Source organism: Phoenix dactylifera, unplaced genomic scaffold (genome assembly GCF_009389715.1).
Source record: "Phoenix dactylifera cultivar Barhee BC4 unplaced genomic scaffold, palm_55x_up_171113_PBpolish2nd_filt_p 001011F, whole genome shotgun sequence".
NCBI lineage: Eukaryota > Viridiplantae > Streptophyta > Magnoliopsida > Arecales > Arecaceae > Phoenix > Phoenix dactylifera.
In genome coordinates this window covers 1-144,179 of record NW_024068365.1, presented here as the reverse complement: position 1 = coordinate 144,179, position 144,179 = coordinate 1, and the positions used below count along the sequence as shown (strand labels likewise).

Genomic DNA, 144,179 nt, shown 5'->3' with positions numbered 1-144,179 from the left:
GGACAAGGCAACGGCTGTTGGTAGGACGTCCCTACTGGAAGCAGTCCGGAGGAAGAAACGAGCTCCTCCGAGCGGGGCTCCCACCGGCGAAGAAGTCCCGCCGGCAGGCGACTCCGACGCCGACAGACGGGTCCGGACCCACCGATCAAGGGGACGCCGCGGGCGCGGACCGGGAGTTGACGCTGTATCAGCCCTCCGATGTCGAGACTACCGTTTCTCTGGAGGCATCACCCGGGCGCGCCCGAGATGGACGGGTCGGACATGATCGGTCCCCAGCCCAGCCTTCGACTCGGTCGGCTCCGGATGATACGAGGAGGGACGCGCCGAGGCCCCGGCCGAGCAGGACCCTGTCAATTCCAGGGGCGGCCCCCGCCCCGAGCGTGGTCAGCATAACTCTTCCCCAAGCGATGGGTAAGGGTAAGGCTGCGGAACCACCGTCCGACTCCGGGGAGAAGTCGGGGTCGGCCTTCACTTTCGCCGGCGCCCGAAACCTCATCGAGACGGTACTGCTGGAGAAGGACCGCAGGCAGGTCCGGGAGATGAGGGTCCCTGACGTTGGGGCTGCCAGCTGCGTCTGTCTCATGTCGGTGAGTGTTCTTTCGGTCGCTTTCATCATTTATAGGCTCTGTTGATCCCCGCCTGACGCCCTCGTTTTTCCTATCTCTTAGCTCGCCCAGTACATGATCCGCCTGGAGGAGTGCTACGAGGAACAGGCGAGGCTTCTGGCGAGGGCCGAGAGCCAACTGAAGGCAACAGAAGAGGGAGGTCAGGCTGCGGCGGGGAGGACAACCAGGAACCTCGAGACGAGGCTCCAGGTAGCCGAAGAGCGGGCACTCGGCTTCGCCACCCTCGAGAAGCAACTGTTGGAGGCTCGGGAGCAACTCAAGGTTGCCTCAGGTCTCGAGGGCGAGATCAAGAAGGCGGAGGAGCGGGCCGAGAAGCAGTCCCGGAAGGCTGCCGACTACCGGGAGAGGTGGGAGAAGGCCCAGCGGTCAGCCGACAACGCCCGCAACCGGACCCGGTCTCTTGAAGCCAAGCTGGGCGAATTGGAGTCGGCTTTGGAGAAGTCCCGCGCGAGCGACCAGGAGCTTCATTCGCGCCTGGAGGAGGCTGAGGCTGCTCGCATCGCTGCCGAGGCGAAGCACAAGGAGGCCCAGGCTGATCTGCTGAGGGTCTCCTCCGAGGCGGATGACCGGATTGTGGCGAAGGTCTTGGAGGCAAAAGCTCAGATTATGGAGCGAGCAGAGGCGACGCTGGCCGAGAAGAGTGCGGAGATCGGGCGTCAGGCGGTACAGGCTTATCGTCAGTCCGCCGAGTTCACCCGTGATATGTCGGAGGCGGTACAGGCCTATCGTCAGTCCGACGAGTTCGTCCGTGATATGTCGGACGCGGGGTCCGACTCCTTTGTCTTAGGCTTCGAGGAAGGCCTGGCAAGGGTGTCGGCTAAGTACCCCGAAATTGACCTGAGTGGGATCTCCCTTCTCGACTCCCCTCCGGCGCCATTGCCTGCTGCTTCTCCAACCGTCTCCCTACCCCCTACGGACGTGCCCGACATTCTCGACCCGGGGGTTCCTCCAAGCTGACCTTATGTATTTTGTTCTTTTCTTTGTGTGTTGGCGTTTTGCCAAGTTGTATGGGTCTCAGCCCTGAAACAATGAAAGTTAATGCAAATAGAGTTTCTTCATTTCACTTTCGTCCTTCTTCTTTTTAACTCTTGGTAGCGTCTCGCTGACTCCCGACTCTTGAAATTCTTCTGGCGCTAGGCCAGGCATCCGAGGATTAGGCCTCAGGAAATTCTTCCGGCGCTAAGCCAGGCATCCGAGGGTTAGGCCTCAGGAAATTCCTCCGGCGCTAAGCCAGGCATCCGAGGGTTAGGCCTCAGGAAATTCTTTCGGCGCTAAGCCAGGCATCCGGGGGTTAGGCCTCAGGAAATTCTTCCGGCGCTAAGCCAGGCATCCGAGGGTTAGGCCTCAGGAAATTCTTCCGGCGCTAAGCCAGGCATCCGAGGGTTAGGCCTCAGAAAATTCTTCCGGCGCTAAGCCAGGCATCCGAGGGTTAGGCCTCAGGAAATTCTTCCGGCGCTAAGCCAGGCATCCGAGGATTAGGCCACAGGAAATTCTTCCGGCGCTAAGCCAGGCATCCGGGGGTTAGGCCTCAGGAAATTCTTCCGGCGCTAAGCCAGGCATCCGAGGGTTAGGCCTCAGGAAATTCTTCCGGCGCTAAGCCAGGCATCCGAGGGTTAGGCCTCAGGAAATTCTTCCGGCGCTAAGCCAGGCATCCGAGGGTTAGGCCTCAGGAAATTCTTCCGGCGCTAAGCCAGGCATCCGAGGGTTAGGCCTCAGGAAATTCCGCTCGTTGGTCGGCCAAGGCTGGCGCAAGCCGAGGCGACCGGTCGGGGCTTCAGGCTAGTCTGCTCCCGGGATGATCATCGGGTTAGCCTGGCATCCAAGGGCCGAGCCTCGGGAAATTCCGCTCGTTGGTCGGCCAAGGCTGGCGCAAGCCGAGGCGACCGGTCGGGGCTTCAGGCTAGTCTGCTCCCGGGATGATCATCGAGTTAGCTTGGCATCCAAGGGCCGAGCCTCGGGAAATTCCGCTCGTTGGTCGGCCAAGGCTGGCGCAAGCCGAGGTGACCGGTCGGGGCTTCAGGCTAGTCTGCTCCCGGGATGATCATCGGGTTAGCCTGGCATCCAAGGGCCGAGCCTCGGGAAATTCCGCTCGTTGGTCGGCCAAGGCTGGCGCAAGCCGAGGCGACCGATCGGGGCTTCAGGCTAGTCTGCTCCCGGGATGATCATCGGGTTAGCCTGGCATCCAAGGGCCGAGCCTCGGGAAATTCCGCTCGTTGGTCGGCCAAGGCTGGCGCAAGCCGAGGCGACCGGTCGGGGCTTCAGGCTAGTCTGCTCCCGGGATGATCATCGGGTTAGCCTGGCATCCAAGGGCCGAGCTTCGGGAAATTCCGCTCGTTGGTCGGCCAAGGCTGGCGCAAGCCGAGGCGACCGGTCGGGGCTTCAGGCTAGTCTGCTCCCGGGATGATCATCGGGTTAGCTTGGCATCCAAGGGCCAAGCCTCGGGAAATTCCGCTCGCTGGTCGTGCGCCTGTCGCTTGCCGCCCGACGGGATTTCTCCATGGCCAGCTGCGATTGTATTTCTCCTCCTCTCCAAGCGTCGCCTGGGGAACACCAGATGGGCATTAAGTGCTAATTAAGGGGTTACCTGGAAAATCGAATCGCCAGTTGCTGCTTGCGAGGAGTGTCAGTTAAGCGGCCGCGATACGCGCGTTCTTCGAGGCGGATGCGGCCTGGGGCACGAGCGGAGATACGTGGACCTAGGGGTACAGGCCACCCGGAGTGTCCTGCACAAAAAATGCGATTAAGGAGAATGACGCTTAGAAAATCGCGGGAAGATACGCCTTGAGAGCCGGATCGGCTCCGGATTCAATGCGCCCGCATTTATTGGAGCCGCCCGTATCGGAACGACCGGGGGGCCGCAGTTTGGCTATAAATATAGGTGCAGGTGCGATGGAGCCAGCCAAGCCGGAGCTGTTCAGGTTGCCATGGATCGTGGGCCTCCTCTCCGGCGCATGGTTGAGAGACCCCTGCCGAAGGAACGGGAGGCGCGCCCTTCGCGGCTTCCACCAACTAGCCGTTTCATCTGGGATCAACAAGGAGGTTCTCCCCGGCGGAACTCCGCTCTAGGCGTTTCATCCGGGATCATGTCTCCCCTCCTTGAAGTTCGGCCTCCCGATTGAGCTCCGCACCAGGTGCCTGATCTGGGACCGCGCCTCCATATGCTCTTCCCCCCTTGTATTCCTTCTCTCCCCTAACACTGGGGAGGACCGGAATATCCCTTGGAGGTGGCGTTCCCCTGGAGGCAGCGGGAGCTTCGTCTGCGGCGGCTCCTCGTCCTCTTCGTGGGGCGTGGATGGCGCCTCCGGTTGGAGGCAGTGTGGACTTCTCCTTCGTCCACTTCTTCTTCATCCGCGCCGGCTCTTCGTCTCTTTCGTGAGACGCCAATGGCGCCTCCGGTTGGAAGCACCTACTTCCGACGGGATTGCAACCGCTTCAGATGGAGGTTTCGAGATCCCAGATCTTCAGCTCCTCGGAGTCTCCACCTTTTCTTTACTTTTTTTACACCCTAATTCCCCTCTGGGAATTTCTTGTAATCACACGAGCACGCCGTTGTAACCAGAAATTATTGAAATGCAAAGTGTTATACATTTTTGAACTGTCTTTCTGGCATCGTCGTTCTACTGGTAATACATCCGCAGGTTAGCGGAATTCCAGCTCCTTAGAATTTCTCGACCATCTAGGGCCTCCAACTGGTAGGAGCCAGGTCGGTTTACCCAGCGAACCTTATACGGGCCTTCCCAATTTGGCGCTAGCTTCCCACCTTCCGCAGGTTGAGATGCTTTAGCTCGCCTTAGCACCAGATCTCCGATTCTGAAAAGCTTCGGTCGGACCTTGGAGTTGTAATATCGGGCCACCCTCCGCTGATACATCGCCATCCGAACCTGCGCCATTTCCCTCGCTTCTTCCAAGAGATCCAGGTTCCCTCGGAGTTGTTCCGAATTGGCCTCGGGTCGGTGCGCGGCCACCCGAGATGAGGGGAGTCCGAGCTCCACGGGGACAACGGCTTCCGTGCCATAGGTTAGGCTGAAAGGCGTCTTCCCGGTAGGGGTCCGATGCGTGGTCCGATACGCCCAAAGGACATTCTCGAGTTCTTCGACCCAAGCTTGCCCCGTCCGACCGATTCGCGCTTTGATTCCTTGGAGGATTGTCCGATTTGTGACCTCGGCCTCGCCGTTGGTTTGGGGATGCGACACAGATGTGAACCGATGCTCGATCCCGAACTCCTCGCAGAAGTCACGGAAATGCTTGTTGTCGAACTGTCGGCCATTATCCGAGATGAGGACCCGAGGTACCCCAAATCGGACAATGATGTTCTTCTTCACGAACTTCCGGACTTGCACCTCCGTGATAGTGGCCAGCGGCTCTGCCTCCACCCACTTGGTGAAGTAGTCGATTGCAACAATCAAAAATTTCCGCTGAGCTGAAGCGACGGAGAATGGTCCGAGGATATCCATTCCCCACTGGGCGAAGGGCCAGGGTGCAGTGATTGGTGCCAAGGGGACAGAAGGGACTCTCTGGACGTTGGCGTGGCGCTGGCAGGCGTCGCATTTCCGTACATGATCCTTTGAGTCCTCCAACAAGGTAGGCCAATAATAGCCTTGCCTCATGATCTTGTGCGCCAAGGACCTAGCCCCCAAGTGGGATCTGCAAACGCCTTCGTGGACTTCGCCGAGGACGTAGGCCGCTTCCGAGGGGCGGAGGCACTTTAAGAGGGGGGCGGTGAACGAGGTCCGATACAGCCTCCCTTCGTTGAGTACGTAGTGGGCGGACTTCATAACAAGTCGCCGAGCTTGATCTTCGTCTTCAGGGAGGATCCCTTCGGCGAGGTAGGCGACAAGCGGGTCCATCCAAGACGGCTCCGGGTCAATCGCCATCACCGCTCCAGCCTCGCCGATGCTCGGGGCATCCAGGGTCTCCAGGTAGATCGCCCTCGACAAGTTGTGTGCGTCTGCGCTCACTAAGCGGGACAGCCTGTCGGCCCTGGCATTTTCACTTCTTGGGACCTGCTAGATGTCGACACTGCCGAGGTCGGGAATGAGTGCTTGCACCTTCCGGACGTAATTCTGCATGGTCGGGTTCCGGGCTTCGAACTCCCCACGGACCTGCCCGACCACCAGCTGGGAGTCGGTGAAGACCTTCAGGCGCCGGATGCCGAGCTCCTTGGTGAGTTTGAGTCCCGTGACTAGGGCCTCATACTCCGCCTCGCTGTTGGTCACTGGAAATCCGAACCTCAAGGCATACTCGGCTATCACTCCATCAGGGCTGGTGAGGACCAGCCCGGCCCCTCCACCTTCGGGGTTCGACGACCCATCGATGTGAAGCGTCCAAATCGGGAGGTCGAGGCTAGGTGTTTCCGGCGACCTAGGTTCCGCCTCCTGCACCGTGCACTCAGCGAGGAAATCCGCGAGCGCCTGGGCCTTGATAGCGGGTCGGGGCTGGTAGCGGATGTCGAACTCACCAAGTTCTACTGCCCACTTCACCAGCCGTCCTGCATTCTCAGGATTGCTGAGGATCTGCCGCAGCGGTTGATCGGTCAAGAGGGTGACAGAATGGGCCTGGAAATAGGGGCGAAGCCTCCTGGTCGCGGTCAGCAGCGCGAAGGCGATCTTTTCAACCTTCGTATACCGCGTCTCGGCATCCCGTAAGACCCGACTGATGTAGTACACAGGCTTCTGGAACTTTGCCTCTTCCCGAACCAGTACCGCACTGACTGCGGTTGGGGAGACCGCCAGATAAAGGTAGAGCATCTCCCCTTCTTGCGGCTTGGACAGCAGGGGAGGAGACACCAAGTATTCCTTGAGCTGGTCGAATGCTGCTTGATATTCGGCCGTCCAGAGGAAGTCTTTCGGGCGTTTCAACACCTTGAAGAAAGGTTGGCAGCGTTCGGCCGACTTTGCCACAAATCGTCCGAGCGCGGCGACCCTCCCAGCGAGCTCCTGAACCTCCTTCACTTTGGTCGGAGGGGACATATCTTGGATGGCCTTGATTTTGTCAGGGTTGGCTTCGATCCCCCGCTGGTTGACAATGAAACCGAGGAACCTCCCGGCCGAAGCGCCAAAGGCGCACTTCGCTGGGTTCAGCTTCATGCGAAACTTCCACAGGGTGGCAAAAGTCTCCTCCAGATCCGCGATGTGCTGGTCTGCATGGCGGCTCTTCACCAGCATATCGTCCACGTACACCTCCATGTTCCGGCCGATTTGCTCTTTGAAGATTTTGTTGACGAGGCGCTGGTAAGTGGCGCCAGCATTCTTCAGACCGAAGGGCATTACCTTGTAACAGTACAGCCCCCGGTCTGTTATAAAGGCAGTTTTCTCCTCGTCCTGTGGAGCCATCATTATCTGGTTGTAGCCGGAGAAGGCGTCCATGAAAGACAGCAGCTGATATCCGGAAGTCGCGTCGACCAGTTGGTCTATCCGCGGAAGCGGAAAGCTATCCTTGGGGCATGCCTTGTTCAGGTCGGTGTAGTCGACGCACATCCTCCACTTTCCGCTCGCCTTCCGGACAAGTACGACATTTGCCAGCCATTCGGGGTAGCTGACCTCCCTTATGAATCCTGCCTCCAAGAGCTTGTCTACCTCCTGGTCGACCACTCGGATCCGATCCGGGGCACAGTGTCTCTTCTTCTGCTTTACTGGTCGGTGGGTTGGGTCGACGTTGAGGGCGTGAGAAATGACCTCCGGGTCGATCCCAGGTACATCGGCCGCCGACCAGGCAAATACATCGGCGTTGGCTCGGAGGAATTCCACCAACCGAGCCCGAGCTCCCGGGTCGAGATTGGTGCCGACCCGGACCGTCCGGTCCGGGCGACCTTCCTCGAGGGGAACTTCGATCACACCTTCGGCCGGCTCCCCGTGCCGCAAAGCCACCTCGTCTCTGGCGTCGAGGGACTCGACGCTTAAGGCTTCTACGGGCTTCTTCCCTTTGAGAGTTGCTAGGAAACATTGCCTTGCGGTCGGTTGGTCACCTCGGACCTCTCCAATCCCGGCCGCCGTGGGGAACCGCATGAGCAAGTGGTACGTTGAGACCACCGCGCGAAGGGCGTTCAGTCCGGGTCGTCCGAGGATAGCGTTGTAGGCCGAGGGAACACGGACGACCAAGAACCCGAGCCGCACCGTGGCTTCTGCGGGTGCAACGCCCGCAGTCACAGGCAGCTCAACGACACCTTCGGCCGAGACAGCGTCTCCAGTGAATCCTATGAGGGGGGTGGATGTTTTGTGCAACAATTGTCTGGACAAGCTCATCTTTTGGAAGGCCTCGTAAAACAAAATATCAGCTGAGCTTCCACTATCCACAAGAACACGCCTTACATCATAGTTAGCCATAGTGAGGGAGATCACCATGGCGTCGTCGTGGGGGGTCTGAACCCCCTTTACATCTTCATCACAAAAAGTGATTACATTACCGACCCTCTGCCTCTTTGCGACGGCTGCCCTTGATGCTTCAGTCGAGCCCCCCGCGTTCCTCTCGGGCCGGGGGCAGCCCCCAGTGATAGTATGGATCACGCCCGCGACGGGTCGATTCTGCTCCCGAGGCTCCGGAGGGGCCGGGTCGGCCGGACGCGAGTCTGCGGGGGGACGTCGGTCGTTCACATATCGACCGAGACGCCCTCGGCGGATGAGAGCCTCGATCTCGTCACGAAGCTGGAAGCAGTCTTCGGTGTCGTGGCCGTGGTCCCGGTGGTACTCACAGTACGCCCGAGAGGGCCTCCTCCCAGGGATCTTCTTCATCTGTCTCGGGACCGAGAGGTCCTCCCGCCCCTTGATTTCCATGAGGATCTGGGCCCGGGGAGTCAGGAGAGGAGTGTACCGGTTGAAACGTCGGGGCGGAGAACGAGGGCGTAGGGCGCCGTGGTTCCTCGTCGGCGACAGGCTTCTGCGCCGACGCTGAGGCGTCGGGCTCCTCCCCTGGCGTGCCTCTTTTCGCCTTTTCTTCCCGAGCTTTGGAGGGATCTCGGTGGCCTCCTTGCTCCGGTGGGCGGCCGCCTCCTCGGCGTCCGCATACTGGTTCGCCCGGGACAACAGCTCCGGGAAGCTCCGCGGCAGGCGTTTGTCCAGGGAGAAGGTGAGTCTGCCCTTTCGGAAGCCACGCTTCAGGGCTGAAAGAGCCACCTCCTGGCTCAGGTTCCGGACTTCCAACGTAGCCTTGTTGAAGCGGGCAAGATAATCCCGCAAGCTTTCTCCCTCGTTTTGCCGGACATCAAAGAGGGAGTCGGAGACCAGTCGCCGCCGGCTACTGACGGCGAAATGGGTGATGAAGAGGCGGGTAAACTGATCGAAGGACTGGATCGAGTTAGCCTCCAAGCCGGCGAACCACGCCCTTGCCGGGCCACGGAGGGTCGCCGGGAAAGCCTTGCAGAGGAGAGGACCTGATGCTCCGTGGAGGAGCATAAGGGTCCTGAAACTCTCGACGTGATCCCGCGGGTCCGCCGCCCCGTCATAGGGCTCGATCGCCGGCATTTTAAACCCCGGCGGATTCGGGGTCCGCAGGATCCTCGAGGCAAGCGCCGGTTGGGAGGAGATCTCCAAGTCGGCGAAGGGATCTTTAGAGTGGCCCTTCAGGACCTGGAGTTGTCGGTGGAGATCGTCCACCCGCTGGTCCAGGGAGCGCGACCGATGGGTGGGAGACAAGGAGCACCGAGAGGGGGACCGACTGGAGCGCGGGTTCCTTGAGGACTGGGGGGTCTGGGAACGCGCCCGGGCCCGCCTCTCGTACCCCGCGCAGCTCCGATGGGACGGTCCCGGCAGAATGGACCGTGCTCGAGAATCTTCCTCGCGCCGGCGCTCCTCCCCATGGGAGAGGAAGGAGCGCGGGTTAAGGAGGACAGGTGAGCGCTCAGGGAGCAGCGGCTCCTGGGCCCGCTGCGGCGCCCGAGACATCACACCCTGCAGGTTCTGCACCGCCTCCGCGAGGGTGCGAACCTGCTGGGCTAACTGGTCGAACTGAGCGGCTTCGACCATCTGAATGGGGGGTGGAACGGTGGAGTGTTGCTGAGAATGTGTTGGAGACGCAGCGGCCTCCCGGCCGGAGGCGCGAAAGGCCCCGCGACCGGAGGCATTGGAAGCTCCACGACCACCTCGCCGTGCCATTACGATCGCTCTAAGATTCGGGCCCTCCTTCTAGCGCCAACTGTTGCTGGTGGTCCAAACCGAGAACGATTGGCACAGCGGTGTGAACGGGATTCCGTCTAAGTTGCCTTGGTTGGTGTTGATTGTGCTCCACCTTCCACCGGGAAACCTGCAAGCAAGCCTCGCACCACCACTGGGGTAGTGGGGGCCCTCCGACGATCAAGTCAGAGGAGATTGGAGGAGAAGGAGAGATAATTGCAGGTAGTAGGAGAATGCTCTGGAAGTTCTTGCTTACCTCCCCCCTTCTCCCCCCCGCAGCATATATACCAGGCTGGGGGGTCCTTCGGGGGGGTTGGTCATCGTGTGGCACGATGGATTTGCCACTGACATGGCCGTTACAGGGCGTCGTGGGGCAGCGCTGGGTACGGCCGTGACAGGGCGTAGTGGAGCTCCGCCTTGTACGGCTGTTACAGGAGATCGTGGAGCAGCGCCGGATACGACCGTTGCAGGGACAGAGGGTCGTGGCGTGCTTCAGGGGAACAGCCTGTCGTTGTCGAGAGGTTGCCGACTCGGGGTCGGATTGCTGGATCAAGGGGCAGCCGACTCGGGGTCGGGCTGCGAAGCCGAAGATATCCGACTCGGGGTCGGATTGCTGGATCAAGGGGCAGCCGACTCGGGGTCGGGCTGCGAAGCCGAAGATATCCGACTCGGGGTCGGATTGCTGGATCAAGGGGCAGCTGTAGTCTTCTTGGGCGCGCATGTCGGTCACGTGGGGCATGGTGGCTGAGTTCCCCCGTAACACTGAGTATTCTTATCTTTGTGCTTAATGTTCCACTATCTTTTTGATGTTGTCAAAAAGGGGGAGAAATATTTAAGTATATGCTCATAATGCTTTGTATTTTATATTGAATACCAACTCAGCTTAAACTGAAATAGGTTGATTGTGTTAAGCTGATTAAATCTAAAGCATTATCATGAAGTATGTTTTAAATATTTATGTTTTCTACTTCATGCAACTTAGCTATGCATTAGTCCTAGAACACAATATATTTTATATTGCACATACTCCAAGTTTTGTCATCATCAAAAAGGGGGAGATTGTTGACCCTCTAATGGATTTTGATGAATACAAAACACTAGAGCATAATTCTCTTTATCTTAACAAGTTATTTGAGGATTTTAGTTGTTTAATTAAGAATATTGTTAAGAAATGTCTAGGCAAGTTCCCATGATTTTTAAGAACTTATTGAAGAATTTTTGAGATGAAAGAAAAAGTTCAGGGACAGCCGAGACGTCTCCGGGTTGTCTCCGAGACGTCTCTGGCACAAACAGGAAGAACTGGCACGTCTGGAGACGTCCCCGTAAAGCGCGGAGACGTCCCCGGAGCGCGGAGACGTCCCCTGAAAAAGCGGAGTCGACTCTCTCAGAGAATTCCAGAAGACTTGTTTTTCGGAGATATAACGGCGGAGACGTCCCCGTAAAGCGCGGAGACGTCCCCGGAGCGCGGAGTCGTCCCCGAAGAAGCGGAGTCGTCCCCATGCAAAAAGCGCAAACAAGCGGAGACGTCCCCGGAGCGCCTGGGACGCGACTAACAACTTTTTCAGGTTTGATTTGAATTTCAAACGTCTCTTTTTTGTGTCTAATGGCTATATTTGCTTTTTGGGCTATAAAAGGGACCTCTTAAGTGCTTCTCAACATCTTCTTACCAACCCAATACAAGATCATTCAAGAGAGAAGAGAGAAAAAGAGGTTCAAGGGAGTTAGTGCATTCAAGTGAAGAAATCAAGCGCCTTCAAGTTTTCCAACAGATTTCGTGCTCAACTACTCTCTCCCGTTTGGCATTCAAAGCTCACATTCAAGCCAACGCGATCCACATCGGAAGAACCATCATCTCCCACGCTTCCAACGGCTAAAAGGGTTCTTGCGAGTTCTATTGTTTATATTGTTATATTTGCTTGTTTAAGAAGCTTTGATTTGTTTTAAACCTTTATTCTAATATCTTGTAACTTGATTCAATCAAGGGATTGAATCAAGGGGTTAAGGTTTGTTGGTGAGCCAAAGGGAAAAACCAACGTTGTAAGGTTGTGGTTGGTGAGCCTTTGGGAAAACCAACCGGGTTGGATTGTGAGCCCGTGAAAACAATCGGTTGGTTCGAGTCGTTGAGCCTGTGAAAACCGACCGAGTTTGTTGTGATCTCGTAAAACAACAAGTTGGGTTGTGAGCTTGTAAAACAACCGGCTGTAATCTGTAGGATTATAGTGAAATTCTCAAGAGGTCTTGGGGAGTGGATGTAGGTGCTGGGGTGCACCGAACCACTATATGTTTGTTGTGTTTGTAATGCTTCTTGTCATTGTCTAACTAACACACTTACTTACTTAGATAAATTGCTTGCTTAACTCTTATCCGCGCATCCTTTAGTTGCAAGCATATTCAATCAAGTCACGTTCTATACATCAAACTGTTGCTAAGTTTAACTTTCACTGTGCATCTGTACAACTTAGCATAATTAATCAAAAAGTTTCAAAAGCAATATAAAAGTTTTTAAAAGACCCAATTCATCCCCCCTCTTGGGTTGTATCTACTGGGCAACACTTAGGTTCTAATTGTGAAACAAATATAAGATAATCATTTAAATTTCTAAGAGAGGATCGAGTTCTTACCTCTTGAGATGGATCACCAATAATTAAGTCTTTGGGGTGTCCATGTGCATACCTCCATTCCTTTGGCAAGTCTTGAGATTGTAGTGGCACGCAATCATTTACTTTATCTTGATTTGGCACGTCATCAAGATTTAATTTTTCAAAGTCAATAATTCCTGCATTATCATCTAGAATATTTTCTCTCTTAGGAGAATCACTATCAGACTCATCAAAAATGATATTAACTGACTCTTCAACTACAAGAGTTCTTTTATTGAACACTCTGTATGCCCTGCTAGATGTAGAGTATCCTAAGAAGATACCTTCATCTGACTTGGCATCAAATTTACTTAGATCCTCCTTGCCATTGTTTAAAATGAAACATCTACATCCAAATACTCTAAGATATTTAGCAGTTGGTTTCTTATTCTTCCAAAGTTCATAAGGTATTAAAATCCGATTTAGAATATGGCAAGCGGTACTTATAGCTTCAGCCCAAAAGTACTTTGGAAGATTTGACTTGCACAACATTGTGCGTGCCATTTCTGCTAAGATCCTATTTTTTCTTTCAACAACCCCATTTTGTTGAGGCGTTCTAAGTGCTGAAAATTGATGTAAGATACCATTTTCATTACAAAATTCTTCAAAGTGTTGATTTTCAAATTCAGTTCCATGATCACTTTGAATTGCTATTAAGGTGAGCTTCTTTTCATTTATGATATTTTTATAATATTTATAGAATGCTGAAAATGCTTCATTCTTATGTGCAAGAAATGAAACCCATGTATACCTTGAAAAATCATCTACTATGACTAGTCCATACTTCTTTCCTCCTAGACTCGCGGTTCTAGTAGGTCCAAATAGATCCATATGTATGAGTTCAAAGTGCCTAGTGGTCGATACTATATTCTTTGATTTGAAGGATGATTTTATTTGCTTTCCTAATGAGCATGGTCCACAGATTTTGTCCTTTTCAAAAGTCAATTTTGGCACATCTTTTATTAATTTCTTTTTGACTAGTTTTGATATTAAGTCCATACTCGCATGTCCTAGTTTACGATGCCAAAGCCAACTTGTTTCATTTTTCTTTTCTTCATTAGTAATTAAACATAATCCATTTTTCTTGCCTAATTCATGAAGATCTACCATGTAAATATTTCTTTACCTTTGTCCTATAAGTACAATGCTATTATCTTTAGAATTTGTGATTATGCATACTGAGGCTTCAAATGTGACTTTAAAACCTTTATCACAAAATTGACTTATACTAAGTAGGTTATATTTCAAACTATTAACTAATAAGACATTTTCTATAAAGGTAGATGGAGTAATAAAAATTTTACCCTTTCCAATGATATACCCTTTTCCATTGTCTCCATAGGTTACTACTCCACCCTTCTTAGATTCCAAGGTGACAAATTGTTCAACGTCACCTGTTATGTGTCTTGAACAGCCACTATCTAGATACCATCGTTTATCCACCTTATTAGCTGCAAGACACTCCTGCAATCAAGATCAAGAATAAGCTTTAGGTACCCAAACTATGTTGGGTCCTTTAAGGTTAGTACTAGCTATTTCTTTTGGAACCTGATAGTCAACTTTAAAGACCACGCAATAGCACGTATCTGGTAGGATAGTGATTACGGGTATCGATCCACAGGGATTGGGGTATAGTTGTTTTCTTAAAAATAAAAATATTTAAAAGGAAGAGTTTGTGAAAAAAAATTAAACTAAGGAATTTAATAAAAAAAATGCAATTAAAATGATATCAGTTTGAGGGAACCAAGGGCAAGGAATTCACCAGTAACATCGGAACAAGGGTTATTTGTATTTTAATTTATTCTTAGATAAACATGCAAATTGGCTACAAGCCTAATAAGCATTCAAATAAAAATCTCACAGAAGTAATTTAGGAACATCCATCTTCGATCGGCATGAAATGTCTACCCTAAACTAATGTGGCAGGACACTGCATCTTTTCTAAGCATGGGTGATCTTCTATTAACTTAGTGATCATGAAGAACAGTTGTATAAACGTCATATTTAAAATCACAGAAATTAAATATGAGATGAAATAAAATATTCATTAAGAACAAAATAAGGTTTATACAACTCCAAGAATAGAAATCAAAAATACAAAACCCTTAGCCCTTTGTTAGGGCTGCATCCGGCCCTGGAGAGGAGATTATCCTTGCATATAGTTGTGGATGATAGCAGTAGCGCAGAGAACTCCGACTCCCATCACGATCGGCTTCCTCTCTTCCTCCCTTCTCAGCACTTCATTCTTATTTTTTTTTATATGGGAAGTTATTCCCGAAATGCCCAAACTTCTCTCCCTCCTTCTTTTTCTTTGGGAAGTGGCCTATGAGCTCCTGAGCTTCCTTCTCGAAGAGGAGAAATCTCCTCCTTTTTATAGCCTCTGTCGACCCCTGTTATCTCATGGGAAGATAAGGGCCAAGAAACTGACATGGGCGAGACGCGTAGCAGATTTAATCCGGGCGTTGGGATTATAGTCTGGGAACTGATTTCGTTGAAGAAGTCGGTTCCTCCCTTGGATGCAGAGGATGGCGAAGACGTGGATGTTGAGAGGATCTCGGACACTGCTAGCTCATGGGATGAGTGGAAGAATTCGCCACTTCTTCAATGCGTGGGAGGAGATCTTGGACGCGGCTGGCAACTGGGAGTTGACCGCGGATGAGATGAAGGCTGGCTTGGGATTTGAAGGTTGGCAGTTGAGATATAACGAAGTAGGGGATGCGGAAGGGAGTGATCAAAATATGAAGCTTGGGACTCGACTTGATTCGAACGGGTGAAGAAATCAGGGGAGAGAAGTTGGGATCTCGGCTGATGGTTGGGAGGAAACCGTGGACTAAGTTGGGATGCTCACGGGATAAAAGATTTCCAGGAGATGATGATGAATCGCGGATGATGGAATGCTGGGATTTGTTCCGAAGAAGGGATAAGGAAATGAATTTATGAGCTGGGAGGATGAGCTCGGGAAGGACGTGGAGGAAGTCGCGGAGAAACAGGGGAACAAATGGGATGAAGGGGATTCGGATAAGGAAGGGGCACACGGCTCAGTTCTTTGGACATGGGAGATCTCATGCGGGATGCTCACGGGATACTCGGTCGTGGTTTCTGAGGTGTGAAGCAGAGGATGGTGCTTGGGATGGCTGCTGGCTTCCAGACGCGGGGATCAGGGGGGTGGTGTTCTCGGCTGAGAGGAGATGCCGGAAGAATTGGATTTGGGTTCATCCCGTGGATCATGGGATTCTGTTGGTGGTTATTCCGGAACAGAGGATAAGCTTGGGAAGTTTGCTGGGAGTAGTCCGGAAGGATGTTGGGATGTGGAGAAGATAAGGATGCTGGGAGGAAGATACGATGGGAAGATGAACTGGGATGCAAATCCGGATGGGGTTGATCCATGGAAGCTTTGGAAGAAGAATCGGAAGCATGGGAGATGAAGATGAGCAAGATGCATGAGCAAAGATCATGGGATTCGGCTGGTGGTTATTCCGGAACAGAGGAAGAATACGTGTGGTTGCCGTGAAGCTCGCAAGGATGAAGCTCATCCGGTTGAGATGCGGCTGGGGAAATCTAGGAGGTGGGTCGAACGGCTAGGAGTATGAACAGAGGAGTTTGTTCGTGGACGTGGCTTGGATTGATGAAGACTTGGACTCTGTTCCGAAGCAACAGGGAATACGTGGGTGGCTGAAGTTATCGTGAACGCTGGGAGCTAGGGAGTTTGAAGTTTAGCCGTGGATAACAGAAGGCTGGATGCATTGGCTGGTTATGGATGCAGGGGAGATCCGTGGATGGAACGAGAGGAAATATAGGAGTTGGGAAGAACAGTGACGTGGATGGGAGCTTGGTCGTGGGGAGCATGGAGTTTGGATCATTTGAGCAGGGGGAAGATGCTGGGATTCGGGTAAGGAAGCAAGGCTGGATTTTTAGGACTCGGCTCTATCTTGGTTTCGGGCTAAAGAAAGGGACTCAGATTGGTTGAAGCTAACACAGGGGAGGATGACGTGGACATGGGTTCAGCTGCAAACGCGACCTGCATACATTAGGCTCGACCAATAAAAAGAAAATCAATCAAACTTGAATAATTTATTTAAAATGAGATGAGGAAGAAAACACATTTTTTTAGTTAAATTTATAAAATATGTGAATTAAAATAATGATAAGTGCTATGAAGAAGAGGTTAATTTATGCATTATTTAGCACTTATCACACCCCCAACCTACATTTTGCTAGTCCTTGAGCAAAATAAAAAAAACTAACTCACTTTCGCAGGAATCGCGATTGCATTTACCGTATGCAATAAGGCTTTAAACCCCTAGGTGGCCCTAGTGGACGAGTTTTGTCTTGTGAGGATTTCCAGCTCAGATACCCACAAACTGTTATCTTTACCCAAAGAATTTTATTTTATTGTTTTGTAAAATCTAATTTCAAATGCATAAGTGCCAATAATTTCATAAACATACAAAGTTTTAATTACTAAGTCAGCCCAAATCATAGGTCAGTCTGCAACTTAAGTTGAAGTTATTAAATTTCTGTTAGGAAGTTGTAAGGCTAATTTATACTTGGGTGCTCGGTGATATCTGGACCATACACAAGCTAAGACTTAAGATCCCCCAAAATACTGCTAAAGCTAGTAGTTTCCAAGAATTGGTCAGATAAGACCTAATCACTGATTCACAATCATCCTATCTTGCAGGATTTCGAGAGTTGTAGATGTTTACTTTAATACCTCATGGGCTTTATCTATAATATTCCAGTTTATTCGAATTTTTACAACGACAGCTTTCACACTATCGTCTTTTTCAAGGTCAATATTATTTTCTCTTTTTCTTTTTTTTCTTTTTTTTTTATTTTTTTTGTATTTATAAATAAATTATGCACTTTTACTCTTGTAATGATTCCTCCGTGTAGCGAGCATTCAGTCAACAACTCCCACACCATGTGGCATAAGGTGTTGGGCATCAAGACTCCCCTACGGATCTATGCTCGGATTTATCATCACAAGCCCGCTGACCTTTGACAATAGGTAGCCCTTTTCGATATACCTGACTAAATTCACTCTTTTTTTTTTGATAATAGTGAATTAGATAGGTATGATTCATCAGGACTCAAGGTTGCTACCAGACTTAACAACATAATGTTGAACCTAACCCTTAGAAGTGCAGGCCATGTGTATTGTGAAATTCCAAAGTAAAATTATCTTACAACTCACTAAAAGAACTTTTAATAAAAAGAACTCAAATTGACTTATTCCTGACTAGTCATTGGGCTTTTTAGATTTTATATACTTTGTGTGATTATCATTTCAGCACTAAAGCATAGAAATAAGGTGTTTTTTTGTGTATAACTTATTCAATAATGCGAAAATGCTAAAAATTTCGTAAAAAATTCGAATCTTCTATACCCCCCAACCTAGACCAGACATTGTCCTCAATGTTTTTTTTAATAATATTATATTATTTTTTATTTTTTTATTATTTTTATTTTGGACGAAAATATGATGCATATGGAGGATAGAAGCATTTTACCTTAATTGCATCAGTAATATGAGGAATCCTGAAAAATGCGATAAATAAATATGCAAAAATAATATATGAGAATTGGGTTGCCTCCCAACAAGCGCTAAGTTTAACGTCTTTAGCCAGACGCAGTGCATCCTTAATTATCCTGATAAATAGGACCCATCAAATCAAGGGATTCAATCAACTGTCCATCTGCAACACATTCTATGTAAGGTTTCAATCTTTGACTATTGACGTTCAGGATACGACCATCATTGATGTCTTGAATTTCTACTGCACCATGAGGAAAAACCTTTCTAACTAAAAAGGGACCATCCCACCTAGAGCGAAGTTTACCAGGAAAGAGACGCAATTTAGAATTGAATAGCCAAACCTTTTGATTAGGCTCGAAAGACTTACGGTTAATGGATTTGTCATGTAAAGCCTTAGTCCTTGCCTTGTAAATTTTGGCATTTTCATATGCCTCATTGCGTAACTCTTCAAGCTCGTTGAGTTGAAGTTTCCGGTTAGAACCAGCTGCTGCCATATCAAAGTTAAACTTTTTAATGACCCAAAAAGCTCTATGTTCGAGTTCTACAGGTAAGTGGCAAGCTTTTCCAAAAATCAGTCGATAAGAAGACATGCCAATAGGATTCTTATAGGCAGTACGATAAACCCAGAGAGAATCGTTTAATCTTTGAGACCAATCTTTTCTATCAGGACGTATTGTTTTCTCTAAGATGTGATTTATCTCCCTATTGGAAACTTCAACTTGTCCGCTTGTTTGGGGATGGTACGGGGTGGCAACTTTGTGGGTGATTGAATACTTGCGAACCAAAGCCTCAAAAGACCGGTTGCAAAAATGTGATCCTCCATCACTAATGATAGCTCGGGGTGTGCCAAAGCGACTAAATATATTTGTTTGTAAAAACTTAATCACAATGCTACAACATTTGTGGTACCTTTCTTATCACGAATTTCTAGATTAAATTTCTGTAACAACAGGATCCATCGAATTAGGCGAGGCTTGGTGTCCTTCTTTGAAAGGAGGTACCGAAGAGCAGAATGATCAGTGAATACAATAACCTTGGATCCTAAGAGATAGGATCGAAACTTGTCCAAGGCAAACACTACAGCTAGTAATTCTTTCTCGGTAGTGGTGTAATTCAATTGTGCATCCGAGAGTATCTTACTAGCATAGTAGATTACATGAGGTAACTTATCTAGCCGTTGCCCTAAAACCGCCCCAATGGCATAATCAGAAGCATCACACATGAGTTCAAATGGAAGGGTCCAATTGGGAGGTTGTATGACAGGTGCTGTAGACAATTTAGATCGGAGTTTCTCAAGGGCCTCTTTACATGCTTCATCAAAGACAAAGGGTGTATCCTTGGCAAGGAGATTGCACAAGGGTCTAGAGATTTTGCTGAAGTCTTTAATGAAACGACGGTAAAAACCAGCATGGCCAAGAAAAGAACGGATTTGTTTTACAGATTTGGGTGGAGGAAGATTAGAAATAAGATCAACTTTTGCTTTATCTACCTCAATACCCCTTTTGGACACAATGTGTCCCAAGACTATACCCTCTTGAACCATGAAATGGCTCTTTTCCCAACTCAGCACTAGATTGGTCTCCTTACATCTTTTCAGAACCAGGGCTAAATTACTGAGACAATCATCAAATGAGGGGCCAAAAACTGAAAAATCATCCATGAATACTTCCAAAAATTTTTCTACCATGTCAGAAAAAATTGCCATCATGCATCGTTGAAATGTTGCGGGTGCATTGCAGAGTCCAAATGGCATTCTTCTATACGCAAATGTCCCAAATGGACATGTGAAAGTGGTTTTCTCTTGATCATTGGGATACACGGCCACTTGGTTATATCTAGAATAACCATCTAAAAAATAGTAGAAACCCTGACCGGCTAACCTTTCCAATATTTGGTCAATAAAGGGTAAAGAAAAATGGTCCTTCCTAGTCATGGAGTTTAACTTCCTATAGTCAATGCAAACACGCCAGCTAGTGGTCGTGCGTGTGGGCATCAACTCTCCTTCTGCATTTTCAACCACAGTAATGCCCGACTTCTTTGGTACTACTTGAGTCGGACTCACCCAGTTGCTATCAGAGATAGGGTAAATGATTCTGGCATCTAGCAACTTTACTACTTCTTTCTTGACTACCTATTTCATGTTTGGGTTGAGTCTCCTTTGCATTTCACGGGTTGGTTTTGCATCTTCTTCTAGGTGAATGCGATGCATGCAAATGGGTGGGTCAATCCCCTTCAGATCAGTTACGGACCATCCAATTGCATGTTTGTGTTCTCCGAGTACACTCAAAAGTTGACTCTCCTGTTTGTCAGACAGATCAGCCGCGATGATTACAGGTAGGGTATCTTCGGATCCTAGAAAAGCATACTTAAGGGTTACCAGAAGTGGCTTTAGCTCAGGTTTGGGAGGGGACTCGATGGAAGGGCACTGTGGTGTACTAGAAAGGATAGGAAGAGGTTCATATCGGATACGCCAAGGATGAGAATTTGTGGGAGACGGATTGTCAAGTAGGATATTGACGTCTTCTATGGTCTTATTGAAATCAAAATTATCAATGTCAAAATGGGCTAAACATGCTTCCAAAGGGTCATCTGCCAGAATATAGGGAAGGGCTTCTTCTACAAGATCGTCCATTTTGTCAACTAGGAAGCACTCATCTTCCCTTGCAGGTTGATCAGAGGCATGGAATACATTTAGTTTAACTTTCATGTTTCCAAAAGATATATCCATCACCCCAGTTCTACAGTTAATATATGCATTGGCTGTAGCTAGGAGGGGACGACCGAGAATCATAGGAATCTGTTTCTTAAGGTTCGGCACAGGTTCCATATCAAGGACGATAAAATCAACTGGAAAATAAAATTTATCTACCTTGACTAGGACATCTTCAATTGTTCCTCGTGGTATTTTGACAGATCGATCAGCCAATTGCAGGGACACTGAAGTAGGCTTTAGTTCACCTAATCCGAACTTCTCATAGACTGAATAAGGAAGAAGATTAACACTTGCCCCCAAATCTAATAGTGCACGATCAATCGAATTATCTCCTACCACACAAGAGATGGTAGGTGCACCAGGATCCTTGAACTTAGAAGGGGTTTTGTGTTGGAGGATGGAGCTCACTTGTTCAGTTAGGAAGACTTTTTTGGGCACATGTGTCCTAGATTTTCGTTTCTGGGTACAAAGGTCTTTGAGAAATTTGGCATACGATGGAACTTGTTTTATGGCATCAAGGAGAGGGAGGTTGATTTTGACTTGTTTGAATACCTCCATTATTTCTTCCAATGAAGTTCCTTTCATGCCAAAGGGAGAAGGTGCTTTCAGACATTGAGGAAAATGGGCCTTTGGTGTAAAAGGTGTGGTCGATACTGGGTTCGATGGCGACCTAGAGGAGTTTGGGATCGCTTTAGGCATAATCATACTCCTATCTTCATTTTCCTTATGTTCTTTTTCTCCAACTTATTGTCCACTACGCGTCTGCTTCTTAAGGTAGTCATGGCATTAGCTTATTCATGATGAACATCATTCGGGTGAGTCTCTTGAGCCATGTACTGCCCTCTTGGGGTTACTCACTAGTTGGCTTGGAAGCTTGCCTTCCTCTCTTTTATTTAGTGCACTCGCTAGCTGCCCTAGCTGGGTTTCTAATTTGGCAATAGACTGGGTATGGGAGTGCAACAATTGTGTATTGGCTTCGAGTCCTTGGAGGGCAGTCAAAACTTTTTGTTCAAAAGCCATATCTCTTTGGGGTGCTGGAGGATGGACATGTTGAAATTGTGAATAGTGAGTAGGAGGACGGTTCGGATGAACATTCTGGAATGGTTGAAAGTTTTGGGAATAAGGTTGGGAAGTATTGGGAGTCTGCTGCTTCCAAGAGAAATTCGGATGGTTTGCGCTATCCCGGGTTATAAGTATTAGAATACGGATCATTACCCGGTCAGGACTGTGCTTGGGCAGCATTCACTTGTTCTTGCACAAATTCAGGGAATTGAACTGCCGAAGGACATTCATGAATAGGGTGAGACGGGCTAGAGCAAAGAGCACAAACTTGTGCTTAGGCAAAATTTAGAAACTGTTCTCTAGACATTAGCTGGTCCAACTTGCGGGATAGTGCATCTACTTTGTTAGATAAACCTATGGACTGGCTAACTTCATATATGGTCCCTTTTCTTTGAGAACTCAAGGGTGCTTGACGAGCAGAGGAGGCATGGTGGAGGGAATTTTCATTAAGGTTTTCAAATAATTGCCATGCCTCATGTTCACTTTTAAGCATGAAAGTACCCCCACAAGAAGCATCAACCATTTGACGATTTTGTTCAGACAACCCGTCATAAAAGCATTGCACTAGTTGCCATTTGGGTATTTGATGATACGGGCATTTTCGGAGTAAATCTCTAAATTTTTTCCAAGTTTCATGAAATTCTTCCCCATCAGATTGGGAGAAGCTCGTGATAGCACGCCTAAATTGGTTTGTTCTTCCTATGGAAATATTTCTTTAGAAATTCATATTGCATTTGAGCCCAAGAGAGAATAGAATTGGCTTCTAATGAATGGAGCCATTGTTTAGCTCTATCCTTAAGGGAAAAAGGAAACAGCCTAAGTTTCAGAGCATCATCAGTAAAGTTCTGAATTTTGACAGTAGTGCAGATCTCAAGGAACTCATCCAAATGTTTATATGGGTCTTCATTGTTAAGTCCATAAAAAGAGGGAAGCATTTGGATGACACTAGACTTAATTTCAAACTGCACAGCAGTCGTGGTATCAGGTAGTCGAATACAAGATGGAGAGGTATAAATGAAAGGAGTGAAGTACTCCTTTAACAGTTTGGGTTGCTCTTCAGTCATCTCGACAAGTGGTGTCGATCCTATGGTTCTATAGGTACGGATTTCGGCTCGAAGGGCCCTAATAGAACGCTCTATTTCAGAATCAAAAGGTACTAATTCAGGAGATCTGGAACGACACCCTAGCAATACACTAATGCTTTTCTAATCAGTCAAGTGCGGTCAAGCATGCATTAAAAGAAAAAGACTTCAAATCCTTATGTTTGCCCTAAAATCACTAGACAGCTTTTAACTGGTTTGAAGAGGGCACTAAGCCTCCAATCCGGTCTAATGAACTGAGTTGACCAGGTAAGCTCCCAAGTAAGTGGGGGGGTCACGATGCGTTGCAAAGGTCCCACTTAAAAACCACTTGCCTCGAACAGATGAACTGTCTTCCTTAGGACAAAGCTTGCCTAGACATCAACTGAGCCACAGAGCGAAATTGGTGCAACTTTCGGTGATCTTCGTCCTATTGAGCTCGAATGTCCCTAGGGGCCAATGTCTAATTGATTTTAATTAAAGTGATAGCTATGTGTGAATTGGTTCACCTAATTTGGGCAAGAATCTGGTGATGAAATCCAGTTCTTATCTTGTTGGGGTGATTGCCCTTACTATGTGCGGATTAATTGGTGTATGTGTATCAAGCATGCATTCACACTTTTACTGAAATTAAAATCAAACAATCACCACAATATTTCAGGCTAATTGGGAATCAATTTAAATAAGAAAGGTTCAGATGTTACCAAAGGAAATTTTCCCAGTAATTTTTTTTATTTTAAAGCAAACCTCTACATCCTTCCTTTTCCAGCAGTTCCCTTTTTGATTGTCCCAGATGCTCTCTTCGATTCCTGATCAAATCATACAAAAAGAAAAACCAAAAATTAGTAAGAGAGAAAAAGGGGATAAGTAAAGTAACAAAAATAAAAAATATTTTTGTTTTATTTTAGATATATATATATTATTATTATTATTTTATTTTTATATTTTTTTTTAAAAAAAATTATGAAAAGAAAAACAACTATGCAATAGCACGTATCTGGTAGGATAGTGATTACGGGTATCGATCCACAGGGATTGGGGTATAGTTATTTTCTTAAAAATAAAAATATTTAAAAGGAAGAGTTTGTGAAAAAAAATTAAACTAAGGAATTTAATAAAGAAAATGCAATTAAAATGATATCAGTTTGAGAGAACCTAGGGCAAGAAATTCACCACTAACATCGGAACAAGGGTTATTTATATTTTAATTTATTCTTAGATAAACATGCAAATTGGCTACAAGCCTAATAAGCATTCAAATAAAAATCTCACAGAAGTAATTTAGGAACATCCATCTTCGGTCGGCATGAAATGTCTACCCTAAACTAATGTGGTAGGACACTGCATCTTTCCTAAGTATGGGTGATCTTCTATTAACTTAGTGATCATGAAGAACAGTTGTATAAACGTCATATTTAAAATCATAGAAATTAAATATGAGATGAAATAAAATATTCATTAAGAACAAAATAAGGTTTATACAACTCCAAGAATAGAAATCAAAAATACTAAACCCTTAGCCCTTTGTTAGGGCTGCATCCGGCCCCGGAGAGGAGATTATCCTTTCATATAGTTGTGGATGATAGCAGTAGCGTAGAGAACTCCGACTCCCATCACGATCGGCTTCCTCTCTTCCTCCCTTCTCAGCACTTCATTCTTATTTTTTTTATATGGGAAGTTATTCCCGAAATGCCCAAACTTCTCTCCCTCCTTCTTTTTCTTTGGGAAGTGGCCTATGAGCTCCCCGAGCTTCCTTCTCAAAGAGGAGAAATCTCCACCTTTTATAGCCTCTGTCGACCCCCTGTTATCTCATGGGAAGATAAGGGCCAAGAAACTGACACGGGCGAGACGCGTAGCAGATTTAATCCGGGCGTTGGGATTATAGTCTGGGAACTGATTTCGTTGAAGAAGTCGGTTGCTCCCTTGGATGCAAAGGATGGCGAAGATGTGGATGTTGAGAGGATCTCGGACACTGCTAGCTCATGGGATGAGTGGAAGAAATCGCCACTTCTTCAATGCGTGGGAGGAGATCTTGGACGCGGCTGGCAGCTGGGAGTTGACCGCGGATGAGATGAAGGCTGGCTTGGGATTTGAAGGTTGGCAGTTGAGATATAACGAAGCAGGGGATGCGGAAGGGAGTGATCAAAATATGAAGCTTGGGACTCGACTTGATTCGAACGGGTGAAGAAATCAGGGGAGAGAAGTTGGGATCTCGGCTGATGGTTGGGAGGAAACCGTGGACTAAGTTGGGATGCTCACGGGATAAAAGATTTCCAGGAGATGATGATGAATCGCGGATGATGGAATGCTGGGATTTGTTCCGAAGAAGGGATAAGGAAATGAATTTATGAGCTGGGAGGATGAGCTCGGGAAGGACGTGGAGGAAGTCGCGGAGAAACAGGGGAACAAATGGGATGAAGGGGATTCAGATAAGGAAGGGGCACACGGCTCAGTTCTTTGGACATGGGAGATCTCATGCGGGATGCTCACGGGATACTCGGTCATGGTTTCTGAGGTGTGAAGCAGAGGATGGTGCTTGGGATGGCTGCTGGCTTCCAGACGCGGGGATCAGGGGGGTGGTGTTCTCGGCTGAGAGGAGATGCCGGAAGAATTGGATTTGGGTTCATCCCGTGGATCATGGGATTCTTTTGGTGGTTATTCCGGAACAGAGGATAAGCTTGGGAAGTTTGCTGGGAGTAGTCCGGAAGGATGTTGGGATGTGTAGAAGATAAGGATGCTGGGAGGAAGATACGATGGGAAGATGAACTGGGATGCAAATCCGGATGGGGTTGATCCATGGAAGCTTGGAAGAAGAATCGGAAGCATGGGAGATGAAGATGAGCAAGATGCATGAGCAAAGATCATGGGATTCGGCTGGTGGTTATTCCGGAATAGAGAAAGAATACGTGTGGTTGCCGTGAAGCTCGCAAGGATGAAGCTCATCCGGTTGAGATGCGGCTGGGGAATCTAGGAGGTGGGTCGAACGGCTAGGAGTATGAACAAAGGAGTTTGTTCGTGGACGTGGCTTGGATTGATGAAGACTCGGACTCTGTTCCGAAGCAACAGGGAATACGTGGGTGGCTGAAGTTATCGTGAACGCTGGGAGCTAGGAGTTTGAAGTTTATCCGTGGATAACAGAAGGCTGGATGCATTGGATGGTTATGGATGCAGGGGAGATCCGTGGATGGAACGAGAGGAAATCTAGGAGTTGGGAAGAACAGTGACGTGGATGGGAGCTTGGTCGTGGGGAGCATGGAGTTTGGATCATTTGAGTAGGGGGAAGATGCTGGGATTCGGGTAAGGAAGCAAGGCTGGATTTTTAGGACTCAGCTCTATCTTGGTTTCGGGCTAAAGAAAGGGACTCAGATTGGTTGAAGCTAACACAGGGGAGGATGATGTGGACATGGGTTCAGCTGCAAACGCGACCTGCATACATTAGGCTCGACCAATAAAAAGAAAATCAATCAAACTTGAATAATTTATTTAAAATGAAATGAGGAAGAAAACACATTTTTTTAGTTAAATTTATAAAATATATGAATTAAAATAATGATAAGTGCTATGAAGAAGAGGTTAATTTATGCATTATTTAGCACTTATCAGAACCCAAACTTTTTTAAATTTAAGCTTATGATTATTACTCAATTTGTTGTTGCTAGACTTTCTATAGTTACATTCATATACTTTATGTCCTAATCTATTGCAGCAATGACAAGTTATATTTTCATTTTTGGCTTTCACAAATATGTTCTTTAAGTATTTTTGTTTCTTATTTGTTTTATATCCTAATCCAGCTTTATCATATACAGCTTTTTGACTATCAAGAATCATATTTAATTTGGTTGAGCTAAGTGTAAACTTGTCTATTAAGGATTTGTATTTTTCAGCATCTTCTTTTAACTTGACGTTTTCAGCAATTAGATTCTCGGTTTCATTTGTGAATCTCCTACTTCGTGTTTCATGGTTATTAGATAGTTTCAGCTTCTCTTCGATAAGAGACTGATTTTCATCTTTTAGAACTTTATTTTTATTGATTAGTTTTTTGTGTTCCTCCATGAGTTCTAAAAATGCATCATGTAATTCTTCAACAGTAAAATCACATTCAAGTTCAGAATCTACCTCATCGTCATTAGCCATATGGAAGATTTGGGCCATCTCTTGTTGATCTTCCTCTTCCGAACTTGACGCCTCACTTTCACTCCATTCAGCCATGAAGTTCTTCTTCTTAAGTTTTCTTGCCATCCACTTCAATTCCGGACAGTCTATCTTGAAATGTTCGGGCTTGTTACACTCATAACAAATTGGTGTTTCCTTTTCCTTTTCTTTGTCCTTACCCTTTTCTTTGCTTGAGCTACCTTTCAAGAAGGGCTTCTTTTTATGAAATTTCTTCCTTCCTCTCATAAATTTTCTGAATTTTCTTCCAAGCATAGCCATTCCTTCTTCATCAAATTCCTCCTCATCATCAAATTCTTCCAATTCAGTTTCCGTATTTTGGAATTAGTAGTCTTTAATGCAATGGTCTTTCTTCTCTTGACCTCATCTTCTGAATTTTGCCTCATGGTCAACTCATGGGTCATGAGTGATCCTAGAAGTTCCTCCAATTGCAGTGTATTGAGGTCATTTACTTTCTGAATTGCTGTTACCGTTGGCCTCCCAACTCTTGGTAGAGGACCTGAGAATTTTTCGCACCAATTCAGAGTTAGTATAAGACTTTCCTAAACTCTTTAGCCATTTATGATTTCCGTGAAACGAGTAAACATTTCAGTTATGGACTCAGTGGATTCCATTTTAAACAATTCATACTTATGTACTAATATGTTTATTTTTTGACTCCTTAACTTGATTAGTTTCTTCATGTGTGACCTCCAGTTTATCCCAAATTTCTTTTGTAGAGATGCATGTAGATATTCTATTGAATTCACTTACATCTAGTGAACAGTAAAGCACATTAATTGCTTTAGCATTTAGTTATGCTAGTCTTCTATCACTCTCATTCCAATCCATTTCTGGTTTGGGAATGATTGTGGCCCTCTATACTAATTAATGGGTGTGTGAGGTCCTCTAGTTATAATATACCACAATTCATAGTCTAGAGCTTGAATGAATATCCTCATCCTAGCTTTTCAGTATGTGTAATTAGTGACATTAAATAGAGGATGTCTATTTGTGGATGACCCTCACTCATAGAACATCCTACTTGGGTTGTCATGATATTTGTCTCTTGATTGTGAGATCAACAAAATACTATGTGAGCACCTTGCTCTGATACCACTTGTTGCCCAAGGTGACAAAGCCAAGAGGGGGGTGAATTGGTTTTTCTAAATTTTTGCTATCTTACTTTAGTCAATTGATGAGTGAGTGAAATTGAACTAATACACAATACAAACATACAAGAAGTATAGTGGTTCGGTGCTCTCCTAAGCACCTACGTCCACTCCCCAAGCGACCCTTGGGAATTCACTATAATTCTACAGATTACAGTTGGATTGTTTTCCGGGCTCACAATCCAAAAACCTTTACACTTTGGTTTTCCGGGATCACCAAAAATCTATGTTGGTTTTACGGACTCACCAACGAACCTTTACAATTGGTTTTACGGGTCACCAATAAACCTACACCGTTGATTTTGCGGGCTCACCAACAAACCTTTACAAGGTGATTAACAAAAGAAAGAAGAAAGTTGAAGCTCCTAGATGAGCAAATATAACAATTATAAGCTACAAAGAAGAGTTTATAATATAGTTATCGCTTGATGAAACTTCTCTCCTTCTTTGTCAAGAATGCTTTACTCTTCAAGGATGGATGGAGCTCTTAATATCTCTTGGAATCCACTCAACCACTTTCTTTTAACTCTTTGAATGAAGCACTTGGATGAAGAAGATTAGGGCTCTTGTCTTTCTTGTGTAAGCTTTGATATTTTGCAAAAGGATGTTTTCTCTGATGAATAGTGTCCCTTTAAATAGTTTTCCTCACCCATTGAACACCCCCCATTGGTCAGATTTCAAAAACTAGCTGTTACTTACTGTTGGAGGGACAAAAAGAACTTCTGCAGAACTAGCCGTTATGCTTCTGCCCGTGCTTGGGTCGACTCAACTTTTACTGGGTCGACCCAACTTTCACTTGGGTCGACTCATGCAACATTGGGGTCGACCCTCTCAGGAAACACAGAACCTTGTATTTCAGACTCCTTCACTTGGGTCGACTCAACAATTTTTGGGTCGACTCAAGGTTCAGTTGGGTCGACTCAAATTTCACTTGGGTCGACCCTCTCAGAGATTCCAGAGAACTGATTTTTGAATGACATAGCCTTTGGGTCGACTCATGTTCAATTGGGGTCGACTCAAGGTTGGGTCGACTCAAGTTCCATTTGGGTCGACCCTCTCAGAAATTCCAGAGACTTGTTTTCTTGAGGCTTGAAGATGGGGTCCGACTCAACTTTCACTTGGGTCGACCCAAGTACTGTTCATCCGTGCCATTTTGCAGAAGTGTGCCAGATGTTTCCTTGATATGCCGGGGTCGACTCCACCAATCTTGGAGTCGACTCAATCCACATTTTGCTGCAAACTTAAGGTTAGATTCATCCATATAATCAATGAAATAACTTCAAACAATTTTGAATATATGTCATGGTGGTGCTACATACTCTAAACAATGAAAATTACTATTGTCCACTTAAGAGTACGTTTCACTTGAAACTTTGCCGAATTGAAATTTTGAATTCACTATCCCTTTCTATCGCAAATTTTATCTTATTTTTAATTCATTAAAATACATCTTGATCTCATTCTACTAATGTACCTGAGAGTGACGAATTAGTAATGATGTATCATATTACCTTGTAATATTTAATTAGGTATAACCCTCAATGGTTGTGTTAATCATCAAAATAATGCTATCATCCTCATAGAGGGCCATCCTAACTTATATCGTGCTTGGAATGACATGTGATGTTGGGCTTGAACTCTAAATCACAACTTAACTTTCACAAAAAAAAAAGAAAAAAAAAAGAAAATGAAATGCAACTCATAGAAAGTCTGCCTTCAATTAAGCTTGAGACCATCCACATAAGACATCTTCGAGCATTTGGAAAGGAGAGAAAGGCGCCCTTGGAATTTAACAACCTTTGCAGATTCGATGTGCTTTTGGATTTAATGTCGTTGTGACTGCAAATGTGATGGGTGAATAGAACAATTAATCTTTAAACATATAATAGATAGACTAATATAATACTATTGGGTGTTCCACTTGAGTTCAAACATAGGCTACATGGCATTATGAATAAGAAAGAAAACATAAACCTCAAGGCCTTCAAGTTTCCATGAGAAACATTTTAAAACTTTAAAAGGTTTCAATTAACACCATAAATTTAATTTAATATAGCAATATGCTCCAATCATCACTCCTGATCTAGCGCTACGGCCAATCCAGTTTCATTTTCTTCGAATGGTGGTATAATAGTGGCAAAAATTCTTGAAGGATAAAATACCTGGATCCACGCTACTTTCTATTCTTCCTGCCACCCATATCATTTTGGCTAACCTAGTGTCTCTAAGTCTCGCCTAAGCAAACTTGATGGCGCACCCTCTACCTTGATCAATCAAAATCTCCAAGAATACTAAGTTTCTTGGTTTGCCCGGAATAGTATAAAAAGGACGACAATAAGCTTTCTAACATGCACGGTAGGATCCCACATAGACATCGTCACGTTGTTTCTGGTGGGATACTATGCAGTTATTATCCCACTATTTCTGGAGAGATTTTGTGCAATCATCATCGAAGCTGTTTCCAATGGGACACGACGTAGCTTCCATCATATCAGTAAGGAGACAATCAAAGCTTGCTCAACAATGGCTCTGATTCATTACATCACATTACATTATAACTACAATGTATAGTTTACATATTATATAAGATTTCGAGCATCATGATGTCAAACCAGGTTAATTTCAAGTATGGTTAAAAATTAATCTTGACGCCTATAAATTTGGTTCAAGTTCGATTCAGTTTAAATCTGAATCAAGTTTGATCAAATCTTTTAGGTGCCAAAGCTTTGCAAGTTAACGTGCCATGTTAGGAAGAATATGTTTAGAGAGTCATGGAGACTCTGTTTCACTTTTAACATACATCAAGAAAAAGGTGGCAAAAGCAAAAAATCGAGACTCTATTGATATAGAACTGGCGTTACGCCAGCCTATGAGGAGCCATGCGCCTTTCACGCGTTCTCACCAAGCTCCGCGTTAACCCCCGGCCGTCCTTCCGTGGCTTCTCCAACGACCCTTCACCGCCTCTCGCCAATGAGATCTTCCGCTCGGCCCGCCGATCCGGCGGCTACACCCAGGGCGACGCCACCTATCTCTCCCTCGCCCGCGCCTTCTCCGATGCCGATATCCCGGACCTCCCCGCCCTCCGCCGCCTCCTCTCCCGCATGCCGCCGCGACCCCGCCCCTTCCCCGAGCGCGTCTTCATTCCCATCTTCCGAGCCCTCGGCCGCGCGGGCCTCCCCCTCGCCGCCCTCCGCCTCTTCGATCGCCTCCTCCCTGCCTTCCGCTGCGCCCCCTCCGCGCCGCTCCCTCAACTCCGCCCTCGCCGCCCTCCTGTCCTCCCCACGGCCTCCCGCCTCCCTCGCCCTCCCCTTCATCTCCTCCGCCCTTCGCCGCCACCCTTCCCTCTCCCCCAACCTCCTCACCTTCAACCTCCTCCTCAAGGCACTCTGCCGTTCCGGCTCCCTCGACTGCGCCCTCAGCCTCCTCCGAGATCGCCGCCTCGACGCCGGCGATGGCCTCCGCTTCCCCCTCCTCCTTCGCCCGACGTCTACTCCTACTCCACCCTCATCGATGCCTTCGCCCGCGCCGGCCGTCTCGACGACGCCCTCGCCCCTGCTTGACGAAATGGCAGCTCGACGGCGTGGCCCCTCCACCGTCACCTTCAACTCCCTTCTCCGCGCCCTCTGCCGTACCGGCGACCTCCCCGCGCCGCCAAGTTCGCCCGCTACATGCTCCTCAAGGACTGCCCCCCCGACCCCTCTCCACCTACAACACCCTCGTCCACGGCCTCTGCCTCCGTGGCCGCCTCGACGACGCCGCCGCCCTCCTCGCCCGCATGCCTCGCGACGGCTGCAAACCCAATGAGGTCACCTACGGCACCCTGGTCGACGGCCTCGTCCGCCTCGGCCGCCCCTCCGACGCCAAGCACCTCGTCGAACACATGGCGGCGAATGGCCTCCGCCCCAACGAGTTCATCTACTCCGCCCTCATCACCGGCTTCTTCCGCTCCGGCGACCCGGACGAGGCGACGAGAATATGGGACGAGATCACCGCCACCACCACCTCCTCCTCCTCCTATATAAAGCCCAACACGGTTCTGTACACTGCCCTCATCGACGGCTCTGCCGCCACGGGCGGATGGGAGGCCGCGGAGGAGCACTCGGTACGATGACCGCGGAGGGCTGCACCCCGAATGTGCTGACCTTCAGCTCCATCATAAGGGCTACTTCCAGGCGGGCAACAGCCAACGGGCGCTCGCCACGTGGAATCGTATGGTTGCACTCGGGTGCGAGCCCAACGAGGTCAGCTACAGTATAATTGATCCATGGCTTATGCGAAGAGGGGAAGCTCAAGGATGGTAATGATGGCCTGGAAGAACATGTTAAACAACGGCCGCACCCCAGACTTGATCGCGTACACCTCCATGATCAGAGGGCTGTGCGAGGCCGGGATGGTGGATGGAGGGATGAGGCTGTTGAACGATATGCTGGCTCGCGGAGACGTGGAACCGGATGCCGTCACCTATAACGTATTGTTTCATGGTTTGTTGGAGGGCGGTAACCTCACCCGGGCGATGGATTTGCTGGGTCGGATGTTGGATAGGGGGTGCGATCCGGATCCGGTCACCTGCAACATATTTTTGAAATGGTTGGTGGTGGAGGGAAAGGGGAGGGAGTTTTTGGATGGCTTGGTGGTGAGGCTGATCAAGAGGGGGAGGGTGGAGGGTGCTTCTGAGATTGTGGAGGTGATGCTGAGGAAGTGTCTGGCTCCGGAAGCATCCACTTGGGAGAAGGTGCTGAGAGGAGTTTGTAAGAGGAAGAAGGTTTGGAGGATTATTGATAGTGCTGGGTGGAGATGTGGGGATAAAAGTTTTGAATAGTTGAGCTTGTGTTGTACATTTATTTATTTTTTGTAACTTGTATGCCTGAATTCTTTTTTGTGGCATTGGCACAAGGGGCGATGAGTTTGATTGTTACGAATAACATTAGTCACAAAATCTTTCTTATGAGAAACATTGAGTTCAAGATTTCCTTTAACCTAAATGCTGTCTTGTTTAGTAACTTATACATGGCGGCTCAGTTGCCTGTGCAATTCCCAAGCGACTCTAGATTCGGCCAGTTGCCAGGACAGAGCAGATTGCGAGCGCATCAGCCAGTTAACTACAGCATTGTCCTTGATCGGTGCCAATATTATTCACTTTAAACGCCAAGGTCGGCGGAATTGTCCCAAACCGGACGATTTCGACCGATCTGAGCCGTACCGGTGACATCATCGGATATGGTTCCGGCTGGTGGCTCATTGGTACGTTTTCGGAAATGGAAATGAGATCCGTTGTCAGAGCCGAACAAAAGAAAGGAAAGAGAGAGCGAGCAGGTGAGAGAGGGGGAGAGGTCGAGAGAGCCGATAGAGGCTGCGGCAGGTGAGGCTGTGGCCAATTCCTCTATTTCGAACGAAACAAAGTCCGGCTCGCGGTTTAAATAATTTTAGATTTTTTAAATGAAGTCATCAAATCGCTTGCCGACTTCACTTAAAACTTGCAAAATTTTTTAAGGCCGCGACTAAATTCCTATTTCGTTTGAAACAGGAGAACCGGCCGCAACCCTAGCCTGTCGCGGCCTCCGCCCGCCCCCTCCTCCGCGGCGTCCTCTACCCTCCGCCGGCGTCCGCTTCCCTCCCTCTCTCCTCCTTCTCTCTTTTTCTCTTTTCCTCTCTCCCATGGTACCCGTGCCCTCGCTCATCGGTCCAAGGCCCGGCACGTCCCATATCGGCTCGTGCTACCATAGAATTGGTACGGTGTCTGGTACCGGTTCCTCCGACTTTGCTTTAACCATTCCCATATGCAATGCTGACGAAGAGAAGGGGGGAAGGGTGGATCCAGAAGGCCTTGCCACTGTGGTAATGCCGCTGCAGTTCAGGAGAATTGAAGGAGGTGGGATCATATGAGGTATGTTCAGTTTCATGGGCAGAATACAAACTGCAGCAGCATTGAAGAGACCTTTCTGACATAGCTCTGTTATGAATTTGGGACAATCCAAATTGCAGACAGGTGTAGCTAAGCAGTAATATAAAGGGCATAGACTACCAGGCTTGCCTGCCTAAGGAAGGAATAAGACAACAGTCCTTGATGCAGATGTTCAATGGTGTTTATTTGGGTCTAATTTGGTCATTCTACATCGATTCTGGAGTTCCTTTAGAATGAAGTTAAAGGGGACCATCGCTGAACTGGTTCATTAGTGTTGATAAGTTTCCCAGGGTATCCATGAAAAAGATAATAGAAAGAGGCTTTTCTAATTAACAGATTTCACCAATAAAACCCTTGCCTCTTTAAACAAGTTTAAAAAACTGCTTGTATTGGAAATGAGCGTTAAACCGCTAATTGAAAGCAATCAAGAGCATTTATTGTTTAAATTGTACTGTGGGAAGGAAGGTATACCTTGTCAATTGCTTCTGTTGCATGTGAAAATTCGTGCAATACCCCATGCCTCCTTTTAATGCAATCTTAGAAGTCCTTAGCTAAGATATGGTCGGTCGGGTAGAATGGTAGAATTTCCTAGATCTGGTGAGTTAGCACAGGCACAAACTGAAGAAAATTTTTTCTACTCTGCTGCGAAAGCTGTTGTAACTTTGCAATTCTGCAGTCAGGAAAGACTACACAACTTCGCATCCATTATTAAAGAGAAAAGACCTATATCAGCTTCACACTTTTTTCCTCCTCAGATGATACAAGTTGACATGCTAAAACAATGTTTCAGGATCTAAATATTGCATCACACAAGCAGCTCACACTTCTTATAGCACCATAATTTAATGACAGAAAATTTCAGCAGGACTAAGATAAGTTTTTGGATTTGTCCCTTTGAGATCACTTAAGAAGGATGTCCTGATTTGCTATTTTAATATTATTCTCTGTTTCTGAACTACAGATTGATGAACTTTAAGCTCGCACGATGTTTTATTGACTCTTGAAATATTATTTCATTCATGACAAAAGGATTATTTCCAAGAAAGATAACCATCACTTGTCATCCTCTGGGACACAATCAAATATATTTTTTATGAATCAGCAATTTCACTAAAGAAAATTCCATCCCTCCTAAATTGCTTGGGAATGTTTTGTTCATCATTTTGACTAAAAGAAGTCGAAATTACAAGGCTCCTTCTGCTGTCGCTGCTTTCCACACATACTTGAGTAAAATAAACATGACAAAACAATTCAGCACATAAAACAAGTTCTTGAAAAGTTATGGTTCAGTGAATCAGTGAGCCACATGCATTGCACATCACTAGTCACAGTTTGATGCCAAAGAAACTTGATTTACCCCAACTGAACTAGTTCACATTTGACATAGACAATCCAAGCATGGAATCTATGCCTAATCTGAACGTAAAACCAGATATGAATAAGCTTCGATCATCTATTGAAATTATTTTTTTGATTTTCTTATACATCCTACTCTTCTTCACAACCTCCAACTGCTGGTAGTTGAAAATTTGCGTTTCTTTTAAAATAATAGCTCAAGCATTGAAAATGTGCTCTCTGAAGTTAAAATCATGCTATCTTGTCCCATGTTCAGGCGTCTCTATCTCAAGTGGCTTCAGTCCTTTGATAAGCATCAATATATATATAAAGCACATGAGGTTTACTCCTCAATAGAAGTGTGCATCGAGGTTAATTAACAATTTCAAAACCATAATAGCAATAGCAATTTTAGACATATCAGTCCTATATCATTGTTTGAACCAATTTTTTACATGCCACAGTTTCTTATTCTAATTAGTGATAAAATACAAGATCTTAGATGTTGATTTAAGAAAAGCATATGTTTATTAGTTTCAATTATCCTCACTAGCATGCTCTTTTATGCAAATATTTATCTTATATTCGATATTTTAGCCCATGTATTTATGCGTTAACATATCTACATTTGTTAACCATTTCTGATCATGCACTGAAGTTGTATATCATGCTATTATTAAGACAAAAAACTATTCTTGTAAGAGAATTGGACAACGTAAGGTCTTGATATATATGCTGGAACTCAGTTTATCCACAAAATCTGTGCATGAGTTTTTGAGCCCAAGTGCATCTCTCTCTCTCTCTCTCTTCTCTCTATCTCTTCTCTTCTCTTCTCTCTATATATATATATATATATATATATATATAATATATATATATAGAACCACACACTACACATATACATATATATATATAGACATATATAATTAAGATAATGTTATATCTGGTGTAACTCTTATAGAGTTACAATATTTTTTTTAAAGAAAGTAGATAACGGAAGTCCCACATTAATAATCAACCCTTTAGATGTGATCTATAACCTCTAAATTTCTTACATATCGACAATCTTTTCATTAGAGATTTGTAGCTTATACATCAAGTGGTCAAAAAATATATATTATTTCAATTTACTTAATTGTTTAATTTTTGACCACTTAATGCACATAACTAGAGTTCTCTAAATGATATAATTTTTAGTAATGCAAGTAGTTTAGAAATAGGAACGGCCCGGATCATGGATGTAGGATTCCCATCATCCAATTTCAAAAAATATATGACTATATATGAGTTTACACTAGATTTGTGTGTGTGTATACTTGTTTGTATACAGCAGAAAGGCTTAATTAGGGATAAAAGAAAGTTCCTAGGATTCCTCTTTGTCTATGATTTTAACCAATAAAAGGATATTTTAAGATAGTGTTATTAATGCAAACATGACTTCATGGATTTTATAACTAACTTTGTATTCTCGCCCCTATTGACCGTATGGACCTTATTCATTGACTTCTCAAGTACGTGAATGGGAATTAGTTCTCCTTTTATGTAGGCTACATCTGCTCCTAATCAATTAGTATCCTATGCTTAAACGAGTATCCTTAATTTTGTATTGGATTTTGCTATAACTATTTTTTCTTCATAAATTATTCATATAACTACTCCACTGCTCTCATGTCATGAGTGGGTGGGAAGATAGGCGTAACTTCCCTACTCCTATCAATATCGTGGTAGTAGTAATGTCCTATCCATACCATCATTTTTGACTCCACTCGATTGAGACTTCATTTTGGGTTGATAGTTCTCGCCCCCTCGGTCTACACTGCATTCACTCATTTTGCACCCTTGATGTTTTAGCCTACATCTCCTTGATGTATCAACCTTTAGATCATAGTTGTTAATCTGGATGCAGTGTAAACAATGCTCCCCCAAATGTTATTAGTCGACAGCTAAGAGGGTGATGGAATTTATTCAATACTATATCTATCGACCTAATTTTGGAATTGGGTATCATTTAACTTGGCCAATTCAAAGCCATGGAGGATTTGGTAGAGGTGACTCAAACTCAAGCAGTAGGTAAAAACCATGAAGGATCTGGAAGAGGTAAGACTTATCATTGTGTCTGCCCCCGAGCATATGACCTCGATGTGCAAACTATCCAAGGAGAAATTAGTGGCCTCCATTGATGCAATTGCCTCCCAAGACCTTTGATGGTGATAAGCTATATTGTAGGATAATAGCACTGTTCCCCTCCCTCCATCTATTACCGCCAAAGTTTGCTGTCTGAGTATCCGGACCCTGTAATAATACCATCCTCTTAACAATATAATATGTGGTATAGTTCATACGGCGAGGTATATCCAAGTGTCAGTATATGTATGAGACTACGTACCGGTTCGGTACCCGGTGGTGTGTACCAACCGATACGGCAAACCTTGGTCCACAATGGTATCACTGAGCCTTCAATAATAGAGACTTGTGTTGGGCGTAGGTTGACTAACCCTTCACTAATATTTGTCTTATAATTACTATCTGGGCAGCATACTGATGGTCCAAAGTGGTCCGGTCCTAGTGTTCAACAAGAAATATCAACTCTAATATGATCTGGTATAATTTCTCGCTCGCTAGTAGGATTTCTGTCTTGCCTCAATCTATAAATCTTGAGGACTCCATAAACAGTCTCAGTCTCTTTCTCTGATAGGATGAAATTCCAAAGTTAAGTTCCTCAAAGACCTCAATATTTTCATGCAAGGATTGATAAGCTGATTCATTCGCCACAAAGACATGATTAGCTAATTCTACACAGTATACGTTGGAATTTGTTTGTGGTTAAAGTATCGGCTCTTGATAATAGAAAATTGTTTCGACTTGTTCTAAGCACCAAGATTGAAGATGTCATGTAGTGCTTCATAGTGACCTTAGCATGGTGGCATCTTCACTCTTAACTGCTTTATCAATCTCTGAGCATAGAAGCATGATGTCAGTTATGCGATTGTCCCACCATGCATGCCAACAAAACTTGTTTCCTTTTTCTATCCTATCAAAGTGTGCCAAGAAACTTATTGGCTGATGGAAAGCATGACCAAGTCCAATGACAAATAGGTAGATAAATGTGCAAGCATGCCACCGGCATTAGAACAGCTAGAAAAAAAGATAATTAGAGGGAGGATATGAGATTAGCATGGGTTCAGATGCCTTGACCTTCAAAAATTTCCATCACCATCATACCACTATTCAAAGAAGAATGGAGTTGAATAAAAATAGGATGTAGCTTGGTCTACAATAGCAGAGATCTAAGTTAACAACTACTTATAAGGTAGAATCCAATTACTAAATAAATTGTAGGATAAACTAAAGCTAAGAGAAGACAAAATAGAATTTTGATATATTGGATGTCAAAATGATCTTTTTTTAGCATTACAACATTGTATTTATAAGTGACCCTCATTAACTGCCTTGACACATGTCCTTGCCATTGCATGCCATATGAGCCACTATTGCTAAGAATGGTAGATAGTGTTACTAATCTAGTCACATCTTAGGTAGTAGAAAGATAGATAAAACTACCCGACTCCTCCACATCATAAGTAGGGGAAAGATAGGTGTAACTACCCCACTCCATGCATGTCATAGGTAGTGGTAACTATTGCCAACCACCATCCATGGACTTTGTTCCATTAAAGTTACGCTCTAGACTGATAGTTCTCCCCTTTTTGGTCTACAACGATATTCACTTTGGCCTGCACTATTGCTATTTGGCTTGTATTCCCTGAATGTTTCATCCTTTCAATCTGGATATGGTGTAAACAGCTAGATATTCATCAGAGCAAAAGCATAATCTAATTAGAGAGAAGGAAGAACTTCTTCAACCCACTCAGCTCGAATCTCTCAAAAAATATTTAGATAAATATAGAAAATTTTATAGAAGTAGAATCTAGGTCCTCTTTTTCTTCCAATAATCTATAACAAACTGAGATACATAGCCTCTATTTATACTAGTGATGTTTCGAATTTGATTCTTTTCAAATTCAAATAGAAATCAGCTTTCCCAAAATATACATGACTAGTGGAAATAAACTTGAAAAAGCTAAAATTTTATAGAAAGTAAGATTTTGATTCCTATAGTCGACTTTGTCTTTAGCTAGTCCATTTAATTTCTTCCTAAATTGGAAGATATTATCAATCGAAGTCTTTATTAAAATGAAAATTTTTGATTTGATCAGTTTATTTTGAGGCTTGAACAATGAAATTTAGGCCTGATTACTCGATGCATTGCATCATTTAGGAGATGTCATAGTAGATCTTAAAGGGTTAAAATAATATCAATCAAGCATCATACAACTAAATAATGGCCTCTAGAAGTTTGGCACACAATTGAGCTTCTCGATATAGTGGATCCTACTTTTGGAATCTGTCTAACCCTATCCATAGTAGCCCAAGTGGTCTACAATCGAGTTTAGTAATTACTCCTGAATCAGGGCTTGACCGTTTAAAAGATTTAGCTCTTTCTAACTCAAAACTAAAGAATAAAAAATGTGTGATTCTCCATCTCGTGATTGAACCACTTAGCTTTTTTGGAAGTTGATCCTTCTAAACCAATTCAAAAAGACTCGGTCCTCCCATGCTTAGCTTTTATGACTTCTTTCGAAAACACAGTCCAATGGCCTTTTTACAACCTTGGTCTTCTTTACTTCCGAATCTCAAGAAACCACTCATCCCCACTTCTATATCTGAACTCCACAGTAGGGTCGTTCCTTGCCATCCTTCCTCGTAGAAGATGATGATGGCTTCTCCATGATCCTCGATCTCGATCAATCGATTGATGGAACCAAGAGGCAAGAGCTTGGCCTCTTGTGAGTGGTATTAGCTTCTCGTATCATCATTACAAACTTATCGTAGGCATGAATAAGTCGCTTTGCCTAGGCAAACGATTGTGAGATCTATGTTTTCTTATGTTATAGAGGCATTGATCATGAATTCCTTGTTTACAAAGTCGATAATTCCTTTATTGCCTATAGAAGATAATATCTTGATCCTAAAGGTATGAATACCAAAGGATGACCATGCAGATATCCAAAATAACTACTTCATATGTCACATAGTCAATTTTTCTCTCAGTTATTGTGAATTTAAAGCTACATTGCTTTGGTTGTTGCCCAGTAGATACAACCCAAGAGGAGGGGTGAATTGGGTCTTTTAAAAACTTTTATACTACTTATAAAACTTTTCAATTAATTATGCTAAAGTTCTATAGATGCAACAGTGGAATTTAAACTTAGCAACGGTTTGGATTTATTGAATGAGACTTGATTAAGTAAATTGAATATGCTTGCAACTTAAAGGATGCGCAGATAAGAGTTAAGCAAGCAATTTATCTAAGTAAGTAAGTGAGCAAGTTAGACAATGACAAAAAGCATCAAAACACAACAACATATAGTGGTTCGGTGCACCCCAGCACCTTACATCCATCCCCAAGACCTCTTGGGAATTTCACTATAATCCTCCAGATTACAGCCGGTTGTTTTACAAGCTCACAACCCACTTGTTGTTTTGCGAGATCACAACGAACTCGGTCGGTTTTCACAGGCTCACCGACTAGAACCAACCGATTGTTTTCTCGGGCTCACAATCCAACCCAGTTTGGTTTCCCAAAGGCTCACCAACCACAACCTTACAACGTTGGTTTCCTTTGGCTCACCAACCAACCTTAACACCGTTGGTTTTTTCCTTTGGCTCACCAACAAACCTTAACCCCCTTGATTCAATCCCCTTGATTGAATCAAGTTACAAGATATTAGACAAAGATTTAAAGGAAATACAAGCTTCTTAACTTAAGCAAATATAGCAACTATAAATAAGTAAAGTAAAGAGAAGAAGCCCTCAACTGATTCGTAGATGGAGGAACTCGGCTTCTTCTTCTCTTGACCCTCTTCTGATTTTGCATGAAGTGGAGGATCACGCAAGGCAGCACACAGTTGAAGAGGAAGCTTTGGGATTCACTTGGATGCTCTTCTTCTCTCTATTTTGCTTTGAATGGCCCTTTGTGCTCTTGGGAGATTTTTCTTTGAGATCTCTTTCCTAAGTGTTCTCTCCCTCTTCCATATTTTCTCCCCTTGCTCTCCCCTTGATTTTATAGCTTTAGAGAGTGTGAGAAACAAATCTAGCCGTTAGAGACAAAATAGAGCCGTTCTGCACATTCTGCAACTCCTGACATGTTTCCGTTGGGATTGGAGTCGACTCGGCGATCTGGAGTCGACTCGCCTGGTGCAGGAGTCGACTCGTGCTTTTCTGGAGACGGCTCGGCAATTGTTCCAGATTTGAATTAAAGTGCTGTCTCGACTTGGAGTCGACTCGACTCAACCTGGAGTCGACTCCCCAATGTCCGGAGCTGACCTGGCATCTTTGGAGACGACTCGTTCCAAGGAATCCTGAGATGTATTTTTCAAGTTGCTCACTCGAGTCGACTCGGAAATTCTGGGAGTCGACTCGGCGCTCAGAGTCCGAACTCCCGATCTTCTGTCTTTTGACTCGTGCCGTCCTAGAGTCGACTCGAACTGTTTCGGAGTCGACTCGGCTCTCAGTATCCGAAAAGCAGTCTTCTGTCTTTTGAGGTAGCGCTGCCTTGGAGTCGACTCGGACTTTGTGGGAGTCGACTCGGCTCTCAGTGTCCGAAAGTTGCTCTCTGACTTTTGCTTTGTATCACACTGGGAGTCGACTCTCGCTTCCTTTGGAGTCGACCTGCCAACCATCGGAGTCGACTCGAGTTCCTCCGGAGTCGACTCGGCTCTTAGGGTCCAAAATAACTTCTCTGTCTTTCTGTCTGTAACTCCCTGGAGTCGACTCGTACTACCCTAGAGTCGACTCGGCAAGCATCGGAGTCGACTCGCGCTCTTCAGGAGTCGACTCGTTGACAGGTTCTGAGATGAATCTTTCTGTCTGGCTGTCTGTTGCTCCTTGGAGTCGACTCGGAACTGTAGGAGTCGACTCGAGTGCCTTTCCTTTGAATTGTTCTTAAAACTTGCTCTTCTAAATTGAAGCCTTTGAACTTGAATCTTGGGCCAATGAGGTGTGGCTTTCTTCTAACTTTTCTTGAGAGCTTTGGAGGCCTTCTTGAATTCTTCCAACTTGCTATGTTCCTTGCAAAATAAATAATCTTCTTCTTGCAACACAAACATTAGTATTTATACTTCAAGGTTTGTGATCATCAAATCAATCTTTAAATCATCTTTGGGTCATCAGTCTCCCCTTTTTGATGATGACAAAACTTGGAGTATATGCAATATATTGTGTTCTAGAAGTAATGCATAGCTAAGTTGTTTGAAGTAGAAAAATATATCTTTAAATATACTTCATGATAATGCTTTAGATTTAATCAACTTAACATAATCAGCATTATGAGCATATACTTAGATATTTCCCCCTTTTTGACAACATCAAAAAGATTGTGAAACATTAAGCACAAAGATAAGAATACTCAAATATTTCTTTTCCTTATTGTACTCTGATTTGCATGTCAAATTATTGCAAGGATATGAATCATATAACTCAAGGCAATAACGTTAGAATAAGATTAATGAGTATAGATCAGAGCCAATTAAGATAATTTCAGAGTAGAACACATCGAATGTGATTCCAAAGATAGTTTTCAAATCAAGTGTAGGTGGAATCTTTCTTAAGTTAATTCAAGAAGTACCACGAATGATATTCAAAGAAAGCACGAATAGAAATCTAACCTCTCTTCAATAATAAGTATGAAAGCTTGTTCATTTAAGAACTTTTACCCCAAAATATTAAGTATTTTATCAACATGAGAGCAATTTAATTAATTTTCAGAGTATAAGATCAAAACTTATATACTTGAAAAACATATCATCATGTTGGATCATTAATTCTTAATGACTTCAAAGTTCTTTTATGATAATAAGAGCATTGGGGCACTAATACCAAAATATGGATTCATGCAATTTTTGATACATCTTAGAGCTCTTTTAAAGACTTTCTTTTATTCCTTTAGAAAATAAGCACAATTTGATACATATAATAATGAATTGGCATAAAAATTGAAGTTCTAAAGAACAAGCCAATAAGAACTCATTTCAAGGTATAAACTTATTATATAATTAAAGCAAGTCTTGCAATATTAGGAGGTTCACCAAAATCAATCAAAAAAAATAAATAAAATAAAGGTATGCATCAAATTAAAGTAATTTTTAGGATAAGATACTGAATATCTAAAGCTTCCCCTCAAAAGATGCATTCTTCTTTAATCATTCTTTTCTATTGTTGAATTTCAGATTTTAGTGATAAACGTGAATAAAACTGAAATTCTATGATATCGAGAATGTAGAGTAATCTAGTATTATTCAAAATTTGTAGCAATTACTCTTTCTAATCCTTCAAGACAAAGTTATGGTTTCTCTTAATCTTAGAGAAATGTATAGAAATATTATTCAGAAAATGATTCATTTGAAGCTCAGTTTCTTTCAAAAGCATTTACATTTTCTTTCTTTTAGAATCATTTGAGTGAGCTGAAATATTTCTAGCTTTAAGATCATTCACTCTATATATATATTCTGATGGAAGTCTTTAAGAATGTAGGAGAGAAAATATATAGATGATCATTGGGGTATATATATTTATAGAACTCAATTTCTTAACCATAGTTTTTCAGCAATGTATACATGAAACACAATAAATCTTTTTTAATATCAAAATAAAATCATATATTTAGAAATTTTTATTTGCAATCAAGATCATCGAAAGACACATCATTTGGACCAATATTAGTACACTTGAAGATAAGAAATGATATGTTTCGGATGCGTATCGGAGCAATCAACCAAGGCATCAAAATTAATTCTGTTTTCTTAAATTAAGATTTTATTTAGAAATCATATTGAGTTTAAGCGTTTATACAAAATTCATATTCTGAATTTCATAAAGATTTTCAATAGAGGCTTTCAAAGTCATAATTTGAGATATGTATCTTCCACATTGTAGCTCATCTTAATCATTACGATTGAAAACACATATTTCAAACATATAAGAGCATATTCAGAATATTTGTATTTATTATTGAGTTTGATACAAAATGGAGGATATTTTAACAAGTATTAAGATATTATGTATCAAAGTTAGGCAAGTAGAAAGATAGATCAAGATCAATTCATTTTGCCTAAATAGAGATATCTTTCTCTTCTTCTTTTTACAAATTTATTCAACTTTCAGTTTTTAAAGATGATTGTGAACGACAAATCTGAAATTTCTTTTCAATAATACCCAAAAACAATTTTATGCAGTATTCCAAACATTCAATCAAATTGTCCAAGCATGGAGCATTACAAAATATTGAGAACCCATAATTTAAGACATCATGCCACATGCAAAATATATTATGTGTTAAGTCATGCATTAAAATAACAAGCATGTCAATGATCAAAATCAATTCTTTTCAAATAAACTCTCCCTATTTAAACATACTCTTGCATTGATTTCATCCTTAAAGTGTGTTTTCAAGTGATTAAAAATTTGACTTGATTCTTTTTATATACTTTCACTTACTTTGTTTTTCATTTTTACTTTATTATGCTCTATACTCTATTTGCTCCCTATCCGGTGGAGTTGGAAGGGCACGAGGTACTACCACTAGCCTCCCTCTTGTGCCGTCCTAATATACCCTACACCGAATAGTTGGGTCAAATAGTGCCGGGTACTACCACTAGCCTCCCATTGGCACCATCTGTCACGACCCCGCCCCGTTCCCGGCAGGCCGCCGCGACGGTCCTAGGGTGCGGGTAGCATAAGGCCACCAGCACCGCGTAGAACCCTACTACCTATCAATCATCAATAATCTTGAAAATTTGGCATGATGCATGCACAAATGATCACTTTTCCTATAGTGACCTGTCAGGATTATCTCAATACATACAACACACTACCTGTCAGAGCAGCAATCACATAATCTGTCACATATAAACCTGGACAATATATAGCAATACATTATCACAGGCACACAACTGATCTGCACACATATATATACCTGCTTCCCAATCCATCCATGGTCAAACCCATATCCACAACAGGATCTATGACTGTAACTATGCACTATATACAATAGAAGGTTTATAATACACCAAAAGATATAAACCTCTATCTACATTATACTATACTATACTATGGAGCGGCCACAGCTAGCAGGCAACCACAATCCTGCTCCTCTCTATACAATACCTTTCCTGCAATCAAAAACATCAAACTGGGGAGTGAGTATATAAATACTCAGTGAGTGGAGTAGAGAGTACTATACACATGAGACAAGATATAATCATGGCTCGAGGTAAAATCTCAAGATCAATAACAAGATGAACATGAACTCACATAAAGAATATGGAGTAAATCATCAATATCACCACAATCAATATCAACTCATCTGAAGCATATATGGAATAATCAAGTCAACATATATGCTACTCATGAATATGTTCAACAGGTCATAGTACTGAATCATATAAATCAGGTGTCAATAGGCTGAATCATCAACAAGACAGCTATCGGGAGGTGGGTTTTACGTCCCAGGCGAACCAGCAACAACTCCCTACTGCCATATGCATACATCGAATATGACACCACACCAATATGTAAATCATCACTAGACAGCTGTCGGAAGGTGGGTTTTACGCCCCAGACGAACCAGCAACAACTCCCTACTGTCACATGCATATGCAGGATAAGACACCATACCGATAACATAAATGCTAGACAGCTATCGGAAGGTGGGTTTTACGCCCCAGCCAACTGTCATACTGCATGCAGGAGACACCAGTACTAGAACAAAATAGACAGCTATCGGGAATGGCGATGAGGCGAACACAGCAATAACTCCCTACTGTCACATGCATATGCAGGATAAGACACCACACTGATCATATAAATGCTGGCCAGTATCCAGAACAGAAATCCATCTCACATCTACATACTAAACGGCACCTCGCGGAAATTCTACATCCGCGGAAAGCCATACTGCACCTCGCGGGGTCTTACTATGCCCGGCGGCAAGCAGAATATAAGTCGTAGGACCGGCCGATCCTACGCCTAGGGCCGTGTCCCCCCTAGGAAGGGACTGGGCTCCGCCCACCCAGAAGGCTACTATGTGCACAAAGGCCGATGTTCAACCCCATCGACTATAGGTGTCCTGCAAATACTGCCAAGCCATGCATAAATGCCATAATGCACTCTTCCAATACTCTACTAAAAAGGAGCATAATCAAGACTACCACTCACTCGGCCACGACCCAATTATAACTAACATCAGGGTTGGGAGTGAGGAATCACGGGAGTACAATGCAACTCAATATACCATGAGAAGGGCTCTACAAGTCTTTGAAATAGAGGAAATGAAATCAATTTACAAAAGAAGTCATTTCACAATTCAGATCCAATTTAATTACTCATAAAGGAGTATAATCAAGCTACGACTCACAAGTCTTTAAAATAGAGGAAATGAAATCAATTTACAAAAGAAATCATTTCACAATTCGGAATCAATTTAATTACTCATCAACCCCTCGTAATTCCTCTCAATGTTTCCTCAAATGCATGTACAGAATAATCAAGCATGGAGAATCAAGATTATAGAGGAATCTACTACAATATCAATCAATATGCTCAAGTGGAATCAATTCACACTTGGCGACATTCATGAAAATGAATTAAGGATGCTCATGGTGCAAAGTACATGACTCCCACTCACCTGTCAATCTGGCACAGCCCTGATACGCCTCCAAAAATCTACAGCAGGCAGTGGGGAACTTCTTCCTCTTGTTCCTAGCTTCTTGCCCAACTGTGACATGCATTTACAATACATTTAGTTTTGTATCAAGGGCTATAATCTACGTGCCAATTATAATATAGGGGACTTTAATTAATTCAACTCCCCCATTCCCTAAATCTTTTTCTTTTCTTTCTCTTTTTCTTTTTCTATTAATTAACTCATCATTTATATGTATTAGGGACTCCCTTGCATGAGTACAAGGTCCCTTTTAGCTTGATCTAGGCTTAATACCCTATTATAGCATGAAATCCCCTATTTTCCACCCGGATGAACAGTAACCCGAACTGACAGTGGGTTACTTCATCCCAGTTTTGATCCACTTTCAGGACTCCAAATTTGATGAAATTTTTACCTAACATTCTACACTCATAGAGGATTCCAAAGAGATAACATGCATCATCATCGGAGGCCGTTTGGCCCCCTAAATAATTCGCCGAAGTTGGGACTTCGACACAATTTTTCCGTAGTGCCGGAAAAATTTGTCAAAATCCGATTCTTCCTCTTTTAACCACCTCTACAACCCTTATCCGACCCTCTAGACTATATCCACCCTTTATATAGCCTAATGTCACCAAAGACTAGATAGGGACGGATATTTACCTTTTTCTTTTTGGAAATCGAGATCCTTGCATAGAGGGGAAGGAGATCTACGTTTTTTCACTTCAGCTGGAAGTGCAACCGGGATCCCTTTCCTCCTTGAATCCCCTTCCTCTTCTTCTTTCTTCTTCTTCTTCTTCTCTTTTTCTTTCTTTCTTTCCTCTGTTTCACGCCTGAGAACCCCCTCCCTCTTTCTCTCGGTTTCATTCCAAAAGCCAGCTCAAACCCTCCAATTAAATCACATCAAGACACTATTCACCCTTTGTTTAATATTATTAAATTTCCATTTTGCCCCTAACACTTCAACATATCTACCGTTATGCCATTAACTTTTGATTCTTTCCTATTTTACCCCTTATATCAATTTTAAAGGTCAATTCTATCCCTTTTTATATAAAAAAAATTTTTTGGGGTTATTACATCCTCCCCCCTTATATAAAATTCGTCCTCGAATTTAAAAGAGTAAATTACCTGTCATAGCTGCATTCGATGTCTGTGCCTCCTGTGGATTTACCGTGAACACCCTTCCTTGCCCTCTGCCTACTGGAGCTGACAGTTGAGATGGTCCAGCACTCTGCTGTGATGTTTGTGCTTGACCTCTACCTCTGCCTACAGGCTCCCTACTACTAGGCCTGTCCATCTACACAGAAGGATAGGATGCCAAAGGCACAAACTGCTGGGTGGCACCCTGTGGGCATTCTCTGACAAAATGACCCGGCTGTCCACATCTGTAGCACACTCCCTGACCCATTCTGCATCTGCCAGGGTGCTGCTTCCCACATATGCCACATACTGGCCATGATTGGAACCTAGATTCAGTTCTGGCCATAGTGACTGGAGGACGAGGTACTGATGGTAGAAAGTATCTTGTGATTGACCTCTTTCCCTCCATTTCCTCTTACGTGGGGCAGGTGGAGCTGAGCGTACAGACTGCTCCGTCGGGCCCTCCGAGAGATCTACTCCCTCAGATCTATTTCTAACTGCTTTGCCCTTTCCCCATACTTATTTTCCTCTGTTCTCTTTCAGCTCTTTTCCTCTTTGTTTCTGGTCTCCCACTGTTTTGCTTTATCAATTAGCCTAGACAAGGTGGGGACCTCTACTACCAGTACTGCATTATAAGCGGGGAAATCAGACCCCGCCTGAATCTTTCTATCCTGGCAGCTTCAGTGGGGATGATGTAAGGAGCATACTTCCCCAATCTAGTGAACTCACGAGCGTACTCAGATACGCTCATTTCGGGCATCTGCTTCAGCCTCTCAAACTGAAGAGCCCGATTTTGCCTCTCAGCCGGAGACAAAAACTCATCCATCACTGCTTGCCTGAACTCTTCCCAGGTTGGAGGATTCCTACTGTACAATCTGTCCTCCACTTGTCTCTGGTACCAGTCCCAGGCATCTTCTTTCATTGTCAGCCCTACAAGTTCTATTGCCCTTGCATCAGAACAGGGCAGTCTCCGTATCATCTTTTCAGTCTCCTCCAGGAATCTCTGAGGATCTTCACCTTCTTCCCCTTAAACTCCGGAGTTCTGAGCCTCAGAAATTCTTGTACAGTAATCCCCTCATCATCTAGAGCTCGCCTGGCCAAACTTCTTGGCACAGGTACAGGAGGTAGGATGGATACTACTGACGGGGCAGGAGGTTTCCCCCGAGCAATCTGCTCCCTCAGAGCCTGATTCTCCACCAGTAACTGTTCCATCAATGCATCTCTATTTCCTACCTCCCCTTGATCATCAACCCTCCGTCTATCAGCAGGAGGAGATTTTTCTCTTTGGGGCTCGACATGTGCGGAACCCGCATCCAATGCTATATCTGGCTCCATCCTCCTTCCAGGACGAGCAGATCCTCTCCTTGAAGGTTCTCTTTATATGTCTCTAAAAGAGTTAAAAAGAGAGGGCAGTCGTTACACACTGAGTCATGATATATTTTACTCAGTTGTAAACGACTCATAAAATAACATACAGAAAAATCCTATGCTCCATAGTATAATCCTATACTTAATCCTGACTCATCCTATTGCTCTGACAGGACTCTTGTTTAACCTTTGCTCTGATACCAAGCTTTGTCACGACCCCCGCCCGTTCCCGGCAGGCCGCCGCGACGGTCCTAGGGTGCGGGTAGGCATAAGGCCACCAGCCACCGCGTAGAACCCTACTACCTATCAATCATCAATAAATCTTGAAAAATTTGGCATGATGCATGCACAAAATGATCACTTTTCCTATAGTGACCTGTCAGGATTATCTCAATACATACAACACACTACCTGTCAGAGCAGCAATCACATAATCTGTCACATATAAACCTGGACAATATATAGCAATACATTATCACAGGCACACAACTGATCTGCACACATATATACCTGCTTCCCAATCCATCCATGGTCAAACCCATATCCACAACAGGATCTATGACTGTAACTATGCACTATATACAATAGAAGGTTTGTGATAAGTGCTAAATAATGCATAAATTAATATCTTATTCATAGCACTTATCATTATTTTAATTCACATATTTTATAAATTTAACCAAAAAAAAATGTGTTACCTTCATAATTGCATTTTAATAAATTATTAAAAATAATTCGAATTTGCCTGATTTTATTGGTCGAGTCTAATGTGTGCAGGTCAAGTCGAACTAATTGGGATGATGTCTGAACTAATATATACAGGTTGAGTCAAGTTCATTAGGGATTATTTCTGGACCTAAACCACATGCACCCCGCAAATCAAGACCCTCTGATTCAGTCACCCAACTCTTTTTCCACATGATCCGATTTTAATAAAATCTCTTTAAGTATTTGTTTCTTATATCTCAAAGTATATCATCTAATTGCACGGATCTCAAAGCCTCAACCCATCCTTATTCCATCTCTAAACACAACCCCCAGCTCCTCTCCGTTAACAAAACAACTTAACTTCTCATATCCCCTTCATTACCGTTCAGTAATTTATCAACAAATCCACGCTTACCCCATGAACAAAGCCAACCGTGACCAAACTCCAAGGGACAAATCTAATCCCGTTTGCAACCAGCCATCTCAGGATCTCATCCGCATCCTTCCCAATAGTCCACGAACGAGAATCCCATCCCCCCAACTCATCCCGACTTCATCCCTTCCATCAGCCGCCATGGATTCGATTCCATCCTCCCAGCTGCTCGTCCACGCGATTTTCCAACCGTGAACAGCATCCGTCAACCTCCCAGCTTCTTCAACTTCATCCGGATTAACAGCATCGTCAACCTCCCGAGTCTATCCATAGCTCCAAATCCAAACTCCACGTACAAAGAACAGAACCGGTGGCCTGTTCCTAGTTGAATAAAAACTTCAAACGCTCCTCCCAGATCCCCCAGCTCTCATCTCGTTCCCGAGATCCCAACTTCCCAACTCCTCGTTTCTCCCTCTCCCGTTTGGAATTGACTCCATCCACGGATGATTTCACCTCTCCGAATCCCATGCATCCCGGCATTCCAGCTAACTTTTGAGTGATTTCCGTTGTCTATACTCCATCTCCAGCCAAATCCTCTCCTCTGCATATCTTCCCATCATCCTTATCCCTTCCCGCATCCACAGATAACAGTTTCTAACGTATCCTCTGTTTCATCGGAACCGAACCATCCCAAGCTTCATCCCGAATCCCATGCATCCCGCTATCCCTGTTCCAACTCATTTTATCTTCATCGAATCATCCCAGCATCCTCAAAACAGAATCCGTTTCCAGCAGCCGTACGTCTTCCATCCAAACTTCTTCCGGATTGATCCAACTCCAAGCGTTCCCAGCTCCCTGTTTCAATCTTATCCCAGCTTCAGCCATTCATCCCTATCCCATGCGCTTAATCCTTTCCGCAAAACAAGCATTCAACGAGATCCTCTCCAGCGTATTCTTCCGTCCATGATCGCATCCATCGTTCAACGGCTCAACCATTAGCCATCTCCCAACTCATTTTCCCACGCGTCCGGTTCACCTCCCTGCTTCACGTCCCACAGTCTTCCCATTTTAACAGATCTGAGATCTTCTCCATGCTCGTTCCAACATCCGCAGATCCATGCTCCACGTCCTCGCCATCCGAGCTCCAAGGATCAGCCGACTTCAGCCAACGAAATTCAGCTCCAACTTTCTCCCGCGTCGGATCTCCCGCAGCAACAATTTCAGCTTCACTCGATCCTTATCCTCTCACCGTTCGGATCAACCAAAAAGGAGAGAAGCAAGGAGGGGGGGGGTGCTGGTGAAGCTATAAAAGGAGGAGGCTTCTCTTCCTGAAATGCATCTCCTCAGAGGCCAAACCCCCACCGGGGTGGGGGGTTTTCCCTATCATCTCTCCGGAGGTCAAGTTCCCACAAGAAATAAAAAAAATAGAGGAGGGAGGGAGGTTTGGCTATTTTGGGAATATTTCAAAGGAGAAAGAGAAGGAAGGAATGGGAGCCCGCTGCTGTGCTGCTGCTGCCGTCCACCACCCATGAAAGGCTGATCTCCTCACTAGGGCTGGATGCAGCCTAACAAGGGCCAAGGGTTTTATATTTTTGATTTCTATTCTTGGAGTGTATAAACCTTATTTTGCTTCTAATGAATATTTTATTTCATCTCATATTTAATTCTGTGATTTTAAATGTGAAGTTTATACAACTGTTTTCATGATCACTAGGTAAATATAAGATAGTCCATGCTTAGGGAAGATGCGATGTGCTGCCACCTTAGATTAGGGTAGATATTTCATGCCAACGAAAGATGGATTATGCCAAATTACTTTTGTGAATTTTTATTTAAATGCTTATTAGGCTTGTAGCCAATTTGCATGTTAACAAGAACGAAATAAAATATAAATAACCCTTGTTCCGTGTTAGTGGTGAATTCTTGCCCTAGGTTTCCTAAACTGATATCCCTTTAATTGCATTTTCTTTTATTAAATTGCTTAGTTTAATAGTCTTCACAAATTCATCCTTTTAAATATTTTTATTTTTAAGAAAAACAACTATACCCAATCCCTGTGGATCGATACCCGTAATCACTATCCTACTAGATACGTGCTATTGCGTGGTCTTTAAAGTTGACTATCAGTTTATAATACACAAAAGATATAAACCTCTATCTACATTATACTATAACTATACTATGGAGCGGCACAGCTAGCAGGCAACCACTAATCCTGCTCCTCTCTATACAATACCTTTCCTGCAATCAAAAACATCAAACTGGGGAGTGAGTATATAAATACTCAGTGAGTGGAGTCGAGAGTACTATACACATGAGACAAGATATAATCATGGCTCGAGGTAAAATCTCAAGATCAATAACAAGATGAACATGAACTCAACATAAAGAATATGGAGTAAATCATCAATATCACCACAATCAATATCAACTCATCTGAAGCATATATAGAATAATCAAGTCAACATATATGCTACTCATGAATATGTTCAACAGGTCATAGTACTGAATCATATAAATCAGGTGTCAATAGGCTGAATCATCAACAAGACAGCTATCGGGAGGTGGGTTTTACGCCCCAGGCGAACCAGCAACAACTCCCTACTCCATATGCATACATCGAATATGACACCACACCAATATGTAAATCATCACTAGACAGCTATCGGAAGGTGGGTTTTACGCCCCAGGCGAACCAGCAACAACTCCCTACTGTCACATGCATATGCAGGATAAGACACCATACCGATAACATAAATGCTAAACAGCTATCGGGGAGGTGGGTTTTACGCCCCAGGCGAACCAGCAACAACTCCCCTACTGTCACATGCATATGCAGGATAAGACACCACACTGATCATATAAATGCTGGCCAGTATCCAGAACAGAAATCCATCTCACATCTACATACTAAACGGCACCTCGCGGGAATTCTACATCCGCGGAAAGCCATACTGCACCTCGCGGGGTCTTACTATGCCCGGCGGCAAGCAGAATATAAGTCGTAGGACCGGCCGATCCTACGCCTAGGGCCGTGTCCCCCCTAGGAAGGGACTGGGCTCCGCCCACCCAGAAGGCTACTATGTGCACAAAGGCCGATGTTCAACCCCATCGACTATAGGTGTCCTGCAAATACTGCCAAGCCATGCATAAATGCCATAATGCACTCTCCCAATACTCTACTAAAAAGGAGCATAATCAAGACTACCACTCACTCGGCCACGACCCAATTATAACTAACATCAGGGTTGGGAGTGAGGAATCACGGGAGTACAATGCAACTCAATATACCATGAGAAGGGCTCTACAAGTCTTTGAAATAGAGGAAATGAAATCAATTTACAAAAGAAGTCATTTCACAATTCAGATCCAATTTAATTACTCATAAAGGAGTATAATCAAGCTACGACTCACAAGTCTTTAAAATAGAGGAAATGAAATCAATTTACAAAAGAAATCATTTCACAATTCGGAATCAATTTAATTACTCATCAACCCCTCGTAATTCCTCTCAATGTTTCCTCAAATGCATGTACAGAATAATCAAGCATGGAGAATCAAGATTATAGAGGAATCTACTACAATATCAATCAATATGCTCAAGTGGAATCAATTCACACTTGGCGACATTCATGAAAATGAATTAAGGATGCTCATGGTGCAAAGTACATGACTCCCACTCACCTGTCAATCTGGCACAGCCCTGATACGCCTCCAAAAATCTACAGCAGGCAGTGGGGAACTTCTTCCTCTTGTTCCCTAGCTTCTTGCCCAACTGTGACATGCATTTACAATACATTTAGTTTTGTATCAAGGGCTATAATCTACGTGCCAATTATAATATAGGGGACTTTAATTAATTCAACTCCCCCCCCGTTCCCTAATCTTTTCTTTTCTTTCTCTTTTTCTTTTCTATTAATTAACTCATCATTTATATGTATTAGGGACTCCCTTGCATGAGTACAAGGTCCCTTTTAGCTTGATCTAGGGCTTAATACCCTATATAGCATGAAATCCCCTATTTTCCACCCGGATGAACAGTAACCCGAACTGACAGTGGGTTACTTCATCCCGGTTTTGATCCACTTTCAGGACTCCCAAATTTGATGAAATTTTTACCTAACATTCTACACTCATAGAGGATTCCAAAGAGATAACATGCATCATCATCGGAGGCCGTTTGACCCCCTAAATAATTCGCCAAAGTTGGGACTTCGACACAGTTTTTCCGTAGTGCCGGAAAAAAATTGTCAAAATCCGATTCTTCCTCTTTTAACCACCTCTACAACCCTTATCCGACCCTCTAGACTATATCCACCCTTTGTATAGCCTAATGTCACCAAAAGACTAGATAGGGACGGATATTTACCTTTTTTCTTTTTGGAAATCGAGATCCTTGCATAGAGGGGAGGAGATCTACGTTTTTCCCTTCAGCTGGAAGTGCAACCGGGATCCCTTTCCTCCTTGAATCCCCTTCCTCTTCTTCTTTCTTCTTCTTCTTTCTTCTCTTTTTCTTTCTTTCTTTCCTCTGTTTCACGCCTGGAGAACCCCCTCCCTCTTTCTCTCGGTTTCATTCCAAAAGCCAGCTCAAACCCTCCAATTAAATCACATCAAGAACACTATTCACCCTTTGTTTAATATTATTAAATTTCCATTTTGCCCCTAACACTTCAACATATCTACCCGTTATGCCATTAACTTTTGATTCTTTCCTATTTTAACCCCTTATATCAATTTTAAAGGTCAATTCTATCCCTTTTTATATAAAAAAAATTTTTTGGGGTTATTACACCATCCCTATGATGAGCAATATAGAAAATTTGTAAAGTTCACTTCAAACTCTTCCCTGTTTTAAGTGTAATTAATTGCGAATTTTATCCCTTCCAAATGTGCCGAATATATTATGCTTGTTTTTGCTTTTCCTTAAGATTGGAGTATTTGCCTTTGCTTAGATTTTACATCTCTTGAATAATATCCATTTTCTTTCTTTATCTCTCTCTCTTTTGTTATTCTCAAGTAATTTACATGAAAGAGTAGAATAAAGAAATAATCTTATGTATCATATAGATGTATATCATGCAAACAATATTTTCATTGTGCTCAAGGATTCATAATTTCTCACTAAGTTATTTTAAATCAAAATTTTAAGCATAAACTTGTGTATTTCATGGTTATGACATAGGCAAAGATATATTTTAGTTTGGGCAAACCATGAAACAATTTCTAAAAGTATAAGTCAATCAATATATATATATATATATAGACATGATATCAAAAATTTATAATTAAAGACCTTAATCATGCCATAATAAGATTTAAGTTATTGACTTTGCTCAATTAATTTATGAGAGAAGTATCTAGAATTACAATTCATTCTGCATTCTTCAGTCAAATACCTACTAGATTTCTTATGTATGAACGTTTTGGCTGAAGAAGGTCCTCTCTCTTGTTGCATGTGAATGTTTATTGTATCTTACATGGAGATATCCTTCAAGTTGAGATCTCTCATTTTCTTGCTCAAGGATCCTGCATTATTAACAAACTCCTTTTCTTTCTTGAAAGAAAGTCATTAGTTTCTTCAAGATACAAACCATTCATCCAACATATTTTTTAACCAGATGACTCAATATAAGATATGACAATAGTTGAATATTGGGTCACTTTACTCAAGAGATTGCCTAAATATAAGCAAGCAATATCACTTGAACTAAAGAAATAGTTTCATTAACGAAGATGGTTCAAGGACAAGCATGTGAGGCACTAGGAAGATTTATCAAGGTTAAATCAGTTTCTTATTTTCTAAATCAATTTAGTTTAGATTTTATTTGCTTAAGATAATTATCAACAAGACATGCTAGCTAAGTTTTAATCAACTTATCTTAAACAGTTGTTTCTATCAATATTCAGATTATGATTTATTTGTTATCAATAAAATACGATTCATTAAAGTTAGAATGAAGTCTTTCATAAGGTCACATAATGAGCATACAATCTGGTCTACTAGCTGTGTGATAAAATAATTATTCTATCATGCTTCAATACAGCTTTAAAACAACAGATCTACTTTGCTCATCCTTTTCAAATTCTACAAGATGAGGTCATAGACATACCTTCTTCATGCCAATCTTCTATGAGAGTTTCTTGTGGACTAACTTTGGTCAATGAAGATCCCCTTTCTTGTTTGTCTTAATTTGGAGTTTGAGAGAAAATGTTAATTCATTCATCATACATATTTCAAACTCACCTTGCATGAGCTTAGTAAAATCTTCATATAAATCCTCGTTTGTAGAACCAAGAGTGAGATCACAAATTCTTCTTTTTGATGCATAGATTTATCACTATTACTTTCTATCAAAAAGTTACTCAAGCTTTTATATCATGTTTTTGGTGCTTGTTCCAAATCACATATTGCTTTATCATATTTGTAATGAGTGTTTTCTACACATTCATTTGACAGAATATAAAGCTCATGAAGCAAGCAAATGATAATAGTGATCTTTACTTCTAATTATGCAAGAATTTCATCAAGATCAATTTCTCTTCATTAAGTGCATTTCTGAAAAACTCAATTTGGTTCTAGTGATTAACAAGTTTTCAGATTGTTATATGTAAGAGATTAACCATATACATATATAATTAAATTTCAGTTTCCTTGATAATAAATCATTAGTCTCATAAAGAATAAAATGAATTGATATTTCTACAACTCGAATCTTTTCATTGAATGTTCTATATGCATTGCTTGATGAATGATATCCAAGGATAGAAATATCTTTATCAGATTTGGCATTATTTCCAAAAGACCATATCAAGCATAACATAAACTACTGAAAAATATGAAAGATATGCAATAGATCATTTTCAATTTTTCAGAAGATCAAAAGGAGTTTTCATCAAAAATAGATTTAATAGAAATCATATGTATGACAAGCAGTGATGATAGCTTTAAAAAAATATTTAAGTAGATGACTAATCATACACAATTGTCTTTTTCATTTCTTCAAGAATTCTATTAACCCTATTTTATTTAAGGTGTCCTTGGTGCTGAAATAATTAATTTCTGTATAAACTTTATCAGGATTTTGGTTTTCAACACTGTGCCATGATACTCTTTATCTTCACAGTTTGGAAACCTTTATCATTTGAAACACTTTTACAAGATTTAGCAAATACAGAAAATATTTCAATTTTATTTGCCAAGAACAAAATCCAATGTAAGCTTTTGAAAATTTAGTGATGGAAACAACATCTTTAGATTTAGAAATTGATTTTTTAGTTTGTTTCCTTAGTTAGCATGCATAGCAAACTTTGACCTTTCAGAAGATAATCTGAGTAAGCTAATGGTAAGGTCTTTTGAGATTCAGTACATACTAGCATGAGTTGATTTTATATGCCAAAGATGGTTTCTTTAATCTTGGTATTCATAGTGCATATATTCAAAAGCACACCAAGTACACATTATCATATCTATGATCAATAAACAATAATGCCATGGATAAAAACTCTCAATCAAGTATATAGAGAATTCATAGAGTTATTCTTAATAAATTGATTAATCATTTAGCAACTTATCCAATGGTGAGTAAAGTATACTATAAGATGAAGTGATTATATTTCCAAAAGTATTTTCTATATCTCAAAATTGGTCAATACTTGCAATTCATATTTTAATCAAATACTAAAGCAAAAATAATGATGAGATGCAAGGATTACTGATTTTCATTATTATTATTATTATTTATTTTTTATTTAAAATTACTTTTCATAAGTATGTTTTAAGTTTCATTTTTGACGTGTGTCTAGAACACCCATTTGTATGAATCTATTTGTTCCATGGGTATCTTGGCACATCTATGTCTACATCCTCATATTTTCATTTTGGGTACCCAAGCTTGCTTGGGTCCTTGAGAGTTAGGACATATGGTTTCTTTTGGAACCCAGATTTGTTTAATTTTAATAACTTTACCACTTGATTTAATTATGTTAGAACGATAGGTAAAGTTGTTATGCCCATTCTTTTCATGTTTGAAATAAGTTATCTTATTTAATGGTTTGCTTGGTGAATTGATAACCTTTTCCTCTAGAGATTTATTATTAAGTAAAGGAGTCAAGCCAAATTTTGATTTATCATAAGCAACATATTGGCTTTCAAACATTATTTTTAATCTTTCTGAACTTACAGTGAATTTGTTAATAAAAGATTTTAATTGGTTAATTTCTTCACTTAAGTTTTGATTTTCTTTAATTAAATTCTGATTTTTCTGAATCAATTGTTCTGAATTTAACCTTAAAGCTTTCATTTTCAAAATTTAGTTTGTCATATATTTCAGCAATAGAATTTTTTCCTTTTGAGATTTCGAGATTTTAGCTTTTTAAGATTTTTATTTTTGATAGCTAATTTTCTACATTCACTATACAAATCATGAAAAGTATTTAATAGTTCATCATAAGAATATTCTTCATGAAATTCATTAGATTCAGATTCTACTTTATCTTCCTAGTGCCATAAAACACGAGTTAGTTACCTCTTGTAGTTTCTTGGAGCTAATATCATCATTGTTGCTCCTAACTTTTAATTTCTTGCTTGACTCTTTCTTGGTCAAGGCTTTCTTCCTTTTTATCTCTTTCTTCCTTTCTTCTAGCTTCCTCTTCTTCTTTGTCTTTAGGAAGCTTTTGAATCTTTCTTCCTGATTTAGAGTGTTTCCTGCATGCTCAATATTAGTCTTGCAATTATCCTCAAGTAAACTAACATGGGGTTCTTCGGAAATATCATAAGTTGCTTCAAGAGTATCCCATATTTGTTTGGCAGATGAACATATACAAATTTGGTTGAAAATATTTTTATTAAATGCACAGTAGAGAAGGTTCATAGCCTTAGCATTTAGTTCAGCCAAATTTTTTATCGAACATACTTTCAATTAATTTCGTGGGTGTGTGTAGGCCATTTGTTATGACATTCCATAACTCATAGTTTTGTGATTGAGTAAAGATTTTCATTCTGGCTTTTCCATTGAATATAGTTAGATCCATCAAACAGTGGAGGTCTGTTTGTGAAAAGTCCCTCAGCAAGTAATACGTTATGTGGGGTTGTCATGATCTTTGGCTCTAGTCGGTTAAGACTACAAATAATATTTGAGCACCTGCTCTGATACCACTTGTTGCCCAGTAGATACAACCCAAGAGGGGGGGTGAATTGGGTCTTTTAAAACTTTTATACTACTTATAAAACTTTTCAATTAATTATGCTAAGTTGTATAGATGCACAGTGGAATTTAAACTTAGCAACAGTTTGATTTATTGAATGAGATTGATTAAGTAAATTGAATATGCTTGCAACTTAAAGGATGCGCAGATAAGAGTTAAGCAAGCAAATTTATCTAAGTAAGTAAGTGAGCAAGTTAGACAATGACAAAAAGCATCACAAACACAACAAACATATAGTGGTTCGGTGCACCCCCAGCACCTACATTCACTCCCCAAGACCTCTTGGGAATTTCACTATAATCCTCCAGATTACAGCCGGTTGTTTTACAAGCTCACAACCCAACTTGTTGTTTTGCGAGATCACAACGAACTCGGTCGGTTTTCACAGGCTCACCGACTAGAACCAACCGATTGTTTTCTCGGGCTCACAATCCAACCCAGTTGGTTTTCCCAAAGGCTCACCAACCACAACCTTACAATGTTGGTTTTCCCTTTGGCTCACCAACCAACCTTAACACCGTTGGTTTTTCCTTTGGCTCACCAACAAACCTTAACCCCTTGATTCAATCCCTTGATTGAATCAAGTTACAAGATATTAGACAAAGAATTTAAAGGAAATACAAGCTTCTTAACTTAAGCAAATATAGCAACTATAAATAAGTAAAGTAAAGAGAAGAAGCCCTCAAACTGATTCGTAGATGGAGGAACTCGGCTTCTTCTTCTCTTGACCCTCTTCTGATTTTGCATGAAGTAGAGGATCATGCAAGACAGCACACAGTTGAAGAGGAAGCTTTGGGATTCACTTGGATGCTCTTCTTCTCTCTATTTTGCTTTGAATGGCCCTTTTGTGCTCTTGGGAGATTTTTCTTTGAGATCTCTTTCCTAAGTGTTCTCTCCCTCTTCCATATTTTCTCCCCTTGCTCTCCCCTTGATTTTATAGCTTTAGAGAGTGTGAGAACACAAATCTAGCCGTTAGAGACAAAAATAGAGCCGTTCTGCACATTCTGCAACTCCTGACAATGTTTCCGTTGGGATTGGAGTCGACTCGCGCGATCTGGAGTCGACTCGCCTGGTGCAGGAGTCGACTCGTGCTTTTCTGGAGACGGCTCGGCAATTGTTCCAGATTTGAATTAAAGTGCTGTCTCGACTTGGAGTCGACTCGACTCAACCTGGAGTCGACTCCCCAATGTCCGGAGCTGACCTGGCATCTTTGGAGACGACTCGTTCCAAGGAATCCTGAGATGTATTTTTTCAAGTTTGCTCACTCGAGTCGACTCGGAAATTCTGGGAGTCGACTCGGCGCTCAGAGTCCGAACTCCCGATCTTCTGTCTTTTGACTCGTACTGTCCTGGAGTCGACTCGAACTGTTTCGAAGTCGACTCGGCTCTCAGTATCCGAAAAGCAGTCTTCTGTCTTTTTGAGGTAGCGCTGCCTTGGAGTCGACTCGGACTTTGCGGGAGTCGACTCGGCTCTCAGTGTCCGAAAGTTGCTCTCTGACTTTTGCTTTGTATCACACTGGGAGTCGACTCTCGCTTCCTTTGGAGTCGACCTGCCAACCATCGGAGTCGACTCGAGTTCCTCCGGAGTCGACTCGGCTCTTAGGGTCCAAAATAACTTCTCTGTCTTTCTGTCTGTAACTCCCTGGAGTCGACTCGTACTACCCTGGAGTCGACTCGGCAAGCATCGGAGTCGACTCGCGCTCTTCAGGAGTCGACTCGTTGACAGGTTCTGAGATGAATCTTTCTGTCCGGCTGTCTGTTGCTCCTTGGAGTCGACTCGGAACTGTAGGAGTCGACTCGAGTGCCTTTCCTTTGAATTTTTCTTAAAACTTGCTCTTCTAAATTGAAGCCTTTGAACTTGAATCTTGGGCCAATGAGGTGTGGCTTTCTTCTAACTTTTCTTGAGAGCTTTGGAGGCCTTCTTGAATTCTTCCAACTTGCTATGTTTCTTGCAAAATAAATAATCTTTCTTCTTGCAACACAAACATTAGTATTTATACTTCAAGGTTTTGTGATCATCAAAATCAATCTTTAAATCAATCTTTGGGTCATCATTGGTGATCTTAGTTCAATATCCTTTTGAATCCAAGCAAGAGGGTAAGGATACAGATAAGGCTTGGTCTACAATCCTAACCATACTATCAAAGATAAAACTTTTCTAGCTTTCAGGATCTAGAATAGCTCTGATAATACTTTGCTTCATCTAGATCTTTAAGTGGAAGAGTTCCAATCATGCTTCTACGTTTGTCCTGGTTGATGCGTCAGATTTTCTTACCACTAGATTCAATTTTGTGTCTACTTGCTCAAACTTAGGTAGCTCCTCAACCTCTATCATATTAAGGGCCACCTTCTCTTTCTTCTTAGGATCTTTCTTTTTGTCTTTCTTCTTTTTAGTTGCAATTCCGGGTAAAACTTCCAACACTTCTTCATGGTATGTCTATTAATCCTAAATGATCATAATAATTTTGTAGAGTTGTGTTGACTTGCTTCTTACTCTGCACCTCTTTTTGGACTGATTTTCTGCCACTTTTTTTGAGCTTGTCACCTTTCTTGGCTTTCCTAGACTGATTCTTCTCCTCGATCTTGATAGCCTTCATGCTAGCTTCACTGATATCTTCAATTTTGAAAAGTTTTAACTCTTTCTGAATGCTCTCATGAAGACCAACATACTTCATAAAGACTGCATAATCATTGCTGCAAATCTTGAGTGAGATAGCTTGCTTTTGGAACTTGGTGGTGTAGTCTTAGATTGATCGTACTTCTACCACACGTACTACCACTTGATTCACTGATCCTTCTTTTGGTCGAGTAGGTAAAATTTCTTCATGATTAGGCTCTTCAACTTTCTCCATATCAAATTAGAGATATCGTTCTCCCTCATATATGAATTCCATTAGGAAAGGGCATAGCTGAAAATTCTTAAGCTACTCAACTTGAATCATTCAAAAAAGATTCAGATAAAAGTAGAAAATTTTATAAATGTAGATTCTAGATTTCTTTTTCTTTTATTGATCTATAACAAACTAAGATACATAGCTCTATCTATATTAATGAGGTCCACCCTTGCACAATTCAAGTTGGATTCTTCTTCTAGTTCAAACAAGTCACATCTTTTCCAAAATAGATGTGACTAGTGGAAAAAAATGAAAAAACTAAGATTTTACGGAAGATAGATCTCGACTCCTATATTGAGTTTGCTTCAACTGCTCCATCTATTTTTTTCTAGATTGAGAGATATACCCGTTCAAAGTCCTTTCTAAAAGAAAATTTTTTAATTTGACTAGTTCGTTTTGGGCCTCGAACCATGAAATTTGGGCTTGATCTCTTGATGTGTTGCACTCTTTAAGGAATGGTTCCATATTGTAGAGTTCAAAAGGTTACCTATCTTAAAAAAAAGAATTATCTCAACTGTTTGTCATATAATCAGGTTGTGGTATTTAGAATTATGATGTGAATAATTCAGCTTTCCAGTGTAGCAGATTTCAATTCTAGATCTTATTCATCCTTACCCATGATGGCCAAAATGGTCCGCATCAAATTTGGTGCTCCTCTTAGATTAGAACAACCTTCTATCGTACTTATTTCATCTTCCATTCTAAGCTTAGATTGTTAACAAGTTCTCCAAGTTCTGCCTTCAAATCCTTTGAATCGTTCTCTTCCACAAGTTCTTAAAATTTTTTTTTGATATTCTTTTGAAAGCATTTGTTAGTTTAATGTCCTTTTTGTTTGCATTTGTGATAAGTTGGGGCTTTTCTTCTTTTCTTATTCTTCCTTTTAGTTTGTCCTTTAGGTTCTCTTCTTTAAAATTTCTTTGATGTTTTGAAAGTTTCCTTTTAGGAAATTTCTTTTTATATTCTTTACTTTTAGATTTCTTAGATTTTTTATAGTATCGTTTATTCAAATTGATAGCAAAAGTCTCTTAGTCTTTTTTTTTTGGGCATTTGTTTTCTTTTCAATTGATCTCTTATTTTCAAGTCACTACATTGTTTAGCACCTACCCTTTGTATTGTTTATACTATCCTTCACATGTATAAATAATTATAACTTACACTTCATTCCCCTTCATTCTTGAAATGTGCCCCAATCTTTTTAGCAAAAAAGGGTGGCAAACTAGATATGATTTTTTCCATCCAGAGTTCTTGAATAGGATTTGGAAGTTGGTGTAATTAAGATAAAAATGTATATTTGTGCCATCTAAAATCTAACATTGTTTTGGATCTAAGGTTAGTTAATAATTCTCTAAGCTTCTCATATATATCTTGATAATCAATGACGAAATGAAATACAATGTTATGAATTAAGATAGTAATGGATGCTCTGCTAAATAATTATGATTGACAAAATTCTTTCCTTTGCTAAATTCCAAGCAAAGATAAGAGCCTTGCAAGATAAATTTGAAAGAAAAAAAAATTGTTTCGAACTTCCTTTGGTCTTTCAGTATAAAAGGAGGCATAAAGTTACCCTACCATATATACTTGAATTTGATGAACAAAAAAACTCCATAAAAGCTAGACCATTCCAAAGAAATAAAAGATAATTAGAAATATATGAACAAGAAATTAAATCTTTACTAGAAAAAAAAATAATCCTAGAAAGCTCCTATCCTTGGAGTTGTGCTACTTTTATGTAGAAAATGTAGATGAGAGAGAAGAGTCTCAAGATTAGTGGGATCATTAAAGTGGATATTGCAATGGATAGGACATTCGATTTTATAGATATTTATTAAATCAACAATTTCTCCTTTGCATCGACTGTAAGGCAACCAAAAATGTCTTAAGGAAAGATATGAAAAATCTAATTTGTGAACAAATGTTTGCTAGTTGGCCAGCTATATTATTAGTCTTTAAATTGAAAGGAACTAACTATTGTGTGGCATCTCTTCTTCAACTCTCCTTCCTTATGAATAGACCCCAATTGAAGACTACAGCAGTCATTCTATCATTCATTGCCTCGAAATCTTCCTGTAGAGGTCATTCTCTATCTTGGAAACTTTTTGTAGAGGCCATTTTCCTGTAGAGGTCATTCTCTATCTTCAAATCTTCCTGAAAAGGTCATTCATGCTTCTGATTTTTGTATTTTTCCTTTTCTATTTTTGGTCCTGTCTCGGTCCTGTCTTGTTTTGTCAGGGAATCTTCTAGTCTTTAAACCTTAAATCATATCCTGAATAGTCTTCTTGTCTAATAGATTGGTGAGTTATTCACCTTCTTCTTGCTTGATTGGAGAGTAGTAGGTTATCTGGCTAGGTGATAAAGACTACTTGGTATCTATTATCCTGAAAATATGGTCAATGTACGAGGATTCCGAAGATGTTCTGATTGCATATTTGTAATAGAGGTCTCCATACATCATGATTGAGGGGAATCTTGAACCATCTCAAGCATGGTTTCATAGACTTCTATTTAAAAAATTTGGATTCTTATTTTTTTAAAATTTCGAGTTTGTTGTATCTCAACCTGATACAAATCATTGTTCCTTGTTGGAGCTTTTTTCCACTTGGTGTCCTTGGATAATTGGTTTTTATTGAATAGGTTCCATCTTTTAATATATATTTTGTGGGAAAAGAAAAGTGAGAACTGATCATTTTGTACATTGAGTTCCCACCTAAGAATCCATGTCAAGCATTTTCTGGAACAAAATCACACTAAGCTAAACTTATTAAGATTTGAATATATTTTGGGAGTTGTTTCTTGAATCTTCTCTAACAACATTTCTATTGTGCCTCCAAATTTTAGCCACCCGTTTTGCATCATGAACTAATCTGATATTACAAATTATGATAATAATGACATCAGAAGAATGCTCTTGTAAATAATGATCTTCAGGGTCTCTTTTGATAGACTTCAAAATTTCTTGCCTTGTTGCTTGCTAAGATTGTTGCCCCACCAATCTCTTAATTGCCCAAAGAAACTAGCTGCCATTATTCTGGCTGAAGGTTTTTCAGAGTTTCCTTGGACTTTACAAGCATTGGAGTACATAATCAAATAAGATATATAGTAAATATTTGATACTCCATTAATCCATCCAATTTCCATTCAACTAGGTACCTCCTATCAAATTGTACTATGACTGTAATATCAAGGGTTTCTTCAAATTATAGATTAGTATGAATAGGTGTGAGGTAACAATTTTTTATCCTAGATACTTGGGATATCTGTTGATAGGCAGAGATTTTATTTACTTCATTTTCTAGTTCTGTTTGAGTATCACTATCCTCTTCTCTTTCAAAGTCTTTCTCGAATAAATGACTAATAAAATTCTTTATCTTTAACGACACATGATAACCTAGTGATTAGCTGCTGTACTAGATTTGTCTAAAGGAGATCTTCCTAACTTGCCTTCTGGATCTATCTCATGGGCTGTGTGAACATAGGGGGAATGTTTCTTGATAAAGTTTTATTGCTATTAGCTTTATCTATTTGACCTAAGTCATATTCTTACTACCAATATTCTGAGATTAATCTCACCTATTTCTTCATTCTTTTCTAATGTGATAGTTTTTATCCTCTCTATTTGTTTTCCTATAGACTAAAAAGCTATGTTGGTAAAATTGTGTTGTTTTACCAATTGCTTGAGTTTTTTAACCTTAAACATCTTCATTGAGATTTTCTAAGAACAACTTTAAAGGACTAGCTATTAATCCTCCCTTTAATTGTACAGCTCCGAAGGGTGAATGTATCAATTTTACTTCTCTTCCTCAGCTTCCAAGTGTTAGAAAGGTTCTTTATCACCATAGCTTGCTTTCCTAGGTGCAATTGCCAAAGTATATAATCAAGGTTTTTCAAATAGTAGTGTTCTTACCATTTAAAGTAGAATATATTTTTTTCTTCATATCTCTTTCAATTATACTAATGTAATTCCTTCTCCTTTCATCATATTTGAAAAACTATTTGTTCTTATCCTTATTTTCTATGGAGTTAAAGTCTTTTCTTAAAAGTTTTTTTATTAATTTGGAATCCATGTACTAATTCTATTATGTTTGTTTCAAAATCTGTGATAGATGGTTTATAATTATCTTCATAAGTGGCATAGGCAATATTTCTTGCCTTAGGTTGACCCCTTTCTTTTTCTATGGCAAGTATAAAGGAGATAGAGAATCGGGTGCCTACGACGCTTCTTCTGTTAAATGAAAAATATATTTTGACATCTCCTTCCCGAGTTTCTAAGATTCTTTCGATTTTAGTTTTTTGAGTCTTTTAGGCTAACAACTTGAGATAAAGTTCACTTTTAGATGGCATGATTTCCTCCCATTTAAGGTTCTTTGGGGTGAAAATTTATTCTTGCATTTGGCTTGAAAAAGTATTGTTAATCCTTTTAGAGTGGCTTGTTTCGGTCCTAGGGCAATGGTGGTCATAGTCTTGTAGTAACTCTTTGGCTACGATAGTATTTTTGTTCCTGATTTTACATCACATCTTGATATTTGCAAATTTAAGATCAAGTAGTCTAAAATATTAAGATTAGTCATGAAGATCGAAAAATCTAGAAAGATATTGAATAATATCATTCCATTTTTCAGACTAGCTTCTATTAGGTCTAGGAGCGCATTGGAGAATTTTAAATTCCTGTAATCTCTAACATATTTTAGGACTGAAGCATCCTGACCTTTTCTTAATTGTCAAGGATCTTGTGCCAACCTGAACAAGCCTTTTATGGAGATATTGGTGTCCTTCTTAGAACAAATCTCTTCTAAATCCTCCTTTCCTAACAATTGAAGAGCCTTCTAGACTGAATCAATAGATAGAAATTTCTTTATGATCTTTGCACACGCATGCCCACCTCTCCATGTTGATGTCCATTCTCCAACCCAGCACTATTCATAAAAATACCACTTGCCATTCGAATTCCTTATGGTGCATGGTTCCAACAACAGCATTACTCTGCACATTGGATGCCGATGAAGCTGGTATTCAGAACTATATTGCAGGTTTTCAAATCATTGCTTAATAATTATTTTTAAGATGTTACAGACTATTTGGTTGAAAATTTTGAACACTTACTCATAATTATTCAACATACGTAGCATAATGGAGAGCGATCAAAACCATTACAAGGGCCATTATTTTAAACCATGCCGGGATGTGCCATACTCAGATGATGCTTAATTAGTCCATTATTTGTTTATTTGTTTAATTTATTTATTTATTTTTGTTTAAGGATTTGATAGATTAATTTGCTGCCTATTATTTTTGGCAAGAACTGATGAAATGAAAAATAAGGAATACTATTTGTATTAAATATAGAATATAGCAAAATAATTGCTAAATAATGGGGTTGGCCCATGAGGTGGAGAATTTAGCACGAGTAGAACAAAAATCATATAGGGCAGAAAACCTAAGAGTTAAATCGGAACAAAAGTCCTACTCATAGAGTTCATCAATCCCGTAACATAAAAAAATAACAAACAAGAAAATTGCATACATCAAAAAAAATCGTCCATGAAGAGAGACTGTCCACATCCTTTTTCTTCTTCATCAAGCTTCTCCATTTATCTTTTTTCCTTGTCAAGTCATCTTTTCCATATGTGAGATCTTCTTTCTCCTCCCAAGTACCTTTCTCCTCCTCCAAATTTCTCTCTTTTCTAGAATCTTTGAACATAAAAGTTTACAAAATTTAAGAAATAGTATGTATATAATTTTTTACATTAAACAAAGCTAGAAAATTATATATCGATACTGATGAACATCATGTTCTGAAAACTATATATCAATTTACTTAGAAGTATGTATTTGCTTGCTAGATGACTAATTTGATTGGTATGTATCATCTGACCATATAGTGTGTACTGGTAAAAAAAATATTTTGAAAACTGTGTATCAATTTATCTGAAGATGTATATTGGATCACTGCTGGAGGTGTATCAAATAAGCTTGCAGTATGTATCAAGAAGTCGACGAGTATATATCACCAACCATGTTATGTAGTACATACTGATGAATATGATATTTTAAAAACTATTACCAATTTGTTTGAAGGTGTGTATTATATCGCTAAATGACTAATTTGCCGAGTATATATCATCAAGCCGTGTACTACATATCGATTTACCTAAATATTTGTATTGGCTTGCTAAATGGTTATTTTGCTTCATGTGTATTACTTGGTCACTTAATATATATCAATAAAATATATATTTTGAAAATAAGAAAGAACAAAGATGTCACGTATATTTTTTTAATTACAGATCGGAAGACTTCGTTAGTAGAAGAAGTCTATAACCTTTGAGTTCCTTCCGCTCAGACAACTTTTGTTCGCGCGGGCAGGTGCAACGCGTGGCCGTGCACTGAGTAGCCAAACGCTCGAGGCTGCGATTGTTAGAATATAGAATACTGTTTCCACGTGACATGATATATTATTTTGAAAATATATACAATTTTTATAGTTGAATAGAGAAATGACAAAGCACGAATGTTTTTTATATTATAGTGTAGAACTTAGTAGAACAATAGCAAAATAACATCCAATATGTGAAGCCATCATACATGCACTCATGTGCATGTGAGCACCTAGGCATTGATTAAAGTAGTTTTTCAAGAAATATCTGATTAAATCAAGTTTAAAAAGTGTTAAATTCTATATGCTCTAGCTTGAGTAAACTTTTTTAATCACTTCCATTATTTGGTGGCCAAGGAGCAGCAGGTTTTGTTTTGGCCCACTAATCAGCTGGTAGGATTTGAATCATAAACTACTGCTATCCAAGTTTGAATCATGCCATGTAGAAAAATTAATGTGATTTACGCATTAATTAGGGTAAGGTAGGATTTGTACGCTTGGCTATGAGAGCCCAACCCCAAAGTTTCCCACTAAATTAGTTGGCAACCTCAGCTTCATAAATGTCGTAATAATTGTTATATTGGTTTAGAATTACATAGTTCTATACTTTCTAGTTTCAAGGCTTCTGGACTCTACGGCAATAAATATGCTAATACAAAAATAATTTTACAGTCCATTAACAATAAGACTTATTACAACCACTATATAGTATAATATTATAAAAATATAACATATAATACACTATTTTTAGAGATAGATACAGTATAGATTATTAATATAACCACGGTCAAATATTATATAATATTTTAGGCCGTGAGAATTAATTTAAGATCGAGCAAGTGCAGGGTGCAGCAAAACTAGCACTCAATAATACTGTATAAGTTTTTCAAAACAATAATCTTCTAAGCGAGGAAAAGAAATCTCTATAATTTTATTTGTTTGAAAATTATTATTTTTTAATTACGAAAGCCAACGTGCAGCTTGGTCTATCTTAACCAACTCTTGCTCGTTTGCTTAAGAGGTGGCATTACAGCTGCTCCATGGTGTTTAGAAATTTATTGCCATTATAAAATATTTTCCAAAATTAAATCAAAATATCTTTATAGTTAGAATAGTTCAAATAAAAAACTTTTGTAGTAACTTGCTATCAAAAAATTCAGGTCTAATTTCTAAATTCAAACATGCTACCGCTGGGACTCGGACTGACCAAGATGCCGAGTTAGCTAAGCTACTGAATTGCTTTGACGATTAGTTGTTTAGATAGTACAGATCGACTGAAAATGATGATATGTCTCCGAGGTAACAATGTGGTAGCCATTATGCTTGGATGGCGATAGCTCCAATGTTGATTGCTCCCAAAAAGGTATTGCAAGAAGGAAATTATGCTCAGACGTTCGCTCCAACGCCTGATCCAATATGAAACAACAAAAACAAGCAAATCTTGTTGCTAGAGAGTATCCGGTGAAGAAACATTTCAATACATAAGTCAAACAAACTCTCAAGAAATAATGAAATCAGCAAAGTAGTAATACAAGGGCGTAAGCAGGCATGAGAGCATTTATTTGAAGGGTCTTTCGGGAATGGTTTGTATAGATGAGGATCGGTGCCCACCGCCAAAGTGTTCTAGCGTGCTGATCGGCCAGTTTTAGTAATCAATTGCACGTCTTGAGGATCATCATGCTCCATGTATTTCACTCATTCGTCACATAGTTAAGAAAATCATTCATGATCGTAATCGAGGTGTCGCGATAAGAGTTTAAAATTTAAAGAACTTTTCGTGCACCTCTGAGGTTGGCCACTTGGCGAGTTTTGATTAGTTGGTGTTTAGAGGCTCATTTTTCAGCAAGTTCTAAAAGATTAATATTTTTTTGATCTCAAAAATAAGGCATGAAAATATATAGAAACTTTTGAATGAAAATTGAAAAAAATGTACCTCGAGTTTTTTTTTTGAAAATGTAAGATCTTTGGCCGAGAAAAGATCCATCGCGAGCAAAATCCCTGAAACAGAACCTAACCAAAGGAGTGCTATTAGCGGGTCAGGTTAAGTCGGTGTGCTGGCCGGTTTCAAAATAAACCAAAACCCAACAAAAATTTTATTGAATTTATTCTCACACAAAACTCAAACATCGGTTATAGTCTTATAGATATTTAGTCTGAATTATATCAGCCTCCAGTGTGGTAGCCTGTTTTCATGGTAATAAAATAAAAAAATTCTTTTCAACAATAAAAAAAAAATTAGGAAAGATCTGGAATGCCAGTTCCGAGGCACGAGCATGGATTCTCGGGACGACGCGGGAAGAAAAGCATGAAATGATATGAAATGAAGTGACCCTTCACTCGCTATCGACGCTTCGTTTCCCCAACGGGCTCCACCATTGCCTCCGCTTCTCATCGGCCGCGGAGCTGCTTCTTCTCCTCCCACTATAAAATGCTAAAGCAAAAACCGAACCAAAAAAACCGGAAAAGTTCACCGCCTGTTCTTTGTTGTTCTGTCCTTTACGAAAGGTTGGATGATGATATTATTTTTTTTTTCATTTTTTTGGCTCATGTTTTATCTTTCATTCCCTTATTTTTTTGAAATTGTCCTGATTTTACTTCGTATCACTTGTTTTATGGTGGGGGAAATCCAGCATGCGAAATCTCCTACATTTTTGTCATTTGCAAGAGAAAGAGAAGAAAGAAATTGCTTATATTCTGCTAATAAGAAATAAAAAAAAGCAAGAGGAATACCTTAATTTGTTAATTGTTTAATAAAGAATAAGAAGAGAGGTGAAGCTCTAATTGCTTATGTTTTGCCAATAAGAAAGAAAAAAGCAAGAGGAATGCCTTAACTTGTTAAATGTTGAAAAAAATATATTAAAGAATAAGAAAAGAGGTGAAGCTCTTGCATTCGATAAGAACAGCAGCAACGACATTCTCCTGATTAAAATCCTCTCTGATCTCCGGTTCTTTGCATTTCTCTTCTTATACTCTTTTGTTTTTAATTTTTTTGTTTAGCTTTGACATGGCATTACCTTCTGGATCTTTTGAGACTAAGCGAGAACTCTCTGATGTTGTTCTTAAGTGGTCGATAGATGATGTGCTCAACGAAGATCTTCTCAAACATAAGGTAGTTTTATACTAAATTCTGAAGTGTTGTTTCATTTGCTCTTATTTGTTCGCCGTCCTCTTTATCTTTTTGATAACTCGTGACTCGCTTTATGGTTTTCTAGATCAAGGAAATACCTGAGACATTCGTGTCTGTGAATCATTACTTCGAGTCATTCAGACACCCGTTCATTGAGGAGACGAGGGCTCAATTCGCCTCTTGCTTGAATTCTATTGCTGATTCTCCTCGTATAGATGTAAATATTGAGAAAGCCTGCAACCAAATGGAGTTTGCACCCAATAATCTTGTTGGGTTTAGATGGTCTAGTGGCAGCATGGTGGGCCGGAAGGCTTATACACCAAGGGAAGGTGATATTGTTCTATTGACAATTATGGTGCCAAAAGATGTTTCAGAGTTGAAGAAGTTAGGTGCATTCAATTGCTTGGCTTTTGTTAGTGAGGTTGAAAAATATGAGGAGAGGCATTTCATGGCAAGATTAGGTGCATTTATGGGTTCTACAGTTAAGACCACCGATTTGTCATTTGTTGCAATCTTTTTGTTGAATATTGCAAATAAGAGCCAAGTTTGGAATGCCATGAATGTAGATGTTGATGATCCGAACGCTAATTTGAACTTGATCAAACGGATTCTGCACGCTGATGGTTTGGTAAGAAATTGATCTACTCATTGCTATGTTGCTCATTGCCATTTCTTCTGTCATGCTTCCTTATTGTGGATAAATCAATCTAGTTTTACTTGAATTTGTTGGTGGGAAAGTCTGTATCTTGGAGAAGTTTTACCTTTATTATGCTACATGAAGATCACTATATGCTAGTTTGCCTTCCAGTGTAGATCAGTTGACTTGTTACTATGCTTCTTTTTTTTTGCTACTCCCAGTCCCACTGCAGAGCCTTACCATTTTTTTACTTATATTTCCACTATTACATTATTTTCGGGGTTTCTGAGGACATTGGGTTAGATTTTCTGATACAGGAATTCCATGACTCAATTTGATTATATGCCGGCCTACTCAGCATCACTTCTCACTCCCATCGTGGTGTACTGCACTAGTGGAATGTCTCACCTGCCTCTTTATCTGTCTGTGAATGATTTGATATACAATAAATGTCCTAGAGACGATGCATTTTTATACTTATATGTATGCTTATATACTCAGTTATGCAGTAGGGCATATCTGTTCTTTTTGCTTAAGGCATTTACATGGTATGCTGGATTATTCTTTAGGACCTCGATTGAGCTCTGTAATACATGCACTTATATGCCATGCCACTTCTTCTTCCTTTCTAGTGCTTTGCACAGGATTTGAGTTTCCTATTACTTTTGAAACTTTCATGTCATATTTGATTGGCACTTTGGAACAATGACTTTGTTCATGAGTTGCATGTAACTGCAGGTTGCAAAGGCTTGTCCATGTTCTCTACATGCGGAAAATACTCTCAGTGAAAATCTGCTGCAGAAGATTCAGCCTGTTGAGCTCAATGAATCACAGATTAAGGCCATATGCCTTGCGCTTTCTACCATCAGATGCTGTGATTCATTTTCTATAAATAGAATATCCGGATATCCTGGTACTGGTAAAACTGAAATTATCAGTATAATTTGTTGGATCGCATTGCAAAGGAAAATTAAAGTTGTTGTCTGTGCACCAACCACATTTTCTACTTTTGAGGTTGTCCAACGTCTTTTGAAGCTCATTGAGCAGTGTGGTAGCAATGCATCTGAAGGAATGTTTCCTGGATGGCCGTTGTCTGATGTTGTAGTATTAGGAGATGAACATGCTGAAAAGCTTTATACTTCTCATGGATTTACTGATATACTCTTGGAGGATCGTCTTATCCTTCTAGAACCATGCTTTTCAGCTGCCAGTGGGTGGAAGAAGCATATGTCTTTAATGATTGATCTTTTAGAAAAGTTTTGCTTAAATTATGATATATTATTAGAAAATGAGCATAATGACTTTTTGACCGGTTATCTGGAGATACTGAAAGGCCGATTTGCTTCTGTTGCATTTCCATTTAAGGATTGCATGCAGTTGTTGCTGAAATATCTTCCCCATACCTTATTTTCAGTTTCAGAGTTGAAGAATTTATCTTCTCTGGTGAACCTGATAGATTCTATGTGGAGTATCCTGTGTGATGATTTGGTAAAACTTGAACTGGTGAAGCTCTTTACTGGAAAGGAAGTAGAGGAAAGAGACTTGGAAAAGAATGGTTGGACACTTAGCAGAGCAAGAGATTACCTCCTTGAGATTCTGAATGTTCTAATTGATACACTGAGGTTACCGGTTACTGCAGGAAAACGATCCATTGAGCATCTCTTACTGAAACATGCTGGTCTCATTTTGTGTCCAGTACCTCAGTCACCTAAACTGAAATCTATGGGCAGTATAGGCCCCTTTGACCTATTAATAGTTGATAGGGCTGGTGAGGTTAATGAATGTGAATTACTTTTACCACTTCAACTCCACGGATTGCAACACACAACTCTTGTTGGTGGGGATTGTTCTTTACCTGCAATTGTTGTAAGCAAGGTTTGTGTTCATTTGGCTCATAATTGGTGAACATATTGATATTCTCTTTTTGTGATTAAGGTTTCTTTTGCCATTTCAGAATTTACATAGTATTGGCTACAAGCGGAGCCTACTTGAAAGAATAAGCTACTTGTGTAAGCCAGATTGCACTTTAGAGGTACAATACCGGATGCATCCGGAAATAAGTTATTTCCCAAATAAGAAGCTTTTCAACTGGAAGCTTGTAGATAGTCCAAAAACTTTGGATGGAAATATTAAGAATCTTAGTCTTCCAGATTGTATTTCTGCTCCATTCTCATTTCTGGATGTTTCTGATGGACAAGAATCATTTGATGGACAAGATGAAGGATGGAAAAATTTGATTGAAGCAGCTGTTATATGCAAAATCGTTATGAGTCTTCTTAAAGGTAGGTAAACTTGAGTGTAATAGAATTTCATTTGTACTGATGTGTTGGGTTTTCTATTAGTTGGTTCAATAGCGGATTCATTGTTTTTTTTTGCTATGGGTTAATTTTCCTTTGTTTAATGTTTAGACTATAGGCCCTGCATTTGCTTTGTCTTTCTTTGATCAATGCTAGCTTTACATGATTTGGAAGCTAGCTACTTGTTCAAACCTTTTAATTAAAAATATAACCTTCAATTTTGTCATATTTATAAATCAGATTTCAGTTAATTATAAGTAGATAATAACTTCTATTCTAAATTTCTAATTAATGTGACTTTAAAGTTATTGGAACATGACATTGAACTAGTTGGTAACTTTCACACAATTTGTTATATAGTTTATCAAAAACCTTTTCCAATGCGGACCATTTTGAACTGTTTACTAATTAAATTGCACACCCCACTACTCTCATGGTCCTTTTGCATAATGGTTAATCCCAAGAGCATCCATTCATGCAGATTTCAATCTTTATATGTGTAGGATTTTGTAAGAAATTGACTAGCTAAGAAAAAAAGCGGAAGTAAAACAAAAACAATATGCTGATTTTTGTGCATGAAATTTTAATTGATTATGGTTTTTGTTAGCTAATCTATTGTTGGATCACTGGCAATCGAAATTTACCACAGATGTAGTAATGATTTTGGAGCATTTGTTTAGAAGATATTGTACATCATGAGTCTCAAATCTTATTATGAGTCTGATTGGGACTTCTCTTTTTTTTTTCCTATTCAAATTCACTAAAATAAAAGGGAAGAAGGTAAATACTAAGAAGGGAAAAGGAGATATGAAAAGGAAAAGGAAGATAAAAGAGAAAACAAAGATCTCAAAAAGAAGAAACACTTCAAAGAGGGCGTCTATAAGGATCCAACATGAAATAAAGCACTGAAAAAGGAAAGCTTTCTCCTTCTTACTAAATGAGACAACATTCATCTGGCCATTTACCTAGAGGCTTTCTGATCGTTTGAGAGGAATTCTGAAAACCTTTGGCATTTATTTCAATCCATAGACTTCAACTGATTGTAGCTGAGATAGTATTCCATCATTCCCTGATCTTACTCTGGTGCTATCCTTTTTTAACCAGTCCATAGGTCCAGTAGATTTTCTGGGAGATAGTGAACTTCCATTTTTATGTCCGAAATATCTGTACGTTGCTCAAAATGTATTAAGAGATGTCAACATAGAGTGCGTGCATCAGAAGCTCGCCAGTTACGTTTCTTAATTATTCACTGTCAAGATCTTGTTATTCAGGGAAAGCCAACTGATTATATGAAATTTAAGTAGTAGTGGACACAACTACCAGGCACTATCAAATTCAGAGATTTCACATGTTTAGTCCAAAAAATCTTGTGTTTTGGGTTGCAGTTATGGGGAAAGGAAATGACTGTTGGATGGGGCGTCCGAGACATTCTATATCAAAATTTTCTTAGAAAGTTTATTTGCTTTCCCTAAGTTCGGTATTTTTAGTTTAATCTTTTGTCCTTATTTTTGAAGTGGGATGGATGAAAGTCCGTCTGGTGTCTCAAACTGTTTTTTAAATTTGACCATTCCCATCATTAAAGATACTTTGTGTTAATTTTTCGATGTCGACATATAGTTTACCGCCTTATGCTTTACGGATTAATTTAATTCCTTGATTCTTGGGAAACCATAGAAGTTAGGTTGCTGGTTGCTTGATTTAAAGCTTTGTAGCATGTACGATAGGACTCCTTAAATATTAACCAGTTTTCTGACTTCCTTGTTACTTCTCCCTTTATGTTGGACTAGCTGGGAATTTGAGCCTTAGGTAATTAGATGTCTGCATGAGTCTATTAAAGCATCCTTGATTTGATCGATCATGGCAAAGTTTGCTTGTAAAGGTTGATTAAGATTTAAGAATATCTAAAATTGAGTAGGGCTTAAACAAAAGTTATCGATTTATGTTGCATTTTATTCCAAGGATAGTGGATTCTAATTTAAAATCCATTTTGAATGATATTGTTGCAATTGAAGAGCTAATATATGATAATAAAGCTTATGGTGTTCCATGTTCACATCCTCTTAAATAGTAACATTGATCTTCTTTCATAAATTTTTGTTTTTTGAGGAATGTTGTGTAAAATATATTAGAAAAACAAACTTTATTTAATCATTACCTTATATGCATCATGTGAACCCATGGTTCTTTTTTGTATGTGATAATATATATCTTTTGACTAGTCCACTTAGAAAATAAAAGGGTTGTACTTATAGAATTTGTTGATACAAGTTGATGTCTTCAGGTGTTACGAAACACAAGTGCTCAACTTAGGCCCTGTTTGGGGGAGCTTTTGGAGGGCCAAAAAGCACTTTCTAGCCTTCCAAAAGTACTTTTAGCTAAAAAATGGTGTTTGGTAAATTTTTTGAAAAGCTGTTTCAGCTTTTGCGGGAAGCTGAAACAGCTTTTGGGGGGAAGCTCCAATTTGGAGCTTTCCGAAAATGCTGTTTTCAGCTTTTTCGGAAAGCTGTATTTTTGACCAAAATACTCCCATGTAAAAAAAAAAATTCCTCCCCCAAAACCTCGTCTTACCACCTGTTCCTCTCCCAACCGACCCGCCCCCACCCCCTCCCTCCCCCCCGCCCTGTTCTTCTCCCAACCCACCTCCCAACCCACCAGCACCCCCACCCCTCCCCCCGCACCGCCGTCGCCGCTGCCGCTGCTGTGCCTCCCTCTCCCCCGCCGCCGCACCCCCTCCCTCTCCCCCGCCGCTGCACCCCCTCCCTCTCCCCCGCCGCCGCTGCAGTGCCCCGCCGCCGCACCCCCTCCCTCTCCCCCGCCGCCGCACCCCCTCCGGCGCCGTCGGCCACCGAGACTGCCGCCGGCCACGGCCCGGCCCCCTCTGGCGGCCGCCGCGGCCTGGCCCCCTTCCGGTGCTGCCGGCCGCGCAGGAGGAGAAGAACGGAGAAGGGGGCAGAGGAAGGAAGGAGAAGAAGAGAAGAAAAAAAGAAAAGAAAAAAAAAGAAGAAAAGGAAAGAAAAGAAAAGAAAAGAAAAGAATAAATAAATGCATAAATAAATATTTATATAAATGAATGAATGAATGAATAAATAAGATAATAAATAAATATATTTCAATGGATAAAATAATAAATAAATAAATGCATAAATAAAAATATATATACGAATGTACGTATAAATAAATAAATATAAAGAAAAATAATGAGTGAGTGGCAAATAATCTGATCCTTATGATATTGATAAGTACAGTGAATTTGTCGCCATTGCAAATAGTTAAGTAAAGAGATAATCTATTAAACAGATAAATGGTTATTTATTGATGTATTATACTATAAATATATTATTATATTACATTATATCATAATAATTAATATGTAATGTTAAATAATTTAATATTATGTTATATTATGAAAAATTAATTTATACTAATAATATATTATTTTATACCTTTATTATTGTATTATACTATACATATTATATTATATTACCTTATATCATAATACATTAATATGTTATTTTAAATAATTTAATATTATGTTATATTATGAGAAATTAATTAATACTAATAATTATAATATTTTATACCTTTATTATTGTATTATACTATAAATATAATATATATTACATTATATCATAATACATTAATATGTTATGTTAAATAATTTAATATTATGTTATATTATAGAAAATTAATTTACTCTAATAATTATATTACCATTATGCTATGCTATGCAATATCATATTACTATATTATAATAATAATATTTTATATTACAGTAATATTATACTATATCGTATATTATGTATTAATATATGTTATGTTTTATCATGCTCTATTGTATAATACTATGCAATGTCCTTTATGGTAATTTTGTTATATAAAAGTACTTTCTCAGTTTGTTTACCAAACATATGTTAAAGTGCCACAGCACTTTAAAAATATAGTTACCAAACAACAAACAGCTTTTTATAACAGCTCTACTTCAGACAGCTCTACTTCCAACAGCTCTACTTCCAACAGCTCCCCCAAACAGGGCCTTAGTGAGTTGTCTAATAAGGGTCCTTGTTTTCTGTATGTGCAACACAAACTACTAGGGCTGTGGCCCACAGGCCACCACCCTCTTACTTCTTTCATCTTAATAGAGAAGTCATCGCCTGGGCTTGCCTCCTCTTGAATATTTACTTCTTTTCATTAATAAATACATCTCTCCATATATACTCTGAGGGAGAAAGAAATGCTTCATTTAAAATTGGGTGTATATTTGTCAAACTTACTCCCAATAAATTGTTCTTTGGTGTTACAGACATACATAAATTATTCATTCTCTTTGACAAAGCCTAAATATTGCATGTGCCGAACATTCTATTATTTTACCTAGAAAGGTATGTGTATACAGTTAGAAGCATGTTCGGCTCTTTCTAATAGTGACATGAATGATTAATGCTGCAATAATTTTTCATTTATTGAATATTCACGTTCTGAAATGTTGTTTAGTAAATTTTCTTTATTTCTTTATAAACTTTGATACTCAATAATTTGTGATGGTGTTCTTGATATGAAGTTTAAGTGTGAGAAGTGTGATGCATTATGATAGGGACATGTACTCATTAATTGTTGATTTACCAATTTATTTATATTTCCTTGTAGATTCCTGAATATCTAAAGACACAGATGTTCTCTACTATTGGTTAATCGGCCAACCTCAAAATCGTTAACTAATTGGAGTGTGTCAACCGAGGTAGGCTGAACAAGTACCATGCCCCATACCAATCAGCCACTGATTTGGTATGGTATCAGTTTGATATTGTACCGAATGTTGGTACACCTTAGCATGCCGGTTCCGACAAGCACACAATTTTTTATTTTTTAATTTTTGATATATAATGATGTTTTAGGATCCTTTTTGATATTTAATGATGTTTTATGAAGATTTTGAGTGATTTAAATACTAATTTGATGTTTTTTGAGGTGTTTTGATGTTCTTTAATGCATTGGTTTTTTTTTTGCGTATTTTCTATTTATAAAATAACTACAAGTTCCATGATAAATATAATTAAAGTACATAACTTATTACATCTATAAAGAAAATCATTAAAATGCAGAACAAAAAATTAATTGAAATAATATCGACATATAAAATCTCGTGGAGTGACGATATCTCTTGTAAACATTGGGGTCATCTTCATATGTAGAGGGATTAGTCCAATTCTCTTTCCACATGGCCACTCTTTCTAAATATAGTTAGGAAGCATATCAGTCCACTCTTTCTAATTAAATACTCTTTCTAAATATGTTTTCTACTTCAAAAATTACTTTTGAATTATGTAATACATACTAATTTTTTTTTAATTTTTGATATTATTTATTGTTGCCCATATATGCAGCCCAAGAGGGGGGTGAATTTGGTTTCAAAACTTTTTAACTAAATGCAGCGGATAAACTATAGTTTCAATTTGAAAGCTAAAGGTGCTGAAGTAAAGAATGAATGATAACAGAAGCAGAAATATAAAGAGACAAGCACACACACAAACACAGAAAATTTCTAGTGGTTCGGTGCAATCCACACCTACATCCACTCCCTAAGACTTTTGAAAATTTTCACTATAACCTCCCTGATTACAGTGCAGTCGTTTTTCGAGCTCACAACCCAACTCGTTTTTCTGGGATCACAACGAACCCAGTCGGTTTTCACAGGATCACCAACCAAAATCTTAACCTATTTGTTTTTCGGGATCACAAATAATCCAGTTAGTTTTCACAGGCTCACCTACCAAAACCTAAACCCTTGTTGAATCTCTTGATTCAACAACTTCCAATTCAGGTTTGGAAGAACTTTTATCAGTTTCAGAACAATTGAAACTGTTTCAATAGATTTAAAGCTAAGTAAGAAATGCTGTAACAATGTAAGTAAAGCTTCAAAATAAATGAAACAATAAATGTAAATTTGAAGCTATGAAGATGGTCGTTGGCTGCAGTTGAATGTCTTGATTGTACAACAGCAGCTTGTTGAATATCCCAGCTGATTTCCTCACAGAATGGTTTTTCTCTTTGAAAGCTCTCTTGAGAGGATTTGATCTTTGGAAGCTCGGATTTTGTGTATTTGAATTCTCTCTCTTGTTCCACACCTTGGTCTCTCTTTTTCTCTTAGCGCTCCTTTGAATTTATGGACTTCATACTGATCAGGAAGTATATACTAGCCGTTAGCAAAACTATCCGTTGGCACCCAGCAAAAATACTGTTTGAAAGTAGCTGTTGAAGTTGTCAGGATAACAGGGGTCGTCCCTCCAAGTTCAGAGGTCGTCTCATATGCTGAAGGAGACGGCTCACTAAGCACAAGAGTCGACTCTTTCTTTTAATCCATACAAAATTCCTGCACTAGCCTTAGAGGGTCGACTCGTCAATGTTGGGGGTCGACTCATGTAGATAATGGGTCGCCTCCTTAAGAAAAAGGGTCGGCTCATTCCTTCAGTTCATATAAAGTTCCTGCGCTGGCCTTAAGGGTCAACTCTTCAATGTCGGGGGTCGACTCATGTAGATATTGGGTCGACTCCTTAAACACAAGGGTCAGCTCATCTAGTTGGTCTCAGGCGGTGATTCTTCTCTGTTTCTTTTCAACTACACGCGGGTTGACTCCATATAAGATGGTGGTAATTATAAAAAGTAAACTTATCAAGTAATAGCTATTATTTATATAATATACTTGGATTCATCATAATATTGCCCTTGTTGAGCATAAGCTGTGGAAGACTTCCTTAAATAGTTTTGTCCGTGCAAAAGAGACATGGCACACGATGTTATAATATGTTGAATAAATTATTAATGGTTGTACATACACCTCACCTAAATTAACTGAGCTCCCTATGACAATGCGGTGCTACATCTGCATCAAGCTGTATCTTGTATATTATACTGCATAGGGTGGATAGAAGTTTATTGTCCATGGCAATGGTATGTTGAACCGGCCCATACCATCCGGTTCAGTCCGTACCGGACTGGTCAGGTCCTGACCGATACAGCGGTGGAAAATGGTACCAGTCAGTACCGGTTCGAACCGGCCCATACCAGCCCCCATACTAGCTTGTACCGGCGAGCTCAAATTTTTTTGGACTTTTGGGGGCCGAACCATTGGTACCGATTTCGATCCGGTCCGAACCGGTGGCGAACCGGTCCGGTGGCCGACCGGCATGCTTACTGGTATCGGTTCGACGAACTTTGATACTAGGGATTTAGGTTCATGCTGTAAGCTGCTAATACAATTTGTAATTATTTTAGTACGACATGACCAACTAGAAGCCTAGACAATGGTCAACTATTTTAATATATATTCTTACCTGCTAAATGTAGCTTCCTATCTATGTAGTAGTCCCACCTCTGCTTAATGATGTCTATGTACTTATAGGCATTCACTGGATCTGTCTATCTGATCTGTTCCATGGCAGCCATTATCATGTGATAAAGGAAGCCCATCTGCAAGTATATCTCTCAGTCCATGACCCAAAGCATAGCGTGTAGAGGCTTGATAGCCTTCACAACCCTGTGAGCCTGTGTCCAAAATTGCTGGCTCTTCACCAAGCCCTCTATGTGTCTCCCCTCAGTGCTAGCCCTTGCATATCTGTTGTCCTAGCACTCAACGTTAACAAATATCTGGTGCAAGCATGCTCTCCTCTCAAGAAAGCTATCAAGTACAATATAATTAGTGGCACACCATGTCACATCCGGCCTCTGTATTTCTCCCGTAATGAACTTTCTCATTAGAGCTAGGATTTATGTCTGATTGTAACTAAATCTGGTGATGAACTTAGCTATCTCGATGACCTGCCAATCTTGCGAATCTTTTCGATATCCATTAGCATGAGATCGATGCTATGTGCAGGACATGGTGTCTAGAAAATATGCTGCTATCTCTCCATCAACAATTCATCGGTAGCCTTATACTATGGTCCATTATTAGTGACTATCTGCACAATGTTCTACTCTCTCACGTGATCTATTACCTCCATTAGTTTCAAAATGTACCATGTATCGTGCATCTTATCTAAAGTATCAATTGACTTATGAAAGATTTTCATGTCCCAATAAGTCAGGAAGTTAATGATGCTTCGTCTGCTGGGACCTGTTCACCTATCACACATTATGTTAATCCATAGGTGCCCCACTGGCTCTAATATGAAGCTATGAAGTTCTCGAGCTCCTCTTTGTTGTTGTTAATGAGCTCAAGATGGATATCCTTCGGTCCTCGAAGATCCACACTCTTATTCTTCTCTCTATATCTAGGCAATGGCGGACCAGTAGTATGTGTTGGCTGTTGCGTTCGCTGGAATGTGGCTTTGTTGCTCGACTATCCTCCTCCATCCTCTTTCAGGCAGCTCTCTCTTTTGTTGCTTTGAAATCAGTGAAGTGCATCTTTATCGGCTGGCGGACCCTCTAGGGGCACTTTTAAGTACCCTGCTCCTTTGAACTTAGTGTTGCACCATTTGCACCTTTAGTAGTGTCGACTTGAGAGCATGACTTCGTGATCCCAACCGATATCACGATCTGGTTCCTTCCTCATGGATGGATCTGTTCCTGCAAGTGAACTAAACACATTTCAAAATTTTTTTTACGTTGATTGATATTTAGGTAATTAACCATGTGTAATACTAAATTCTTATTTTTTTCACTTAATTAACTAATTTTAATTGTTTTTTAAAATTATTCAATATTTAACTAAAACATATCTAGATATTTTATTTTAATTAAGAAAATGAAGAACTGTAATTGGGATGTTGCATTTATCATTATCTTAGCTTATCATTTTTAATTATTTTTGGAGAATTGTGAAATTTCAATATGCTGCAAAAAATATTTTATTTACTTTAGAAAATACTTCTAAATTACCTATTTTGCTAGTAATTTTTCATATTTTTTTAATCTCATATTATTTTTTTGATATTTTTTATTTTAAAAATATTATTAAATATTTTTTAGATTAGATTCGTATAGTATTGTGATCTGGATGCTACATATATTTTTTTTTATTCCGTGGGCATGCATAAAAGGCTATTTTATTGTGGATTCTATTTAAACTTGTGCGTTGTGCCTATATCACTATTCACGTAAAAATGCCCAAACTTGAATAAATGATATAAAATTTTTATTAAGAGGGAGATTCATACCCTTAAGCATGGTTCTGATTTTATAGTAATTTTTTAAATTTTATATTATTTTTTATTTTTAAATCTAAAAGTATATTTTTATTTAAAAATCATAGATTCAATAACAATTTATGATCTTGGTGTCATAGTGTAGATCTACTATAGATCTACAACATATTAAATGACACAAAATACAAAAATTTAACATGTCCTCTTATTCTTTTCAATTTTTGGCCAATTTTTGGTCTCAAAATAAAAAAAACACATAAAATAAGTGAGGAGGAGCTACATTTTCTGATTTTAGCAAGATCCTGAGCTGAAATCCGTTGAAATGGCCTAGATTTGGGCTATTCCATTTTTTTTAAAAAGAAAAGTATCTGTGGCTATTGAGAACCTCTTGTGGTTCTTAGATCCCTCATGGGGCTCTATTATTGATGTCACATGAGAGGGGAGGCGACTCATGAGCGCGGCAAGGATCGGGATGGGGGAATCATGCGCGCGGCATGCGAGGATTTGTGTGGGGTGCAAGCGCATGATGCGGGAGGGGGGATCATGCTTGTCACATGCGAGGACACACATGGGGTGTGAGCGTTGGTTGTGCTTGAGGATATATAGATGATTGTGCTTGGTCAAGGCACAAGATACTTGATAGAGAAGATTGGGGGGTAGGAAGATTGAATGATGTGTTGTTGATATGAGCAATTTTTTTCTCAAATCTTGTCGTTCAGTCTATAGTAACCAATTGAAGTAATTTTATGATATTTTCTCTCTTTTCTTCTATATTTTTTGATTCTTTGTTATTTCCCCATACCCTATAGTATGAGGCAAGGTTCGCCGTACCGGTACCGAACCCCGTACCGGTGCCGCACTAGTATAGGCGTACCGAGTGTCGGTACGGTACCGTACGCTCGGTACCGACCGTACCGACATTGGTGTACCGATACCGGTATCCATCGGTACGGGTACGGTACGCTTGGTACCGACTGGTACCGACCGGTACAGCGAACCTTGGTATGAGGAGTGTCTAGCCATGCTTTGTAGCAGCTTATTTTTTGTTTTCTCCCGTTTACCTTTTCAGACAATTTAGTACCTTATCGATTTCGTTCGGTATGCCTCAGTACGGGCTGGTATGCTTCCGTACGGGTTGGTACGCACCTCGGTGCACCTCGATACAGGGCTGTACGGGGCTTATACTGACTTGTAGTTAAGTTTTGTACATTTTTCTTTCGGTATGGTACGGTATGCCCTATACAAGATGGTACGGGGTGATACGGCAGATCATGCTCAAAAGAAACAATCCTTTACAACTCACAAGCAACCTCAGTAGATTGCATGCATATCTCTACTAATAGGAAAAACTTCCCAATTGACAATGGAGCTTTGCATGAGTTCTTTAAATAGACTCCATATTTTCATACATGATTCCTTTTCAAGATTATTTCTATTGATAGAAGCAAGAGGAGCAGTAATGAAAATAATAATGCATGCAATGAATCAGAAACATTTCATGATCGATAGGTTGATATATCTGACAATCCTTTCAATCAAGTTTGTTTTCATAACCTTATTTCACATTTGGTTACAGCTGCCCAAACTCTACTTGACTTTGTCACAGATATTCCAGGTAAATTTCATCAGTTGATTGGATTTATAAATGTCAATCATGTAGTCCTTTCATGGAACAGCTCGTGGGCGTACAACCATTCTCAAAGTCTTCTCTCTTGAATCAGTTGTGCACCTTCCAACGATCATAACCATTCACCGATATTCCATCTAGAATCAGTACTTTACCTGGAATGTGCATCACTATGGTGATAGTCTGCAATCAGCATAATCAGCATTCTCTGAAGAGCAGTCAGTTCACCAAGTCAAAAAAGGAAAAAGCACTTCTGTTGATTTTGGATGTCAAATCTGCGAAGAAATAATTCTTGTTTTACTGTAACAGCAAATAAAATATTGATGGCTGACTAATAACCAGCATCAACTTTGTATGATCTTTAATTGTTGTCACATATAACAGTAAGCATTTAATCATAATCTAGATCTGTTGCAACTAACAGCAGCGGATTCATAAATTATAGGCATACAGCCCAATATAAAACACTGCTGTTTGATTGTTTTTATTCAAAGGAGGGGCATTACTATTATTTGCATCTTTGGTGATCAGTCTACCTCTATACTTCGACATATGCTTGTTTTCCATTTTGTCTTCCTCCCTTGGTCCTCCTCCTAACTTCCATTTTTTAGAACAATGGCTATGTAAAGAGATTATTGCTAGGGACTGTAGAATATCTATGTACTATTTTACTTTGTTCTATGGTATGATATCTTCATTATTGTCTACAGTAATTGTTTGCTAGAAAATTTCTGAATACAGTAAGGGCTATGATTTTTTCACTTCTTTTTTATTGTTTTCTGCAAATAATTTCTTTCCTTTTTTCCATTGGTACATTCGCAGCATGGAGGTGTTCTAGATCAAGTTTAAGTGTTGGTGTTATTTGTCCGTATAGTGCTCAAGCTCACACTATTCAGGCAATGCTGTCAAATAAATATGAGATAGAATGTGGTTTTCTCTTCTGGGTAAGTTCCTGCAATGAGCTAAAAAGCAGCGAAGAAGATGTGATAATCATATCAACTGTCAGAAGTAATGAACATGGCTCTGTTGGCTTATGGTCCGATCATCAAATCACTAACTATTGTTTAACACGGGCCAGGTAACTTGACAAAATCTCCTTCTGTTTTCCAATGTCATTTTTAATTCCAAATTTATTTCATGTGTTTTGAATTGAATGGTAGGTAGATTAGAACAACATGTTAAGGCTGTATGATTAATTATTTATTGGATTTGTATAGCTCCTCATGAAACTCTTGATTTTCTGTGAGCAGGAAATTTCTTTGGATTGCTGGAAATGCACAAACATTGAAAAGCAGTCATTCTGTGTGGCAAGAACTGGTCCATGATGCCGAAGAACGTGGTCTCTTTGTGAAAGTTGCCGAGCATAATTTTTTTTTCAACACTATAACTAATGTCAAAGATGAGCTTAAACAGCTTGATGAGTTGCTAAATTTGGAATCTGCACGTTTTAATGGCTTAAAGTGGAAGGTTTGTTCCTCAGATGCATCATTCGAAATTTTTACCTCCTGTCCTTGGTACTCTTTCTAAATGTTTGTTAAAGAAATTTCATTTTTTCGTGAATTATCTTCTACAATTCTGCTTTTAAAACCACTACAGTTTGGACAATTTTTACTTGAATGGTTATCAATTTGTTCTGTAATATCTGATTTCAAGTTTGCATATCATATGCATTTTGTTAGGCATACTGTCATAGTTCTGTGGAATAGTTATTTCTAATTGCTGTTGTCTGTGCTATTTTAGGTGGAAGAAGAATGAATACAGAGCTCTGCAATTAACTTTTTTTTTGGAATAAAGTTGACATGGATATTCTTTCTATTATCTTTAGTTTGCGAACTTGTAACTGTCCTTCACCAATTATATAAAAAATCCATGACAATTGCACCTTCATTATCATTCACGAATGACATGAAGCTTGACCATCTACATATGTTTAGTAAGAACTTTTTAGATGTCGGATTTGCTTTTGCTTTGGCATTATAAGCTAATGCACTCATTAGATTGTTTTAAGAATTAGTCTTGATTTTATGTAGATACCAATGAACCTCTTTCTAAATCTAAATGTGCCATTGTTCTCAAAAAATAAAAAGTATAATATGCTGTTGGTAAGGTATTTTGAAAGAATAATCTTGAGTTATTTAAAGAATTCAATTCATGTACTTGGTGCACCAAAATGCAGTTTTTTTAAACATTTGCAAACTTTTATTAGGCAAAAGATTATAATTCATTTGCTACTTATTGGAAACATATAGTGGCAAAAGTTTTATGATATAACTTGTGATTATCATTTTCTGGATATAGGAACTAAGAAGGTGATCTAATGTATGGGCGAAAGCTTCAAATAAATTAGCATTGGTCTTAATTTGCTTCATAAACTTATGAAAAAATTGGAACAAACATTGGATGGAATGCTCTAGTTACAAGTGTGGATGAAGGTTGGTGTTTGTGAAGCCTTAGTTGGAATAATTTGATTAAGACACAACTGAATGGCAGTTTTTTGAAACTAGGATAGGTAAATAGTGAAACTAAGAGGAATGAGTATAATAGAGAAATTTTGGAGTTACATGTACAATAAAGATCTGAAAACCCGGTTAAGGTTCCTGGGTTTGCTACAAGGGGTTTAGAAAGAAGAGAAGAAAAGTTATGTTTACATGGATGGAAGTTTTGAAAATGGATTAACAAAAGCCTGCAATGACACCAGAGATTGTTGTTGTGAGAATGTTTTTCACAGGATTTATAAAGCAGACCAAGATGGCTGCTACAAAGCTTTAATTCTTATAACTATTGCGGTTCGTTTTTTTGTTTTTGTTCACTAATTTTACTTTCATAATTCTGGCTACATCATTTTCATTTTTACTACTTTTTAAAAATAGCCAGTTGATATTGTTCAATTGCATTTGTAGGTTCTAGTTAGTGATGACTTCAAAAGGTCATTTGTTGGACTACAGGATAGTTTGACGAAACAGATAATAATTGGACTTCTGTGGAGGCTAGCTTGTGGTTGGCGTCCAAAGCATAAAAGTCTATACTTCTCTAAGTTTGTGAAACATTTCAGGGTTCATGGTCTATCTTTGATATGTACAACTGATATCATTAAAGAATCAGAATATATCCAAGTAATGAAGGTCTGGGATGTGCTAACTCTTACAGAAGTTCCAAAGCTCCATCAACGTCTTGAGCGCATGATGTCTTCATTTAGTGATTGTTATGCCAAGTGCTGCATGATTGAGAAGATTGAGGGGTATGCATTACTCACCTTATCTAATTCTTCAGATGTTTTTGCCTATGGGAATGATCTTTTTTTAACAATGTTAGAAACTTTTTGAGTTTCTAGTTATGTGCTTAAACAGTAGAAGATAAGCTTCTTTTTTCCATTCGTTGAGATGTGGAATTACTGTACCTGTCATTCTTTCTTCTTCAAATAGTTTGGTAATGGAGTATTTGAAAGTTCTCATTTGTCCAATTTAACTTCTTTCCTAGGAAACTTGTGTTACCCATGACTTGGGCGATCTGTCCTGCTTCTTTCCCAAACAATGAACCATTACTTTATACTAATGGTATACAAAGCAGATTGGAGGCATCAGGTGATGTCACTAGCAAGGGTAAAGATAGTGAGGAGGTTATGCTGATGAAATTCTATGCTTTATCTTCTGGAGCTGTGAAACATTTGCTTACTGCCCCAGACGGGCAGCAAATTGAGCTTCCATTTGAACTTAATGATCTTGAAGCTAAAGTAGTCACATTCCCAGACAGTGCTTTTGTACTTGGTCGTTCTGGAACTGGAAAAACTCTCGTATTGGTAACAAAACTGATTCAGAGGCAGCAACACTATATTCTTGCACTGCAGGGTTTATCTAGACAAGAGGTTCAATTATCTAGCACTTCTCATGATTCTGAAGAAGGCACAACTGATGCAGTTCCTCATGTGAACACACTGCACCAGATATTTTTGACAATGAATCCTATTCTTTGTTCTGCTGTGAAGACTTGCATTTCACAGCTTAGAAGGTTGGAATCTCTCTTTCTTTATGAATATTTGCATTAATGGCCATTCATGTCCTTTATCGTAGTTTGTCACAAGTTTTGGATACCTTGTGCATGTGCTTGTCCCTTTTTACTTGAACTTGCTGTGTGAAGTTCCCCTATTTCTTTGATTTGCTTTGATCTACTGAATTGGCCATTGTAACTACATGAGTGTCTCATGGAAACATCAAATGATTTATTTTGTAGTAAGAGTCACTGCTTCAATTCATAAATTCACTGAATGTTATATGGAATAAGAATAGAAAAATCTAATTATAGATGTCTGTTATGCTTATTTGAATTTATGGCTGCATATTGAACACTAACTACTACAGATGGTGTTCAAGTCTTGTTTGACTAAATTATTGCAGATCAAGTATTGTTGATGAATTATACAAAGATACATTCTAGAGATCATTGATGTTCTATTTTCTCAAACTAGAATTTGGCACATGCAACACACTTGCTAAAGATGAAGTCTAATGGGGGGCGTTCTCGGTCCCCAAGCCCCACACCATTGCCTTCCTTTGCTGCTTGGCTTCTAGCTAGGTTGCAATGCTGCTGTGGACCGATTGGAAGGTAAACGCTAAGGTTTTGCCCCGTAGGAATTAGAGTTGGCAGCAAATCTCTACGCCTAAGTTAGTTGGAACACAACTTGGATGGAAATTGATTGCACAGTGGCTATTCATTAGAACTGAAATGAAGAATACAAAGTGCAAGTGCAAACAAATAAATCTAGTGGGGTATACAAGGTTCCTGCACTAGCCCAATCTACTAAGGACTCGGAAGGAATCCATAATAGTCCAATCTAGCAGAGGTAGACATTCCTCTAGCTAGCCTAATCTAGTGAGAACTTGATGTGGTTCTCCCTAGCCCAAACCCTAAGGCCAAATAATACAAGTGGACTCTCCATAGGTTTCTTCACAATCTGGATGGATGCCCCGCACTTCTGCTCTTCAAGGATATTTATAGACTGCAAGGTTGGATACAGATGCTGGGATGCAATTGCCCTTGGCTGCGGTTGGTTGCAGTTGGCTGCTGTTGGCTTACAGGATTTGGCTGACCGGGCCATGCGTCCTGGAAAACTGGCCGCGCACCCAGGCGAGGTTCTTTGTAATGCTCTTTGGTTTTTTGGAACCATTGGGGTGGGATTTGGGCGGATGCCTTGCTGGTATAGTAGGAGGCCGTTGCGGCGGTGCGCCCGCGCATGGCCATGGCCACGGGCGCCCGCGCACGGCCAAGGCCACGGCTCGGCCAAAGCCATTTGCAATGCTCAAACTTTGGAACCCTCGGGGCAGGCTTTGGGCGGATGCCTTGCTGGGTTAGTAGGAGGCTGCGGCTGCAGTGCGCCGATGCACGGCTAAAGCCACGGGCGCCCGCGCACGGCCAAGGCCATGGAGCGGTCTGGCTCGGGCCAGACCCATTTGCAATGCCCCTCAGTACTTTGGAACCTTCGGGGTGAGCTTTAGCCGGATGCCATGCTGGGGTAGTAGGGAAGGAACTGCCCGTTGGGGTTGGATAAGAGCGTGCGCAAGGGCGCGCACGGCTGGATGGGCATGCCAAATCTTGTGGGTTGCACGCTTGGGCAAGAGCGCGAGCAGTTGGTCGGGCGCGCAGAAGCTTGTGTTGCGCGCTCGGCCGTTGCCTCGTTTGGCTGGTGTGCGTGGCTGGTCGGGTGCACAAGCAGTAGTGCGCAACGCGCGCGGCCGTTGCCTCGTTTGGCTAGCGCGCCCGGCCAGCCTTGCCTCGTTTGGCTGGTGCGCGCGGCTAGCCGGGCGCACAAGCACTAGTGCGTGCGCGCGCGGCCGTTTCCTCATGATATTGGTGTGTAGCGTGCTCGGCTGGTCGAGCGCGCAGATACTGATGCGTAGCGCGCTTGGCCTGTGCCTTGCTTGGTTGGTGCCCGTTGTGCTGATGGGGCGAATTCTGGCGCACGGGCTGGTCCTGCGCGTTATCGTTGTTGTCGTGTACTGGTGTTGGTCTTGGCCTGTGCCTATTTGCCTTTGCCTGTTTTGGCCGCCTAAGGCTTGGTTAGCCTCTAGGCTCATTAGTTGCTTGATCTGGTCTTCGAGTGTTGCTTGGACCTCGCTTGGCTAAGTGCCATGGCTGTGTGGTTTTGGGGAGTTTTCATCAAAGTCCTGATGACTATGAGTTGGTCAGATGTTTGTCACGACCCAAATCCAGATCTGTGACACGACTGTGCTATTGCCGACTACCACCCACAATAGCACGAAGCCTCATACATGGGGTAACAGGATAGTTAGACTAGTCAAACTGTCGTATATTTAAAATTTTCAGTGTAACTTACTGAAAGGTACAAAATATAGAGCTTCTAAAGAGTTTATGTACATAAGTATAATTACCCCCAAAAGATTGAAATCCTGATACAAAAAGAGTATCTCTCGCCGCTATCACTGGCGGTGATCTGGAAGAAAAATATAAATAAAATGGTATGAGCTACACGGCTCAGTAAGTAATCCTGCATAATCTTATCAGATCAACTACAATATTAAGCATTTTTAAGCAGGGTTTGAGAAGCTAACATGAACATTATTACAATTCTTCGTGATAAAATATTCGTACTGAGTTGGTAAATTGATATTTTATATCAACCAGTATTTTCATCAAAATATAACTTAAAACAGTACATCGGCATGCCGTGATTTACTCTCTCTGATGCTACTGCTCAGTCATTATCGGCCACTGGCAGAGGCCAACTCAGTTATTCTCGGCCACTAGCGAGGCCAGCTTAGTTGCTTTCGGTCAGTAGCATCTAAGAGCCCATAAGTAGCACCTCTTGCAAGTAGTACCTCTCGGATGCTACGGCTTAGTCATTCTTTGCCAGTGGCGGGGCCAGCTCAGTCATTATTGGCCACTGGCGGGGCCAGCTCAGTCATTTTCGGCCATTGGCGAGGCCAGGTCAGTTGCATTCAGCCCGTAGCATCTAAGAGCCCATAAGTAGTACCTTTTGCAAGTAGTACATATAGCTAAATGCAATTCATTATCATATCTTATACTTATACCTAGAGGTGGGCATTGGGCCGGGCCACCCATGGCCCGGCACGAAGCAGGCCGTGCCAGGCACGGCCTGCTTGCTACAGTAATGGACCGTGCTAGGCACGGCTCATAAAAGGGGGCCGGGTTGGGTTAAGGATTTCTGGCCCGCGGGTCGAGCCTGGCACGGCCCATAAGGGCCTGGGCTGGTACAATTCGTGGGCCAAGCATGGCACGGCCCGCGGGCCAGCCCGAAACGGCCCATAAGGGAGGGGCAAAATGGGTAAAAAGCTACAAATAGCCCTCAAATTAGCCGTTTTATGGTTGTTAGGAGGGGCAAAATGGGTAAAAAGCCACAAATAGCCGTTATGGGCCCAAAAAATAGCCGTTAAAGGCCACCCATAACGGCTATTTTTTTTTGGACAGACGGGCCGTGCCCGTCTCGTGCCCGGCACGGCCCGTGCCGGGCCCGGCATGGCCCGCCACCCCACGAGCCTAGGGCCGTGCCGGGCTTAGCCTTTAGGTTAAGCAGGCCGTGCCAGGCACGGTCCGTTTAGTAACAGGCCGGGCCAGGCACGGCCCGTTTGGTCTGTGGCTCGGTGGGCTCGGGCCGGGCCCGGCATGGCCCGATGCACATCTCTACTTATACCTTAATTACTATATTAAGTGCAATTATAGTATCAAAATCCATCTCACACACAAATCAACTTGCATGCATAATCCTATGCAATTAGCGATGCATAAACTATATTCGCTTTCCAATTTCTTACGTCTAGGTGACAAATCCTTGATCACCTAAATTAATAACATAGGGACCACATTATTCCCTATTTATTCATAATTTCTTAATTTATCATAATATGAATTTACTTGCTTGGATCTCAAGTCCAATTTACCCAATTTGAAGCCTTTGTTCTCGATTTAGAACCAAATTGGGTTCACACAAGTCAATTGGGCTATTAATTAAAGGATTGAGCTTGAGTCAGGGTCAGCCTAGGCTAATTTGGCCTTCAATCGGTTGAATTGGGCTTGAATTGGGCCTTATTTGAAATCAATTAGGTCTGCTGTGGCCAATTTAGCTTAAGTGGGTTCGTACCCAGCTCAATTGGTCTCGGGTTTAGCCCAATTTATTCAATTGGGTCCGCTCAGACTTAGCTCAGCTCAATTAGGCTTTGACCTGACTAAATTGGGTTCGGATTTAATCCAATTTACTCCATTGGTTTGTTTGGACTCAGCTCAGTTTAATAGATTTGGACCCGACGTCATTTGGGCTTGGATTTAGCCCGATCTATTCAATTGGGTTCGGATTCAGGTCTAATTGGGTTCGCCAAACCATTTTCTTTTTATTTGGGCCTAACGGGTTCTGGACCCGAACCCGAATTCGACCCGTTAGGCCGGACCCGTTTAAGGGTCCCATTTTCCAAAGGCTTCTCGCCTCTTCGTCTCCCGCCCTCTCTCTCTTTCTTTCTCCTTCGTCTCCATCGGAACCCTAGCCGCTCCGGCCGAACCTTCGGCCTTCTCCTCCTCTGACCTCGTTCTCTTCCTCCTCCCTTGCAGCCCTCCATCTCCTCCCCTTCCTCTTGCTAGCAACCTTGGGGTGAGACTCCCTCGGCCCACTGGCCGAGGCGGTGCTCCCACCTCGGAGCAGCAGAGGATGGGAGGCCGACCCCTCCTCTTCTTCGAAGTGATGTCGAAGAAGGAAAGGAGCGCCTGGAGATGGGGCCGAGGTTCGGTTTCCTCCGGAAAGTTCTCATCTATTTCGACCACGGCGAAGAAGAACCGCCGTTCGAGGATGAAGCTTCAAGGTCCAAGTAAGTATTTTATTTTTGTTTATTTATTTTCTTTCCTCCCTTTCTCCTTTTCTTTTCTTTCATGGTGGCGCCACCACCTCTTCACCGGAGAAGGGGTGGGGGCTCGGCTAGTCTGGCGGCCCTGTGGCCCCATATGGTGCCAGCTCGGCCAGGGCTCGGCGGTCTCGTGGCCGCATCTGGTGCCCCGAGCACCCGCAGCGGAGCCCCAGGCACCCGCAGGCCGAGTTCGGTTGGGCTCGGCCTGGATGAGCACTGGGCCTGGGCTGAGCCTAGTTGGGCTTGGCCTAGCTCAGTTGCTGGGCCTAGGTCGGACCTAGGTCATACTCAGGCCGGCCCGTGGCCTGCCCTTGTGCGTGGGTCTGGCCCGGGTGGAACCCGTCGGCCGTTTACTCTTCTTCCATCTCCTCTGTGCCAGAGTCTTCTTTCCTCTATTTCAATGTTGAAATAGAAGAGAGTAACTTCCCCCTTTTTTATTTTGTTTAAACCTATTTACTTAAGTAAATCAGGTCATATCTTGCTCCAGGTTGGCTGCAGCCGAGCAGTACACCCTTCAAGAAATTCCTCCTTCCTCTCCTAGGGCTTCAGAGGTTCAGCTCCTTCAACCTCCAGCTCTAGGGTTCGGCTTCTTTGGTACAGTACTCCAGAGGGCTAAGGAATAAGAGCGTATTGTAAATCCTAAGTTAAGAAACTGAGAGTTTAAATAAACTCTGCTTAGAAGGTGATCCTTGGAGAGGTGGCACCCTCTCCTTCCTCCTTGCTCCGGAAGCCTACAGTTGCCCTTTCCCTTAGGCCAGCTGGGCTTGTCCTTTCAACTTGGGTGAGAGGTGGCGGACTCCCATTTTGCATGAATGAGGGCCCAACAGCTCGCCTCCCCCTACTGGCCAGCTGGGGCTCCGTCACATCAGCCTTCAGGCGTGAGGTGGCAACCCTCCATGGGCTGCCATCCATGGGCCCAATACGGCCCATTAACGACTGGCCCAAATACCCTTAAATTGGGCCTCAAAAGTATTGGGCCCAGTTAGTCTCGGGCCCGGACAGTACAATGTGGGTCTATGATAACGTAACGTGCTTTGATGGTAGGATTGGCTTGAGACATGCGATAATAGTCTAGGGGAGATAAGAGGTCTTGATGGTTGTTTTCAAGTACCTTGTACATTGCTTAAAAATAGTTTTGCTTTTGTGGCCGCTTATTTATGATGTCTAGAATATAGGAACTAGCTACATTTTTTCCTTTATGTTTTAGAGATTATACACTTGTCCCTTCTAACAATTATCCTATTTGTTTTCCAATAATATAGGAATTGGTAGATCCTAATTCTAGTTAACTCTCCCTTCTACTTCAAGGCCCTAACTTTTGTGGGATGAGTTTCCAAAATTCAAATTTTCTTTTGGAGTATATTTTATAGTCCCACTCCTTAAGATTTTGTTGATCTTTAAGTTTTTGAATTTATCCCAAAAAACTTTATAACCGGTGCATATGTAGCTCAAATACCCTAGGTGTGGTAGGTAAGAGTATGACCATAAAGCCATCACACTCTACATTTATACATCTTTGTTAGTGTACATTGATGTAGTAAATACACTGTAGTTTATTCTCCTGTGTCGACGTGTCGTGATCATGGTATGCTGAACCGGCCCGTACTGGCTATAGAAAGCCAAGCATGGTGAGCTGATTGAAGACACCAAACTATCATGATGGCGAAAATTTATCTAATTTTTAAAAAAAGATCATCTCAATCAGGCGCGTATGATCATGTAATAGTGTCCGGCAGTTTGGCTTGCAACTCGGCTTTTCGATCTTGTCGATCTTCTCCGGGGCATTATCTAGTTCTACTCGTAGTGGCTAAGGAAGTTCTCATCGAGTTTGGTGATCTTCCTAGTTATTTATAATGGTCAAAGTGATTTACATCTAATCTGGTGATTCTCTTGGATACTTGTAGTGGTCAAAATAGTCCACATTGAGTTTGTGATCCTTCTGGATACGCGTAGTGGTAAAAGTGATCTACAACGAGTCTGGTGATTCACTTGAATCCGGTGGTACGTTAGGGAACCCCAAGCCTAAGCTCAAAATTAGGATAGCTTTTAGATTATCCCACCAAAACATTGAAAAGTGTATGGAGTACCCATTAGGGGTGGCTACATAGCCCCTAGACTCAAAAAAAAAAAATGAATAGATGTCCATAATATCAATATATTAGAATTAGTTGTCATGAATTTCATTAATTAACAGATTTCTTGTGATTTTATACTATTTTTAGTGGAAAATTTTATTTAAAATAGAAAAATATTTAAATGCGAAAAATATTTAATATGATAAGTTTTAAAATAGCTACTTGTAGTTTGTTGATTAACATAGTTTATGTTGTCTTTAAAGATGAATTACTCAAAATAGTTGACAGTTTGATTAAACATTGAAAACATGGAGCATGCATCAAGAACCAATGAAAAATTTTAAACTAGTTTCCTTGCATTTTGTATGTTAACAAGATTTATATGACTCCAAATTAATTTAAAAAAACAAAACTAATTAAAAATCATAAAAAATGTAATTAAATACAAAAAATATCCAACATGCATCTTGTAATCAATGTTGAAAGGTAAAAATATAAAAGTGAAACATGTTAGAATTTAGAAGAATTAAAATTTTCAAAAATAAAAAAGAGCCCAAATTTTAAGTGAATTTGGCAAATTCTTCTAACGCTGGCTCTGGCCCTTAAAAAAGAGCCCAAATTCTTCACTTAAAATTTTTAAAATAAATGAAACTAGTGTTTGGATGGCGGAGCCCTTGCTCCGGCCCGCTGGCTCCCTTCGGTGCCCCTCCAACGCTGTCCAGAGGCCCTCCCTCCCTCTCCCCCCCTCTTTGTTCCTCTCTTTTGTTCTCCCTCTCCCTTACCCTCTTTGCTGTGTCGGTATGGCTCGGCATAGAATGGCATGGAGGCGTATAGAACCGTGCTCTAACACTGGCATGACGAACCTTTGTATAAATTATTACATGATTATATTATTGTTATATATTTAATATGTGCGGTGAGTGTATGCTTTCATGCTATTTTCTAGTTGCAAGGAATTTTGTAGTTGAAACTATTACCAAATTTTGCTGCAGTTCAAATGGAAGTTTTGGGCCTCCTTTTGCAGTTGAACTGTAGCCTACAGGCATGGAACACTTGTTTTGTGTGCTTGCAATTCAATTAGGCCAAACTAAAATTGTAGCATAACAATTGTAGGCAATCAAACAGCTGGATAGGAGAATGCTACTTGGCCGGCACTAGCACCCCCCTTTTTAGATGGGGATACTCCTAGACTTTTTATGTTCTTTTGGAATTTTGAAAGTGAGTCATTGCCTGATTATTTTATTACAATATTATGAATTATTTCCCTAGTTTCATTTATAGTTGGTTCTTAAACCTTATTGGGACCACAAGTACTGTTAAAATATCGATTTTCCTGCATAACACCCCCCATTGAAAATCACTAGAACATGGAAAAAGTTCAGTTCATATTCGGATTACACATCAAAAAAAAAAAAAACAAAAGTTGGGAAAACAAAACAAAACAATCAAATTTGCATCCTGGTACTGTACCGATACACAACCTTATTCCCTGAGTTGGTAACATATGGGTTGGTACCATACCGGTTTGGCAGAAACTGGTACCATCTTCGGTACCATTATCCAAACTCTCTTTTGGAAGCATCAAATCTACCATTATCCAAACTCCCTTTTGGAAGCATCAAATCTTAATACGTAATGGACTGCTCCATGTCAAGGCCTAATCCATTTCTATTGCTATAACTAGGAATCCTATTTAGCTACTAGGAGTGACATTCTGGTTTTAGTTTTTTCCTACTGGATAAGCGTTAGTTTCCTGTTAGGGGAGGCTGAACCTTTTATGTACAACCTGATTTACTATACCTTTTGGACAATAAATAGTTCTACTAATTGCATGTTGAAGTCTCTCGTGGTATGAGTCCGGGCCAAAAAGATTTCATCCCCAAAATACAAGATCAGAATTTCGGGGTGTCTGTCAAAGTATTATCTATATTTATGGGTTGGAAGTTTCTAGGTTTCACACAAGCAACAAAATATGTCGTAGATAATCTGTCTAATCTGTAACTACCATTGCTACTGGTGACACTCATGACGGAGCAAACATGCCTCATAAAGGTAATGCTTGCTGATTTGCTGAAAAGTGAATGGTTAAATTCAAATTATGATAAATTAGTAACGTAAACCAATTATAATAAAGTTTCCTCTCCTTGGACTGAGGCTCGTTGTTATTGTCCTAAAAACCATATTGCCTTCTTGTGAAGGGGCCTTGTTCAATGGTGAAGTACCCTGATGCATTCCAAGAAATCCCTTACTTGCATGGTCTTGGTGGAGTATGAAAATGATCAAAAAACTCCTTTTGCCTAGTAAAAGGAACAATTGCTCTTGAACTTAGAATTAGGCCAATTTTCTATTCGGGAAAGCAGACTCATTCGTTGTCTTAACACGTTTTAGGCCAGTTATCTGAAGCCAAGCCTTGGACTTAGAATGAAACTGTGACCCGTCTTTGATTGAAAGCCTGGCTCCTTCACAGTCCGCAGCAGATAGAAGAAGGGCAGGTCGTAGATTCATACCATATGGCTTACATACATATGTACAAACATTTCTATGGATTTAAGCTGGCCAAGCCTTATTTAACTTCTTGACTTTCGGGGCTCTTTAAGCTAGGGACATGGCATAATACTAGTCAGATCAATTGGTAGAATCAACCAATGACTAAAATATGACTTATCATGTCTGTGCCAGTCACTGATTTGGACGAGGCATATTGCATAGTGCTAACACATGGCATGCAATGGGCATGAAAGGTAAACAAACTCTTTTAACCCCAGTGGTTTGGGTGCGGGTGTTTGGATTCAGGAGTTCCTAGAAATATGAACAGGGATGATAAGGGATTCTGCTTCAGTCAATTACTTTTAAAGACTTTAAACTTGTAATTATATATTCACAATCAATGAAGTTTAAGAGTCAAAATTTTGTCTAGATGTTTGTGGTAATAGCTATTTAGTATATGCATTACATCGTTTCATGTGCACTAGAATGTAGACTAACACCATATAACTATTCTACACATATGCAACTGAAGTAAGCGGGCATTCACATTAGACGAATATAAGGGAACAAATAACTAGTTTATCCTAACGAGATATTTTTAAGTATTGACACATGCTTTTAGTCTTATAGAGTTCTAATATTATGGATTGCTTATGATATTTCTTTGAAATGCATATAAATCATAGGTGACCCTGATGTTAAATTTAAGTTTGTAGTATGATGAACTTTTATTTATGTCTCTTGGGATTTCATTTCTTCATACAAAATAAATGGGGTTAATATGGAAGAGTTCATTGGCACGTAGAATAGAAAGTTAACGTAACATGTTCAGATGGTTAGGAGATGGCAACATCTTTAGCCTTTTGGTCTTTGTCAGCTAGTGGAGTTCGTTGCATTTGCCATTGCTATTTGCAAACTGCAGCCTCGTGTCTGTACTTGTAGGCAAAGTTTGCATGAAGTACAATTAGTTCTATAAGGTGAGTTTTGTGATGGTAAGGTTATTTGTGCTGTTGACTTTGTTTCTCAAGATTCTGTCAGGAAAGATGTGCTGGACCCTTGGCACATTAGATACTCTCGTTCGTTAAACAGATGATGTCTGAGGCCACTCATGGCTGCACAAAAACAGAAAGGCTTTTTCCTTATAACATTAGAGTTAGAGACCTGTATATATTTGTTTCCTAGCCCCTTAAATTATTTTTATCCTAATTCAAGGAATATTGCAAAACTAGTACAATTATATAGAACCATAAAATAGATGGTTAAGATCATTCTTTGATGACATGTACTGTAATTTCATCAAGTGTGTTCTTACAGTGACCTTTTAATGTGGGTATATTTATACAAGCTGACTTCTATTCATTATTATGGTGGTAAACACATGCATACAATTTTGTCCTGCGAGAAGTTCCAGTGGAATATCTATTGATAGATCTAATAGTTGAGGAGTTTTTATCAGTTCTTTTTGAGTCTTTTTTTCAAATTATTCTAGTCTGTAAGTTTAAAATTTTCAGTTCTGCTGGTATGTTATTTTACTGTACTATTCCAATTTCATGGGTCAAGTGTACATTTTGCACTAGGATATTGTCATTCTGATTCTTATTTTTTTAAAATTACTTTGGTCCTAGGTATGCTGCTGGTGAGGAAGCTACTAAAAGGTTGAAGTTCATTGAAGCACATGGGGTCAGTGAAAACTTAAGTAGGTTTTCAGAAATTCCTAATAGCTTCATGGAGATCTCAGAGAGCCATTTTCCTCTTGTCATTTCACTTCACAAATTTTTGATCATTCTTGATGGAAGCATGAAGAACTCATTCTTTGATAAATTTTCTGATGTAAAGGCGATTACTGGTGGGAAAAGAACTGTGATGTCTCATGTCCTGTGTCAACTTATCACGGTTAAAGAAATTGACTATGATCATTTTGTTTCTTCTTATTGGCCTCGTTTTGACAAAAATCTTACCAGGAAATTGGAACCATCGTTGGTGTTCTCTGAGATCATTTACTGTATAAAAGGAGGAATGGGTACCGGAAGGACTTCAATTTACAAAAACATGGATGAGGACGAGTATACTGCACTATCTGAGAATCGGCGCTCTTCAGTAAGCAAAGATAAGAGAAAAATGATATATAAAATATTTATGAGTTATGAGAAGGAAAAAGAAAAATGTGAGGAATATGACATTTCTGATTTAGTGAATGATCTTCATTTTCGATTATTTGTTTATAGATATGAGGGCCGCAAGATGGATTATCTATACGTAGATGAAGTTCAAGATTTTACAATGAAGCAGATTTGCTTGTTCAAACACCTTTGTGTGAATTTCCAGAGTGGATTTATGCTTTCTGGAGACACTGCACAGGCTCTGGTTAATGATTTTAGATTTGAAGATATTAAATGCTTATTCTATAAAGAGTTTCTCCTTGGGTTGGGATCTGTTCCTGAACTTTTTCTGTTGAGCACTAATTTCCGGACCCATGCCGGTATTTTGAAATTAGCAGAAAGCATATTAGATCTGTTGCACCATTTCTTTCCTTTATTAGTTGATCGTCTTGTTTCAGAAAAAAGTATGACACATGGAGAGGCTCCTGTATTACTAGAATCTGAAAATGAGACTGATGTGCTAGATACTATCTTTGGCACTAATGAAACAATCGACCATATCCCATTTCAATTTGGAGCTGAACAAGTAATTTTGGTACGTGATAAACATACTAAAGAGAAGCTTGTTTGTCGTATAGGTAACAAAGCTCTGGTCTTGACCATTAAGGACTGCAAAGGGCTGGAATTTCAGGTATAGTATTAGAGACTGAGTTTTTAAATTTTGCATGTACTTCCGCTACTTAGCTTTTCTAGAACCTAGTTTCCCTATTTTTTGTATAATTTTGTTTGCAGGATGTTCTTCTATTCAATTTCTTTGAGGAGTCACCTTTGAAGTGCCAATGGAGGGTAGTTTATGAGTTCATGGACGATCAAAAATTAGCAAACCCTTGCTTGCCCAAGTATCCATGTTTTGACCAAGATAAACATCATATTCTGTTCACGGAACTGAAACAGTTGTATGTTGCTGTTACACGTACTAAAAGAAGATTGTGGATCTATGAAAGTAGACAAGACTTTGGGGGGCCAATTTTCAACTACTGGAAGATGTTGGGTCTTGTGCAGGTGGAGAGATTGGATTCATCATTTGTCAGGAAAATGGAAGTGGATTGTAAAATAGAAGAGTGGGATGCCCGTGGCGAGAAGGTTTACACCTTACTTGTGTCATTTGTATTCAATTTAATTCATCTTTACGCACCTGAACTCTGAGGTGCAATTGTTGAATATTCTTTCTATTATGTTTTTTCAGTTCTTTAATGATGGCAATTATGAGATGGCGATACTGTGTTTCAAACGATCTGGAGATGTATATATGGAGAACTGGTCAAAGGCAGCATTACTTCAAGCTGATGGTCGTTCTAAGCTTCATGTGAATTTCCAGCTGGCATTAGATTCGCTATCAAAGGCTGCTGACATTTATGAGAGCATTGGAAAGATGGAATTAGCTGCATCTTCCATCATGGAGTCACGCGAATATACAAAAGCAGGTTGGGTTTGGCTATTGACTTTTTTCTTTTCTTTTTTTTTTTTTTTGGGGGGGGGGGGGTCTACAACTGCAACTGACTGATTTTATGTCAAGTCCTTCTAGTATTCTTCTAAAATTAGGTTGCATAATTTGTTGGTTATCTTTCTTGTTTTTTTTTGCAATTCTGTTCACATGTTAAGTCTATTGTACATATTTGCCATTTTGTATTGAGTATAATGATGCTTTGCAGTTATTTTTCACACTAGTATCCAGCAGATGCAATGTATGTGCAGAGCATTACAAGGACACATGACATACTTTACAAGTATCGTGGCTAAGTTGTGTTTTCTTCTTTTTCTCCCTTTTTTTCTGTTTTGGAGCCTGCAAGGGCCTTTTCCCTCCCTAAATTTGGAAATACAACTATATGTTAGCTATATCCTTTTTTAGAAAATAACAGTTCTTACTTATTCAGGCCCCACAGTATTTTGCTACTTGAAAAGACCAACTTCCTCCTTGTACCTTCCTTGAAAGGACAGGTTGTATCTTTCGTGCGAAAGATGGATTCACCTTCCTTTGCAAGAATCCACCATTGGATCATGCAATGGCTACTTTGAGATCTGTGTACGTGGACGAATGGAGTTCATAGTGCTTTGAGATGTGTGTGGGATGCGATCCAACAGTCAATCATTCTTTTGCGCGAAAGATACAACCTGAACCCTTTTTGTAATGCACACTCAGAATATTCTATTCCAGAAGACTTGCCTTGCCAATGTAAGAAACTGCCTAAGAGAAGGAATTATTATTGAGAAGCGGAAATAGCTACCATTTTATTTCATAAGGTAAAAGGCTTTGCTTGGGCCAACACACTCTATGCATACTCGTCAATAATCGATGTCAACTTTGACATAGACAAGGCTCCAAAGCCTCTTTGATGTTCCTTTTGTTTTCTTTTTCTCTCGAGATTGAAGTCTACTCTATAGTTTATTTAGGTGTTCTTAATCATTTTATTTCATGTATCCTTTAATTCCTTTGTCGCAGATGAATCCTACAATTGTCCCCTCATTATTATGTTAAATGATTTGGTTATGCGAAACACTTGGTTTGTGAATGATTGTTGAGATGCTGCATTAGATGATGTTAGAGAGACAGTATAACAATATTTGTGAAGAAAGGCAATGCCAACTAATACGTGCATTTTTGGGTGAACTATATTGAAAAATTCATGGTATTAGTGCAACTTTTAGATAACATGACAAATAATTAGTTCTTGCTATCCATGCATGAAGAAGAACCCACCAATTCACACATTGATCATGGCATGCTTGACATCAATCAGCCTTGAAATTTGCTCATGTGAAGAAATTTCGCCATTATTTCCTCATTATTTCTAAGTTATTTATTTGTTTATTAAAGTATAATTAGACATGATTTATTATTTGATAGATAGATCTTACTAGGAGGCGAATAGTCTAATGTGCTTTCATTTTTTTACCATGCTAACATAGATAATTAGCACCTGGAATCATGAACATCTTATTTTTGTTTTTTTGATGCATGATAGTTGAAGAGAATTGGCAAGTCATGCTTCAAGAATTATGCATATTATTTTTGACCATTACTATAACTAAAAAAGTCATCAAAATAATTCCTATTAAATTTTAAATTCTTAATTGATATGAATTTATGCTTTTTTGAACTACGATTATCCCTCTCTCTCTGTAGCCCTTCCAAATGCTGAATCCCACTTCACCATGCACTCCTAGCCAGAAAAGTCGAGTAACTAAGGAAGAGCTCCAAAGGTAAATCTTGCTGGAAAGTTTTGTCCATGGCACGGTCTGAAGTACCATGTTAAGTGTCGTTAATGTCTCCATATAGTACATACCACAATACAACCCCATATCTCCACATGGTTTGTTTAAGGTTTGAAAAACTGTGGTATGGTACTTTACAATAATGTTGTAAGTCCCAGCAAGATGGAGGGCGTCCTAGTCATCCTGTCTAATTTCTATGAGAAAATGGGACTGGGATGGGGTTAGGACTCTGAAACTCATTTATGCGCGGAAAGAAGAGGACAAAAGGAAAGAAAGAAATGAAGGAAAGATGAAGAAAAGGAAAGGTGAAAGGAGAGAAAGAAAAGAAGGGAGAAGAAGAAGAATGAAAGGAAGGAAGGAAGAAAAGAGAAAGATGAAGGAAAAGAAAAGAAAGAAAGAAGCAAAGGAAGGGATAAGAAAAAGAAAGAAGAGGAAAAAGGAAAGAAATGATGGTAAGGAAAAAGGGAGGAAAGAAGAAAAAGAAAGAAAGAAGAAAATAAAGAAAAAGAAAGGAAAGGAAAGAAAGGAAAGAAAGGAAAGAAAAGAAAAAGGGAAGAGAGATGGAAAGTACCTACAGGACGCTCGACTGGGATTGGTGTGGAGATGAGGTAGGATAGTGGAGCATCCCATTCCATGGAGAAACTAGGATATCCCCAGATTTAAAAGCTTGCTATACAATATAACCTTGATTAGTTTCTTATTTTTGTGAATATCGTATTATGGTATGGTTGGTCTTTCATGCCTTTTTCCATATATATCTAAAGTTATCAATTTGTTCACAAGATGTCTTTTATTGGTGTCATTTGTAAATGATTATGTACATGATATTCAATATACTGGTCCAAGGATTTGACTAGGTACCAGTCCATACTGACTATATTAAATTGTACCATTAAGGGTCTTAGGGTTGGATGTACTAGGACAGTATCGATAGATGGTGTTTCACCTCCAAGTTGTTTATCCTATGACAAAGGGCATATATTGTTTTTGTATGGTACCATTACCTTAACCATATCTGCCTTACAAGTAAGGTACTAATATGGATATTGATTTCCAATACATAAACCTTAAAGTGGTTTGCCTGCATAGTGCATGTAATTGATCAGCAGAAAATTAAAAAGGAAAACAAAAATGTTTATGGCTAGATATTGAATTTCAATCTTACCACCATGTTTTCTTTTATAAATCTGCATTTTTTTTCAATGACAAGTGCTTCAAAAGGTGGACTTATCAATGACAGGTGATACTTTTATTAAATAAGTGTTTAAGAGTTGCTCTTGAGTGTACAATTGGACGAACCTCCTATTTCTATGTCAATAGAATTATAATACTATCGTCATGCCCTCGACCCGAGTTCACGAACCGGGGGTTGACAACTGCCGCATACTCGTAGGGAACCCTCCCCACAAGCATGCAGGGCATCTCAATATGATCTCATAAATATGCAGCGGAACAATTTAAATAATAATATGCAAACTTTATTTCAATAACTAGCTCAACATTTAAATGTCTCACAATCATAACAATATTCTAGGGTAGTACATCAATTTAAATAGACTCTGTTCTAAGATAATCTGTGCTAAAGTTCTGCTAGTCACTCTCTCATATTGAAAACTCCGATCAGACTAGTTCTCTGAATCTGTGAAAAAATAAGAAATCGTATAATGAGCTAGACAGCCCAGTAAGCAATGATGACTTTAACTAAACAAAATTAGGCAATCAAATAGATTATAATTTGCAAAAAATAAGCATATATACAGTACTAATATACGAATCAAATCTTTCTAAAAGTATTAAATTTTGTTCATAGATTCAAATTTTTTCAAATATTCAATTTATCTTATCGATCCTGAGCTATGACCGCATCATCCTGTGGCAGGATCATAACACCGACTAATTTTTTTGTAGTGAGCTATGCATTATCTTGCAGCAAAGTCCTTTAGTACCGCTGGTTTGCTGACGGTATGTCACTAATCATCTTGAACACAACCTTTAGAACAATTCATGCGCCAATGTATTCGCCTCTATTGGCGGGATCCTTAACATAAACATGTCAAAATTCAAATAGTTATGTTTCATATTTCAGTTATAAAATCATGAGGTGTCAAAATCAATCAATCATATCCATAATAAGATCATATATCGTCATAATATTTCATAATAGTATATTACATAATAATATGCGATCCATCAAATTCATGCATCATGAATAACACCAGTTAGAGTCATGAATATAACAATTTAATGATTGCTAATAGATTTACAAAAAAAATAAAACAATACCATGCAAATGCAAGCTAACTAACAGATCCAATTAATTCCAAAAATTTTTCTCAAATTTTGGTATTTAAAAATTATATTTTCAATCAGAAGTTATCATGATTATTCCAAGAATGGGACCTTAATTCCAATACCATCACCGGATTGACCAATTGGGAGTGCCCGACATCTCGGTCGGTCCGATCAAAGTGAAATTCATCGAATCATGCTCGGACTAGGGCACAGATGGTTCAACAAAGATCAGGGCGATCAAATCTATTAGTGTTTGGCAGAGGCCAGGGTGGGGGCTGATATGCTGTCCGACGATCCTGGATTAGGACTCTTCACCAGGGTCAATTCAAAATCACTATGAAGATTCTTCACTGGATCCAACTATTCTAGAGTAGAGAGAAAGTCTAGGTAGAGAAAAACAAGAGAGCATGGGGAAGAGAGAAAAGAGAACTATCTTCTCTCTCTCTAACCAAGGAGAGGAAGGAAGACGGTTGTTGCAGGTGGTGCTCGGGGTCAGGGACCCACGGTTGGCCAGCAAGCGGCCGGTGGCGACTGGCGGCCGACAGCACTAAATCCACTCAAAATAGGGGTTCCGACCCTCTTTAACCATAGAAATCAAGCATCCTAATGGCCGGAGCTTCGGCCATGGTCTCCTGCCACTGTGGGGGATTGGAGGAAGACTTAGGAGGCAAGAATCGATGGCGGAACCAGTTGGCGGAACCAGCCGGAATCAGAAGAAAAAAACTTGCTTTACGAAAGCAAGAAAAACATGGGCTTTGCTCCGTCTCGGCCAAATTTCGGCGATCATCAGTCGGAATCGGGCTTCCAAGGGTCACGGAGGATGAAGAGAAGAGTTATCCAAAGATTTTTGGATTCTTTCCTCGCTTCTTGGCGGCGAATGGCAGCGGCGGCGGCACGATGGCGATCGAGGGAAAAAATCAAAGAAATCTGGTGACTACTTTCTGATTGGAGCTAGGGGAAAGCTTATATAGAGCGGAGACTAGGGTTTCCTAGTCTCCGGCAGAGTTCAAGGAGGAGGAGAACTCGTCCTCCTTCGCTGTGCTCAACTAGGGCTCTGCCCTAGTTCTGGTTCGGACGGGCCTTTGGTTTGCATTCGGACGCTGGGTCGGGCCAACATGCCGACCTAATGAAGCTGGGTCTCACATTCGCCCCTCGTTTAAAAATTTCATCCTCGAAATTTTCTTTTCTTGTGCTTTCAAAATGTTAGAGATACATAATTCTAATCTCGTCCTTAAGTTTTCAATAATTCTACTTACCAATACAACTTCATTATTAGATCTTATCAGAAGAATAAGGTTCAATACCTGTAAAGTTGATTCTTTTTGTAGATGATGTAAATCAAACTTCTCTCTTATAAACGAAAAACGTCTTAATTCTGAATAAGAACATCATATTTCTTTGTCAAAATATCAACTACTCTTCATTAATCGATCTATCAGAATATTAGATCCCAAAAAACTCCTAGCCAACCCTAGAAGAATATTCATCAAGGTCGATAGATAGCCTCAATTTCTTTCAATCAAATAGAGGGTTGATATTAATTGGGGAAGTACAATCTTCAGATTTAGGAGGAAAGATGTCTACACCAAAATATTCCAGATCCAAGATCAAAAATTGATGATCCATTAATTCTAGTCTCAAGATGCTAAGAATATTTTTAGCATGATATAAAATTGGAGAACCTAAGATAGTGCAGCGATTTCCAAAAATCAGAATATTTTTCTTTCGTTTATCAAGGAAAACTTACTACACAAGGAAACAGATCAAGTGTTTTGTTATTAAAACCTGCCGAATCTAAGAGAGAATATCATGGAAGTGTGTAATGGAGTAATGGAGTAGCGGGAAAGTAGTTGAAGAGAGAACATCATGGAAGTGGTTTATGGCTGAAAACCTTATACATTTGCTAACTCTGCCCATCAATCAAAATGTCAGTATGTGGATATAGTTCTTCTTGAGGGCAATATGGGAATTAAATTTTGAATATCATTGTTATCTGAATGATAAAATCGAGATTCTCCTACATTTTATTGAAGTGAAATATCTAAATGAGTAATGTCTAGTGGATGGTAATAGCCAAGTTGGCTAAATCAAAACTGTGAGCCTACCAGTCAGTTTTCATGTTGATATGGTATGGTACCATACAGTACGAGCACATGGTACTTATGCTAATATCAGTCAAGTGCCAGGTTCACCTAATCTAGGATTTTGCCCATAGATCTAGAGAGGGGGAGGAAGGGAGAAGCATTCTAACTGTGGCTGTTGGAGGTAATGGTGTTGGTTGATGTGGTGGATCCTGTGGCCATCGAGGGTGTCAGATTTGAGCAGATTCGAGCCATAGGATGGTGTTGAGGGTCTAGGGGAAGATCGTCAGCAAAGTGGGAGCCGAAGCCAGTGGAATAGCAGAGGGCTTGGAGGTGAATTGGCTGTTAGCGAGATGTCTGGCATGGCAGAGAGGGAGAATGGGTCTAGGATCAAACCAGTGGGGATGGGACAAAGTCTTTTAAAAGCCGTGATCAGTTTGACCCAGGTGAATCAAGTCAGTATCATTCAAAACTGGATGGATCCATGCAGTTTTGCTAGCTTCAGACTAGTTTTGATAAGATCTTATCCCATTCCAAACTGAATCTATGAACCATCCTGGTTTGTTTCAGTATGCCCTGGGCCGGGGTAGACAGTTCACTGAACATTGGTAACAGCATCCTAAGGGCTTAATCATCATCCTTAAAGTTAGCTAGACTGTATCCATAATGAACAAGTGTTTTGTTCATCTATGTGTGGTTAGTGTAGTGAGCTCTTCGCCTTTGTACTTAAACTCCTTTGGAAGTGAGCATTCTAGGGTTCCTATTATTGGCTTCGGTTAGTCTTCATCTTCTTGCCATTTAATAATCTGTTCTCCCATCAAGTAAGGCTCAGCCTGTCCTTCATTTTAGCTAAATAAGTGTAACTGATAGTCCATCACTACATTCTTTATCAATTCATAGTATAATCTGCTACAAACTAAGGGTAGCATTTTCAACCCATACCTGCTAACCTACCTAATCCCACTCGAAGTAAAAGGTTTTCAGTGAGGTCCTTTATTATTATTTAATTGAATTTGAGTTAGTTGAGAGTAACCCTATTATAAATTGGTCGAACATGAGCTTGACCATCCAACTTGTTGGGTCACCATGGTTTGAACAATCCCTTGAAATCCATGTTTGGACTTCTAAGATAGTGGTAAATGTGCAGTAGTCCATGGCCTATTCAAAGCTTCAAAGCCTTTCACATTATATAGTAAATATTCTTTTGTATGTATGACAACTATAGTGAAGTGTTGAGCAAGGATCGATGTGCCGGTAGTGGAACTTGTGCCAGTAGCTTGGTGCAGTACCATGCCATTCTGTGTCGAGCCCGTACTAACACAGTAGAGCCAGAGGAGGGCAGGGGAGGGAGAATGGGAGAGGAGGAAAGAGAGAGAGGGGGGGTGGGAGGGAGAGGGCGAGGGATAAAGGGAGGGAGAGAGAGGAAGAAAGCTGGTGGAGGGCCAGAGAGCTGTGCGAAAGGGCGGAGGAGGGGCTCCACCTCCGGTTCTCCTATTGCTTTCGAATTAGGGGTCCCAGAGGGGGCCCCTTTTTATTTTCGAAGAATTGAAGTGAATTCGGCAAGGGACACCCTCCGGGACCCCTATTTCGAAAGCAATAGGGGAACCGGAGGCGAAGCCTCTCCTCTGCCCCTTCGCGCAGCTCTCCAGCCCTCCGCAGCGCTCCGTCGGCCATTTGCCACCCTCCCCTCTCTTCCTTTTTCGCCTCTGGATCTCTTATTGCTTTCGAAATAGGGGTCCCGGAGAGGGCCCATTTTTATTTTCGAAGATTTGAAGCGAAGTCGGCAAAACCCCTATTTCGAAAGCAATAGGGCAACTAGAGGTGAAGCCCCTTCTTCGTCCCTTCTTACGGCCCTCCGCAACCCTCTGTCGGCCATCTGCCACCGTCCCTCTCTTCCTACTCCGCCTCTGGTTCCCCCATTGCTTTCGAAATAGGGGTCATGGAGGGGGCCCCTTTGTAATTTCAAAAGCCATAGGGGAACTGGAGGCGGAGCCCCTCCTTCGCCCTTTCGCGCGGCTCTCTGGCCCTCCGCAGCCCTTTGTCGGCCATCTGCCAATCTCCCTCTCTCTTGCTTCCTCTCCCTCTCTCTCCCTCCCCTCCTCTCTCTCTCTTGTCCTCTCTTTCCTTCTTCTCTCACCTCATCGCTGGTTTTTTGTTTTGGTTGCTAGAACCATCCTGATCCGTCACTGTTACGACTCGATACACCCTGACCTAGGCGGTTCAGGACAGTTTCGTCGTCCTTGGTACTGAGACTAGTAATCAAGTACCCCAAAGTTTAACAATAATCTAACCGAATTCTCAACAGTTTGTAGTAATCAGATTAATAGAATCTATGGATATTTCAATGAATTGAGCCATCGTGCCATTTTGATTATCATGTTTTAGTACTATTACAGTAATGTTGAGGTGGTAACATCTATTTTAAGTAGAGTAGCTAAGATCTTACTTGAAAATCTATGACTATGTTAATTAGACTATTTAATATGGCTTCAATTACAAGAACCAAACACTTTAACATGGATTGACTATAGGGCTATTGTAATACGTATAAAATTTTAATGAACAGGACCCTATCAGGTGATACGTGAGAGCCATATTGATATTGATGTTGATGTGTATATGAAATAAATGAGAGAAAAGGGAAAAGTGAAACACAATGCACCGTTCTTAACAGCTAGAAGAACGAATTTGAGAATTAAAAAAAGGTTGATCAGTTTGATGCTAGGTAAACTTGGACAAGTCTAAAAGTAACTATTTCAATAAAACATATGAATTTGAAAATAAGAGCATTCAACGCAAAAGTGACAGAGAAATTCAAATGATGTACTGGAAATATGTGTACTTGTAATTATGTTTCGCAGGTTTCCATTTTTTGAAAAGCTGCATCCAATATCCAGCGGATTTCTAGTTCACAGGGACATTATGAGAGTAGTTCTCAGGGACCTTAGAAAGCACTGTGATGCATGTTTACGCATAGCTATGCTTTTAGAATTTGATTATTTATGAGAATTCCATTCTGTAGTTGTTTTCATGTCATCTAAGATATGTGGTCTCTTTTTGCTAAATATGTTGTCTAGATTTCCATCACTTAAACAGGACGAAGATGGTTGAAGAAACTAGCTGGTTTTCTTAACAGTTCGGTTTCTTCATTGTGAATCAACACTTATTCTGAAAATCATAGTTCATTTGTTATTATGGATACATATGGCTCTGATGGCATTCATTGAAATATTTCTGATTTCCATATGCTCGTGTTGATTAAACGAGTATTTGCAGAAAAATTTATATATGGCAGTTTCATCATTTTTTCCTTCTGGTTAATTGAATATTTATTCTTTCCATTCATGTCTTTGTTCTTTTTTCTTCCCTATCTTTAGTTTTTGGTTTTCAATATGAGAAAATGACCCATGCTAGTTTCACTTAGAGACCATGGGCAATACAGATAAAACACAGTATATATGAGAAGTTCAAAGAGAAAGTATCAACTTGTGTAGAATCGAGTTCTAAGAATTGATTTGTTACATGATGGCGAGTCTATGAGAATGAAAATAGTATTTGAATTTATTTATAATTGCTTTACATATCTCTATGTTTTATCATATGTGTTTATTTCCAGACCTTTTTCTTCATGTAACTTGAGTCTTTCATCTGTGTTACTTATACAGGAATGATTTATTTACACAAATGTCATGAACCAAGGTTTGAAGATGCTGGCGACTGTTTTGCATTGGCTGGTTCTTGGTCTGAAGCAGCCAAAGTCTATGCTCAAGGACAACATCTGTCAAAATGCTTGTCAGCTTGTCGTCAAGCACTGCAGTTTGACTTGGGACTTCAATTTCTTCGTGAATGGCCGGTTATGGTGCCCGGAGATGATTGGATTGATTATATGAAGGGCACCATCTCAGATTATCATAAGTTACAGGACATTGATTCCCTGGAGAAGTTTGTCAGGGCTTTTCCAACAGATGCATTGGGTTTACTTTTGCAGTCTGATTATTATGAGGAAGCTTCAGTTGTTGCAAATTTGAAAGGAGACATTATGCTTGAAGCTGATATGCTGCGTATAGCTAAACATTATGAAAATTCTGCCGATTTGGTGCTCTTTTATGCTACAGGGAAGATGCTTTGGGCGGAAGGAAATAAAGGTTGGCCTTTAATGTGCTTCAATGAACTACAGCAGGTTTTAGAAAAAGCCAGATCTCTATGCATGCAAGTGTCAAATGATTTCAAGGCCTATATTTCGGCTGAAGCTGATTTTCTGTCAGACCAAAGTGCTAGCCTTACCTCCTTTGCTAGGCATATTAACAATGCTAAGACTTCCCGGAATATATGCGTAGAAACTTTTGCTGCTCGGAAATATCTAGACATTTGTCTTCAGACGAGTGCATCTGAGTATTATCAGGAATCTGATGTTGCCCTTTGGAGATACAGAGATTGCAGTGTGCAAGACATGTTTAGTTATGCTTCCATTCAAAATCTCATGCTCTCTTGGAATTCATGGGTTAAAAGGGTAAAAGGTGTTCTGTCTTACTTCCACTCCATTGGAACTCCAGAAGTGAGCAAATATACTAAATATGAAAAATTCTGTCTGAAGTTCTTTGGTGTCTTCAAATCAGATATTGAAGGAATTTATATTTCTTCTAATGCCCGAGCATCATGGATTCGGTGGACAGATGAAAAGCATCTCCGTGTTTTGGACAATGTTGCATATATGAGTGACTTGGTGTTCAATTGCCTCGCTGAGAAATATTGGGCATCTGAAGTAATTTCTGTTGGAGCATCATTACTGAAAAAATTGCAAGAGCTTCATAGCCACCTTTTTCGACATTCTAGTATGGTCCAGCGAGGCATTATTGCACACTACTACTACATGGTATTGAATTGTCTCAAGGAACATGGCTTTCCAGGATTAGAATGTGAATCTAAAAGGTTCTACGAAAGTTTGACCAATTTTGATGCATTTCTATGCCGCACTTTTTTCCCTTTAGACTTCTCAAGGATTTTGGAGCAGATTGAAACGTCTACACAAGGTACAAACACCTCCTTAATTACTGCAGTTCTTCACAGAAACTTGGGTGTGTTGGATCAGTTTGGAGCAGCAAAAATTGGAAGAGTGGTGGTTTTTCTTCTGTCACGGAAACTTAGTCACACATTGCACCGGACTATTCGTGGCATGATCGGCCGAGAGTTTCCGTGGCAACATTTTCTTCGAGAGCTAAGTTATTCCAGAACTGAAGGGTGCCAGCGCACCACTCCTTTAGCAAAAACCTTCCTCCCTTCATCCATTTTGGATCTTCAAAGTCAGCTGCTGCTTCTTGAGAGCATTCTCTTTTATGCATCATCATGTCAAATGGGAAGAGGATGGTTTATTACATCAAGATCTAGCTTGTCTGCATTTCTTAATGCTACAGAATCTAGAGATTACTTCCATGCACTTTCAGTATCTAGCATTCATTCTCTGGAGGTTGTGTACAGAAATACCACTCCTTTCTATGACTTCATATTGGACACCTTCGGTGAGCTTTTCTCTCTGAGGAATCTTCGTTGGGCTGCAATGAAAAGGTTGAGTACTCAAGCATTGGTGCTGAAGATGGTTATATTGGTGGGCCTTATCTGTCTGAACTCAGCCAAGCACTTCTTGAAAGTAAGAAAGCTGTTGAAGAGGGTTGCTGGCATTCTATCAATTTTGCCACACCAATTTCTGATTAAGTTTTGGAATTCAAGGAAAGGCCGGGTAATGTCTTTGAAGCTCTTCGGTTCAGTGCTTTCGAGATCAATGCAATCCATGGGCGACCAAGTAGTGGTGGTTCGCATGGATGGCTACAGTGAATCTTTTGATCATTTGAGACCTTTACACCTGAAACATAGCGACCTTAAGCGAGGTAAGGAGTATGCTCAGGCATTGCTATTAGGTATAAACGAGGTTTAACAACTACCAACATTTTGTAATTGTTCACAAACTCATGTTTCAAGGTGATGTGAAATTGTTTAAATTTTACTTCAGCTTTGCAGTTTATTATTGTCATTAAATATTTAAACAAGTGCTTGAACTTATCTCTGAAATGTTTTTTTTTAAGAGACGAATGTATACCGAAAAAATTATCTTATCCAAAAAAATTTAAAAATGTGAAAAGAAACATGGTTTAACAACTATTTAAATTCTATAAATGATTTTAGACGCATTCTTCATGGTGAAGTGGAAACTGTTTAAAATGTCACTTCAGTTTGCAGTTTGTTATCATTGCAAAATTAAAACAGGTTCTTTTGCATATGTAGAATGTTTCTTTTTTTCAAAAACCACGAATTTTTGCTGACATAAATGATTTAAAAAAAAAATGGAAAAACGTGGACGGCAGGATTCGAACCTGCGCGGGCAGAGCCCACATGATTTCTAGTCATGCCCGATAACCACTCCGGCACGTCCACTTAGTTTAACTTGATAAGGGAGGAAGAAGTCCCTGCCTTATTGGAGACATGGAATAACATATAGAAAATGGCTTGGATAAGCAAACTCTCGAGCCCTTGTTTAAGCATTTTTGCTTAGGTCTTGCCTGAATAAGTAAATAAGTGATAACCATTTTGAAAATATAGAGGAATAAAGCCACTTGAATAATCAGAAGAAAGTTATTTTTCTTCTTGTTTTAAACATTCCATAGGGTAAAGCATTTTGTAGGGTTATATTCCACTAACTTATGGAGAAATTGAAATGTGAAGACAACAATACTGAGCAGAGCCTCTCGGAAAAAATAAAGCAATTATAAATAGGCCCTAAAGCTTTTGAAAACTCGAGCTTTCTGTCTGTTTGGCTATGAGAGATGAAATGATATAGAAAATTTTCAAATTAGCTAGAATTTCTTTTCATTTGGAACATGTATTCCTTTTTCTTTTCCTTTTCCAAATTAATGGCAAGACTTCAACCACCAGGTTATAACATGGATTCTTGGTTTCTATGAGTAATTTATTATTCAAATATCATTGAACATCATTTGCATTATATTTTGGTATTTCATATTTTAATCATTATCTTTTATAAAAATTCTTTTCCCTTTGATAAAAAATGAAAAATAAATATATCTTATTTTGTTCTTTATGATATTTTTGAAATATTATTGTGAAAATATTTTAAAACATTAATAACTTCTACACACTCATTTTGTATATAATTTTCTTACAAGCTCTCTATGAATTGATAATTTATGCTTAGTTTTATTTATGCTGTAATTAGAGTAATAATGATATTTGATACAAAAAATATTAATATTTTTATATTATATTTTATTTTAAATAATCTATGATTTTTTTATGTTAATATAAACTTGGTTGGACTAGTGACGTGGACCTTTAACGAGGTCGATCTTCGTAGAAAGAGAAGGAAATGTGATCAATGAAAAAATAGAAAAATATTGCTGAAAATTGAGATATTTTTTTTTTCTTTCAGAAGTGTCCTTAAGCGTATAGATAGAATAGGATAAGGTTTTTTCTTTTTTTAAAGGCATAATAGGTATTTTACATAATTTTTTTAAGATAGTAAATGTTCAACCAAACATAAGCTATTCTAAAATATGCTGCTTTTTTATAGTCAACCAAACATATAAAAATTATTTTTTTCAGAGATTATATATCCGAATATCAGTTTTTTAGAAAAAATATTTTAGCAAGAAAAATTCTTCTAGCAAATCAAACAAGCTCTAAAATCAAAAAACAGAGTAGAAGTGTTCATAGTGGAATATGTCTAAAGGTTTCCATCTCCCCCGAGCAAGGGAGGCTGTTTCCTGGTTGTTCCTATAATGGGTCAGTAGTCGAAATGGCACAGGATCCTGAGATCTAAGTTATGAATTGGCCATCTAAATAACTCATCTGCTTGCATTCCAGCCAAAAGACCACAGTTGTCACTGATTTAAAAGAATATTACCACATATTCATATAGGGCATGTGCAAACAAGTTTCAAACCTTTAGACTTTAAACAAGTCTCATTGGTTTGGCCATCGAGCCAAGTGGTGTAGATACCCCAACACCTCCCCCCTGAGGAATCCAGTGAAAAATCCGTGTCAAACCAGCACCATGCAAAACCAAAGCAAATCTAAAAAGATTAGATCCCAAACCGCTTCGCAACCTCGAAACCCTCTGTCACCTCCACCTGTGACATGGCGAGTATCTCCAGTTACCTTGACAGAGCGGCTTTTGTTGAGACCTTTGGGCGACCAGTGAAAGAGAGTGATATTTCTAACATCGTCACCCATAAAGTAAAGAAATCTTGTTCTTGAACAACACAGCAACTCTCTGAGAGAGAGTTCCTCGTATCATGTCTGGACAACCAAATAAGATGCTGTCGGAAGCTTACATGTAATGGATTTTGAATTCAAATAAGGACCGTACTAGAGACGTTGCTGGTATCCCAAAAAAGTAATGCTTTTTACGCATCTTTTTAGCCATGGCTTTCTTGCCGCATGAGCATGGGCGGAATGATGGCATCATAGCCATGTCAGGGGAAGGGAAAAAGCCAGTCAAACTTTTTCCAAGCAACTGGATACAACGTCTCCCAGGCAAGGTCCTACAGCCTCTGGAAAGCTGAGCACTCGCCTTCGAAATAAAAAGATAAAAATGCTTAGTCTTGAGGAGGACGAACTTGTTCCAGAAGATATTTTATACCTCAACACCCTTACGACCAAGGAGGTGAGATTGCTCGGCAAAAAGTGTGTACTTCTCTTCCAGGAAAAGTAGAAGCCTTGCCAGACATCAACTTCTCGTTGTGGACCCCTTCCAGTTGAGGCCACTTTCAGTGCTAAAATTGAATTAGATAATATTTATCTAGATTCATTTTCGTATCCAAATTTATCCAGATATAAATAGAAATTTAAGCATCCGACTAATATTTGTATTAGTATCTATATTCATAAAAAAAAATAGATATGGATATGGAAAGACAACTATCCGAATAACTGATTCTATTTGTAATTCTATTTAATTTTAAGGCACTCAGAAATTTTTAAGAAAATCAATGGCTATATTGATATGCTATTAATTTAATTTATCATCCACTTAGTGACATATTTGATTCTATGGTCATAAAATTTAATTATCCAATTTATATCAGTATTTGTATTCATACTTTGGGTGTCCAATTATATCTGTATCTATTTAAAATAAATATGGATATAAATTTTTATATCTGACTAGCATCCGTATCCGTATCTTTATGCATCAAACAAAATATATATAAATATAGATATGCTAGTATTATATTCGATCTAATTTCAGCCATAACTTTCAACATTTGTACGATATATCGTTCATTGGATGCATCACGATGCCTTGTTGTTGCGGGGACGGACGCTTTGGCCGGAGCCTCACGCAACAGTTAGTCCACATTAAGCTAGCAGAGAAAGAGGACTGCGTTCCTCCCGAGGTATTGTCCGCTTTGGGCGCTCCGGCCTGTGCGTCCAGCGCAGACGGGGGGAGACTGATGCCCTCACGGTTTTGTCCCACAAAAAGGCCCTCGAGAGGAAAGGATTTCCACCCCATTTAAGGCACAGAACCTTTCCGCTACTAGCCGATGTGGGACTAAATTGAAGGCCCCCTCCCCCTCCACAACATAGCCCCCCCAGCGGGAAGGTCCTATGCCGGTTTAACCCGGCTTTACCAGCCCCCCAGGCAACCTGAGGGATAGTCAATGGAGAGAGGAGGCGCGCCCTCCTTCTAGCGCCATCTGTTGCGGGGATGAATGCTTTGGCCGGAGCCTCACGCAACAGTTAGTCCACATTAAGCTAGCAGAGAAAGAGGACTACGTTCCTCCCGAGGTATTGTCCGCTTTGGGCGCTCCGGCCCGCGCGTCCAGCGCAGACGGGAGGAGACTGGTGCCCTCACGGTTTTATCCCACAAAAGGGCCCTCTAGAGGAAAGGATTTCCACCCCTCATTTAAGGCACAGAACCTTTCCTCTACTAGCCAATGTGGGACTAAATTAAAGGCCCCCTCCCCCTCCACAATTCACACGTTTTGGGTCTGTATACTATCTTACCAGTTATCGAGCAGTGCTTCATTAGTAGTGTATTTTGGTGCAACTTTTGTCCCTAGTGGAGATCTTGTGTAATGGAATCTAGTTATCGTGCTGCATCTCATAAGAACCCGTTCCTAGCTCTCTTCTTACTCTTACCATATGTCGCTGCATTGTCTAGGGCACCAGAACATATTTTATAGCCAAAATGACTGAAATAAACAAGTGCAAGGAAGCCTATTCTATCTTAATCCCGAACCACATGCGGACTAGGTTCTGATAGGTCATCAGTTACAGTGCACACCTCATACCTATTATCCTTTTTGTCACATACCGCACAGCTCTACTACTGCCACTATTTCCATGATTTTTGTATGCTGTCTAACAGATTGCACATAAATCAGTCTGTCCCCAATCGATCTACTTAAATGTTTGGCTTGGCCATTTCTTGTACCTTTTCAGACCTTTGTTAGTAGACAAGGCTTCAGCAACCCTACCTATGAGAACCAGACCAACTGGGCTTGTTCTGGACCAAAGTCAGCAAACTCAGTTGGCTTCAACTCAAAATTCAAAAGAAAAAAAAAAAAATCGGAGCAGAGCATTGCGATCCCCCACTTGAATGACTGCCATTAGGGAGGCACGGCCAGCGCAAACTCCTTGCGGCCAATATGAATGGCTGTTGAGGGCCACTGCAATTGGCAAATGGCCAGCTAAGGCTTAATCCAAGGTTACCCTCTTCCAAAACATCTATTTAAACCCCTCCTCCCCTTCAATTGATCCATCATGGCACCTCTTTCCACTTCCTCTCTCCTTTCCCCCTTCTTAGGTGGCCGACGTGCCACCCCGGCCAAGCACCGTCTCTCAAAACCATCTCTTTTTCCACTTAAAACATCATTCGTCTGTTTTCACAGACTAACCATTGTTGCTTTTCTTCCACTGGAAGTCACCACGGCTGGCCAAAATCCTTCACCTCCAGCCCTTGCCAGTGAGTTCTCTATCCTCGTTGATGCTTTCTTGGGCCGAGAAGGCTTCCACCGAGGTAGCTAGGGGCACTACCCCTCTTCTCTCCCCTTCTCTATTTCGACCGAGCATGTCCATTCCCACTGACTGTCGATGGCTGCTCTCCGTTGCCGCCTCACCAAATTACCATGATCCGTTAGATGTATGTCCTAGAAGCCAATTTGGCTGACACATAATTTATTCTGGGATATAATTTTGTACTTGTGTTGCCCAAGGTGACAAGCCAAAGGGGGGGGGGGGTGAATTGGTTTTTCTAAGTTATTGCTATCTTACTTTAGTTGATTGATGAGTGAGTGAAATTAAAACAATGCACAATACAAACACACAAGAAGTATAGTGGTTCGGTGCTCTCCTAAGCACCTACGTCCACTCCCCAAGCGACCCCTTGGGAATTCACTATAATCCCTCGGATTACAGTTGGATTGTTTTCCGGGCTCACAATCCAAAAACCTTTACACTTTGGTTTTCCGGGATCACCAATAACCTTTGTTGGTTTTACGGGCTCACCAACGAACCTTCACAATTGGTTTTACGGGTTCACCAATAAACCTACACCGTTGGTTTTGCGGGCTTACCAACAAACCTTTACAAGGTGATTAATAAAAGAAAGAAGAAAGTTGAAGCTCCTAGATGAGCAAATATAACAATTATAAGCTACAAAGAAGAGTTTAGAGAATAGTTATCGCTTGATGAGACTTCTCTCTTCTTTGTCAAGAATGCTTCACTCTTCAAGGGTGGATAGAGCTTTTGATATCTCTTGGAGTCTGCTCAACCACTTCCTTTTTAACTCTTGAATGGAGCACTTGGATGAAGAAGATTAGGGCACTTGTCTTTCTTGTGTAAGCTTTGATATTTTGCAAAAGAATGTTTTCTATGATGAATAGTGTCACTTTAAATAGTTTCCTTCATCCATTGAACAAGCCCCAATGGTTAGAATTCAAAAACTAGCCGTTACTCACTGTTGGGAGGACTGAAAGTACTTTTGCAGAACTAGCCGTTATGCTTCTGCCCGTGCTTGGGTCGACTCAACTTTTACTGGGGTCGACCCAACTTTCACTTGGGTCGACTCAAGCATCATTGGGGTCGACCCTCTCAGAAACCACAGAATCTTGTATTTCAGCCTTCTTTCACTTGGGTCGACTCAACAGTTTTTGGGTCGACTCAAGGTTCAGTTGGGTCGACTCAACTTCCACTTGGGTCGACCCTCTCAGGGTTTTCAGAGAACCTATTTTTGAATGTCATTGCCTTTGGGTCGACTCATGTTAACTTGGGGTCGACTCAAGTTTGGGTCGACTCAAGTTTCATTTGGGTCGACCCTCTCAGGGTTTCCAGAGAACTGTTTTCTTGAGGCTTGAGGATTGGGTCGACTCATCCTTTGCTTGGGTCGACCCAAGTACTGTTCATCCGTGCCATTTTTGCAGAAGTGTGCCAGATGGTTTCTTGATGTGCCGGGGTCGACTCAATCAATCTTGGGGTCGACTCAATCCATACTTTGCTGCAACTTAAGGTTAGATTCATCCATATAATCAATGAAATAAACTTTAAACAATTTTGAATATATGTCATGGTAGTGCTACATACTCCAAACAATGAAAATTACTATTGTCCACTTAAGAGTATGTTTCACTTGAAACTTTGCCGAATTAGAATTTAGAGTTCACTATCCATTTTCTATCGCAAATTTTATCTCATTAATAATCATTGAAATACATTTTAATCTCATTATACTAATGTATCGAGAGTGACGGACTTATTAATGATGTATCGAATTAACTTGTAACATACTCTTAATCATTGTATTAATCATCAAAATACCACTATCATCCTCAACTTGACTTTATTATTATTGAATAATAAATGGGCATCTTTTTCATTCATATTGTGTATGTGTCTATGAATCATTCAAGGACTTAATAAGATGATGATGCATATTCTTAAGAGTTGAGAATTTGAGCCATGTGTCATTGGTGATTAATTCTTGAATGCTCCTGATCGATGGATCATCACGAGGATGGTGATTGATCCGATGAGATTAGTGCACAGATAGCTTTCCTTTTGGATGGACGAGTCTCGAGGTTACTAGGGCCAAGGATGCCCCCCTGTACCAGTGCTGGAGGATCCATAGGCGAGTGTGAGCCCTCCCGATCACGGACCCGTTGTTCCACTCTCGGGCCTCGATTGGGCACGACCCGATGCCCCTTGTCCTTTGGCCCGCTCGTACCGTCATGGCGGATGGCCCGACCCAAGCTTCTGGGCTTGCTCGCAACACTTTGGCCTCAGCCCGCATCACTTGCACTAATCGGCAAACTCCTGGGCCACTTGTTAGATGGTCCCTAGCCCATGTCCACCATGTGGACCTCTGGACCAGCCCGCGCCCCAGTCGGCCCACTATCTAATGCCTCACCCACCGAGTCGTCCAGGTCCGCGAGCGAGTTGAAACCCGATCCGACTCGGCCTCCCCTGCCGCCGACTTAAAACTAGAACCCAAGTCCCCTTCTCCGGCTGGCCTGTCCTTGGGTGGCGAGCGGCACTTGGCTACCTTCACCGGCTTCTGCCACCCGTCCGAGTCCGACGGTTTTTCGGGGAACTCGAATGGTTGGCCGGAGATTGTGGCCTCGAGGACGACGACTCGAGCATGGACCCGGTCGTCTTCCTCGGCCGTGGCGGCCCCCTCGCACTCGCGATGGCTGGATCCGAGTGGCCGCCAGCCATGGACCAAAGATTGGCCGCCGGGTCTCCTTCCAAAACTAGAGTGCGGCTCTTCCCATCGGTGTCCGCTCCGGCCCCTCCTCCAGCACCGACGCCAGGTGCCTGCATGCCTCCTCAGCATGCCCTATTTATCCACACTAGTAGCAAATCTCAGGCACATCCTCATAGATGAAGGGTTGCCAAAGTACCCTCGTATTCCCTCGGATTTGGACGCTGGGCAGCAGCGAGGCAGTGACGTCGATGGCAACCCTTGCCCTAGCAAAGCCCATCGCCCTTTGCTGTTTAGTAAAGCCGTCAACGGCAAGAGGCCGGCCCGCCACCACCATGATCTGGAGGATCGTCTCGCTTGACCAGTACTCGACTGGGAGCCGAGGCAACTAGATCCAGACCACCGCCGTTTTGACGATGTCCAGCCCCGGCATGAAATTGGGCTTCCACAGTTCCATGGCGTGCAGCTGGCTCGCCACCACCCATGGCCACCAGTCAACACTGTAGCTCGATCTGCCTTCGTCTTGAATCGGAGGGCTAGGTGGTCGTCGGCGAAAGGCACCACCACCACCTCAGCCTCCATCTTCGCTCGGGCACCTACATCTTGAGCCACCCGCTCCGCTAGAATCTGGCGACCCAAACTCCGGACCACCACTGCAAGATCGGCCCATTCCCTCCGCAACGCCTCGATCGGCTCCTCCGGTAACTCGAGGACCACCGAGAAGAAACGTCGGAGTTTCTCTACCTCCGACTCCAAGATGGGATGCGTCACCCATCCTCCGGGTTTCGCCCGGCCACTCGTTGCCAACCCTCCTTCACCACCCACCCTACACAACTATTCCTCCGAACTTATCGTCGATGCTAAGCCTAGAGATGTTGGATTTATCGCATAATGATCTTTCTGGGAGCATACCATTATCTCTCACTGACTTAAGTTTGTTCTCTGGAGGCAAGGAAGGACCTAAAGATCTTGGAGAAATCAGTACACAAGACATAATGAAATTTCCCAGCATCCCAATCATGGCTCTGTTTTGGCTTATATGTAGTCAAATTTTTACCTTTGTAGTTTTCCAAAAAAAAAAGAAGAAGAAATATTATCGAGTGGTTAACAACATTTAGCTAATGCTTGCCTAGCTATGTGCCTGGCTCCCTTACGTTTTTGTAAAATGATTACAGCATGATTAAATGATCAAAGTATGTAGAGCATGAACAAGGGTGTTTACTGCCCACAAGATATTAAATCAAGTTCATTATTTGCCATGCAGAGAAGGCATCCCTTGAAGAAGCTGATTCTCCATATCCCAAAAATGTGAATAGATGATATAGAGCTTCAATACACCTGGGCAAGACTTGCCACCCTCCCTGTTCACTACCTGCCCCTTGGAAAGAACATTTCGCTGTGTTCCGAACAAACTTTTGATCTCCTGATTTCACTATTACTTACCCCAAAACACTGCTGAACCCATTTCTTAACCATGTTAACGATCTAAAATCCCATCTACTTCGTTCCACCAAAAATTCTGAGATTCTTTCTGACCTTATCATTAACAACAATTATGTTCAATCTAATTTTGATACCACTGTCCAAATGTTATAAATACGTTCAGGAGAGCGTTGAATGTGCAATTGGTGACCAAAGTGCCTCTAGATCGACTTCACATTTCAACAATTCGGAAAGAGATTTTGACTGTTTCTTCATGGTTGCTACAAAGTCCAGACTTTAAAAGCAATCCAATTCATTTTCTTTAAATTCTAATCAGCGAGTACTAAGTATTTGGTTACCTTCCAATTAAATGCTGTCACCTTCTTTGGACTGAGGCAATTCTTGCTGCAGCATGAGGACCTACAAATCCACATTTAATCATTCCGATCCCACCCTCCAATTGGTTCTTGCGAGCTCATCCGTGAAGCCTTTACGGAGATATTTCATGCAGTTCCTAAATATTTCTGACTCACCTAAAGATTTTCATGAGCTATGGACAGATTGGATGTAAGTTCTTGAAGAAATCCTGTCATCTAGCTAGGTTAGATGACACTGATGGCAATCATTTGTTAGCAAGCATTGTTGGAGGAAGAAAAGAATTTTCTTTAATACTAAGAAAACAGCTGAACTTTTGGACACCTTTTTCCCTGGCCAAAGATTGGATCAGAAGCTCCTCTGTGAAAGATCTTAGGAAGATTTCTCCCCCATTTATAATTGCAACTTGTTCTAGTCTCAGTGGTAGAAGTATCTTCTCTCTTCCCTCCCATTTTTCACCCCTAGGCCAGAGGCTCCTCTGGAAAGATCCTAGAAAGATTGCTCCTCTGTTTACAGCTGCAACTTGTTCTAATCCTAGTGGTCTCAGTGGCATACGCCTCTCTCTCTTCCCTCCCATTTCACCTTTCTTTTATCTACATGTACTACTTCCATTTTCTGAAATGAAAGTGATTAGGTTATGATCTAGTCTTAAAAAGGAGTAGGGAGACATGCACTACAGTTTGTTTCTCAAAATATTGCATGCATAGTATTTTATAGATGATTCATTACTAGACTCATAACTTGCTTATCTAATAAATACCTAAAAATCCAAAGTAAATTAATCACATAAATAATGCAACAGAAACTTCCGCCATATTTTGGTATCACTGTCATTTCAGTGGGTTTAGGTTGTATCTTTCGCACCAAAGAATGATTCACCTTGTTTCACAATGTCAACCACCGCACAACGGCCGCTTTAAGATCTGTGCCATTGGATCGCACAACGGCTGCTTTAAGAGCTGTGCAGGTGGGGGAGAGGCTAGCATTTAGAGCGCTTTGAGAGCTGTGCAATGCACAATCCCATGGTTGATCTTGGGAAAACAAGATCAATCATTCTTACGCAGGAAAGATACAACCCGACCCCCATTTCAGTTGAGTGAATTGTTTTGCATGTCCCTGCACAGATCTTAGCATACCTCAACCCATGTGGATGACAGCATCATACTCAAAAAGTTTGATGAAGCCCCAAACCTTCATGTCTGACCCCAGTTAAGCCACTGACCTAAAAATAGCTGCCGGTTCAAGAAATAAAAGGCCGGAAAAAAAGAAGCGTTGACACGCAGGAAACCTAACTTTCAAAACCATAGGCCTAAACGACTGGTAGTTCCAGGAAGGGCCTTCATACAGCCATGAATGAATGCTTCTCAACGATTGTCAAGCTGCTCTTCCTTCAGTTCTCCCAACAATTCATCATCTGTCTCAGGATTTTGGCTTCCTTCTTCCCCCAGGTGCAATTTTGAGGATCCCAAATATCGGGATCGCTTCCTTCCCTGTCGGTATGTCTTCTCACTATACTTTCTTTTGTTCTTCATTTTGTTATCTTTACCTCATTAACATGTGATATCTTCAATCAGATAATTGTTTCTTCATAGACTAAAATTCCGTGAAACAACGGAAAGCTGCATGCAGTTTACTGACTTCTGTGCATTCATTAAGCACGTCTAATCTTGTTTGTAGATGGGGTTAAGAGTAGAAGCAACAAGTAAAAGAATGGAAGGACTAATATCAAAACTCAGTTCCCCAGAAATCAACTCAAAGCATTGAACATGGATGATTTTCTGAAGCAATAATTGTCGAAAAAAGTTAGCAGTTCAACATGAAAGGTTAAACCAGAAGAAATGTTGTGTATTTCTAATTACAGAAAGAATATTATACAGAACATACATGCAATGATTCACAACTTTACAGTCTCCACTAGAACAAGCATAACCCTCTAAACCAACCTTACATCCAACGTCCAAGACTCATTCTCTTTTCTACATTCTTGCTTGTTACTTCTATATGGACACATAGGCTGTACAGAACCTAACAAGTTCCATTTTTGATAGACTGAAAGAGCACAAGCTACACAGCATTGTAATCCCTGAATCAATGGATAGGATGGTATTGTGTGATGCCACGCTTAGGTGGTAGCTTCCTCAAGATGAAAAGGACCAGAGCTGAAGGAAGAATTTCCACCAGCTGCAAACATTGAACAAATAACATCAAAGCACTGAAATGCTAACTATGAGATAATATATAATGGAGAAAGAAATTGAAACGATTGAGTTCCATCAGATTACAAATCAAAAATCTGCATTAACTGGAGATGAACTAAAATTCTCCAAACTTGCTAGACCCTACTGGATCAAACAACTTAGCTGGATCTAACTTAGACTAGCACAACCTTATTATGCCAAGTCTGAGTCAGGCTGCATCAAGATCAACCAAACCCAAACTACGTACATCCAAAACCGATAACATGCTTCAAGTGTGAGACACAGAAGTTAAATATCATCTAAAGATCCCATTGCAAGAGCAATTAGCCCTTTGTAATGAACAGTTCCTCCCATTACTCATCCCCAAAAAGGAGAGAGCATCTATATATTCTACGCATATATACACTAATCTAGTAAAATTCAATTGATCATCTAAGGTTGTCACTAAGTACAGCTTAGATAGAATACCAAACCTGTCAAGTTACTTCCCAATAGATTATGATAACAGCAAGATTGAATAATTCACCAAAAAAATGTCTACAAATTCAAATGCTTTTTCACAAAGTTAAATGCTCACTTCTACACCAACTTTCTAAGCATTTAAGATCAGAAACTACTCCAAGTATTCACATGATTCACTTTTTCTTAAGATACACACTTCACAAAGTAAAGGAATTTGCATCCTCAAAGGATGAAGTTACTTCAGTAATATTCTAGATCATGTTTTTGATGATTCACAATTAAAGATTTCCTTATTTACACCTAATTTTAGCGACATAAAACTACAATGGTTACAACAGAATTAAAAATAGTCAAGGACCAATATCTTCAAAAACAAATATATCATCAAACATCTGCATACTGTAAAGTAATAGCCACCTATATGTATCTCAGTTAATGTTAGTATTTCAGAAATCCTAGCCACCTACCAGGTTCATTCAAAAAACTAATAGCAGCAACAATGATATGTAATTACGTTCATTGTAATACATGATGTATCTCTAACATATTATAATATTCATAAGATATGCTTTGATTGGCAAACATTTAAGTTGGGGGAAACAATCAGGCTACCATGTAATTATTGTTTGTGCCAAAGTATCAAACTATTACTTAGCGACTTAAAATGAATCGGAAGTTGAGAGAAAACATGAAATTTGGAAACTCTCTCATGCATAAGAAGTCTACATGCATGTGGCAGTTATTAGATGAGAAGTTAGTAAAATGGTAGTTTCCAATTTATAGAAGAAACAGCATTAATCAACTTTTTTATAACTAAAACCTAAATAATTTTATGAACTTCCTTAAATCTAATAATCTTTCCTTGACTTATTGCTTTCTTGTCATTCTGATAACTTTTAGTTGACTTATTGACATTAAAAGAATCAAGATAAGTTTCCCTATAGTCTTAGAAAAAGGCTGCTATCACCAACAGACTGGGGAAGGACAAGTATAAGATGATTTAAGAGAAACAGTCTACCCACTAAAGGCATTAAAGCTCAATCAATTATCAAAAATTATACGCATATACATGGAGCCTAGTCCCAACCATTTGACACTTGCTTGTGAATCTTTCAACAACCTACCCTTCATTCCCAATACATGATATATTTAATGACATTGGAAGCTTTTCTACATCCCTTTTCAAAGCTTCCAACCATCATATGTTAGGTCTTTCCCTCCTATTCTCTGGCCCTTTACAAGCCTAAGCACCTATCTTTATCTAACCTTCTAGGATCTTTGTTGCACAAGTCCGTACAAAATAGGTTCCCATCATTGTTCCAAACTCTTAAAGCCTGTACTCCTCATTTAATAATCACATCCTCATTCCTGACTCTATCTTCCTAGATTAACCACATATTTGCCTCAGCACTCCAATCAGTCACTGACACACCATATTGCCGAATGTCTTAAACCACACAACATATTGGACCTCATTGTTCAATGAATGTTTCAACTAAGGTTCACCGTCTCGGTATTAAACCCATACTAGTACCATCCTACAATACATCAGGTACGATATGATACCGACCGGTACAACAAAACTTGATTTCAACAAACGAGCCAAATCATGAGTTATCACATCCAAAAGCACCCCTCCACTTCGCATCTAATTGAATATTATTCTATCATATATGTATTATGCCATAAAAATCTCACCGTTTAATAGATTCAAGATGAAACTGAAGCATCATTTCCATTGAAATTGAAATTGCATTTCATATATTATGTTTATGTCCTATTCCTTCTCCAAGGCCGCCTCCACAATTATAGTCTAACACAAACCAAGTTTTGTGTAATCAACTATATACAAACTAAGGTACCTCTTCTTACATATCAGCCATAAGTTCATTTATAATGTATAAAGATAAGTGAACTTAAATGCTGCCTAGTTATCATGCATGTTATAGAAATTTCAGATGATCAATAAATGCATTGAGCTTGTTAACATCAAGTTGATCCATAAAGCTGATCCATGTAGAAGGAACCAGATAGGACTTTTAGGATAAGGTTCAATGTTCTGAGATTAGCAATAACTGCAGCATTTTGAACTTCTAGTTCCTCATTACTTCAAGATATCATTCACTAATAGATGTTTTATGAAATGTAACATGGATTGGACCCATACCAAGTAGAATAAGAAGTTCAGAATCGGATGGTTCAGAACGTCAAGTGGACTTAAATGCTGCCTAGTTATCATGCATGTTATAGAAATTTCAGATGATCAATAAATGCATAGAGCTTGTTAACATCAAGTTGATCCATAAAGCTGATCAATGTAGAAGGAACCAGATAGGACTTTTAGGATAAGGTTCAATGTTCTAAAATTAGCAATAACTGCAGCATTTTGAACTTCTAGTTCCTCATTACTTCAAGATATCATTCACTAATAGACGTTTTATGAAATGTAACATGGATTGGACCCATACCAAGTAGAATAAGAAGTTCAGAATCGGATGGTTCAGAACGTCTAGGTTTGCAGCTTTATCCAAAGCATTAAAGCACATCTGTGAAACAAGATTTGGAATTAGTAGAGGTAATTACATCAACAGCTAAAAAGTGAGGCATGCTTCGCCAAACATAGTCGCCAGAACATACTACAAATTACGCAAAAAGTATAGCACTTACCATTATACATCTCACCAAGAAACAGGAGAAACATATGGTGGTCACATAACCAACCTGTTAAACAGGGGGGGTAAAGGCAATGCATTAAATAATAAATCAGGAGCTAGATGCTCTAAATGAAAAATGCTTTGCTATACACAGTAGAACCAAAAGTACCTCCTGTAATTTTTTGCGTCTCCCTTTTGATTCAACAGGGAAGCGTTGCAACATCAGAAAGAGCCTAGCAGCGACAATGAAAGTGAATATGAAAGACACAAGTTGCATAAATACACAGATTATAATGTGCAGTACATACACTGAAATTTTTAAATTATGGAGTGTCAAAACGTATGGATCCCTGGAAGGATACTAACCATACCAAGTATCAGTTAAGAGCAATCTTTCAGAAAAAGGAATCAGGGCGCTTTTGTTTAGGGGTCGGGGGGTGGGGAGTCAATCTTCTATGGTTTGCTAATATCTGTATGATTTGAAGGGCTCTAAAATTGGTTATTTGATATCAGTGATTTGGTGGATGATCATGTTTTAACACTTCTAGAACATATGATTGCATAAACTCATTACAGTAAAATACAGTCCTGTTTCCATTTATGTTGCGACCTAAATATGCACTACAAAAAGGCTGAAGCTGGCAAATTTAGCAACGCATGAGTTAGGAAGCCTAAGGACCCTGAAACAGTCAGCAAACAAAATTTTAAGGGGAAAAAATAACTATATTTACAAGGAGAACAAAAATGAACTGCAAGGAGAGTAACAACAAAGTCAACATAAGCAACAACTTTCAGTTTGGTTGTTGTACTTGCTAAGCATACCTTAACCATGTGTTCAGAATGAGATCTAAACTAACACAAGGGCTAGTTATGAGAATTATAAAAAAAAGAAGATAGCTATGAGATAAATGTTAAAATCAACCAAATTAGTTAGAATAGTTAGATAGACAAATATCATAAGCATCTCACCTCCCCCCATAGAGAAGAAACCCAAGAGCAGCAAATAACGAGACACCTGCCAATATACATATGTGAACATTATTATAGGTTCAAAAGTATATAGATGATTTTTTAATTAAAATAATAGAAAGCCAACAAATTAAAACTGCACCTGCAAAGAACATCTTTGATAAGATGAGAACAGCTCGAACAGGCTTCCACCACAAAAGCAGCCACAGAGCTATCTGCAGAGTACTACTTCAATCACTCAAAAAATACAAGCCAAATGGTAAAGACCACATAATCTTTCCAAACCATGACGGATTAAATAAATAATAAGTAATCTAGGCACAGAAACAGCCTGAAAGTATACTGTAAAGACTGCAATTTTCTTATATAACTTAATTGATGTGTCGACTCAATTAGTTATTTGTTTTCTTCTACATTAACATCAATGAAAGCCACTATTATCTGCATCAACATGACATAAGGAAAAGATACTTTTCTTATACAACTTAATGGATTTGTCAACCCATTCAGTTATTTGTTTTCTTCTCAACTAACATCAACAAAAGCCACTATCATTTGCATCAACATAACACAAGGAAAAGATTCCCTAAAACCCAAGTTTTAAGTTCCCAGATTACCAGACTGGCTTCAGCTGTCATGGTTTTCTAGTATCACTCAGTTTTATCCAAAGCCCGTTTGTTTTAGTTTGGTTTCGGTTAAAACCAACACATAAAAAGGCTTGTGTATCCTTCACTCAGTCTTTTATCCCTTTCTTGTTTTTCTTTTCACTTTCAGGGAAAACATGCCATGGTACATGGAATCAACCTCATAGAAACATTTTAATAATATATAGCATAGGAAATTTGCAAATTTTCAGGAGGCCTGGATTCTATATATATAAATAAGTAAATAATGAGAAGTGTAAATTTTCCAACCATATCTCTGTAAAATTGGTCAATATTTAGCAGAATCTTTCATCCACAAATGTCCAAATCTGGAAAACGGACTAGTTGAAAGAAATACAGATTTACTTTTTAACCGATAATTTCTTATTTTAGAACTTCAACACATGTATATTTTTTTTATGTATGAAGCATGTTGGATGTGTTCATTATCAAATTCTATAGCCATTCTTGTGGGTACATGTTGCCATGGTTATTTGCTTTCCCATAAGAATAAGAGGTGACACCAAATAGTAAATATTGTAGTGATTCATATTTCAACAGTCACTCTTACTATTGGAAAAAATACTTTAAATCAGCTGATTCATGTTTTCTAGCTAACAGTAACATTACAATGAAGCCTCGTCTCACTATTTAACGTTGCCTTTATGACAACTCACAAAAGCATTATGTTGTCTAAATGTTATGCTAAAAGGAATTTACTCAAATTTACTCATCATTCAAAAATGCATTTTGTAGGACGCAGATGATATAGGGAGATTAAGCAGCTCAAATGCTATTTTTTGTATGGTAATTACGAGTCTCTTGAAATCTGCACAGAATATTGACTTAACTAACCAGTTTGCTGTTCAAACCATAACCCAGAGCATCTTAATGAAACCCCAGGGGCATTCATTAACCAAGCAAGAGAAACTTTAACTAATTAAATATGTCATTAATTGCACAATCATAATAATGCATGCCACTACTACAATAGGGTTATTAACTTTTAGGAAAACCCCAAGTCATTTCTTAACATGTCCAATATTTTCAACTGTCTTATGCGATTTCTCATGTGTTCATCCACCAGCATTAGCTGTCAATACTTGTGAATGCACCCATTCAAGGCTCAAACCCATAATTTCTGATTACTAAGCACGGGGTTATAACCACTGAGGTGAGCCCCAGTTCATAGTTTGGCATAATTTCAGATTCCCCTAAAGCTATAGGGCAGCAAATATTGAATCTCAGTTCACTATAACAAAACATAAATGGTATATTTGCAAGTAACAAACCAAATGAAAATTTTAACGATGTTTGCAACTATAAGTTAATAAAATATGAAGATTTAAGTTGCACCACAATTTCAAATTTTGTTGACATATCAACTTTTTGAGCATTATTATATAAAATGATTGACAGATGTGTGCATCTTCATATCATTAATATGTACTGCCACTAAAGAGATGTATCAGATCTCAAGCCTAGCTGTTGAACTAATTGATAACAAGAATAACTAAATATTTTTCGATCATTTATTTCGATGGAAAAAAGTGTTTGAAAGATATCAAAAAAATGTACCTTGCAGAAAAAGTGTAAGTCCACACTCAAAGCATCTTTCTAATCACAATATTGTGACTCCACCTACCACTTCCAAGATTGGAGAAACTATAGCCCACCCATCACCCAAATAATGAATGAAGCTAGTTCATAAAAATTAATCTCTCAGCTACTTTTGAATCTTTCACCTCTTTTTTCATGCATAGGGCTAGAAATGAGCATATATGGGTTCAAGACTTACCAACCAGGCCAGGCCTCATTCACATGGGGCTAGGACAAAATATCAAGGTGCAAAATGATTCTAGACAAACTCTGGCCACTGCATATACTCATTGCCCCTAGAAAAAGCCGTTTGCATGACTGAGCACAAGTAGAGCCTTAGTCAAAAGCTTGCAAGAATTTTACCTCCTACTATTAGAGCACCTACTTCCTTTAGTCTTGAACAACCTCATATTCCACGACCACCTAAAGCAGTTGCCGGGCCAAAGTGATGGAGATCCAAGTTTGTGCCACGTTGCATCATGCTGCAGCTTAGAGTTTTTATTATATTTGATTATCATTTTTTTATGTATTTTTCTTTTATTTTCTGGTTATTTTCAATTTCAATAGGTTATTTTGGATTCTAGGTTGAGATTTAAAGATCTCAATACTTATCTAAGAACCTAACTGCTGTAGCATATTACAATTAATGGCACTGTACATGTTACAGTAATCATGAATAGTAAGTGCGTCTTATTAGGAGCAGTTTTGGATTTTAAAAGAGTTGAATTAGAATTTCTGTTTTGTTATAAAAAGGGGACGCTTAGTGTTTGATATAATCACAGTTTAAGCAGATTATGAATGAAATAATGGAGTCTTCAGTTTTCTTTACTCTTGTAGTGTGAGGTCTTGAAACCCTAAGTGTGACTCCAAGGTTTCAGTATGAGTCCAGTATTATCTTTTCCCTTCTCTTAGTTTTTTTTTTCTATGTTTGATCCCCTAGAGACTTATTTGGACTTACTTCCTTGTCTCTTATTCATCTCTTATCGATCTCTATTTTGGGTTTCACATCCCAAAAGATTTTTTTTGGTCATATAAATATCAGATTTTCTTTCAAACTATTCCCGCAAGCACGCGATTTCATATATTTAAATGCATAAATCCTAAAAGTCTCAATTTAACCTCTAGAATCTTAAATTTTAGGTTAGAGAGTAGCTATTCATTAACTATTCTCTTCAAAAATATTATCTTTCTAGTTTAGTTTTATTGAAAACTAAGATCTGCGATTGAATTTCCAGTACATTTCAATCATATCCTAAGCCATTCTAGATCCCCTTCACCTGTCCTACATCACACAGCTTTGAAGCATTGCTTATGTTGCACCATAAACCAGCAGGACCAGAAGCATCAACCTCCTCGAGCCATTGCCCAACCACCTAGGAAGCACGGATGCTTCAAATTACATGTGTCTGTATCAGGTATGTATTTACTGGTACTTATTGATTACTTCTTGAAGACATGTCTGATACTTATATATCTTATTTTTTAAAATTAAGAAAAGAACTTCAAATAGTTCTCAAATATACTTAGAGGTTGTTTGGTTGTTGTGAGTTTTTCTATAACAAATTAATTCTCTGTAAAACAAGTTTCAAGAAAAATAAGGGAAGACCTGTTTTCATAAAATTCATTCTTTGGGTCTTATTAATTGTCAATTTGGGCCAAATAGGTGTTCCAAAAAAACACCAGACAAATATTTCCGTAAAACTCATTTCTTTCCAGCTTTTAGTAATCTTAAACTGCTAAAACTCATCAACCAAGCTTTGAGGTAAGCTATCTAGAAGCATCAAATGTTTAAACAATTGGATATAGTATGCCACAATATGACACGATTGGGTACTCCACTTCGAAGTAAATCGGTAACACCAGCTAAAGTTGTCCAACAATTGGACATTTTTTGTTTAAAGTCTCATCCAGGGAAACCTTAGTTTTAAGTGTTAGACGCTTCAAATGAAATTTCCTTATATTTTAAGTTTAGAGCTATCAAGATTTTCCAGACTCTTCAAGTTTAAGTGTTGTTATCACAATTAATATGTACACTTTAAGCAAAGGGTTGTTATGTTTTCAATATAAAGTTATCATAATTATGTGAACACTTTAAGTGAAAATGTAATTCAAATTAGTTATCAACTTAGGTATCTCAAGACATCTTAAAAAACTTTAAATGAGCCTAGCAGATAACTTGCAAGAATTGTTACTAAGGTATGGCATTTTCCATGTTCTTTGTCTTATCTCCATGGGGACATGATACGGCATGCCAAATACAGCATGACACACTGCAAACATGCATCCTTTCATAGCCCACGCCCCATCTAAATTCCTAATCTTAAGGACTATATTAATCATGATTGACCACATATCCTCATTCTCGTACATAATATGGCTGTGCCTCTCATCTTTCATCCATCCAAGATGAAGCCATGGAAAGGAAAAAGGAAAAAATGTGAAAAAACTAAAAAAGGGTTAAAGAAGTGGGATGAGGGAAGAGCCACAAACAAAGAAAAAAAATGAAAAGAAGTGAGAGAAGAGGGAAGAATCTGTACCTTCCTCATCACCACCCCAACTCTAAGACATCCACCACACCTTTGAGCAGTAGGAGCATTCTTCTCTCTCTTTCTTTTTAGCCTAAGCCATAGGAGGCAACTGGAGGGGGTGTTGTTCCCAAGCAATGATTAAGGACTTTGAAAAAAGCCCTTTTCCCTAACAGTGATGTTCTTAAGTGAACATGGCCATAGCATTTCTAGTTGTAGAGCCCAGCATCTAAGCATGCGGCCCATTAGCCATAACCCATAAATAAGGCTAAATAGATTTATTCATTAAGATTATGTTAATTTAGTGTTTTTCTATTCTTTCTCCAATTCAGGGCTATTAGGATATAAATTACTTATTTTATCCTGTTAGTTTTGCTAAAATTTTATGTTCTAATATATATACATATATTAATTATATGTCATTGTGTCCCTGTATACACATTTTTTGAGATTGTTGTGTCAAATTCTTCGGGATACTTGGACACTTGATACCCATGTCCCGTGTCCAAGAAACATTTCTCACAAGCACATGGTTATTCCATTAAGTTTTTGTTTGTTAGACAAACTCTATAATTCTACTTCCACTTTTAAGTTACTCTTCCGAAATAAGCATCAAAACATGCACACGTGTGTCTACGTATGTAGGTAGGTATCTATGGACTGACACATATACATATAAATATATGTACGAGTCCACACACATGTCCCTGTGCCTGGATTTTTTGTGGTTGTCATGTCCAACACTTGAGGACACTTCAACACTTAGCAACCATGTCAAGTGTCCAAAAATGAGGGAGGGCATTTTCTTTCTTTTCTTAAAGAATAACCTTTAAAAAGTTATGGTCAATTTTGTAGCCTAACATGTCAACACTAAAATATGAAGTATGCTTTAAGATCTATCGATTTGAATAATGATTAAATGATGAGATTGTCAAAATTGATGCTGTCGTATAATGTGTAGATTGTCATTTTGTTAGGCTGCTACGCTTCATGGATTTTCTATTTACATATCTAAATATATGCATGTGTATACACACATACATATATGTGCACTATAGCATATAAACATACATATATAAATATATAAAAGAGGATGTATATACATATATGTAATATTTATAAGTATGTGTATTTGTATGTGTATATATGTGTGTGGGTGTGTATAGATAGATACATGTATATATGTATGTATATGTAATTGTTTGCACTCCTCAACAACCTAGAAGGCAATCATGAGCAAGCGCCACGTGGACCAGTCAAAGTGGATGATAGTCACATGACCCTTGCTGGACTGATAGAGTTCGGCTGTGATAATCAAACATGAAGGCACAAGCCAAAGGAGGAAGATTCAGCAATGACGTTGACAAGCAAGCCAAGAGATTAAGACTGGGTCGTGATCAACCGCAATACAAGGTGGATGCATTGGTCTCAAGAGTCTCCCAAGGCACAAAAGGCCATTAAAGAGAAATGGCCAACATAAGCCATGTAGGGATAGGGCAAAGAAAGTTTAACGATGACCAAGGCTGATAGAGTATGAATATTGGTCAAACAATTAGTACAAAGTGGCCATTTTCATGGTCATGCAATAGTAGGAAGACAACCGCAATTAGTTACCAAAACTACTACAAGTCGAGACTTGATGCGGATAACCGTCAAAGTGAGCAGTTACTATATTTTTAATATAAATAATGGATTTGTACTATGTAATAGGACCCTTCGACATCCAAATCAATGCAATTTATCTTATCTAAGTTCTTAATCTACCAGTAGTTTATACCTTAAGAGCAGTGGTAACTTAAATTAGATTTCTACTATCATAGCCTTATGCTACATCCCTATTCCTTATACAGATCCATCTCACTCAAATGGTAGTATAATAGTGGCAAAAAATTTTGAGGTCAAAGCACCTGGACCCATGGTTGATGGAACCGTCCCGAACCGTTCGGTTCAAAGCGCACCAAGTCGTATCTGCGGCAGACTGGAATGGTTCCGACAACCAAAACGAGAAACTGGGATGGAAGAGGTGAAGAAGGAAAGAGAGAAAAAGAGAGAGAGCAGGGAAGGGAGAGGAAAAGGAAGAAAGAGAGGGAAAGTGGCTGTCAGTCGAGGGCTGCGAAGGGCTGGGAAGCCACGCAGAGGGGCAGAGGAGGGGTTCCACCTCCGGTTACCCTGTTTCTTTTGAAACAGGGGTCCCCGAGGGGACTTCTTTTTATTTTCAAAATTTTTAAGTAAAGTTGAAATCCTTCGGGAGTCTTGTTTCAAATGAAATAGGAAAACCAGAGGCAGAACTTCCGCCGGCCTCCTCTCTCCCTCCCTCTCTCCCTCTTCTCTCTCTCTCTTTTTTTATCTTCGGTTCTCCCTCTCCCCCACCTCCTCTACTATGTCGGTATGGGCCAGCACAAAACAACATAGAAATGTACCGACCCATGCCATCGAAAAACCGGTCTGCACCCCAGTTCCGGCACAGCAATCCTTGCCTGGACCTACAAACTCCTATAATTCAATTACCTTTAATAAAAGACATCACCACCATCTTTTCGGCTAATCTAATACCGATGGCATGCTCGTGCACATATCTACCCCTTGCTATTAGGCTTGTCAACTCTCTCTATCAGACGACCGAGTTTCTTAGGACAAGGAGTTCCTTGGCACACCTAGACACGATGGAAAGGGTGGGAACAGTGATGTATGTAGATATACATATGTGTGCATGACAATCTAGATGTATATGTATTTGTACATATGCATATGCATGGTATATGCATATGTATGTAAATATGTATGCATATTAATATATCTTAGCCATATCATACTATATTCTTCAAGATTTGCCATATCGATGGATTTGTACCGTGTAACAGCTATATCGCATATCCATGTTGATGCTTCTAGTCTACCACAAGCAATCACATAGAAATTAGTTTAACACTACTTCAAAACTTCTGAGCTGTCACCTCCAAAGCGAAGATTCTCACCTCCTTCATACCGTTACCACAGAATATCTTCTCCTACTTTTATCTTTGAATTGACAAGCGAGTTAGTTGATTATATTCTAATACTTAAAATATGCATAAAACCTATTGCATGTACCAAAGATGAACTTGAATGGGATTGAGAAGGATAGTTACTGTACAACCAATAGAAAGGGCCTAAAATGGATAGACAAAGTTTATGGCCAACACCAATTCGAAGTGGTGCTTGACTGTATTATGGAGGAGGACAATGTAAATAGCAATAGTAGACACAATGACAAATGTTGACAGCATGTTTGATAAGTATTTTGCTTGCATTAAGCTAAAATTTTTGGACTTCACTCATTTCCTTTTAATATGAAACTAAATTTAAGAACTTTACTATTGCGCACTCTTAAATTTATCTATTATCAAACTTTGATATGGTTACAATTATTTAACATGATTCGGGGAATATGTTGTTTATAGTGACTTTTAAAGTGTTCTAATATATATCAAGCTACTAATAACCATATATTAAAATTGTCTTGATATATTTTAAGATGTTTCAATTCATAAATGCCCCTTTCTATAATTAATAATGTCATTATGATAGTTCCCTAATTTTGGTTCATAAATTCATTTTTGAAAAATTAAATTAAAATCATGGGTCAATGTACACCTCAAAAGAAAAAAAAAAGACAATTACAAGTTATCCAACTTCAAATCTAATTAACTATTTTAATTTGTAATAAAATTTCCCATTGTATTATCTTATTAATATCAATTTCTAAGACATTAAGTTGTTTCTGGCTCAAAGAAAAAGTCTTTCATAAGTAACAGCATACAAGTTGCATCCATCATGGCATAGAGTTCCATGGATTCATGGATCAAAGGCTCATAAGCCATAGTTAACAATGTGAATGGAGCACCTAAAAAAGTAAAATGTCCAAAAGACTACATTAACCAAAATGATAACAATAGCTCTTAATTTCAGATATTACTTGATTGAGATCTGTCTTAGCTATTAAATCTCCATCTATTTGTTTTCGATGTCAAGTGCCTGGTCCGTAGTAGTTGGAATTTTCTATCTAGAGTAATACACCCACTTCAACATCTTCCTTCCTAGAATCTTGACCCTGCACCTACTTCCTAAGCACTTCCTTGCGAAAAGTGTTTCTAAAATATTCACTTCTCTGCACCCATACCTACATTCCACTCCTAAACTCGCTTCGAATTCTAGCAACTAACATCTAGTCTCCAACATGTTAATTAGTCATCAAATCAATAATTCCATGCCACAAGACAAGAGGTTTGTACAAACCAAGGTCGTTGAAATGAGGAAAAACTAGTTCACCTTCCGTGTGTAAATTGGAAAACCTATTGGCAATCCAATTTCTTTGATTGCATTAACTTTCCAGTTTTATCATACAGCTAACTAGCTGTGAGCAAACAGATATATGTATTTGAAAGATATGCTAGTCCAAAGTATATCATTTGATATGCTAATCAACTGTTTACCTGTATAGCATAAACCACTCCATTAATTGTATAGAAAGTTGGCCTAAGCCCATCAGTCGACACGGCACGTGCCTGAACACATTCCAATTCAGAAAAAGGAACTGAGTAGGCATCCGAAATCATTTTAAGCAAAAAGAAACTAAACAAAGAATCCATGATCAGTCAAGATAATCAAAAATGAGCAAGGATGGTTCATCAAATTGAGAAATATCCGACCTGATAATATATTTCAGCCCAGAAGAGTACCAACAGTGCATAGGTTGTGAAGAATGCAAGACCAGGAAAATCAAGAAGAACATGTTGAAAGATCTGAAATGCAACAATATTATAATAATGGCTTGGAAATATTTGGTTCAAATGCTCTGGAACCAGCACATAGTTAAAGTTCATCAAACCTCAGGCTTTATCTGCTGCACATTCCGACGAAAAGCAAAAATAACCGATCGGACTGCAATTGACCGATATAACAGCAGTGTCAACCATAAGCAAAGAAAAATATCCCCAGTGTTGTTTATGGAAAACATGTATTGAAGGATACAAACCGCCATTCACCAAGAAATTCAAGAAATGGAAGACCTTTTGCGTCGTCCAACCATACTCTGGTACTCTACATTCAATTCTAACCAATTGTATCTGCAAGGCACAAAATTTCAGCATCCAAAAGCATAATTTTTAATGGAATTTTCAAGCCTAGGAAAATGAAAGGCCAGTTTTCAGTCTTCACTTTGTCGCAGAAATCGTGAACTTAATAACCCAGAGGAGGAAAAGTGTTCTCATTAAAAAAAAACATTTTTCATGGAAACCCTAAAATTTCCAAGTTTTTCTAAGAAGATTCTTTGAGTGCAAGCATTGAACACGCTAACCCTAGGTTTCTAGTTTTCTGAACATGAAAAGAATAATCTTTTCAAAAACTGAGGCTTCGAATTAGAAACCCTAGCGACCTGAAAATCGAGGAACAAACAAACCAAACGATCGAATCGAATAACGACAAAGGGAAAGGTAGAGATCCAACCAGAGCCACGGCTCCAACGAATCCAAAGAGGCCCGCTAGTGTATGGTAGATCCGGTCCTGCCACAAAGGCGAGTTGTTCACCTCGTCCCACCAATTCGCCGCGCTCGTGAGCGCCACCGCCGCCACATTCGGCACCACCGACGAGGCCATCGGACCCCGCTGGAACTCCCCCCAATATTTGAAATTCGAATTCCCAGTGGCCGGTCCCTAAAAATTCTCGGATCCGAGAAGCTGGAGAGCCAGAGATTGGAGAAATCCAGGAGACCGATAGAAAGAAAAAAAAAGGACCGAGGAAGGGAAAGGCGAGACGAAACCCGAAAAAAGACGAGAGGGCTGGGTTAAAACTTCAAAAACGGCCTCGGTTTGGATTGCTGTGGCCGATGGGCTGCTTCTAGCTCGTGCGGGAAACGGCCAGATGAGTCGGACAGCCGGCAATAGCCGGTGGGTTGGCTAGGGTAGACCGACACGTGGGAGTCTCCGCAGGGAACAGCTCATTCGATGGAGGTCCAGATTGGCTGACGGCTATGATGCAATCCCACGTGACGTGGGAATTATGTCGTTGCCGTAATAATTATGCCACGTTGGAGTAGGGCAGCCCACGGCCGACTAGAACTATCCTACGCTTTAACCTGGGAGGCCCATCAAATTATGAGCTGGGCTGACGCCGGGTGATAAATTTTTGTCGCAATTTAGAATCCAATTTAGCTTTGGATGATGACCATCATAGCATGCTGGGGTCGGTTCAAATCAGAGATTCACTAGATAAATAAACTATAAAGTCATCAAATTTTACCGCCAAATAACCCCCGAGAAAAAAAAACTAATAGGTGCTACTCCAAGAAGTCTTCACATACAAAGTTCATTAAATATTTCTAACCACTGGAATCTAAACAAACAAAAAGATAGTGAAAGTCATTTTTTCTACTCCTCTCTCTAGCTTCTGTTTTTTTTTTCCTCTCTCTCCTTGTTTTACTTTCATACTCTCTCTTTCCTTCCACCAATTTAGATAATAATATTATTTTGCATCACCATGAAACTCTATATATGAGTGAGGACCAACACTCTTCAATTGCTGCCTCAAGAGTAAAGTCTATTTTCAATAAAATTTTTTTAATGTGATAATTTTTTAGACCTCTAAGAGTTTAGAATCATCCTGGGGTGACTTTCAAACCATGTTACTGTTGATTTGTAGGAGAATGTGTGGTGGACTATGATCCAAAGTTGACTTTATGAGCTTACTCGATAGTTTAAAACTTTACCATAATCAGTCCAGAGAATTTTGATACTAAAAACCCTCTGATTTGATATCAAGTTACTTTATCAATTCACCTCGAATGGCATCAATTGAAATTTGGACAAGGAAGATATGGATACTATGCCAAAGAAGTGATACTATTGCTTAAACTACCAAATTTACGGACGCTAGTAGTCGCACCAGATGCATCTAATGGTTCAAACGAAACTATCAAGTCCATAGAAAGAAAAATATTTTAGTGGAGGAAACCACTTTACCATGAATTAGGTACCATCAAAATTTTTAAAATAACTACTTCTAAATATAGAATTTGTTGGGAATAGTCTTCTTGATATAGCACAAGGAATCCCTACTGTTGCTGGTGGTCCAAACCGAGAACGATTGACACGACGGTGTGAACGGGGTTCCGTCTGAGTTGCCTTGGTTGGTGTTGGTTGCGCTCCACCTTCCACCGGGAGACCTGCAAACAAGCCTCGCACCACCACTGGGGTAGTGGGGGCCCTCCGACGTCGACGATCAAGTCAGAGGAGATTGGAGGAGGAGGAAAGATGATAATCGCAAATAAGAGAATGCTCTGGGAGATATTGCTTACCCCCCTTCTCCCCCCAGCTGCATATATACCTGGCTGGGGGGTCCCTCAGGGGGGTTTGTCATCGTGGGGCACGATGGAGTGGCCACTGACATGGCCGTTACAGGGCGTCGTGGAGCAGCGCTGGGTACGGCCATGACAGGGCGTAGTGGAGTTCCGCTTTGTACGGCTGATACAGGAGATCGTGGAGCAGCATCGGATACAGCCGTTGCAGGGAGTAGTGGAGCAGGAGGCCGCAGCGTGCCTCTGGGGAATAGCCTATCGTTATCAAGAGACCTCCGACTCGGGGTCGGAGTGCTGGATCAAAGGGCGGCCGATTCGGGGCCGGGCTGCGGAGCCGAAGATATCCGACTCGGGGTCGGAGTGCTGGATCAGGGGGCAGCCGACTCGGGGTCGGGCTGCGGAGCCGAAGATATCCGACTCGGGGTCGGAGTGCTGGATCAGGGGGCAGCCGACTCGGGGTCGGGCTGCGGAGCCGAAGATATCCGACTCGGGGTCGGAGTGCTGGATCAAGGGGCAGCTGTGGTCTTCCTGGGCGCGCGTGCCGGTCACGTGGAGCATGGTGGCTAAGTTCCCCCGTAACAGTAGCCCCCCACTTCCGAGCCTGGAACCAGAAGGGGAACAGGTGAAGGAAGTGATGTTTCGAGATTGCCGCCATCCCTCGGAGAGGCGCGCGCGCTTCGAGCTCCCCGCCCTTTTTATGGCGTATGGCGGTTGTTGCTGACCTGGCAGTCTGAGGATTTCGGCGGACATCCTTCCTTAATGGTGTCGATTCGCCTTTGGGGCGCGAGCGACCTTTCGGCAGCCAGGCGTCCTCTGGCGTCATCGAGGCGTCACCCGCCTTTCCGCCTATTTAACCGGGGGCCCTCCCCCGTCCGTCTTCCTCTTTACAGATATTTTCGAGTTTCTCCTTTGCGCTGCCGTTGTTGTCGCCGGACTGTTCGCTTGCTTCTCCTTTGTCGCTCTCGGAACCGTTCTTCCTTCTCTTCCGGTGAGTTACCCCATTCTTCTACTTAGGGCTCTCCATACTTTCTCCTTTTATACCAGCGCACTCCAGTCGTTCCGGTCTTTCCCCCCTTCTTGTCCCCGTCCTGACCGTAGGTTTATTGGCCATTAGGAATGGGCGAAGTGAGAGCAGACCACATTAAGT

General features: G+C 40.4%; 5 protein-coding genes and 1 non-coding gene across 7 annotated transcripts; 4 read left to right on the top strand and 2 right to left on the bottom strand.

The window, feature by feature from the left end:
• The first annotated feature begins 24,698 nt into the window (after positions 1-24,698).
• Positions 24,699-32,368, top strand: LOC103724240 (vegetative cell wall protein gp1). The gene is made up of 2 exons (XM_039121197.1): positions 24,699-24,858; positions 31,062-32,368. Exons 1-2 carry the CDS (start codon positions 24,699-24,701, stop codon positions 32,195-32,197), a joined length of 1,296 nt encoding a protein of 431 aa, XP_038977125.1. The 3' UTR covers positions 32,198-32,368.
• LOC120107766 (pentatricopeptide repeat-containing protein At4g20090-like) lies at positions 32,351-32,905 on the top strand. The gene has a single exon (XM_039121196.1). It carries the CDS (start codon positions 32,351-32,353, stop codon positions 32,903-32,905), a length of 555 nt encoding a protein of 184 aa, XP_038977124.1.
• Positions 32,906-72,150: 39,245 nt separating this feature from the next.
• Positions 72,151-115,071, top strand: LOC120107765. The gene is made up of 12 exons (XM_039121195.1): positions 72,151-72,255; positions 72,359-72,901; positions 73,649-74,785; positions 74,865-75,192; positions 86,797-87,052; positions 87,225-87,441; positions 88,875-89,212; positions 89,452-89,979; positions 101,023-102,187; positions 102,289-102,639; positions 102,743-102,980; positions 112,808-115,071. Exons 1-12 carry the CDS (start codon positions 72,151-72,153, stop codon positions 115,069-115,071), a joined length of 7,470 nt encoding a protein of 2,489 aa, XP_038977123.1.
• Positions 115,072-115,486: 415 nt separating this feature from the next.
• On the bottom strand, positions 115,487-115,568 carry TRNAS-AGA. The gene has a single exon. It is a non-coding gene; the product is annotated as a tRNA-Ser (tRNA).
• Positions 115,569-125,968: 10,400 nt separating this feature from the next.
• Positions 125,969-137,460, top strand: LOC120107768. 2 transcript variants are annotated; one of them, XR_005509417.1, is made up of 3 exons: positions 125,969-126,146; positions 134,412-134,591; positions 136,928-137,460. XR_005509417.1 is itself a non-coding variant. In XM_039121199.1 (3 exons), exons 1-3 carry the CDS (start codon positions 126,008-126,010, stop codon positions 137,023-137,025), a joined length of 420 nt encoding a protein of 139 aa, XP_038977127.1. In that variant the 5' UTR covers positions 125,969-126,007; the 3' UTR covers positions 137,026-137,460. The 2 variants fall into 2 exon arrangements, 1 of the variants encoding a protein (XP_038977127.1); XM_039121199.1 differs by having other exon boundaries at positions 136,925-137,460.
• Positions 126,398-141,553, bottom strand: LOC120107767 (tobamovirus multiplication protein 3-like). Its single transcript, XM_039121198.1, has 11 exons — positions 141,186-141,553; positions 140,716-140,806; positions 140,569-140,621; positions 140,390-140,482; positions 140,174-140,245; positions 131,076-131,148; positions 130,934-130,979; positions 130,134-130,197; positions 129,978-130,031; positions 129,779-129,856; positions 126,398-126,831 (listed from the first exon to the last, which is right to left on the bottom strand). Exons 1-11 carry the CDS (start codon positions 141,333-141,335, stop codon positions 126,739-126,741), a joined length of 867 nt encoding a protein of 288 aa, XP_038977126.1. The 5' UTR covers positions 141,336-141,553; the 3' UTR covers positions 126,398-126,738.
• Between the last annotated feature and the right edge of the window lie 2,626 nt (positions 141,554-144,179).

Bases quoted from the DNA above. Each gene is read 5' to 3' on its own strand.
- LOC120107765 (XM_039121195.1), top strand. From the start codon at position 72,151: ATGGCATTACCTTCTGGATCTTTTGAGACTAAGCGAGAACTCTCTGAT. The intron at 75,193-86,796 runs GTAGGTAAACTT...GTACATTCGCAG, and splicing joins CGTTATGAGTCTTCTTAAAG to CATGGAGGTGTTCTAGATCA. The intron at 89,980-101,022 runs GTTGGAATCTCT...CTTTGGTCCTAG, and splicing joins TGCATTTCACAGCTTAGAAG to GTATGCTGCTGGTGAGGAAG.
- LOC120107766 (XM_039121196.1), top strand. From the start codon at position 32,351: ATGGCTTATGCGAAGAGGGGAAGCTCAAGGATGGTAATGATGGCCTGG.
- LOC103724240 (XM_039121197.1), top strand. From the start codon at position 24,699: ATGGCGAAGATGTGGATGTTGAGAGGATCTCGGACACTGCTAGCTCAT. The intron at 24,859-31,061 runs GTTGGCAGTTGA...CTCGCCAATGAG, and splicing joins GGCTGGCTTGGGATTTGAAG to ATCTTCCGCTCGGCCCGCCG.
- LOC120107768 (XM_039121199.1), top strand. From the start codon at position 126,008: ATGCTTCTCAACGATTGTCAAGCTGCTCTTCCTTCAGTTCTCCCAACA. The intron at 126,147-134,411 runs GTATGTCTTCTC...TTGAATTTCCAG, and splicing joins GATCGCTTCCTTCCCTGTCG to TACATTTCAATCATATCCTA. The intron at 134,592-136,924 runs GTATGTATTTAC...TCAACAACCTAG, and splicing joins ATTACATGTGTCTGTATCAG to AAGGCAATCATGAGCAAGCG.
- LOC120107767 (XM_039121198.1), bottom strand. From the start codon at position 141,335: ATGGCCTCGTCGGTGGTGCCGAATGTGGCGGCGGTGGCGCTCACGAGC. The intron at 130,980-131,075 runs GTGCAGTTTTAA...GTATATTGGCAG, and splicing joins ATCAAAGATGTTCTTTGCAG to GTGTCTCGTTATTTGCTGCT. The intron at 130,198-130,933 runs GTGAGATGCTTA...TGTCGCTGCTAG, and splicing joins TTTCTTCTCTATGGGGGGAG to GCTCTTTCTGATGTTGCAAC.